General features: G+C 44.2%; 1 protein-coding gene across 3 annotated transcripts; it reads right to left on the bottom strand.

Moving 5' to 3' along the window:
- Positions 1-34188: 34188 nt before the first annotated feature.
- Positions 34189-118360, bottom strand: USP15 (ubiquitin specific peptidase 15). 3 transcript variants are annotated; one of them, XM_066591705.1, is made up of 22 exons: positions 118259-118360; positions 96682-96809; positions 93177-93307; positions 86389-86515; positions 82663-82808; positions 81118-81176; positions 76052-76138; positions 67452-67596; positions 65821-65994; positions 60546-60704; positions 53940-54164; positions 52933-53016; positions 52746-52840; positions 50225-50416; positions 49933-50048; positions 46383-46655; positions 44515-44585; positions 43157-43272; positions 39649-39798; positions 38151-38254; positions 36349-36437; positions 34189-36166 (listed from the first exon to the last, which is right to left on the bottom strand). In XM_066591705.1, exons 1-22 carry the CDS (start codon positions 118345-118347, stop codon positions 35981-35983), a joined length of 2946 nt encoding a protein of 981 aa, XP_066447802.1. In that variant the 5' UTR covers positions 118348-118360; the 3' UTR covers positions 34189-35980. The 3 variants fall into 3 exon arrangements, with proteins under 3 accessions (XP_066447802.1, XP_066447801.1, XP_066447800.1); XM_066591704.1 differs by lacking the exon at positions 76052-76138; XM_066591703.1 differs by lacking the exon at positions 76052-76138 and having other exon boundaries at positions 93177-93319.
- Positions 118361-121896: the final 3536 nt, after the last annotated feature.

Consider the following 121896-nt stretch of genomic DNA (forward strand, 5'->3'; position numbering starts at 1 on the left):
CACCCAGTAATCCGTAGTGGCCAGAATGCGTGTAACGCGAGGGTCACGAGAAAGGCATCCTAACATGAAGTCAGCCATGTGTGCCAGGGTACCTGTACGCAACACATGGCTGTCTTCACTAGGAAGATCACTTTCAGGATCCTCCTCCTCCTCCTCAGGCCATACACGCTGAAAGGATGACAGGCAAGCAGCATGGGTACCGTCAGCAGTGGGCCAAAAGCTGTCTCTTCCCCCTCCTCCTCATCCTCCTCATGCTCCTCCTCCTCCTCCTGAACGCGCTGAGATATAGACAGGAGGGTGCTCTGACTATCCAGCGACATACTGTCTTCCCACGGCTCTGTTTCCGAGCGCAAAGCGTCTGCCTTTATGCTTTGCAGGGAACTTCTCAAGATGCATAGCAGAGGAATGGTGACGCTAATGATTGCAGCATCGCCGCTCACCACCTGGGTAGACTCCTCAAATTTTCCAAGGACCTGGCAGATGGCTGCCAACAAGGCCCACTCTTCTGTAAATAATTGAGGAGGCTGACTCCCACTGCGCCGCGCAAGTTGGAGTTGGTATTTCACTATAGCTCTACGCTGCTCATAGAGTCTGGCCAACATGTGGAGCGTAGAGTTCCACTGTGTGGGCACGTCGCACAGCAGTCGGTGCACTGGCAGATTAAACCGATGTTGCAGTGTCCGCAGGGTGGCAGCGTGCGTGTGTGATTTGCGGAAATGTGCGCAGATCCGGCGCACCTTTCTGAGCAGGTATGACAAGTGGGGGTAGCTTTTCAGAAAGCGCTGAACCACCAAATTAAACACATGGGCCAGGCATGGCACGTGCGTGAGGCTGCCGAGCTGCAGAGCCGCCACCAGCTTACGGCCGTTGTCACACACGACCATGCCCGGTTGGAGGCTCAGCGGCGCAAGCCAGCGGTCGGTCTGCTCTGTCAGACCCTGCAGCAGTTCGTGGGCCGTGTGCCTCTTCTCTCCTAAGCTGAGTAGTTTCAGCACGGCCTGCTGACGCTTGCCCACCGCTGTGCTGCCACGCCGCGTGACACCGACTGCTGGCGACGTGCTGCTGCTGACACATCTTGATTGCGAGACAGAGGTTGCGTAGGAGGAGGAGGAGGGTGGTTTAGTGGAGGAAGCATACACCCCCGCAGATACCACCACCGAGCTGGGGCACGCAATTCGGGGGGTGGGTAGGACGTGAGCGGTCCCAGGCTCTGACTCTGTCCCAGCCTCCACTAAATTCACCCAATGTGCCGTCAGGGAGATATAGTGGCCCTGCCCGCCTGTGCTTGTCCACATGTCTGTTGTTAAGTGGACCTTGGCAGTAACCGCGTTGGTGAGGGCGCGTACAATGTTGCGGGAGACGTGGTCGTGCAGGCCTGGGACGGCACATCGGGAAAAGTAGTGGCGACTGGGAACCGAGTAGTGCGGGGCCGCCGCCGCCATCATGCTTTTGAAAGCCTCCGTTTCCACAAGCCTATACGGCAGCATCTCTAGGCTGATCAATTTTGCAATGTGCACGTTTAACGCTTGAGCGTGCGGGTGCGTGGCGTCGTACTTGCGCTTGCGCTCAAACTGTGGCGCTAGTGACGTCTGGACGCTACGCTAAGAGACATTGCTGGATGGGGCCGAGGACAGCGGAGGTGAGGGTGTGGGTGCAGGCCAGGAGACGGTAGTGCCTGTGTCCTCAGAGGGGGGTTGGATCTCAGTGGCAGGTTGGGGCACAGGGGGAGGCAGTGGTGCAAACCGGAGGCGGTGAACGGGCATCGTCCCACCTTGTGGGGTGCTTGGCCATCATATGCCTGCGCATGCTGTTGGTGGTGCCTCCCCAGCTGATCTTGGCGCGACAAAGGTTGCACACCACTGTTTGTCGGTCGTCAGGCGTCTCTGTGAAAAACTGCCACAACGTAGAGCACCTTGACCTCTGCAGGGTGGCATGGCGCGAGGGGGCGCTTTGGGAAACAGTTGGTGGATTATTCGGTCTGGCCCTGCCTCTACCCCTGGCCACCGCACTGGCTCGGCCTGTGCCCACACCCTGACTTGGGCCTCCGCGTCCTCGCCCGCGTCCTATAGGCCTACCCCTACCCCTCAGCATGGTGTATTACCAGTGATTTGATTTCCCAGGCAGGAAAAAAATTGGCGCAAGCCTGCAGCCAAAATAGAATTTTTTCCCTTGTTTTTCAAAGAACAAGCCACACTGCGTGTATTCAATGAATACTACTAAGTTTAATAACTGTGTTGTGGCCCTGCAAATGTGTCACAGAACTGCAGTGATGCAAAGCTATTCGCTACAGCAGATCAGAGATTTCCCATGCAGGAAAAAAATTGGCGCAAGCCTGCAGCCAAAATGGAATTTTTTCCCTTGTTTTTCAAAGGACAAGCCACACTGCGTGTATTCAATGAATACTACTAAGTTTAATAACTGTGTTGTGGCCCTGCAAATGTGTCACAGAACTGCAGTGATGCAAAGTTATTCGCTACAGCAGATCAGGGATTTCCCAGGCAGGAAAAAAATTGGCGCAAGCCTGCAGCCAAAATAGAATTTTTTCCCTTGTTTTTCAAAGGACAAGCCACACTGCGTATATTCAATGAATACTACTAAGTTTAATAACTGTGTTGTGGCCCTGCAAATGTGTCACAGAACTGCAGTGATGCAAAGTTATTCGCTACAGCAGATCAGGGATTTCCCATGCAGGAAAAAAATTGGCGCAAGCCTGCAGCCAAGATAGAATTTTTTCCCTTGTTTTTCAAAGGACAAGCCACACTGCGTGTATTCAATGAATACTACTAAGTTTAATAACTGTGTTGTGGCCCTGCAAATGTGTCACAGAACTGCAGTGATGCAAAGTTATTCGCTACAGCAGATCAGGGATTTCCCATGCAGGAAAAAAATTGGCGCAAGCCTGCAGTAAAACGTAGCTGGCTGCGTCTGATTTTTTTTAACGTTCTGCACGCAGCACACACGTACCCAGAGCCCTGAGGACTGTCAGAGGCAGGCGAAATAGAATTTTTTCCCTTGTTTTTCAAAGGAAAAGCCACACTGCGTCTATTCAATGAATAATGTATGTCTTCTGGCCCTGCCTACACAATTCTATCCCTGTAGTATTAATGCCGGGTGCAATGGTCTGCGCAGCCGGTTTTTGGGGAAAAAAAAAAAAGCAACACTGCTAACAGCAGCCTGGACAGTACTGCACACGGATAGATGTGGCCCTAGAAAGGACCGTTGGGGTTCTTGAAGCCTACACTCACTGCTAACACTCTCCCTGCCTAACCACCACTTCTGTCCCTATTGCAGGGCGCAATGCTCTGCAGATCCAATTTTGAAAAAAAAAATAAAATACAGTGCTAACACAGTACTGCACACTATTAGATGTGGCCCTGAGAAGGACCGTTGGGGTTCTTGAAGCCTACACTAACTCCTAACGCTCTCCCTACAGCAGCACCAGCAGCAGCACTTTCCCTCAGCTAAGTCACAAGGCATGTGTGGCGAGCCGCGGGAGGGGCCGATTTTTATACTCGGGTGACATCAGATCTCCCCAGCCACTCACAGCAGGGGGGTGGTATAGGGCTTGAACGTCACAGGGGGAAGTTGTAATGCCTTCCCTGTCTTTCAATTGGCCAGAAAAGCGCGCTAACGTCTCAGAGAGGAAACTGAAAGTAACCAGAACATCGCGTGGTACTCGTTACGAGTAACGAGCATCCCGAACACCCTAATATTCGCACGAGTATCAAGCTCAGACGAGTACGTTCGCTCATCTCTATTTAGGATCTTTCCCATCGCCCACCCCATCGTTAGCAAATGTAGGGAGACGTCAAGAGCTTTCGGATGATGCCTCCCTTGAGCATTACTAAAACCTGTTGGTCCCAAGCAGTCATAGCAATGAACAGGAATATAGGATGTATATACTGTAGGTATGAGTATATGTACAGTATGTGTATACAAGCAGTACACGTGTATATGTAATTACATATTGTGTATACTGTATGTAACACTAAAACCACTGACAGGTGAAATGAAGGAGTATCGCATTACAATGGCACCTATCAAGGGTCGGATATGTTAGGCAGTAAGGGAACAGTCAGTTCCTTCAATTTAATGTGTTGTAAGCAGGTAAAATGGGCTAGTGAAAGAATCTGAGCAACTTTGACAAGTGTTAAATTGTGATGCTAGAATACTGGACAGAGCATTTCTAAAATGACAGGTCTTGTGGCATATTCCTTATAGACAGAGATTAATACCTACCAAAAGTGTTACAAAGAAGGACAACCAGTGAATCAGCAACCAGGTCATGGACGCCCAGGGCTCATTGATCCATATGAAGAGTGAAGGCAAGTCAGTCCGTCCCAAACCCACAGAAGAGATACTGTAACACAAATTGCTGAAACGTTAATGTTGGCTATGATAGAAAGACATCAGAACAGACTGCTCTGTAGCGGCAGACTAGGCAGAGTATCCATGAGAACACCCGTCCACAAATAAAAGTACCTACAAGGCCCCCTGTCCACGGGAGATGCGAAGTCCCGCGGCGGAGCCACTGCCCGGGAGCAGGAGCCGCCGCCGATTCTCCGCCGGTCAGCCCTATCTGATAGATAGGCTGGCCGTAGAGAATCGGGACAATTGCTGCGAATTGCCTGCAGCGAGCAAAAAAAAAATCGCAATTATTCTCCGCTTGTAGACAGGTGCCGGTGCTTTCCATAGCGAAATCACGCCCGTGGACAGGCACCCTTAGGGTGCTTCTACAGAGGACAACCTGTTGGGCACAGATACCTGAAAGGTCTGCCCAGCAATAATTGTTCCTGTACTTTTACATCACTAGTGAATGAAGGTGGAGCAGGGTGGGGATAGTTCTGTGCCGCCCGCCTCCATTCACAGTAAACAGAAAGGCCTGGCCTCATTTTCCTCAGATGATCATGTGATCTCAGTTCTGACCGGCTCTGATCTACTTGGATTTATGCTGTCAGCTTCGGTGGAGGACCACTGCTAACCCGAAGTCATGCGAGGAGGTTTTTACATAAAAACTCCTTGCATCTGCGGGGATATTGCATGTTGGCAAGCGTGATATCGGTCTCTGATTCACAGCCTGATATCACACTCGCCCATGTGAAGTTAACCTTAAGGGCTCCTGCACACTTGCGTTTTTCTTGCTCGTTTTTTTCACGCAATATTGCTGCCTTTTTTTTCACGCGATTGTCAATGGGACTTTCTAATGTTAATAAGGGAGATGGAATAAATCCTCCACAATGTCACCTATTGAAAGGCAGCATTCCTTCAAGTCAAAGTCAGACTTTTTATACAAGCCTTCTTACAATGGCCGGGAATTAAGAGCAAAGCCAGACTCCATGTACTTACAGCTGTTTCAGGGTATTTGCCCTTCATCAGTGTACAGTAGGAGTCTGGCTTTGCTAGTGAGAGGCCTGGGACGGGGGTCAGAAATGCTATCTTTTCTCTATTGCCTTTCAATAGGTGGCACTGTGGAGGATTTATTCCATCTCCCTTATTTGCTTATTACCCAGAGGAGCGTGCATGGCCATTTGAGTCTCCTTACTTAGTTTATGGTATAAAGTTGCTCTCCCTAAGGAGAAAAGATAGCGTTTCTGATCCCCTTTCTAATGTTAAAAACGCATCGCAAGTTGGTGTTTTGCAATTTTTGATGCATTGCGTTTTTAACATTAGAAAGTCCCATTGTCAATTGCGTGGAAAAAACGTAGCGGTATCGTGTGAAAAAAACATGCAAGAAAAATGCAAGTGTGCAGGAGCCCTTGAGCCTCATGTCCACGGGGAAAATCAGGCCCGCCGCGGATTCTCCATGCAGAATCCCGCGGCGGGTCCCTCCTTTCCCGGGGACATGAGGCTAAAAATAAGATTAATCTCACCTGTCCGGACGCTGCGGTTCTTCCCTCCGTCTCGGACGGATGTTCTTTCTTCGGCCCGGTGGATGTGCTCGGCGTGCCGGCAGCGTGCCGCGCGCTTGCGCCAGGCACTCCTTTATTTATTTTTAACTCCAGCTCTCCCGCGCTACCGCGATGGAGAGCAGAAATTCAGGTACGGGTGTTCCGCGGATCCGGACGGCTTCCATAGGCTTCAATAGAAGCCTGCGGGAGGCGTCCCTGCGGGAGACCCGCACTAAAATTGAGCATGCCGCGGGTGTTTTCCCGCACACGCAATCCGCGCCTGAAGGGAAAAGGACATCCGCAGGTATTTAACTACCTGCGGGTGTCCAATTCATCCCTATGCGGGCGCGTATCATGCTGCAGATTTTAAATCTTATTTTACCCGTGGACATGAGGCCTTAGAGTGAGGGACACTTTTTGTAACTGCTCTCTGCTGTGACTAATTGTAGGAGGCTCTAAATGAGGGACTCCCCCTTTGTTGACTCCAGAATGCCTTAATTGGATATTTGAGAATTTTTAACCCCTTCCCTCCCCATGACGTAAGAGTACATCATGAAAGCAGGGTACTTCCCGCAAAATGACGTACCCTTATGTCACCGGGATACTGCGAGATAATGACAGATCTCGCGCTATCCAGCAGCAGGATTTATGCTGCATAATTAATTGCTTTAAAAAAAACAAAAAAACAAGCCCTTATACGGCCGTGTTGACGGAAAAATAAAAAAGTTATGGCTTTTGGAAAATGGAGATGAAAATCTACAAAAAATCGTTTGGTCCTCAACGCCAAAATAGGCCATGTGCTTAAGGGGTTAAAAGCAGACCACACATTTTAAGATTTACAAATAAAATATTGGCTAGGATATTGACAAACATATTTTTCAATAAAACGGGGGTTAATCCGGGATGAAATGTTGCCACATCCACAGCCTGATGAGGTACGCTTTCAGTCAGTTTCAATCTGAGTAATTAAACTGTTTATTTAAGACTAGTAAGGGGCCTTTCACGTATTTCCACAGGGCCGCATCAAAATCCGCAAGGCTAACTATGAATTTTGATGTGGAATTACAGGCTGATTCAAGCCATTTTCATTCCGCATCAAAATCCGTACAGAACCGTGTGGATTTTACTGCAGAATTTAGTGCAACTCGTGGCATGGAATGCAGAAAATCCCACCTATAAAAAAGACCCCTAAAAGGGTCTGCTGTTTTTCCGTAAACAGCGCCACATCTGTGTTTCCTATTCCATCTCCTCCGCATTCAAGTGACTAGAGCAGGACTGCAATACAAGGCACTGGACAGATATGGCGCTGTTTCTACAAACACTTTTTTGTAACCCTAGGCACACGTCTGGAATGGATAGTGTCACATTGCTGATACTTCATCTGGTCAGGTTGCGTATCCATTCGGCATTATTAAAAGCACCATTAGTGAAACCAAATAAAAATGCGTCCGTAGAGATCCATGTGGTCTGCAGCGTACTGTATGTTGTGGTTTCACACTTGTCTAGCATTTTGTCTGACTGAGCACCTGTAATCTCTCCAACACTCATCATCCAGTAGACAGATGTGGGTTTAGCTAGTTGTGTTTGAGAGATGATTGACTTCTGTGGACTTTAAATAGAAAAGGGACTTACCGAAATAGCTTTTATCCCACTCACTTTTTAAAATAATGTGCCATCTGGCAGGAGATAAAACTTGTCCATCGACTGTCAGCTCCTTCAGGTTATCGCCGGCTTCTACACATCTATTCTGGGAGCATTAGTGTAACCCCTAACTGTCCACGAGGCCATTAATGTTTATGACAACAAATTAAAACTGCAGGTCAGGGTCGCTTACGATGTGCGCATTTGTGCACAAAAAAATTGCGCATGCAATACACAAACAATATAATCTATTGATTTCAATGGGTTCGTTCACATGCATGTATTTTCCCTATTTTCCATTTCGGTAGCGCCAGAAAAAAAAAACTAAGCAGGCTCTATTTTCCTGTGCGCACAGAGTCCCCATAGAAGTCAATGGGGATCTGAAAATGCACATGCAATACGCTAGGAGATATGTGAAAACACTGTGTAATTGCGCAGGAACAAGAACACATCTGGAACTCATTAGACCATTTAAATTGGTGCGTCTTTGTTTGCCACGTGTGAATGAACATGCCTTGCAGGCGCAAAAAGTACAGTAAATAAGCGATGTGCACACAAAAAAGCATTGTTCGTTTTGCAATTATGCAGCGCTCAGGCGTGTGCAAATACACATATGCTCCTGTGAAGTAGGCCTTAGGTGACAAATAAAACAGCACAATGTATAGCTAACATCAATAACGTGCAGCACTGGAAGTTATTTTATATTCTTGGAATCGGCCATATCATATAATTTTCTTAGCACTCATATTGAAAGTTGTATGTTGGTTCAAACCAAAGTTGTGGAACCTGCGGCACTCCAGCTGCTGTGAAACTACATCTCCTAGCAAGACCAGATAGTTTATGGCTGTCAGGACATGCTGGGAGTTGTCAATTTAAGGCATCTGAGGAGCGTCCAGATGTAGACCGCTGATTCAGACTAGAAAAGAGAGAAAAGGAAAAGGAAAAGTTTAATCATGTTGTTCTATGATATCCCAGAAGTATAGTGTACAGACTGTTTAAGCCTTCCAGGGCCAGAGGCTTTTGATTTTTTCATTTTCGATTATTCACCTGTGCTTTCAAAAATCACAACTCTTTAATTTTTCCATTAATTTAGCCAAACAAGTTATATTTTTTAACAGTACTACTTAAAGGGGTATTCCGGTTCCAACAAGTTATCCCCTATCCATGGTGCAGGTAGGCAGTGCAAAAAGCACAGGTCAGGCAGTCACACTGTGCTCCATTCATTTGAATGAGAGCGCCGAAGATTCCCAAATGCTTGACCCGGAATCTTCTGTGCTATCATTGAAATGAATAGAGCGCAATTCGCTTACATCACCTGCGCTTCCTTCATTTGGGGACTAACTTAGTTCCTGTTCTCGTGATCAGTAGAAAGCACAGCGGTTGGACCCCCGCTGATCAGCTAGTTATCCATTATCCTGCAGATAGGGGATAACATTTTGGAACAGGAAAACCAATTTTGATGTATTTTATAATATATTGAGAAACTTGGAAACACTTTTTTTTTGGGGGGGGGGGGGTGTTGTTTTACAGCTTACATGGTGCCAAAATGATATAGTTTTTTTCATTGTACTACTTAACCCTGCAATACAACACCTTCCCGGACAAACGTTTATTTTTCAAAAGTAGCTATACAACATTTGCAGAGTATAACATAATAACATAGTATGGTAGGCCGAAAAATGACATGTCAATCCAGACCAGCCTATTACCCCCCAATGGCGATCCAGAGGAAGGCAAAAAAAACCCAATGAGGTAAAAGCCAATTTTCCCCATTTAAGGGGAAAAAATCCTTTCCGACTCAATTGTGGCAATCGTAATAATCCCTGGGTCATCAACCCTTCTGAAGTTATTAATGATAATATATAATATTGTATTGCTCAAGAAAGGCACCCAAGCCCCTCTTTTACTCGGGTAGCGATTTTGCCATCACCACGGAGGTATATCATCATAACAGCTCAGTACAGTTTTGTTGTAATAAAAAATGAATTTAATTTGATTACTTTTTATTTATTCGTCCTGGAGAAGGGGTGACAAAAAAGCACAATTCAGATGTGTATTTTTTTTCCAGACAGCATTTATCATCCAGGATAAATAATACAGTACTTTAATAGATCGGCCTTTTACGAACATGTTGATGCCAAATATGGTATGCTTTATTTGTTTACATTTTTTTTTAAGCTTTAATTATTTTTTGTAACAGTTAAAAAAATTTTACTTACTTTTATTTTTAGTCACTACGTATTGGGAACTTGAACTAGTGATCGTTTAATAGCTTATACAATATACTGCAATACTTAGGTATTTTTTAAGGCAGACCAAATAAGCACATGTACATGGCACCCCTGATGGCCTTCATAAGGGCTCCAGGCTGCCATGACGCATGAACGTCACCCCACAACTTTATTGCAAGGTGGCCATTTGGGTGACAGAGAAAGCCCCCTCACTCTATTGGTCCACTAAATGCCACTGTGTGAATTAATAGTGGTATCTAAATGGTTACTGGCTGTTGTCTGAGTTATCTCTGATTGCAGCTACTTTGGCCAGGTGTTGGTTGTCAAAGAAAGTCAACACCCGTGTAGGCTCTGCTCCGGAGCATACTAGCTCAGCACACATCTGATGCTTATTTACGGCCAAGAATATCACACAATAAAAAATATATATGGAGGCCCGTTTACACAAAATTTGTTCAAACGATGTCCTTTGAGCAATAATCTTTGCGTGTAAATGCTACCACCATTAGCTTTTCAGCCGAGCAATGATTTTTAGTTCAGCATAAAAACCATCATTTGGCCGGGCAGCTGATAGCAGGGACCATAGGCTGTGATTCTCAGTGGGAGCGCTGATAACATTGTTTTCAGCTGCTGTCCCACAAGAGAACAATGGAGCTGTATGCAGATAACAGACCACCCACTGTTGTCTACATACAGGGAAGGGAGGTTCATTTAAATACAAATGAAGCGAATAAGCTACTAATGGGAATTAGTGCCCATTAGCAGCTATGCAAAATGAACGCTCAAAACTATAACTTAGGCTGCATTCAGACGAACGTATATCGGCTCGGTTTTCACGCCGAGCCGATATACGTTGTCCTCGTGTGCAGGGGGGGAGGATGGAAGAGCCAGGAGCAGGAACTGAGCTCCCGCCCCCTCTCTGCCTCCTCTCCGCCCCTCTGCACTATTTGCAATGAAAGGAGGCGGGGCGGGGTGGGGCTAAGTGCCGCGAATTAGCCCCACCCCTGTTCCGCCTCTCCCCATTGCAAATAGTGCAGAGGGGCGGAGAGGGGTGAAAACCGAGCCGATATACGTTCGTGGGAATGCAGCCTTAAACTGTTTTTTGAGCGAAGTTTGAGCGATTATCTTTGCGTGTAAATGGGTCTTAAGACTATTCTCCAAGATAATATTCCAAAGACTATAAATAAAATAAACATGAAAAGTGGGTTTTTATTGAAAACAATAACATGGCGAGATTTGACACTCTAAAGCGAAGTTTGTATGTTAGAGATGGTAGAACGGGCTTGGCAGGTTTGAGATTTTCAATGAATTGCATTATGGAGAATTAAATGCGTTGTCTCACAAAGACAATACCCGTCCATATGCTCTTTTATGTACACTTCCCACAAACGTGTTGTGAAGATCAGACTTTGATAGATCCCTGTTCTTTAAACAAAACGGTCGCCCACTCACACCCGATTGTCATCCCATTGATCGAAAACAGCTGAATCTAATTTCACCTTCAAACTATCTGCTAATTGCATACTTTTGTCACTCACAGGCAGTTGATATTGGATCATTTTACTCAATAAGTAAATGACCAAGAATAATATTTTTGACTTATTTGCTTGAGTTGGCTCTCTTTATTTACTTTTAGGCCTTGTGTGGAAATCCATTGCAGTTTTAGGTCAAATATAGACTACAGACCCCAAATTTAATTAAGGGCTCCTGCAGACTGGCGAGGGCAATATCAGGCCATGATTCACAGCCCGATATCACCCTTGCAGTCCTGCAAACCTCTGGTTGCGAGGCGTTTTCACAAGGAAATTGCCTCGCATCACTGCGGGGACTCCCTTCAACTCTACCGCGGCTCTCACAGCCACGGCAGGAGATCACAAACCTCTCCCATTGTTTTATGGGGCCGGCATGCTCCCGGTGACCCTATTGAAAACAATATTGCAAAAATAATGCACACAACTTGGTGCCATGCAGGGAAACATCACAAGTGTGAGTGAACCCATTCACAGGAATGGGTTTCATATTTGTGTGTGTCAGGCAAAATTTTCTCTCTAGTGTGAAGGAGCCCTAAGACTCCAGACCAGATTCTTAAATAAATTTCAAAGTCCAGACTTCATGTCCCTTGTACTGTAGGCAATAAGGATAAGAGAACTAAATATAGAGGATTAGGGCACATGGTACTGCCCACAAAATCAAATTAGTGCAGACCTCAGACAAGACTCAAATATTTGCCCTCCTCACTCCCATGCTTCTCTTCAGAAGCTGCTACATTGGGTCCCTACATCTTCGAAAAGTATGTTGTGCCACATCATTGCATACTATGATCCTGTGATGATGGCTGGACCTGAAGAAGAGCCCAGGAGTGAGGAGGGTATTAACCAGACGTTATCTGTTAGACTAATCCAGCAAAAAAAGTGCCTCTAAGTGAATTTTGTTCACCTTCCTGCAGGAATGTTCCTGAGGTCTACTCTACTCTGTCAGATAGTCTACTCTATCCGATAGAACCTGGTGTGTCTTTCTAATCTTGTTAGTCATCAACTAAGGCCCCCCACTATTCTTGCTCCATGACCTCATATAAATGGATCACTTGCTCACAGAGATTTTGCATCTCACCCCTTGTAGAGGATCTGAAATATTTGCTGTGCTTTTGGCATGTTTGCCTGGATTGTCGGCCACCATAGACTGCATTGTTCTGCTATCCTGCCAAATATAAGGTGGTTCTCCTATGGAATTAAGCAGACCTCTTGCAGTTGAACAATTAACTTTATTTTCTTTTAACAGTGTCACCATAATTTCCAAGCTCTTCGTTATTGGGGTCAGAGGCTTCGCTGTACTTCTTGAGGTTCCACTAGAGTTGGGTTGTGCCAAGCTCAATTATAGCCTGTGCCTGAAGTACCCTACCACTGTGGGTCTCTGCGAACATACTTTTTGTCACAGTGTGGCGACGCAGCTCATGAGGTTGCATCAGTCACTAATTATAAATGTTGCACTGTGCCTCCACCACTACCTTTCACGGGCTGAATGACTACCCATAGGTATGAATTCAACATGCATCTCACACAATACTCTGTGCATTCAAGAATATGATCTCAAGCCACTAAGTTGTCAACAGAGTTCAAGTCCTTGAGGCTACTGTCTCTTTAAAGACCACTCTACTTTACTTGTAACAGTATAGCAATAACAGCAGTACAACTGTAACCTCACACAGGTGAGCTTTAACTACAATTTACAGTGCAACACTTTAACATTTTATTTTATGCAGGAGGATCAAACACCCTCTATAACTGGCCATTCATACAAGAGCTCTTTGGGCTTGATATTGCCCCTCTGCAGTCCATCAATCTACTCACTCTACTGATCTTCGATAAACAGGCTATTCACCAGCCAGTCTATTACTATCTCTAACTCTGCGCTGGCACTTTCACAGCGCACACTGACCCAGCAATGTCTCCCAATCAGTAATAGTCTCTCTCACTTCTCAGCTACTTCTTTTCCCAATGACAACACTGAAACCTAATTGAATAGCACCACTCAGGATTCTCTGGCCTGTCTCTCTGGATCACCAACAGTCCCATGGCGATTCGACTGGACCCTGATGCACCACTTCCCTCAAGCTTCCCATTGCTTAACTGTTAGTTAATTCTTATTGCTCACAGTTAAAGCCTGGGATGTCATGATGTCATTTAAAGGAGATGTCCCGCGCCGAAACGGGTTTTTTTTTTTTTAAACCCCCCCCCCCGTTCGGCGCGAGACAACCCCGATGCAGGGGTTAAAAAAACCACCCGCACAGCGCTTACCTGAATCCCGGCGGTCCGGCGTCTTCATACTCACCTGCTGAAGATGGCCGCCGGGATCCTCTGTCTTCGTGGACCGCAGCTCTTCTGTGCGGTCCACTGCCGATTCCAGCCTCCTGATTGGCTGGAATCGGCACGTGACGGGGCGGAGCTACACGGAGCCGCTCTCTGGCACGAGCGGCTCCATAGAAGACTGCTGAAGACCCGGACTGCGCAAGCGCGGCTAATTTGGGCATCGGAGGCCAAAAATTAGTCGGCTCCATGGGAACGAGGACGCCAGCAACGGAGCAGGTAAGTAAAAAACTTTTTATAACTTCTGTATGGCTCATAATTAATGCACAATGTACATTACAAAGTGCATTATTATGGCCATACAGAAGTGTATAGACCCACTTGCTGCCTCGGGACATCTCCTTTAATGAATAGCTGTGATTGGTTAATCGAGTGCCGCCTCTAATTGGCTGAGGTGGCGTTCAATGAACCAATCAGAGCAATCGCTTGCTGGAGGCAGGGTATTCAAGCCCGCTACCAGAAAGGAATGCTCTGTCAGCGTTCAGGACTACATGGAAGCCTTCCGGATCACCGGAGACCAGCACGAGGGACCCGAACGCTGCCTGCTAGGTGTACAGCCAGTGGTAGCTGTGCTTGGACCTAACTCTCCTTACACACTCAGAGCAGAATCGTTTGGCATCATCCGGTGGCACACACTGCCAGACTTTACTATTTTATATTTTCCCTGGCTCTCCTTGATCGTGTTCTGACACAATACTCAGCGGCACAACGCTCACCACCATGTCAGCATCAGGCTCTGTGTGAGCCTATTTAGATGGCTGGCACTTTCTTCTACAGCATTGGCATGGAGTCTGGTGACATCAAAGCATACAGCGGCCTGTCAGCCCTTTACAAGGATAACGGGTGCAAGAAGAATTTAACTTTCCAATCTTTGCTCACATGGTATATTGTGCTGTGACAAAAAATTTGCATTTCATGATTGAAAACAATTCATAATAACAAAGCTGTAAAAGAGAACGTGAGTAATGTACAGCTACTGGTGTGCTTACACTTGCCTGTTTTATGGCAGTTTCTTGCCTCATTTTGTGTAAAGAGTAGTAACACATGCCACTTAGGCCTCATTCACACGGGCGACACGGCATCTATCGCAGCGATATCGCATTGCTGGTCCGTGTGATATCACCACGACATATTGCGGTGATACCGCAACTTTGTAGCGCTACGAAGTCACATGTAGTGCTACAAAGTCACGCGACTTTATAACACCACAGGCAAGATTTTTCGGGGGAGGCTTGAAATATAAGCCCTTCCCCGAAAATAAGCCGTAGCTGAATAAGAAAAAAAAAATACACATACATCACCTGTCCCGCGCTGTCAGCCCGACTGCATCTTCTCCCCGGGTCCCCGGCAGTGATCTTCTCCTCTGCTGGTCGGGGATTCAAAAATCCCCGCCTCCTGGAAGCGCTGGCTGTGATTGGCTGAAGCTTAGCCAATAACAGCCAGCACTCGATGAATGGCAGAGATTGAACCAATCACAGCCATTCATCGAGTGCTGACTGTGATTGGCTGACGCCAGTACTTCACAGTCAGCTCTTCCAGGAGGCGGGGATTTTTGAATCCCCAGCCAGAAGAGGATAAGATCACTGCCGGGGACCTGGGGAGAAGATGCGGCCGGGCTGACAGCGCGGGACAGGTGATGTATGTGTATTTTTTTCTTTCTTGCAGCCAGGGCTTAGATTAGGGCTTTGGCAGTAGCATTTCCTAATGTCAAAGTTGCATCGCGCCGCACGAAAATCACGTTTTCGTGCGATGCAACAGAAAGGAAAGCTCCATAGGAAAACATGGACTACAAAACCTCACGAGTCGTGTGCATATAGCGGGACCCATGAGGTTTTTGTGTCCTTTGTAGCATGCTACAAAACATCGCATGTGTGAAGTAGCCCATAGGAAAGCATGGGCTTCTCAAAAATGCGATTTGTAGCATTGTAGCAACGCTACAAAATCACGCGACTTTGTCGCCTCGTGTGAATGAGGCCTTAACCATGTGAATATACAATAAAATGATTATCTTCTCCCATTCATAGTTCAAATAATCAGTGTTGTGCTTTAAAGGGGTGGTCCCGCGCCAAAACGGGTTTTTTTTTTTCAATAGCCCCCCCGTTCGGCGCGAGACAAACCCGATGCAGGGGTTTAAAGAAAAAAACGGATAGTACTTACCCGAATCCCCGCGCTCCGGTGACTTCTTACTTACCTTGCGAAGATGGCCGCCGGGATCTTCACCCTCGGTGGACCGCAGGTCTTCTGTGCGGTCCATTGCCGATTCCAGCCTCCTGATTGGCTGGAATCGGCACGTGACGGGGCGGAGCTACGAGGAGCCGCTCTCTGGCACGAGCGGCCCCATTCATAAGGGAGAAGACCGGACTGCGCAAGCGCGTCTAATCGGGCGATTAGACGCTGAAAATTAGACGGCACCATGGAGACGAGGACGCTAGCAACGGAACACGTAAGTGAATAACTTCTGTATGGCTCATAATTAATGCACAATGTACATTACAAAGTGCATTAATATGGCCATACAGAAGTGTATAACCCCACTTTGTTTCGCGGGACAACCCCTTTAATTCTTGCACCATTTTTGATCAATCTGATAGTATAAAATTATTGATATTTCGTCTCATCTTATGAAAAATTCTACAAACTTCCCGTGTAGCACTTTTTATTTGCAGTTGGCACTTTGGTTATTTAATATTTTTGGCCTGAGCACTGATGAGTTGGTATAATAAATGATAACTCCCAGGATATATGGTCAGAGCAGATGGGGATTTGTTCTTGTCTGAGTGCTGACAACAAATTAAAGAGAGACAGCACATGTTAGTGTACTGGTATGAACATGAAATATTTGATATGCTACGATCGTTGGCCAGCTGCTATGAGGAGAAACTGGTAATACAAGTGTAAGGGGCTACCCCAAAGGGTTAAAATGTTGCCATGGAGATGGACAGAAAATGTGCCAAATTTTGGCACAACAGAACTACACATGCTCATTGGGAACTTTCTGGTGGTTGGAGCCCTGGCCATATAAAGGACAATTTTTGCGGCGTCACAGAAGACAGTGCAGGGGCAATGTCAGTGAGCTGCAGGTGCTTCCGAAGTGCTGGAGACTAGTAGTGCAATAGTCTGCAGGGAGTGCAGAGGGTGACTCTAAGGGAAAGAAGAGCTGCTGCCTGACTGGCTGGGAGGACAGTGGGACCCAGAGAAAGGAGGCTGCTGAACTGATGGAGCGGAAACTGCCTGGAGCTGCAAAGAGGGAGAGAGTCTGTGCTACTGCCCTTGCCTGGTGAAAGCCACTGTAATCCGACAAGGATCAAAGGACACCATGGTAGAGTTATTCCAACCCTGGACTAGTATGGTGCAGTGGTGGCAGCTATTCTCACGTGACAAACTGTAAGTGAGGCCAGCCTCAGTAAAACTGTTAAGTATGCACATTGTAGGGACTTAGCAAGCAACAGGCCTGTTGTATAGAAGGGTGCTATGCCCTGAATGACTTGAACTGTTAGTTAATTCTTATTGCTCGCAGTTACAGCCTGGGATGTTATGATGTCATTCAATGAATGGCTGTGATTGGTTAATCGAGTGTCGGCTGTAATTGGCTGAGGCGGCACTCAATGAACCAACCAGAGCACTCGCTTGCCGGAGGAAGGGTATTTAAGCTCCGCTACCAGGAAGAAATGCTCTGTCGGCATTCAGGACTACACGGAAGCCTGCCCGATTACCGGAGACCAGCGCTAGGGACCCGAACATCGTATACTAGATGAGTATTAAACCACACCCTGACAGTGTCTTATTTTTGGGGAAACATGGTACTAATTGGGACTTTTCTATAAAAGCCTGACTCTGCCTCAGGTCCATCGCGTGATTATTTTGCTGCACAGCATTGACTGATCAAGCTAGACTTCTGCCTGCTCCTCTGCTATTGTGAAAGACCTCCTGATACCAACTTTTGGCTTTCCACCTGACCATGTTACCCGTCTCATCCATTGTACTGCAATCCGATACTTCCCATTGCTGAGCCCTAGCTTTCCATCTGACTGCATTACCTGCTTCATCCATTTGTACTGCAAACCTGTTAGGGTTGTGCTGTGCTGGAATCTGTCTCCATCAGTGTTTCTAGCTGCACAGCTCCATAGGTGGGGTTGATTTAACTGGCTGGATGTGGTTTTCTCAGGTCAGCCAATCCCCAGGGGCTGTGCTCATGTATATATACAACTGCTCCTTTCAGTGTCTGCTGGGTTTCCAGGGTGAGCAGTCATGTTTCCTTGTCTGTGCAGCTTGCTGTGTGATTTGTGTCTTGTTGCCTTTGCAGTGCAGCTTGCTTTGTGAATTGTGTCTTGTTGCCTTTTTGGTGCAGCTTTCGGTGTGATTGGTGTCTTGTTGTATCATGTGTGTACAAGTCTGGATTTAGCTGTCTTCGTAGTGTAGGGACCCACAAGACAACGAGGAGCCTTGAAGTGATTTGCGGGCTTCAGTATTTTGGTGAATATACGAACCAATACCTCATACTTATTATAGCAATTCCATCTGCTTATGCATGAAGGGATTCTTGGTGAGTGTCTGAGCTATTGTTAGTCTCTGTTAGGTCCGTGGTCCCTTACCTTCCAAAAAGCTAGAGAGAGGGGTTAATTGGTGGTAGTTCGACCTGGTGTTTGTTACCATGCGGCGGTTGCTGGTCCTCCCGGGGCGGCGGTATGCGGGGTCCCGCGGCTGGGGCGCGGCTTGTTGTCTGGCTGCCAGGGGCGCAGGTGCCTGGCTGGCGTGGGCGGCGTGGTGCTGGTGGTGTGCGGCGCCCTGTGCGCACCTGTGAGTGCAGCTGCCTTGCACGAGCTGCCTTTTGTTGTGTTCTGTTGGGAGTTGGCTGTCTCCCTTTCTCTGCCCCTAGGCGGAGGCTTTTGTTTAAAGGTCGGGCAGAGACTTGCAATCACTGCCAGTTATTGGTTTCCCTCAGTGTGCTAGCTAGTGTGCCTCTGTTGGTCTCCTGCTTCTGTCATCTTGTCTGCTATACTTTGCTATTATCCGCCAGGTTTTTCAATCTACCTCAGTTGTGCTTAGTATTGTTCGTGTTGGTTATTTGCATCTGCCTTTTCTATCGATATTCTACCCTTTTCATCCAGGTACGCCAGCGTCCCTTTTTCGGGCCCTAGTGAAAGTAGGGACCGCCGCCCAGTTGCCCGCCTGGGGTTAGCCAGGAGTGGAGGCAAATAGGCAGGGACACGGGTTGTGGGTGAGATCTAGGGCACCCGGGCTGGCGTATCATGGGTAGTATACTGTAACATAATAACTGGCCCTTAAAATTGCTCTCTTATGGAGGCCATGAGTACCCTCACAAGTCAGTTGCAGGATTTAGTGGTCGTGATCAAAGACCTGTCTGGTCATATGGTGGCCCAGGAGTAGCGGGAGTTAGTGCATGTTTCTACCGCCCCTTCTATTCCTGAGCCCAAGTGTCCGCTTCCTGAGGTATTTTCAGGGGAGAGGTGCAAGTTTTTTGTTTTTCAGCAGGCATGTAGATTGTATTTTCGGATGCGGCCCCGCTCCTCCAGCTTAGAATCACAGTAAGTTGGATTGATTATGTCCTTACTTCGGGGTCCCCCCCCCAGACATGGGCCTACTCCTTACCCGAGAATTCGGCCCTGTCTGCAGTCAGTTGATTTGTTTTTTCGGGAACTTAGAGATATTTTTGATGAGCTGGACCGTGCGGGGTTGGCGGTATCTCATCTTATGTCTCTACATCAGGGGCAGCAGTGAGTAGAGGACTATTGCTCTAAATTTAGACTGTATGCAGGTGAAACCTCTTGGAACGATAGCGCCCTTAAAGATGTGTTTTTGTTGCGTCTTTCTGACGCTGTCAAGGATCTACTCATTTCTCATCCCGCTCCCGTGACACTCAGTGATGCGATGGAATTGGCGGTTAAGGCTGACAGGAGGCTGAGATCTAGAAATGAGGAACGTCAGGCCCGTAAGGCTAGGGAATCCAGCTGACCCGCTCCCACTTCTCCCATGCCAACTTCTGGTGCAGAGCCTATGGAAGTGGACCAGTTAAGTCCCGAGGAACGGCGACAGTTCCGGGTTGATTCATCGTCTCTGCCTCTATTGTGGGAAAGCCGGACATCGTGTAGCAACCTGTCCTCAGAAGTGTCTATAACATCAGTCCGAACCGGCGGAAAACTTCAGATGCTAGGCGATTTTTGGGAGGATCACCTAGGATCACAGGTAGTCCCTAAGTTGTTGGTGCTTTGTCAGATTGGCTTCTGGAATTTCACTCGGTCCGGTCAAGCTTTTATTGATTCGGGTGCTGCCACCAATTTGATTAATTTAAGTTTTGTCAGACCTCTGATGACTGAATTCTCGGCGTTAAAAGTTCTTATATGCTTCACTTGTATTGATTCTACCCCTCTGTCTGAAGGTGTTGTACAATGGAGGACTCCCATTTTACAGTTCACTGTGGGTGTTCTCCATTCTGAGAATCTGTTGTTCTTGGTAATGGAAAGGATCACCGTTGATGTAGTGCTTGGTATGCCCTGGTTGGCACCGCACAATCCCCAATTTGATTGGTCCACTCGGGAATTGACATATTGGGGGTTGTCCTGTCATAGTCACTTAGCTACTATATCCATGTGTTCAGCAGACACCATACTTATTCCTGAGTATTTGTCTGATTTTCATGACGTATTTTCCAAGAAACTGTCTGAGACTTTGCCTCCCCATAGGGAGTAGGACTGTGGTATTGATTTGATTCCCGACAGTCCCATCTCTAAGGGAGCTATTTTCAATTTGTCTGGGCGTGAGCACGAAGCCCTTAAGTCCTATATCTCAGAGTCTCTGGCCAAACGACATATCAGGCAGTCCCGGTCCCTTTCCGGGGCAGGTCTCGTCTTTGTAGAGAAGAAGGATGGGACATTGAGGCCTTGTGTGTATTATCGGGCTTTCAAAAAAAATTATAGTGAAGAACCAGTGCTCCTTGCCCCTGATTCCTGATTTATTGAATCAGGTGGTAGGGGCCCACTGGTTTTTCAAATTGGACTTAAGGGGTGCTTACAATTTAATTCACATCCGAAAGGGAGATGAGTGGAAGACCACGTTCAACACCTCGTTCGGACATTTTAAATGTCTAGTCATGCCCTTCGGACTTTGTAATGCCCCCGCTGTGTTCCAGGGGTTTATGAATACAGTCTTCCATGACTTCCTGGGGGTATTTTTGGTCATATATCTTGATGACATTCTGGTGTATTGCCCAGACTGGGATTCACATGTGCGGCACCTGAGGATGGTTCTGACCCGTTTGCGTGAGTACCAGCTTTTTGTCAAGTTGGAGAAATGCATTTTTGGTACTAAACAAGTGTCTTTCCTTGGTTACGTGATTTTACCCACGTAGATTCAAATAGAGTCTGATAAAGTGGCAGCAATCTCCCAATGGGTCAGACCAGATAACCTGAAAGCTCTCCAGCGGTTTGTAGGTTTCGCAAATTTTTACCGTAAATTCATTAAGAATTATTCTGTTATTGCTCAACCCCTAACCGATCTCACCAAGAAGGGTGCCGACTTGGTAGGATGGTCGCCAGAGGCCCTCGAGGCTTTTAGTCATCTCAAAAGGGCGTTTACTGCTGCCCCGGTGCTAGTACAGCCTGACGCGAGGCGACCGTTCTTTATTGAGGTCGATGCGTTTGAGGTGGGGGCGGGGCTGTATTGTCTCAGGAATTCATCGGGAGATCAGGGTATAGTACATGTGCGTTCTTCTCGCAGAGGTTCAGTTCGGTGGAATGTAACTACGATGTGGGTAATTGTGAGTTATTGGCGATTAAGTGGTCTCTAGAACAGTGGTGTCACCATCTTGAGGGGGCAAGGCATCCCTTTACCGTGTATACTGATCATAAAAACTTGGTATATCTCGCCAACGCTAAGAGACTCACAGCTCGTCAGGCCAGGTAGGCGTAGTTTTTTTTCCAGGTTTAACCTCGTCTTTACATATATTCCAGGGGAGAAGAACGTGAAGGCAGACGCACTCTCACGGTGTTTCAGTTCGCTGGAAAGTGAGACAGTGGCTCCCGAGAATATCTTGGCACCTGGGGTGGTGGTGGCAGCTGTAGAATCTCATCTTGTTCCTCATCTACAAAATCGTCAGCAGGATGCCCCCTCAGGGGTGCCGGGGGGCAGATGGTTTGTGCCAGAGACCTTGCGTCTTAGAGTCATTGAAGAGTCTAACTCATCTGTTCTCGCAGGCCATCCGAGGGTTCAGGGGATTCTGGATCTTTGTACTAGACACTACAGGTGGCCAGGCATGTCTCGGGAGATCCGCGACTTTGTTAAGGGATGCTCTGTCTGTGCACGGTGTTTAACAGTCGGCGTCCGGAGGGGCCTCTGAGACCGATACCGGTGCCTTCTCGTCCGTGGTCGCATTTATCGGTAGATTTTATCACTGATCTACCTGAGTCTCAGAAGTTCACTACTATCCTAGTTGTTGTAGACCGTTTCTCAAAAATGGCACATTTTGTGGCGTTAAAGAAGCTACCTTCTGCGATAGAAATTTCCAAGATTTTTGTAAAAGAAATCCTTTGTCTACATGGGATTGCCGAGAACATTGTATCTGATCGCAGTGTTCAGTTTGTTGCGCAATTTTGGCGAGCCTTCTGTAGAAACCTGGGAACGTCGCTTTCCTTCTCGTGAGCATTCCACCCACAAACTAATGGTCAGACTGAGCGGAAGAACCAGGATTTAGTGCAATATTTATGGTTGTTTGCTAGCGAAAAGGCTCATCAGTGGGCAGAATTGCTGCCGTTGGCAGAGTTTGCGCTAAACAACTGTACTTCTTCTTCCAGTGGGGTATCTCCATTCCTTTGCATATATGGTCAGCATCCTCGCTTCCTTTCAGCTATTTCTGTGCCGTCTGCCTGTCCTGCAGCTGATGTCACCACAGATGCGCTGCAGGGGGTTTGGAAAGAAGTGCAGTAAAATCTGGAAGCAACGGGGGCTCGTATGCAGTTGCGTAGTGGGAGGAGTCTGTCAGTATCTGAACCTTACAGGATGGGACAGAAGGTATATTTGTCTTCTAGAAATCTCAGATTGAAGGTTCCGTCTTTAAAACTGGCGCCGCGTTACGTGGGTCCCTTTGTCATCACACATGTAGTAAACCCGCTTGCTTATGAACTTGATTTGCCAGCTACATGGAGGGTTCATAGGGTTTTTCATAAGTCATTATTGAAACCTTTTGTCCTTTCGGTGAGGCTTGAGCCTCAGCTCTCTAAAGGGTCAAGTCTCTGTGCTAACAGTCCTTTTCCAATGCCGACTGGCTTCCAAATCAGGGGACATACATTCCTTCAGGGAGTGGCATACGCTGCCCCTCCTTACCATTTCCTATCAGCACTTTGGGACCTCAGTTTGGTCCTAGAGGCATTACAATTGTCTTCCTTTGAGCCAATGCATGACATGTCCCTCTGTCTGCTATCTTTAAACTTCCTGGTAACCACTACTTCGATTCTCCGTGTCTCTGAACTCATCGCATTATCACACAGATCCCTTTCTGGTGTTACATCAGGACTATCTTTCCTTCCCAAGATGGTTTCGTCCAAACACCTCAATGAGGACATCATTTAGCCCTCCTACTGTCCGAAACCTTCACATACTACGGAATGTGATCTGCACAAGCTTGACGTCATTTGTACACTGCGGATCTCTCTTGCACTGTACCCTTCTGCCGTTTGGATTCTTTATTCCTCATTCCTAATGGCCCTAGTTGAGGTGTGGTGGTCTCCAATTCGATTATCACCCGCTGAATCAGGTCGGCTATCTCGAAGGCCTACCATGCTAAGGTCACAGCTCACTTCACGTGCATGGTGCGTGCATTCCATCCGGTGTCCCTTACCACTTCTGCTCTCCAGGTTTGTAAGGCTGCGACCTGGTCTTCGCTTCATACTTTCACAAAACTTTACAGGGTGCATATTTTAGCATCTTCTGGTGCTGACCGCTTCACCAGCATTTCGGGCCCACCCCTATGGACTGCTTTTGAATGTCCCAAGGTCTTTACTATGTCTCCCAATGACACGGCTGAGAAAACAGGGATTTTTTGCTACTCACTATAAAATCCTTCTCTCAGATGTCCATTGGAGATACAGCACCCATCCATTGTTCGGGGGAACCAACTGTTTCTGTGTTCTAAGATTTCCCCTTTACTTTGTTTAGTTGTTTGTTCTATTCAAGTTATATATTGAGTTAGCCTTTAGGCTTTTCCTCTCCTACTACTTGTGTACAAACTGATTTAGCTGCCTGACTGAAGAAGGGTTATACCTGGTAGGAAGAGTCAAATCTTCCATTGCTTAGTGTCCGACTACTACTGGACACAGCTGCAGCCAAGGTCTTCGCTGTTTCCTCCAATGCACATCCGAGAAAAGGATTTTACGATAAGTAACAAAAAAACTGTTTTTAAAGTGCACATCTAAGCAGCAATGATGATTATACAAGGACATAAGATGCACCATGTGAATCCACATGCCATAGGATATGATGAAGCAGGACAGAGAACAAGACAGCATCAAACACTGAGGGATTTCTGACAGACGACTCCTAAGGATCTTGAGAAGTGATCATTAAACACTGTCCAGCACTGAATGACAGGGCGTGTGTGCTAAAGGTGCCATTACATGGACTGGGAATATTATGATGATGCCACCTCGGCTCCACTTACTGATTGCACCAGCATGCCAAAACACTTGAGTTACGACTTCACCTTGATGGAAATTTGATCTAGTCATCACTACCAGGGATTTATTCTCATTGCCAGATTTGAAGTCAGGAAGGATTTCTTTTCTTAAAATGAAGAAAATTGGCTTCTACTAGAGATGAGCGAACGTGCTCGGCCACGCCCCTTTTTCGCCCGAATACCGCGATTTCCGAGTACTTCCGTACTCGGGCGAAAAAATTTGGGGGGCGCCATGGCGGCACGGGGGGTAGCAGTGGGGAGTGGGGGGGGAGAGGGAGAGAGAGAGGGCTCCCCCCTGTTCCCCGCTGCTACCCCCCGCACCGCCACGCCTCTCCCCGCCCCCCGGCGCCCCCCGAATCTTTTCACCCGAGTACTGAAGTACTCGAAAATGGCGGTACTCGGGTGCGTAAGTACTCGAAACGAGTACGTTCGCTCAGGGGCGTACCTAAAGCCTAAGGGGCCCGGGTGCAAAAGTTCAGCTGGGCCCCCCTCCATCTGTACCCGTACCTATACCTAAACCGTGCTAATTTACAAACATGATCTAGCCCCTTGGTGTAAACCTTCTCATTATGACTCCTTTTCTTGACTACAAAAAACCTGTTGGTAATGTCTAAGGCTGCTTTCACACGGCCGCACAAATTGCGTGAGATTTGTGCGTTGCAAGATGTACAAATCGCACATGAATATGACCCCCATTGTTTTGAATACAATCATACACAGGAGCGATGTTTTTTTTGTTTTTCTCTGCATCGCACGAGAATATGATGATGTGATGCGAGCTGGTTTTAACACAACAACCGCTCACATCCGCGGGGACGACACACGTTGGTGAGTGTGATAGGGGGCAGAGTTTCACGGCCTGATATCAGACTCACTCGTGTGAAATTAGCCTAAGGCCGGCTGCACACGGCTGGATTTGCATTGCGGAATATGGAGCGGGTGTCCGCCTACGGATTCCGCAGCATGTACTGCCCATAGCATGTTATGGAAAAGCCTTTTTTTCTCTACACGAGCGGAAAGAAATTGCGGTTTTCCACTCACGGAAGAAAAAGCATGGCGTGCTGTATTTTAATGCATGTATATACCCAGGTTATACCAGCTATACATATATAATTATATACAGGAGGTATAACCTATACCAGCTGTACATATATAATTATATACAGTATATACCCAGGTTATACCAGCTATACATATATAATTATATACAGGAGAGGTATAACCTATACCAGCCGTACATATATTTATATACAGGAGAGGTATAACCTATACCAGCCGTACACATATAATTATATACAGGAGATACACAGGTTACACCAGCATGGTACATATAGCTATATACAGGATGTGTATCCCCCTGTATATAGTGGCATGTCCCATGCTGGTGTAACCTGTGTATCTCCTGTATATAATTATATGTGTACGGCTGGTATAGGTTATACCTCTCCTGTATATAATTATATATATACAGCTGGTATAACTTATACCAGCTATACATATATAATTATAATTCCTTCTCTACTCACCTCTGCAGCAGTCTCTGGGCAGCCTGTAATGGAAAGTCCCCCGTCTTTTGATCACATGACCAGCTCAAAGGCCGGGTATATGCACTGAATGTGCATGTGGGTATGGCGGAGGGCGGCCACTCCCTGACGCTACGCCTATGCGTTCGCTCATCTCTAGCTTCTACCTCATGTTTCTTCTGCTTCCTCTGGATCATCACTGCAGGAAGCAGAAGTATAAGTCCTTCCAATATTTTTCCCATCAATTTTGAATCCACTTCTGGCTTTGGCTCAACAAGCAGCATCAAAAACTGTAACCAAAAAATGCATCTTTTCTACCTTTAAAAAACAAAAACGGTGTGTAACACCACCCTGAGGCTTCATTCACACAGGTGTGAAGATTTTCGACGGCCATGTCATCGCCACAGCGTTGCCAAAAATCATGTGAACGAGAGGCAGTCATGATCAAGTCACGGCTGCAACTCCCGTTTGCACGCCCGTTCAGATGGTTGGGGCGGATATATGCTGCAGTCTCAGGATAGCGTCAGCCGGAGAATGGGAGTTTAGCTCCGCCCCCATATCGTGCTCGCCCTCCATGTGAAATCCCCATAGATGTGAGATGTTTTCAGGGCAAAACCAGTCTAGCATCACTTCGGGGATGAAGGGAGCAGTGCCCGGAATTCTCTTCTTCCCTGCAGGGATGCGAGGCAGATTTTATGTGACAATGCCTTGCATCCATAGATTTCACATGGGTGGCGAGGGCGATATCGGGCTGCGATTCACCATCCAATCTCGCCAGTGTGAAGGAGCCCTTAGAAGAATTGAAATCCGCCACATAAACTGACATTCCGCAGACTTAAAAAAGCATCGCAGGTCAGTTTTCACTGAGGATTTTCTCTGCAGTGTAAATTTCTCCTGCTTTTGGCTTCCAAATACCAATGCAAAATACTGACCAACATACTGCTGCCTGAATATGGCCTTATGGTGACCAGGTGAACAAAACGGAGTGAAAGGTTTAACATATAGACATCTTGATATGCTGCGCTCCTTTAAATATGACTCAAGACACCCATCATAAATCAACAAAATACTGTATTGATATTTCCATCATCATCCCCCAAAAATCACTTACAAGGCGTTAAATGAAGAGATCTGCTAGAACATTCTAGCTATAAACCTAGTAAATGCTGCCACACCCTGGGGAACATGGAAACTGCAGTTACAAGTAGAATAGGTCTAGAGCAGGGCGGTGAAACTCATTTGCTGCGTGCCCGGCAGGCCACTTAATATAACACAGCGGGCTTGATTTCGGCTGCGGTCCTTGTGTGGTATAGAAAGTAATACAAGACGAAATCCTTCAAACTGCACTCACTAAAATGAGAAGTGCATTCCAAAGCTTACTGAGGCAGAGAATTAGCTTCTTAGTGACGGAGCTTTAATTCTTTTCTCCATTTTCGTTTTTTCCTCCCATTTAGAAAATCGTAACTTCTTTATTTATCCATCGACGTCGCTGTATGAGGGCTTGTTTTTTTGCGGGACGAGTTGAATTTTTCAATGGTACCATTTAATGTACCATATAATGTATTGAAAAACTTTTAAAAAATTCTAAGTGGAGAGAAATTGAAATAAATGGAAAAAAAACCCGAACTTCCGCCATCTTTCGGTGCGTCTTGTTTCTACGGTGCACAAAGCATGACATGATAACTTTATTCTATGGGTCAGTACAATTACTACGACACCAAACTTGCATACTGTTTTTTTTTTTGCTGTACTGCTTGTATTTTATTTCAAAGATCTTTAATTTTTGAAACTTATTTTCTGCCACTATCTTCTGCGTGCAATAACTTTTTCATTTCTCCATAGACATAGTTGTGCGAGGGCTCATTTTTTGCGGGATGTCCCGTAGGTACCGTTGGTATCATTTTGGAATACATGCGACTTCTTGATTGCTTTTGATTGCATTTTTTCTTGAGGCAGGGTTACCAAAAAAGCGCATTTCTGGAATACTTAATTTTTTTTTTCTGACAGCGTTCATTATGTGGGGTAAATAATGCCTTACTTTGATAGATTGGATTTCTATGGATGCAGAGATACCAATTTTTTTTGTTTTATTATTTCGATTCTTTTATTATGAATGTGACTAAAGTTTTTTTTTTTTTTTTTACTTTTATCTTTTTTTAATAATTAGTCAAATTTATTCTTATTTTTACTTTTTGTTTAGTCCCCAGAGGGGACAACAACTAGCGATGCTTTGATCGCTCCTGCAGTATGATGTAATGTCAGCATTACATCATACTGTGATCGAGAAGGCAGTCTATGAAGCCACCTCATGGGGATGGCTTGATAGGCATTGTGCCATGACAGCCCTGTGGCCTTTCAGAAGGCCCCCGGCTGCCATGACACCCACATGGCTCCCTGCAATCTCATCGCGGGGGGCTGTATTGGAACCCCGAACACCGTTCAGCGGATTTAAATGCCGCTATCAGAATTGACAGCAGCATTTAAAGGGTTAACAGCTCCGACGAGCTGTGCGGCTCATTGGAGCTGTTGCTGCCGACGCCTGCGATGTATGATTGCCGCGCAATCTCTCTTCATACATAGACTGCTGAAACAGGCCATTAAAAGCCATATCGGCGGTCATTAAGGGGTTAAGGATATATTCACACTATGGCTGCCCTCTTCATTTGAACGAGACTTGCAGAAATCCATACACATGCTGCAAAAGTGACCGCATTCACTCATATAGAACTAACTTTCTGTAATAGACATTCCTGGAACAAATCAGTTGTTGCGTGTGAATGTAGCATAAGTGTCAAACAAGATTTTGTTGGACTAGTGCACTCAGAGTCTTCACAGTTGATGCGGTTTGGACAGAATTTTAGAACACGGTAAGGCCGGCTTCACACGAGTGTGACGGGCTCCGCCGCGGAATATTCCGCGGCGAAGCCCGTCACGGCGCCCCCCAGAGACCCCATACTTACCAGCGGAAGATAGCGTGAAGACGCTTCCCCGCCCACCGCCGCCGCGTCATGTGACACGCCCACCGCGTCACATGACGCGGCCGGCCGCGTCACGTGACGCGGCGGTAGGCGGGAAAGCGTTTTCACGCTATCTTCCGCTGTGTTACAGCGGGAGATAGCGTGAACGGACGGCTTCCATTGACTGCAATGGAAGCCGTCAGCGCGTACACCCGCGGCATGCCGCGGGTGAGGACGGGAGATTTCACGGTGCGGAATTCCGCGTCGTGAGCATTGTGCTATTAGGTTCAATAGAACCTAATAGCAGCGGGCAACGCAGCGGATTTTCGCCGTGAATTACACGGCGTAAATCCGTTCGTGGGAAGGAGGCCTAAGCCTCAAGTATAAAGACTAGCACAAAAACTAAGGACACCCTCTATGAATTCTATGGTTTTATGTATCAGGGCCTAATAAACAAACCTCATGAATCAATATCTTGTAAAACCACCTTAAGCAGCAATAACTTGAAGAAATTATTTAATGTATGACATTCTCAAATTCTGGACAACTTGGACCTGATCCACAGTGCATTATAGGGGGAACATGAAGTCCATGAGTGGCTGCAAATGGTCACTGAGCAGTGACATGTAGCAGACATTGGTCAATGACGTGTTTAGGTGGACGCACCCCGTGTCATAAGAACACACCAGTATGGAACCTCCACCAGCCTGCACGGTGCTTTGTTGACAGCTGTGGTCCATGGCTTCATGGGTTCTGTGCTACAAATGAACCCTACCATCAGTCTAAAACAATTGGTACTGTGACTCAATCACGTCACATGTTGCCAGTCCTATAGAGTCCAGTTATTACCTTAGAAGCCTAGGTGAAGCGCTGTGCCCGATGTTATGGTCTTCTTCTCCCGTATCCCATGGAAGCTAGAGAACATTGCACTAACCTGCGGAATATGAGTGTGGACCTCCTGCATTGAATATATATGTTATTTCTGTCAGAGCCGCTTGTCTGGTCGCATGGACAATTCTACTTAGGCCTCATGTCCACGGGGAAAATCAGGCCTGCTACGGATTCTCCATGTAGAATCCGTAGCGGGTCCCTCCTGCCCCGCGGACATGAGGCATAAAAATAAGAATTGCGTCGATTGCGTGCCCCGCGCATGCGCCGGCCCGAAGAAAAAAGATCCGGCCGCGACGGAGAGAAGATGAAGCCGTGGCGAAGGGAAGATCCGGAGCGGGTGAGTAAATTCCGATTTTTGTCTCCCGTGGATCCGGACGGCTTCCATAGGCTTCAATAGAAGCCCGCGGGAGCCGTCCCCGCAGGAGACCCGCACGAAAATGAAGCATGGTCCAGATTTTTTCATGCTCCATTTTTTTTAAAATCACTTTTATTGACCATCCGCGGGTATTTATCTACCCGCGGGTGGTCAATGCATCCCTATGGGATGCGGATCCGAGGGCAGGAGAAGAGTTAAAATCCGCTGCGGATTTTAATTCTTCTTTTGCCCCTGGGCATGAGGCCTTAGACGTCACTAGTCAGGATCATTAAGGAACTATGGGTGGACAATGCACTGTTCACTGCGGGGGGTAATGCTTCTAGGTTTTCCCGCTACACACGTGGATTGAGGAATGTTAAATGCCTGGACAACTTTGGAAATGGAATGTCTGATCTGTCTGGTATGCACTATCATGCTTCGGTCGAACTCTGCTAAGTCACATTGCCTTGTCATGAGCACATTGGCAAGTGTCCAACCTGACTACTAATACAGATGTGGGCGATCCCAAGCCATCACCACTTCATAATCAATTTCTATAATGCTATACTATGACTTTTGGCATGTCAGTGAGTGTATAACAAAAATAAATAAACTTACCTTCAACAACCGGGTCATATGACAAGTCCAAGAGCTCCCATACATCCACAATACTGCAAGCAAGTCCTCAATATGTGGACTTGGAGCTGCTTGTATTTGGTCTTTGCTGCTTGCTTCCATTAAGATTTTCTATGGTATAAATAAAAGTGGAAGCTTTCAAATTGGTGCTTCCGTAGTGATCAGCGCATCGTTGTGGGTCTAGCTCCGAGCTCAGCAAAGACAGACATTGCCCCACTGTAGCGGAAATGCAGCTTTACATGACACTCCTTCAATGACTGCCCTCCAGGTAATATAGGGATAATATAAGGAGCTGCTCACACAGAGATTATTTGCATTCTGGCTCAAGGAGAGTCCAAGTGGGCAGCACATCGCATCTCGCTTTCATCCATATACTCCAACTATGCTTATAGACAGGTACTGTTTTAATGAGACCACCTCTTTAAATGTTGATAATGTTTGCACTGTTAGATTACCTAGGATGAAAAATAGCAGGTGGTGAGCAAATGCTGCATGAGTTTTATTCCAAAACCAGGAAAATGCATTTTGAGACTGCCTAGTCCAGCATCAAACGGCATTGTGTATTTTTGGAATAAAACCTATATAACCTGCCCTTTGTTTTTTTTTTATCTTTCTGGGAAATTTTGAAACACCAGCAGTAAGAGTTGTCTTACCTTTTTGTATTGGACTTATGTATATATTGCTTCATATTAAGTGGCTGATGGATAATTGATGTCAGTAACATTGGCTTGGAGTTCTCGTATCTTGGTCTGAGTGACCTACAAGCAGTCTAGAGTTGTGCTATGTTTGCATAACCCAAGCATGTGAAATCACATACCCTTATTTATCTAATCCTTGCTTTTTGCTTTCTGATATGCATTGGGTTTGGCAATCACTACACTTAGGCCGTATTCACACCACTGAGAGAGAGTTGGGACCGAGATTCTTGGAGCAACACACCTCGGTCAGCATACGGACACTCTGTTCATGTGCTATCCAATGTACGAGACTCGCACAATAAGACATGCAGCGATTCTTCAAACTCAGACTATCGGTTCAAGTGAAAAATCGTTTGGTTCTTTTCATGTACAGCTTCCTTTTATATTGCAAATTGCATAGAACTTGAGTAAGAGGATCGCCTATGTCAATAATCCCTTAGACAGTGCTCCCCCTCTCTTTATTCTTTTGGCAGATCTAGCTATCTCCTTATATATTCTTTGTGAGCCACAAAAAAAGCTAGAAACCAACAGTTCAGTTTTATTTTTTCAGTGAAGGAATAAACTAAGTAAAGAGATTATGGAACACTTGTCAGTAGCAACCAGACTACTTTCAACATAGCAGGCTCTGGGAAGATGCATTAAATAACTGCAGAGTAAAACGATAAAGACCCTTTTACACGCAAAGATAACACCAACAAGTTTTTAAAAATTTTTCATAAACGAAAGTAATTGATATGGTTCTGTAAAATTAAACCCTGCTGATTACACTGGTAAAACTGAATATTAGCAGCCCGCCTCATTTCCAAGTTATTTAACCCCTTAGTGACCAAGCTTTTTTTTTTTCGTTAAAAAAAAATCATAACTTCTTTATTTATCCATCAACGTAGCTGTATGAGGGCTTGTTTTTTACGAGACAGAGTTGTATTTTTTAATGGTACTATTAGTTGTACTGAAAAACTTTAAAAAGTTCTAAGTGGAGTAAAATGAAAAAAAACAAACAAACAATGAAATTCCACCATCTTTCGGTGCGTCTTGTTTCTACAGCCCACAAACCGCAACAAAAATGACAGGATAACCGTGGGTCAGTACAATTACTACGATACCGAACTTATGTAGTTTTTTTTTTTTTTTTTGCTGTACTACTTTTAAAAAAATTAAATGTCTTTAAAAAAAAAAAAAAAAAAGTATTTTTTGCTGCCTTCTTCTGTGCGCAATAACTTTTTAATTTTTCCATGCACATGATTGTGCAATGGCTCATTTCTTGCGGGATGTACTGTGCGTTAGTACCATTTTGGAATACATACGACTTTTTAATCGATTTTTATTGCATTATTTCTTGAAGATAGAATGAGCAAAAAAAGCGCATTTCTGGCGTTCTTGATTAATTTTAGAACAACGTTCACTGTACAGGGTTAATCATTTTTATTCATTTACTTTGATAGATCGGACTTTTACGGACGCAGTGATATCAAACATTTATTTTTGTTTTAGGATTTGAAATTCTTTTATTTAGTCTAACCAGGATTACATTATTCCCGATAAATGGAAAACCTTACATGGCAGAAAAAAACGGATATCCTATTTGAATTCAGCACTAAAGTTACTATGCGCCACCTATCTGCTTATTGGTTACAAAAATTGTGTTGCACAGTGTTATCTTTCAAACAATTAAAAAAATTTATCTATCTATTTGCATAAAGTGTAAATGTCTATTAACAGGATCATCTTCATTTACATGTAAAATGACCTCCAGGAGTTGTTTGCAGAGCCCAGTGTGTGTTTAAGTACACTCCCAGATGTGCAAACAGCTGTGGACATTACATTGTTCTCTTCGTGGCCAGTATAAACATTCTGTGGCAAGAACATTCTGCAGTCTATTCAAAGATAAGCAAAATACATTCGAATGGAATGTATTTGCTCAGACTTCAGCAGCTCTGGAGCGTTGTTTTTTTTTATACATATATTGTGTTTCTATCTGTTTTTCTCCAACCAACATTAGATTTGGAGTCCCCACTGACGCTCTCCTATATGCTGGATGTCCATACGACCAGGGAGGTTCTAAATTTCGCCGCTCACTGGGAATACAGGCGTTGGTACAGGCGTTGCCTGCACCCAGGGCGGTCCGCGCACACCAGGTAAGTCTGTCTATTCTTTGGGAGTAACTCTCCCTTAATGCCAGGAGCACTGCCTTTTTTTTTTTTTAAAGTTCTTTATCTTATCCACACTGTCACTGGGTTTAACTTAAAGGGACCCTGCCACCAGTTACGAAGAGGGTAAACCACTTGTAGCCACAGAACAGTAAAGAAGCGTTTATTCCAGCCTTTATTATGTAATATATATATAGCTTGTCAAATATACTATTAAAGTTATATAGGTATATAGGAATTAAATGTTCACATAGCAACACACACCTGGGACGTAAACATATGTTAATTATTAGCCTCATTACATACTAGGCCAATCATGAGTTGTTATAATGTGTGTGTGTGTGTGTGTGTGGGGGGGGGGGGGCGTGCATGTAATTAGTGCGTCATGTTCAACTATATCTGTATTGTATTTCCTTTGAATAAATCAGAAGAGTATTGTGGGCTGATGGATAACACCAGTCAGTTCAGATACATATATTCATGCATGAAGCTTCTCATAACCAATTTGGAGCAGATCAGTGAAATCTTCTGGAATACGATTTATTCCCATAACAGTAGTATGTAGTAGGTTTACTTTTGTCTATGTATTTGTAATGAGGACATTAAAAATGTTCCTATATTATGAAATTCCGTAAACTGCATTCCGAGTAAATACGAAAAAACTCCAGACTACATAAGGCCTTCAACAACTTTATTTAAGTTTATATAAATAAATTAATCATGCACATTTTGAATGTAAACCCAAGTGAACGTAAAGTGCAGACAAACCTGTAACCTCCGTCATGCAGAAGGTTAACATTTGACATTAAAAAAAGAAAAACAAAGCAGCTTTAAAATACCAGGATATAATCACATCAGCTTTAATATCGAGCTAGGAAGCAAAGCCATACCCTCAAGTCTCCTGGTCTTATACATTTTTTTTTGTATTCTTAGTGCTAATGTATAAATAAAATAATTTACCAAAATGTGCACTCACAGAGTGAACTTTTATTTACAATACACAATTTAAAACCTATTGTAGTTTTATTACATTGGTTCAAGTGAAGAACTTTTTTTTTTTTCTTTTTTTTTTACTCTTCTTATTAATTAGTCTTCCTCTGCCGGGACAGTAAAGAAATTTGTCAGGTAGTAGATATGTAAAGCATGTCCCACCATTTACAGAGTTCCGTCATAGGCAGTGTACAAAACAACAATACATTCTTCAAACAAGATCACAGGTAAAGCAGCAAATAAACAACTTGTCTTACAAAATGTTTAATGTTTTCTAGTTTTTTTTCTTTTTTGGCATCCTGGACCCTTAAATGCAGTTAGCCAACATTAAATCCAAGGCTTGTTTGCAATATACACAGTACAGGTTCGGATAATTGAACATGCAAATGTCATTTTTCCTATTTTCAGAACAATTTACCCTTTGAGATGAGTTGTAAGGCCATGGTGACTTTTAAAGGGAGCACATGAAATTCCACAGACCTACCTTGGATCAAGTCAAACATTGTAAAAAGTTATAGGAACTAAAAAGAACATCCTCCTATTAAAGATTATTCCACAGTCATTGTCAGCGGCACAGAGTGCCATTAGAGATGGTCTTTTCTTTACATTTACAGTGTCACATGAGAGCTTTAAGCCCCCTGAATGAAATATGTGGATGGGAAGAACTTACAACAGAAAATCGAATGCTTGACTGACAATAGATCAGAAAAAGTACCAGTTTTAAGCAAATAGAACAGGAATTCAACAAGTGGCAAGGGGAAGAAAAAAAAACAAAGAAAACTTACATTCAATCCAAACTATTTTTTGACACAGCATTGTGAACTCCAAAATTCATTACACAGCTTTAAATAAATGGAAAACTATATCTTAAAAGGCTAAAACACCTTTGCTATCCTTCTATGTCATTATTCAGATGGTAGGTGGTGTACACCGATTCCAGGTAGGTGGTGTACACCGATTCCAGAGTGATTCAAAGACATGAATAAAAAATATATTTGTAAATAGAATATCAAGCATAACATAAAAACACTAAAAAAGGGCTCTAGTTCTGCCTCGAATGAAACTAAAGAAAAAACTATCTAGAAAGAAACACCAGAGTAACTGATAACACAGTATCTATCGCTCTTCCTACCCTCCAGGGCTCAGCAGATCACATGCCCTACACTTAACTTCAAGCACTGTGAGCCTTCGAGGATTTAAGAGATGCCATGGAACAGCATAAACTAGCAAGAGCAGCAAAAATGACAAATCTATATGGAGCATAGATGTTCAGACATACTTTTCATTGCACTGTCCTGTCGTGGCACACTGCAATAAAAGTTTTTTGTAAAAAAAAAAAAAAGAAAAAAAACACACAAAAAGTTTACATTCTGCCAGTTGAAATTCACCTTCTTTCTTCTGGTAAAGAAACCAAAATGGCATTTACTTCATCGTATTAGAGGTGAATGCCATTCCTATGAATGCTATCACTTTTATTTAATTGGTATGCATACAGTTTTCATTCTCTAGGTCGTTTTCATTCTCATTCGTTTCCTCGTCGCTTTCCAGTGGGGCACCAGTGGCGGCTGAAGCACCTTGTTTGACTTCTCTGTCCAAGGGGAAGAAGCCAGTTCCACTAATAGTATCTTGCCGCTGATAAAAGAGGACATATGCTGCTTTGGACTGTGCAAAAAAAAAACAAAAAAGAACAAATTTTTAGAATAATCCACCATTTTTAAAGGACTGTCCTGGAATGACAATTGAAGATTTCTCCGTCTAGCCTTTTATTATCCAGGGATCTTCTAAAATTTAATTCGCAATCTCTATAGGCTGCACAGATCAGTTTGTACATATAGTAAACTCACCACTATTTGATCTTCCGATGCAGTGGAAACACTGCTGTCATCGAAATAATACCATTTCCCATCATCTTTATTTTTTGCAAAGGCAGTGTCTAAGAGAAAAGACAAGATAAAGAGACATCAAACAACGCTTTCCTGTGATTGTTCTTCACAAGTGTTTCCACATCAATTATACGGCAAGTTCAGATGTGGCAGGATATTCCATGCTACATATAGATTTTGCAGCAGATTGAGCTGCACATTTGCCGGCTCCGACTCCCATGTGAAAAGTTCCCACTACATGTGGATTGGGTTTTCAAAACCCTATCACCTGTATGGGTTGCGCTTGGAATTCACACAGTAAATGCACAGCAGATCCGCCACATCTGAAGCTGGCCGTAAGGTGAAAGTCCTTAAGAGCTCAACCTATTCTCATCAAATAAAAAAAATAAATCTTCCCCTCTCGAATCTTGGTTTCAATGGTACCCAACAGCTAAGCAGGAGAGAAAACCCTGCACAATAAAAACATAATAATTAGCATAGATTTTTAAAAAGCATAAAAAGTAATTGTTTAAAAAAAAGTGTACATAAAAAGGCACGTACCCTCTAGGAACTCGCTGTGCATCATGGGTGTTGGGTGTACCAGCTATAGCTGTGTAGTTGAAGCTCCACTCTTAGGACTCACGAGGTTATTGAATACATGCGGCAGACAAAATAAATCGTGGTATGCTCCATCAGACGCTGTATGATGCCATATGAAGCACCACATGGAGTACTTAGGGCTCCAGAATTGGCTGCTGCAGGGGCTCCATGTGCCTCCACATAGCTTCTGGGCACATGGAACTGCCAGCCACACAGGCCAGTCAACAAGTGATATATGGCAAGATGCCTTGATTTTCTGATAAGATTAGTGAAATAACCAGTACAGTACTCTAGACTAAAGAGAATTACCCAGAAGCCTAAACTCAAAAATTTAGGAGCCAAATTAAATTTTCTGTTTACAAATTTAAATATACGCATATATTTTATATATATGTATATATATATAAATACACACATATATATATATATATATATATATATATACACACACACACACACACACACACACACACACACACACACACACTGTACTGTACGGTAGTATGAAAATACATATACATATCCAGTGCTCGCCCTCCTAGTATAATAAGCACATCCAGAGCACCCCCCAAGATATAGTAAGTCCAGAGTATCTCCCCCTCCCTCCCCCAGTGCTATAACAATCATATCCAGACCACCGCTCCCATTAAAAGGAGCGGTGACCATTCACTCGTTCACCAACACAAGAACTAAAGCCAGGTACAGCCCTCCCTCATGATAGACTGCAGCTAGGTGCTCCCCCCCTTTCCTTTAGCACATGAACTGCAGCCAGGTGTCCGTCCCCCCTCCAGTATATGGCCTGAGGCGAGGTGCCCCCACCCACTCCAGTACATGAACAACAGCCTGACGCCCCCTCCCTTCACTCTGCTGGTAACATTACTCATATCACACACCTGTCAGCCAGTACTGGAGGGTCTCTGAAGCAGGTACCGCTGAGCAGTGTGTGCAGCTCATATGGCAGACATACGTGGCTTGTGGCATGTCTGCTTAGATACAGAGGTCTGGAGTATTCCTTGCTTACAGCTGACCGGTTTAGTTGCAAATGGTGACAAGGCAGAAAAATGTAATTTGCAAAATTCTGGGTGCACGGGTAACTATTTTGGTCAGCATCTACAGCCCTGCAGCAGTGTATATTCCCTGATCGGTGGATAATAAGTAGTAGCTATAAAAGGTTTGGGACTTACAATGGCCACCTCCCATTCCTCCGTAGTGGTTTGAAACAGCAATTAAGTTGTAGCAACAAGGGCCCGCATTTGGATTGATTAGGAATTTCGACATGTCCAAATCACTGTTCAGTAAACAAGAAAATAGGAGAACACAATATTACACATCCGAGATATTGTACACATTATAAGACACAGAGGTATCTGCAACATTTGAGTAACACCAAAATAACTAATACACTAAAAAACACACGTATGGGGGTGAGTTAACACCCAACAGACACTTTACATTTTAAAAAACTCTCCCAAAAATGTCACTTTTTATTGTAGATTTTGCATTTATGTCTCATATAAATATATTTGGAGCAGAACTTAGTTGCCTTAAGTGCATTTTAACCCCTTAATGACATAACCAATTTTACACCCAGTAAGTCATTACCCCTTTCGTGTTCCAGCAGTCATAATAGAAGAAAAGCCATTTCACCATTTTTGGGGGAAGGGGATCTATTTTTACGACGTTCACAGTATGGTATAAAATATTGTTGTTTGTAGCCGTTTAGTCGTTCCCGACCCTCTGCGACCCTAAAGGCTCCCTCCCTCCCTGTTTTTCGGTAATGCACTGCCCCTTTCAGTTGTGTGATATCCATGCCAGTATCCTCCCTGACAGTATCGGCCATCGTGACTTTGGCAGCCAGGTCGTTTTTTGCCACTTATCTGTCCAAGCACTATAGATTTTTGTAGTGACTCTGTTCGCGTTGTTCTTCACTTAATTCTTTGTGTCATTATGATTGACTACACCAAATTTATAGACGTTTTATTATGTTTTGCTAGTTTTGCACAATATAAATTTTTTTTTTACAAAAAGACTTTAATGTTTGTCACCCTATTCTAAGACCAGAGCAGTTTTAATTTTCCATCAATAGAGCTTGTTTTTTTGCGGGACAACTTTCGTTTTTATTGTTACCATATTGCGTTAAATACGGCTTTCTGATTATTGTTTTTTTGCTGAAAGCAGATGAACAGAAAACTACTACTTTGCCATAAAAGAAAAAAAAAAAAAAAAGGAAAAAAAATGGAATTCACAGTGCAGGATAAACTATTAGCAGTATTACTTTATAGTGCAGGTTGTTGTGGATGTGGCAACACCAATTATGTGTAGGGTTTTTTGTTCTTTTTATTTTTTCAATATTTAATCCCTTCCCAATCGCTATACACACACACATATATATATACATATATATACACACACACACACATGCTGTACAGTCACGAGGGTTGTATGAAGTGGGATGGGGAACAGAGCTCCCTTCATACCCAAGGGCTATCCAGAGCCTAGTGAAAGCTACTTGGGGCTGCCATGCCTGATGCCCATTAAGGCCTACTTGTAGCAGGGCTTAATAGGAAACATTGAAAATCACTATATACTGGTATATGAAATCTAAAAATATATAAATGAAAAAGCTTAGTTCCTGAAGCGGTTAATGATCATCCCCAAGAAAACCTTTCCATTTAAACTCACCTTACAGGAAAATCAACTAATGTATCCAGTTTGTCCCGCATGTATCTACTATATGAAAAGCGTTTCAAGTGCACCACAAGAACTGGAGGCAAAGACCAGAGATCTAATTTTTTGGTTGCTTGCTGATGTTCCTTGCAATTCGGGCAATACCTGTGAAATAATACATAGAATTCAAGTTCTTCATAGTATAGCAATACGTTATAAGGGTTATAAATGATGAATGATAATCCTGTTGAAATAAACAATTGGCCCATGCATTACAGTGATATGCGCCCTCTTTCAAATTCCTTTATAGTGATTATAGAGAATGGATACAGAAATATACAGTATCTACCTTTTCTAGCAAAGCTAGGTTAGTGATTAACTGATGTACTATATTACATAAGAGAATGCTAAGAGAACAATACATTTTATGCTAAAAAATATCTGTTCTGCATCACATTATCAATTCTATGGAGTTTTCTCATTTCTGAAACAAAACTATAGAAATGTAGTTTATCATCTAATTTACACAAAATAATGGAGTCTTCTCTAATTGCAAGCTATTAGTGATGAGTGAGCAAACTCGTTAAGGCAAATTACTTGAGCGAGTATCGCCATTTTCGAGCACATGCCTGCTCATCCGAAAAGATTCAGGGGCCGGCGGGGAAGGGGGAGCGGTGAGTTGTGAGAGTGAGCAGGGGAGAGAGAGAGAGATTTCCCCCCTGTCCCCCTCCACTCTTCAGGCAAGCAGGCATGTACTCGAAAAAGGCGATACTCGCTTGAGTAATTTGCCTTTACGTGTATGCTCGCTCTTCTCTACAAGCTATATAAAGAGTGAAAACAAACAACATTCGGTTTACATATAGATTGTGAGATTTTAGATTTGGATGACCACAGCTGGGGTAAAAGGACACATGCTTGTTCCATCCAAGCGAGGGCAACAGCAAGGAATAGATTTTCACTCGATGCGTGGTCAGGTTGCAGAACCAGCAAAATGGAATTCTTGCATGTCTGGCACCTGCTATACAATATTCAACCCTAACGAACAGTAGGAGAGCTCCTCCCCGCCAGCTTAAGGTGCATTTAGATGGAACGATTATAGTTAATAAAATAAAATAGTTCCGTGTAAACACGGCCAATGATCAAATGATGAATAATTATTTGTTCGCTTCTCGTTCATTTCATGCAAGCATGAAAACCATTGTTGGCTCGTTCGCTACTCATTCGGTTTAAATTCCCGATCGTTCAGTTGTTCTCATACAGTAAATGTGCAACTGAATGACTTCCCATGACTCGGAGCTTGCACCAGACTTTACCTAATGGTGCCAGGGTCACAGCACTGTCATCAAGGGCAGTGCATGTTCTCACACTTGTTTCATGCATGTCTGAGATAAAATAGATTGTGAGACCCAATAAGGACAGTAATTGTAGACCTTCCTTGTACAGTATTGCAGAATATGCTAGTGCTAAGTGAGGAACGGTAACAATTATAACAGGACTGCACATTGTGCAAACTTATTTTCCACTGTATTTACTTGCATACATCCTGTTTAGTCTGTCAACCCTCATATTATATTAGAATCCCCATTTGACAGGGGTGAAAGGGGATTTCAGACCCAACTCTATCATAGTGATCTCTCTCACACCGAGATAACAAAAGGACATCATGGAAATAATTAGGTAGGTTCCTTTTACGCTGAATGATTGGCAACGAGTTGCTGACGTCATCACCAGCTCATTTGTGCTTGTACAGTCTATATACACAGACAGATTCATCATTGAGAATTGTTCTGCTCCCATGTGAAACACTGCACGAGAAGGGTTTAAATGCAATGATAAGCTAACGATAATTATTCTGGCTGAAACTGAACGAGAGGTGAGCGATTCGCGCTCATCGTTGGGTCACCTTTAGATCAAATGATAATTGTTCACTTTTGCTCATTTGAACGATAATCGTTCTATCTAAATGCGGCATTTTTCTATCAAAACTTGTGGAGACAGGGCAGAAGCACGAGTTTTATGGCCTTTCTCCACAGTGGGATACATCATTGTTATGCTAATTAGGAACTTCAAAGACATATGGTTTGCAAAAATGTACTGAAAAGCAAATTACAGTTGAGAAAAGGAATGAAAAAACAAAAAAAAGGTAAAATATTGTGTGAAATCTGACAAAATATAGAAAAGAGTTTTTAAAAGTGCATTATAAAAAAGACCTTGTTTTAATATATCATTAATATGCAAGGCAGTTTTCACACACTGCAGTTTTTAATGTAATTTTCTCTTCTTTTAGCCCAAATCAACAATGGGTCCTAATGGGAGAAGGAATAGAATTAAAAAGATGTATACATTTTCCATATGAAACATTCAGAATCTGCACTTTGGGAACAAGGCCCAGAGCCACGGAGTGAAGATGCTGGAGTCCATTCGGCACAATGCCACAGCGGGTGGTGGTAATCACATGGAGAGACAATCATGGCATGCAACAGCATTTTATCAGCATCATAAGTTCAGTCAGATGTGAGACAGATATATTATACGCATGGCGGCTTTAGTAATGCTAATATTTATTTGGTCCTACCAATAAAGCTTCTTTGAATTTGAAAAGGGAAGAGCTTATATCCATTGGAAGACAAGCAAATGTGTTGTGCACTACAATGACTTCAAATACTGCATGTACACAATGCAAAGCAGAAATCAAAAATTATTATCTATGTATCTCCAGAGAGTATGAAAGAATATAAGTGGATGTCACAATTGACATCTGAGTAAAGGCCCGTTTAGACACACAGATGATCGCTCAAAAGATGGCTTTTGAGTGATCATTTTGCATAATCTGCTAACTGGTACTAATGCCTATTAGTACCAATTAGTAGCGTGTGAGCAGCTGGGAGCTGTATTCAGGGAACAGACCGTCCGCTGTTTTCCGAATAAATTCCTTTTGTTCTGCCGGGGGGGGGGGGGGGGGAGGGGTGACATAGGATGCAATCAGCTATTCTCAGCAGTCCCTGGGCCAAGCACAGCGTGCGGTCCGTCTTATCAGCTGTTCTGCTGAACGATGGATTTCAAGCCAAACTGAAGACAGTTGTTTGGCAGAAAACTGAAAGATGGGCACATTTACACTAAACGATTATCGCTCAAAAGATGGCTTTTGAGCGCATTTTGAGCAATAACTGTGGTGTCCAAATGGGCCTTAATCCACAAAAATGTGATGCTGCAGCATCTTAGTGTTCGTATTACAAATGCAAGAATCCGATCTCTATTAAACACTACAGGGGATCTAAGTTTGATTTATTTTAACCAGAGGGGTAAGCATGCAACTTACACATTAACAGCAAATTTGAGTCACAACTGGTATACTGCTGACCACAGTGATGTTTCCGCTAGGTGGAGTTTTGAAAACTACATTGACTAGCATTGTACTGCACTTTAATGTGAATTTTTTTTTAAATTTTCACTCATGGTCATGCGGGTGATATGGTCCGATTCGCATGCCATGACTGATCCCTTTTAAAACTAGCACACTTACCATGGGTCCTCAGCACCTAGCTTTTCCTTTGTAGTAAAAAGTTCAATGCAATCTTTTAATTTCATGAAGGACTTTTTCTGGGGAGTGAAATCCACACTTTCGTGCTTTTCAAAGTCCTAAAAAATACAAAGCAAATTTTATTCTATATAAGTACGTTTTGTGAAGTTTCCTTACTATATTTTTTTTGTTATTGTTTATTATTTTGCATGTTTATTGTATTTTCAACGTGCCTATTCAGGGACATAACTATAGTACAACAGTGTATCTCAATATACTAACAAATCATGCTTCATCATAACAGACCCAGTGCTTGGTATAAAATAGTAAGACATCATAAGCAAGCGACTTCTGTTCATTAACGCTCCATAGGTTCAATGTTCAGCAAGGGCTTAAACATTTATTAACCGGAAGTTTCTCTGAATGCGGCTGTTAGTATAGGTGCGTGGCTATAGGGCCATAAATATACATATATTGAAACTGCTCCCTGCCTCAGGCCCTATGAATGGAGTATAAACAAAGTCCCTGTGACCTGGCAGGGCCTGTGAAAATACCTGGTAGGGCATGTTTTAGGTAAATTGTAATGTTTTTCAATTTATTTGAACTGATACATTAAGAAGTTGTATATTAGCATCCATTTAAACTGCACAATTCTCTTTGGGAATAGTGCAGTTCTCGCTCACTAATCGTTTAGTGCTTCACATTCCTATGTGAAACACTGAATGATTAGTGTTTAAACTTCACGAAAAGTGGACTAGCCGACAATGATTTTTATGCCGACTGAAACGGAACTATGAATGATAAATTCTCGTTCAGTCGTTAGCTGCGTTTCAACTGAACGATCATTTAGTTTCGCTTATTTGAACGATTTTCTGAATGAATCATTACGGAATTAGAAGGGAATTGGTAAACGGTGCAGCTTTGACCACCTACTTCCATGGTTTCTCTTGAGTGTATATCAGATCACAAGGAGACCAGCTAACAGCATGAAGAGGGTTGGGCACAGGCAGAACCCCTTATAAGTGTTAATCAGCAGTCAGAACATAGTGTGAAATATATTACTTCATTATAAAGTTACTGGTGCGAAGACCTAGAAAAAAATGTGATCCTAGATGCAGAAGGGCAGGGGACTGCCTACTGCCACAACCAGGGTACATGTGAGCATTGCAGGTTATAGGCACAAACAATACAGACTGTCTTAGTGGGAAGACACAAAAAATGCATGTGTAATTGAAAAATGAATGCAGAAGTTGTCTTTCTGGTTTCTCCATTCTGTTTTCTTTAGTAAGTGACCCTTGTAGACATAATTGAGGAATCTGCATCTCCAATGGTCTGTACAGTACTTTACTGCAAATACATACCTCTGCTGCATTTTCGTCAAAGTACTTTTTCTTCATTTTAGGATCCCAGTCCAAGGCAAGGTAGGAGCTTTCTACGACATAACATAATAGACTGTGAGTATTTTATACTGACATGTCTCTCCAACTTAGGTTGCCTGTCCACGGCCATTTTAGCCTTGCTATGGAAAGCGCAGCCCCCCCTGTCCACAAGTGTAGAATCATAGCGATTCTCCGCTCGTGGTTGGCAATTCGCAGCATGCTGCGAATTGCTGCGATTCTCCGCAATCAGCCAATCTGTCACATATAATTCACAGAGGCAGACGGATCTCCGCAGTCAGCCTATGTGACTGATTATTCACTGGGTATATCCCTTAAAATATAACTTTTAATAATCAATAAATATAAAATGATTGGGCCTCACAAAAAACAGACAAACTGGAACTAACAAACACAGAGCAAGAATTTTAAACCCTGGAAAAGGACCAGAGAAAATATATGCAATTGACACCTCTATTACAATGCAGAAGTATCCTGCAACGTGAGACACTCTAATGCACTCTTTTTCAGTCACCATTGGGGATGGATGTCACCCAATAAAGATTAGAGGACCATATTAGGATGCGTCCTTCACAAAAAGATGAAAGGAGGATGATCGTTCCATCAAGGTAAGTGGTTTACGGAACACCTCCAATGGTGACGTACATTCGGGCTCCTATTGTGTCTCATCAACAAGGATCAGAATTATTAGAGGTGAAATGACAAGAGGCCACCAGGCCTATGTCTTCTCAGTACACAAACCCTCTTAAATAAGAGATAAAATCTGGTTCTTGACCAGGTAACTGCCCTATCTGGATAATAGCACCGGGCTAAAGATGCTGAAACAGTAGGACACCAGCAGCAGCCTATGATAGGTCCTTGTCCGTGATGAAAAAAGAACTGTATATAGTTTTGTTTAGAATGGACAAACCACAAGCAAAGCTTCTGCTGATGCCCCCCGAGAAAAAATACACAAGTGGCTGATAGATTATCAACCACAGGTTATCAATCAGCCACTTGTGTATTTTTTCTCGGGGGGCATCAGCAGAAGCTTTGCTTGTGGTTTGTCCATTCTAAACAAAACTATATACAGTTCTTTTTTCATCACGGACAAGGACCTATCATAGGCTGCTGCTGGTGTCCTACTGTTTCAGCATCTTTAGCCCGGTGCTATTATCCAGATAGGGCAGTTACCTGGTCAAGAACCAGATTTTATCTCTTATTTAAGAGGGTTTGTGTACTAAGAAGACATAGGCCTGGTGGCCTCTTGTCATTTCACCTCTAATAATTCTGATCCTTGTTGATGAGACACAATAGGAGCCCGAATGTACGTCACCATTGGAGGTGTTCCGTAAACCACTTACCTTGATGGAACGATCATCCTCCTTTCATCTTTTTGTGAAGGACGCATCCTAATATGGTCCTCTAATCTTTATTGGGTGACATCCATCCCCAATGGTGACTGAAAAAGAGTGCATTAGAGTGTCTCACGTTGCAGGATACTTCTGCATTGTAATAGAGGTGTCAATTGCATATATTTTCTCTGGTCCTTTTCCAGGGTTTAAAATTCTTGCTCTGTGTTTGTTAGTTCCAGTTTGTCTGTTTTTTGTGAGGCCCAATCATTTTATATTTATTGATTAATAAAAGTTATATTTTAAGGGATATACCCAGTGAATAATCTGTCAGATAGGCTGACTGCGGAGATCCGTCTGCGGGCTTCTGCTCCCAGGCGCGGCTCTCGCGGCGGATACCACAACGGCCGTGGACAGGCAGCCTTAGTTTTACAAACTTTAAACAACTATACAAAATATACAACACTGGAACAAAAACATATCATCTAGCAACAAACTTACCATCTAGCCTGAGTTGTCGGTCATCAAACCTGATGTATCGAGTATCATCTTTGATGTAACTGATGTCAGCGTTGCCCAAATTAGTAAACTGGAATGTAAACAAGCGTTTTTTCTGCCCTGTGACCGATTGTCCTTTGCAGGTTTCTTCGCACAATCCATTTTCCGAGTCATTATCCCCTCCAACAGAGTCTTCTGACTGACTGTTTTCATTCTCCGATGGAAGCTCCTGATCCTGGCTAGACTCATCATCAGGTTCATCAGTTTCCATTTCACCTTAGAAATCAGTCACACTTTTATCACAATGTCTACTAAAATAGCACTTTGTACTGAATACATTATAAATGAAGAACAATTCCCCTAAAAAGCAAAGCTGGCACAGTGTACAAGCTCATCCTGAAGGTACATTTCCCATATTCAATATTGTACTATTGAGACTGACACAAAAGTATTAGGAAAGAAGATACTAAGATGATGTAAAGGCAAACCACTTATTGTGTATCATTTGGTACCATGCAACTATAGGATGAATCAAATATTTAGCAAATGTCCTAATAACATTAGGCTACAAGGACGGTAAAGGGTAAATGGTCCAGCATGCTGATTGGATAACTAAGATCACATGACTATTGATTCAAGCATTACTCTCTTTACAAATGGATCCAAACACAAAGCATAATGGATCCTGCGTTTTCTATATAACTGGTCACTGTGCACCACTGTTGATACTTTTTGTAATCTTTCATTCAGGCTGTGCCACAAGGTCAGTTTTAATTTTTCACATCGTCTCCCCCTTTAATTGGTTAAATTAAAGATGGAAAAAAACCCCATCCACAATGGATTCTACAGCACATCACTGTCTGTAAAGCCATTTTGTCACCAGGATAAGTCATTTTAATTTTAGAATTGACAAACAAATGAAATAGTGCTCCTAAGCTCGCTGAACAACCCCATTTGAGGCACCACTAGAAAGCACTCCCTGCATGCCAAGCGGGCATTTGACCCAGCCGACTGCCCACATCCACGTCACCTTACATAGTAAAGTGCTATGGATGCTCAATTAGAATACCTAATAGACTCTCAATAGTGCCACAAGTGGGATTGGAGGGCCTCAGTGAGTAATGGAGCATCTGCTTGCTCCTTCATCTTAGGGCATTTGTTGGAGTCCTTTTACATGGGTAGATAAACAATTGACAATACAGGAAGTCAATCAGCACTCATTTCATTGCAATTACAGGTTTCAGTTATTACCCTTTATTTTTGTTTGTGTGCGATCGTTTGTTCCTGCCCTCATACAGTTCCCATTATTGTCAGCGGCACATCTCCTGTTCGCCAACAAACAATGATTTTTAGGTGAGCAAAAAAGATGCAATCAACAACAAAAGAACAACTTATAATCAGTTATTGGATCACTTATTATATTTTCACTAGAGAATTATCAAGAATATAATTGTAAGAATGACCATTGGGTGATAACTGCCCAGTGTAATAAGGCCCTTTAGATACCCCAACATGAAGGAGGTCTATGCTGATGACAGACTTTCTTTAGCAACAAAAAACCCTGAACATTCCTTTACTGTTTTCCTGCAATGGTAGCAGGCGACCCGATAGGGTACATAAGTTAACTGATCACAACTAGGGATGAGCGAGCGTACTCGGAAAAGCACTACTCGCTCGAGTAATTTGCTTTATCCGAGTATCGCTGTGCTCGTCCCTGAAGATTCGGGTGCCGGCACGGAGCGGGGAGCTGCAGGGGAGAGCGGGGAGGAACGGAGGCAAGATCTTTGGCCTCCTTCCCACGAGCGTGACGGGCTCCGCCGCGTAATATTACGCAGTGAAGCCCGTCACGGCGCCCCCCAGAGCCCCTATACTTACCTGCGGGAGATAGCGTGAAAACGCTTCCCCGCCCACCGCCGTCGCGTCGTGTGACACGCCCACCGCGTCACGTGACGCGGCCGGCAGTGTCACGTGACGCGCCGGCCGCGTCAAATGACGCTGCAGCGGTAGGTGGGGAAGCGTTTTTTCACGCTATCTCCCGCTGGTTACAGCGGGAGATAGCGTGAACGGACGGCTTCCATTGACTGCAATGGAAGCCGTCAGCGCGTACAGCCCGTCCTCACCCGCAGCAAATAGAGCATGCTGCGGGTGAGGACGGGAGAAATCGCGGTGCGTAATTCCGCGGTGGAATTACGCATCGTGAGCATGGTGCTATTAGGTTCAATAGAACCTAATAGCAGGGTGCAACGCAGCGGATTTTTGCCGCGAATTTACGCAGCGTAAATCCGTTCGTGGGAAGGAGGCCTTTCTCTCCCGCTCTCCCGCCCACTCTCCCCTGCTCCCCGCTGCGACTCACCTGTCAGCCGCAGCGGCACCCAAATCTTCAGACCCGAGCACAGCGATACTCAGATAAAGCAAATTACTCGAGCGAGTAGTGCTTTTCCGAGTACGCTCGCTCATCTCTAATCACAACTGATGACACTTGCAATCAGGAAAAAAAAATCCATAGAAATCCAAGGTCATATTAATGGAGACGTTTCTGTAAAACCAATGGACACATGGGTTTTACACTCGTAATATGCTGTACCAGTTTACCATAGGCCGTCATGTTGCCGCTCAGAAGAATTGCGCACAATAAGTGCAAAAGTTAAATTAAAGCATGCTCTATCCTGGCGTGTATTTCGCACTCATGCACAGCAAGATAGTGTATGGCGATTGGTGGCACGGAGCAAGAATGCAATGTCATGGCGTACTTGCTGCGTGCCACGCGTGTCTCTCACATGCTGCAAATTACGCTCATGTGAGCCTGGTCTTAGGCTAGGGCTCCATGATGTCTATTGGCTGTATAGTTGTGGTGGTAAAATTGGAACAGTGACAGTAAAATCGCCTTACCATGATTGGCACAGGAGATCAGTGTTTCCTTAAGAATCTGAAAAGTTATATACCAACTGCAACAATTCTTGTGATTAGCAGGAGTCCAGCACAACGTTTTTTCCTTATAAAGACATGCGCCGTTTTGTTACGATCATCACACAAACAAAAGTCACCATGGAGTCCCAGCCTTAATCCCCAAAACAACTTCTACAAACTTATCTCATAACTCTGACTTAGATCTAAGTATATTAACTCTTTCCAATCCACTGTGACGTCTAAAGACATTATGACTTAAGGCTGTACAGCTCCGATGTTGGAAGACGTCCGTCGAGGTTCTCTTACTGTATATTGCCAGCCTCTCTGCTGTTGGAGCCTATCCAACGTGTCACCTCATGCAGTACTGGCTTTAGCTAGCAGATAGCGCTGTTGTATAACGGCAGAAAAAGAGTAAGCCCCCTAGGAAAACCAGGATACAAATTGGATTGGAAAGGGTTAAAGGATTGTAAGCTAATGGTGATATACGTTAAATACCTCTGGCTGCAGACATACGAAATATAATTCACTTCAAAATCATTCAAGGTATGTGCAGTAGCAACAGCAAGTGGTGAAAATAAGAACCACCGTATCAATTACAGCAAATTGTGTCATTGTGAGTTTTCTGAACTCTTTCCCTGTAACTTACTTGGGGAACCTTCTTCATGGACACCATTTGGGCCATTCCCATTTACAGTATGTTCTTTATTACAGTGTAAAGGGCCATCATTTTCCTCACTGTCGTTTGTGATCTTTACGTATCGGCTTCAGGCAGCATAAAATAAAAGGAGAGCGGACAATTACATGCTAGAAGCAGCAGATTGCTACATAGTCCAGTACAGCACGACAATGGATATTCAGCAACAAGACTTCAAGCTTGAAAGCAGTTCACTGAAAAAAACTAGGGTATTTAATGGATTTCCCAGCCTCTGAATACATACCACATCCTCGTTAAGAGCAAGTTATATAGCTTATCTTCAGTGATGTTTCTAGGCACGGTTAAAAGAAAAGGTTGGCCAAACAATGTTGATCCATGGTGATGGCTGTAACTAGTATGGCGGAACTTCTCTCGCAAATAAATAGGAATTATGACTTGTTCTGTATCTTCTGCTCTATTGATAGATGTCTCAAATCTAAAAATATAAGTATATATAGTGTGATAAATCACATCAGATTTTATATTGCATGCTGTATTGGGAGATTGGTTTCCGTATTATAATGCATTCGGATATGGAGCATGTGACAGTGATCAGCTTCATCCAAAGAGGTGACAAAGCCCACAAAAGTAAGTAGCCCAAAAGGTAAACTTGCTCGTCTAGAGCAAGAATTTCTGAATAGGAGCAGATTTTTTTCCTCAAAGTCTATAAATCTAGTTATTTGAGAAAATGAGTGGATCAATGAACTAAAACTGAATTTTGAATGCAGGTATTTAGAATGTAATGGGAAAATGCTTTACAGATGAGAAGATTTAGCGCTCTAGTTGCACTAAAATAAACAACCCCCTCCCCCACACGAGGACAAATTTATCAGTATTTAGTAGTGTAGAGAAGAATATTGCAGTCGATTAGGTGTTTCAAGCACGCAGGCTCTTAGTCATATGTACACGGTCCTGGAATCAATGGCGCATTAAAATAAATGATAAGTGTGCAAGCTTGTAACGCACCAGTGGCTGATGGGGGTTTTAGATTTAATACTGGATCTTACATTCTCTCTGATATTAGTCCTACCAGCACATTCGCTTGCACCTACAGAGGATCTTCACTCTCCATGCTAAAAAACTACAGCTGAAGGGGAAGCTGATTGCTGACTGTTCTGACAAGCCATGTATTAAAGGTCTATTTACACACACAGATAATCACTCAAAATTTGTCAGAAACTGACAGTTGTGAGGGATCATTTTGCATTCACTACTAATGTGCTAATCAGCCCTTTCAGTGGCTAACTAGCTTCATTTGCATGTATTTAGAGAACAGTGGGTGGTCTGTTCTCTAAATACCTCATTACTGTTCTCCAGCAGGACTGCTGCTGAAAGAATGTTATCAGCCCTGCTGCGGAGAACTGAGCGTGTGGTCCGTCTCATCAGTCTCGATGGATTTTAAGCTGAGCTGAACTCCGCGATGGACGAAAAGAGCACGGTAAATGCACGATGGGCACACATTTACACAGTGATTATCGCTCAAAAGATGTCTTTAGAGCGAATTTTGAGCAATAATCGTTATGTGTAAAATGGGCCTTTAGTGTCGTTATATTGTTAAAGAGTTTTTCTCTGCTGAAACACATATCTGAACCAGCAGTCTTGTATTTTAGTCTAATAAATACTGTAAAGGCTGTTTACCATGGCACAGCGCAAATACATTTGTTTGTAATAGTGTCCGGTACTGCAGCACCTCGCACTGCCACATCCAAAGGTACAAATGGTGATGGCCATAGTATATCATCCATCTCCACACACACATTGTATGTATGGGTATACATAAAATCACACAGTTGTCACACAGATTTCACCCTGCATTAAGGCCGAGGCAGACGCAACCTATCGTTTTCTGTATTAAAGTGCTGCATTTACCTGCCTAATATTGAGTAACGCACAGCAAGCAGCGATGCACTGCGTGTTCTGACTAACTTCTGAAAAACTTTTTCAGTAATCTGTGCGGCAGAAGCTCTTCTTTGGGGTGGGCTTCCAGTAACTCAAAATGTGCAACAATGAGTCTTAGGAGCTCACGACTCTACCACCTATTATCCTTTCTTGGACCACTATTGGTAGGTACTAATGACTAAATACCAGGAACATCCTACAAGACCTGCCGCTTTATCGTTGCTGAGCCAGTCATCTAGTCATCACAATTCGTCCCTTTTCAAAATCACTCAGATTTTTATACATGCCCACCTTACTCCTTCCGACAAATCAATAGAACAGACTATTCACTTGCTGCCCAATATATCTGGTCCCTTTTGACAAGTGCCATTATCAAACCTACTATACATTCTTCACTTTAACGGTCAGTGGTTTAAATGTTATGGCTGATTGGTGTTTGTGTGATAGGTCATAAATATTAAAATGACAGAAAACCCTTTAATTAGAGCTAAGCGAGCACGCTCAGTTAAGGCAGTTACTCAAGTGAGCATCGCTCTTTTCGAGTAACTGCTTACTGGTCCGAGCAGATTCGGGGGAGCGGCAGGTAGCAGGGGGGGAGAGTAAGAGAGATCTCTCTCCCCCCCACTACACCCCGCCGCCCCTCCCGAATCTGCTCAGGCCAGTAAGCAGTTACTCGAGAAGAGCGATGCTCACTCGAGTAACTGCCTTAACTGAGCGTGCTCGCTTATCTCTATTTTTAATGTGTTTTTTCCTTGGCTCACTACACACATCTTATATGAAGCTTTAAATAATTCTATTCATGTTATATTTTGCAATTAGTCTTTTGTTCAATTAATTCTGCATTCCTAGAACATACTCAAACTTACACATAAATATCATCCCGCTCCATAATGCTGCTCAGGTTTTCATCCATAGCAAATATCCTGTGAAATCTGTGATTGTAAATATCGGTGACTACCATCTGAAAATCAAAATAAAAAAAAAGATACATATTTTTTTGTTGTTCTTGGAGCATAAAGAGTAAAACAATAAATACATCTTCAGACCGTATACCTTCTCTGGTGAAATATCAGACAGTGAAGAAAGGGCTGTGCAAAGGTCCATAATGTTTCCAATCTTTGGAACGACTACTTTGTACTAAAAGAAGACACAAACTAATGCATCAGAACAAAAACTCTGAATTAGTAAACATTTAATTGTAAAGAATTATTTCTAATTACTGAGCTAATAGTGCATGACAAACAAAAAATACCCTTTTCATGCTGCCAGAATTTTTTATTCTTATTACCTGTATGTAAACCAATATCACATGAGCTAAATGCACCTAAGTCAGACCAGACACCACATTATGTAAATATACTGTGAAGGGTCATTACTAGAGATGAGCGAGCACGCTCGGTAAAGGCAGTTACTCGAGCGAGCATCGCTCTGCTCGAGTAACTGCATACTCGTCAGAGGAAATGCAGGAGGGAGCGGGGGGAGAGTGAGAGAGATCTCTCTCTCTCCCCCGCCTTTACCGAGCCTGCTCGCTCATCTCTAGTCATTACTTAATGTAGGGGATTTAATCATATCTTACTGATGTCAAAAGCTGCCCATAGATAGTAAATAGAAGACAGACGGACACTATGACAACTGTTTCTGCATCACGATAGAATTTAGATGTCTACCATAAACATTTCTGTGGTTTTTTTGGCTAGGTTTTCTATTCCCAATCATTGCTTTACAGACTTGTTAAAAAGTCATACATTGATTTGAAGGAATGCTGCCTTCCAATAAGTGGCGATGCCGAGGTATTATTTCATCTCCCGTATTTGCAAAAATTACCCAGAGGAGCGTGCATGGCCTTATAAGTCTCCTCACTCACCTTCTAGGTGTCCCCACATCGCTTTTGGGTGCTCTCCTTCCGTAGAGACGATGCCACCCCCGACCCACTCACCCCCTAGGTGTCTCCACACACTTTTTGGGTGCTCTCCTTAAGGAGAGACAACACCCCTCTCGACCCTGTGTGGATAAGTGTCATTACAATTACTGCAAACATCTCATACTACACTATATCTTACCTGCATAGGTTTGGCAAGTGGATCCATTCTAACAAGGTATACTTCCAGTGTACGTTCTTTTTTCATCGGTAGTGGAAGTGTTAAGTAACAAAAAGGGTCAAATGTCACAGAAATTTTAGCACATTCAGGGCAAACTAAGGTGGATTTAAATAAACCATGAAATATATCAACAATAATGGAGTCGTTCCTTTTTATATGGTTCTCCCAGGCCTCTTCAGCAACTACCTGTAATGCAAGATGTGAAAGAGTTAAAAGCAGAGTAATGGCTCATTGTGTAGTACTTTAAGGCCTCATGTCCACGGGCAAAAGAAGAATTAAAATCCGCAGCGGATTTTAACTCTTCTCCTGCCCGCGGATCCGCCACCCATAGGGATGCATTGACCACCCGCGGGGTAGATAAATACCCGCGGATGGTCAATAAAAGTGATTTTAAAAAAAATGGAGCATGAAAAAATCTGGACCATGCTCCATTTTCGTGCGGGTCTCCTGCGGGGACGGCTCCCGCGGGCTTCTATTGAAGCCTATGGAAGCCGTCCGGATCCGCGGGAGACAAAAATCGGAATTTACTCACCCGCTACAGTTCTTTTCTTCGCCGCGGGGCCATCTTCTCTCCATCGCGGCCGGATCTTTTTTCTTCGGGCCGGCGCATGCGCGGGTCACGTCACCGACGTCATCCTGCGCATCCGCCTGGCCGAAGAAAGAAGATCCGGCCGCGACGCAGAGAAGATGACGCCGCAGCGAAGGAAGGATCCGGAGCGGGCGGGAGGTAAGTTTATTCTGATTTATTCTTATTTTCAGCGCTCATGTCCGCGGGGCAGGAGGGACCCGTGGAGAATCCGTAGCGGGCCTGATTTTCCCCGTGGACATGAGGCCTTAGACAAGTCAGCTTGCAGGTCAAGTATACTCATTTCTAAAGATGATCACTGAAGGGACGTCACCATTAAAATAGAACCTTTATCATAAAATACATTAAAAACAGTACTGAACGCAAATGGGAAAATTGAACAATGCCTCTGCAGCGTCACCTATTGGGAGGCAGCATTCCTGCAAGTCAATGCCAAGGACATGGCCTATTTTGGCATTGAGGACGCAATGATTTTTGGGGGATTTTCATTTCCACTTTAAAAAGCCTTGACTTTTTTATTTTTCAGTTGACGCAGCCGTATAAGAGCTTGTTTTTTGCGTGGCGAACTGTAGTTTTTAATCGGTGCCATTTTTGGGTACATAGACTATATTGTAAAACTTTTATTAATTTTTTTAAAATAACAGGGAGAGAAAACGCATCAATTCTGCCATTGTTTTTGTGTTTTTTTTTTTACAGTGTTAATCATGCAGCATAAATGACCATACATTTTTTCTACGGGTCGGTATGATTAAAACGATACCAAAATTATTTTTTCTTTTTTAGGCTTTTTTCACTTTTCCGCAATAAAAACGCTTTTTTGGAAATTATTTGTTTTTCTAAATCGCTGCATTCAAAGTCCTATAACTTTTTTATTTTTCCATTGACAGAGCTCTGTGAGGCCTTGTTTTTTTTGCGTAACGAGCTGTAGCTTTTATAGGTACCATTTTGGGGTACTTATGGCTTTTTTTTATCACTTTCATTGCTTTTTTTGGGAGACAAAATGAAAAAAATAAGCATTTTGCCTCAGTTTTTTAGTTTTGTTTTTTTTTATGCTCTTTGCCGTGCAGGTTATGAAGTGTGTTGAATTTGTTGTGCAAGTCGCTACAGATACAACTTTACCAAATATGTGGGGTTTTAATTTTTCAAAACTTTTTTTTATACTAAATGGGAAAAACGTTTTTTTCTCGCTCGTGTCATTGGGGTACACAGCAAAGACCGTGGGATATAGCTTCTGCCACTAGGAGGCGACACTAAGCACAAAAAAGTTAGCTCCGCCCTCTGGCTATATCCCTCCTGCCGACAGCAGGCTAATTAGTTTTTAGCTTAGTGTCTCACAGGAGGACGGTCGTGCCCGTCAGGGCTGCTTCAAGGGCCAGGGTTAGACGGAGAGGCAGGACGCTCCCCATCAAACCCGAACGGAGAGGAGGGCGAACAACCTCGGGTTTGTCCAGGTTGCTTCTTGCCCGGCCCGCCTCAGAAGAAAAGGTGGCACATCCGGATCATATATATCTGCATGTGGCCCGCCAGCGAGAGCCCCCCATGTTTGGTGCAGAGGTCCGCATCCCCTTCCCATGGGCAGGCGATGTTATAGGGGTAGGCTGCTGGAACTGGGGAGCTGCTTTTTCTTCCAGCAAGCACGCAGAAGGTAAGTATGCGCTTGCGACATCCCCCCCCCCCCTCTCCCTCCACCCCTTCCTGGCTCTCCTAGTATGTCGCTTTTTGCACGCGTACCTTGTGGGCTGCAGGGATTGGCGCAGGCGGACAGGTTCCTTTTCGTCGGGAGTAGTATACGCCATGCATGGCTGCGGCAGCGGAGAGCATTATTTGCTGGGGCATTCCTGCATTCGGCTCCCCTTGAGCTTACAGGCGGTGTGGGGGAGGGCAGGCGAGTTCACTGTGGAGGTATGGGCTCACCTGATATTCAGGGCGCTGGTTCCAGGCACAAGCCGGCGGGGGGGGGGGGGCGCCTCGCGGGCATGGGACTTCAGGGCAACAACTTTCAGTATACCCTGGCCTTCTGGCTCCCTGCAGGGGCTCTCAGCAGGAGTTCCAGCGATGTGGGGGCTCAATGGAGAGGGCTGCACTGCAGCCCCGGGCGCGGCAACGCCGGACTCTGAGGGGCGTGGCCTCGCCGTGTGGCCACGCCCCCTGTGATGCAGGGGCGTGGCTTCGCGGCAATACCTCCGTGGATGGGTGTGGCCACGCCCCACGCCCTCAATGACTCCGTGCAGGGGGCATGGCCTCACCGGCAATGCACGCCGCCCTGCCCCTCCCTCTTCCTCCCTCAGCACAGGTGAAGGGGGATGACATCAGAGAAGCAGGCTATTGCTGACAGCGCGCCAGGACTTAAAAACAGCCCTGCTGCTCCACTCCTTGCTGCCCTTTTCTGCTCAGCTTATACGCTGTACAGCTCAAGCTCCAGGAAAGAAAGCCCTTCAGCACCTGCAGTCTCCCGAGCCAGCGGCTCCCCGGACCTCTTCGGACCTCGGCAAGGACCTGGGTAAGCTCTGCCTGGCGGCTAGCTCCCCTCTTTCGCTGTGTATCCCTCCTGCCGGCGGTTGGCATAGCAGAGGATAGCTCGCAGTTTTCTTTGCCCGGTGAAATCCCAGCACCATGTCTGACCCCAGAGCCCTGGAGGCTGGACTAGGGACAGCAAGAGTAACGCACTTTGCTTGCTCACGCTGTAACCTAAAGTTTGCATGCGGACAGGCTGAGCCCTTTTGTAGAGATTGTCCCCCTGCGAAACAGGCGGCTCGGCAGGGCACCCATCCCCCCATTCAGCCCCCAGCTGTGGCCGAGCCGGAGTGGGCCCGCTCCTTGTCACTGGCGGTGTCTGACCTCTCTCGGGCATCTGGCGCAATTTTGGAAAAATTAGCGCAGGACGCCTCCAGTTCGCGTGAGGAGCGCGGCCGTAGACGAAAACGGGTCAGGCCTTCGGACTCCCGGCGGCCCTCCCGGTCACCATCCTCCTCGTCACTTTTGCGCTCTCCTGGTACTAGGTCGCGGCGCTTGTTGGCAGAGGATGTTTCGGACATGGAATCGTCTGAATCCTCCTCAGACTCTGTCGTGGAGGAGGATCAGGTCCCAAAATTTTCGGCTATGGTGGAGAGCTTAGTGGTTGCGGTGCGTGACACTTTTCAGCTCACTGAACCGGAACCACAGGCATCTGGGATATCGTTTTCTTTCAGGCAGCCTAGACGCTCTCCAAAAACCTTTCCTCCTCATGAGGACTTTGAGAAGGTCCTATCTCAGGAGTGGAAGGCACCGAATAAGCGTCTTTCCAAGATGGGTTACTTGGACGGGAAATACCCCTTCCCACAGGACTTAGTGGAGAAGTGGTCGGTCCCACCGCTAGTAGATCCACCCATTTCGCGCCTGGCTAAGCATACCGTGCTACCCACAGCAGAGTCCTCCTCCCTCAGGAATCCCAAGGATCGAGGAGTCGAGGACTTGGCGAAGACCGTTTTTGAGGCGGCAGGGTCAGCTTTTAGGCCTGTGTTTGCCTCGTCCTGGGTCAGTAAGGCTGTTACTGACTGGGCAAAGCGGTTACGGGAAGGAATTCTCGAAGGGGCGTCAACCGAGGATCTGGTGGGCATTACACGCCAGATTGAACAAGCGGGCATGTTTTTCTGTGAGGCCTCTATGGATACAGCCAGGCTGGCGGCCCGAGCCTCCGCGGCATCGGTGGCGACTCGCCGGACCCTATGGTTAAAATCGTGGGATGCGGATGCTTCCTCCAACGGGTCGTTAATCAGTATGCCCTTTGTAGGATCTCGTCTTTTCGGTGCCAAGCTAGACGAGCTAATCTCAGAGGCTACGGGTGGAAAGAGCTCACTTTTGCCACGGAACCGTCCAAAGCGGTCATCTCCGCAGCACAGACGTTTTCGTTCCTATCGCCGGATGAGTCCTCATAGGGTGGAGAGAGAGGGTCCACAGGAGCGGGAACAAAGGAAGATTCCTTCCTTTAAACCAAGCTCCTCTTGGCGGGGGCCCCCGCCCACAAGGGATACCGAAGGCAAGCCCCCCGCATGAGGGACTGCCCCCACCCTTCGTAGGGTTTCGGAGATTGCGGCGCTGGCGGCAAAACCACCCTTTATGTTTTGTTTTTTTTTCACCAGGATAAGGTGGTGTTGCGACCGGTGCTGTCTTTTCTAAAGTTTATCAAATACATACGTTCGCGTCAGCCGACGCTTCGCTGGGTCGAAAGGTTTTACAGACGGCTGTAAACTGGCCGCATGCGCTTATGATTTATTTGTACCCACCCTTGGGGACAGCTGTGGGACGTCCCACGGTCTTTGGTGTGTACCAATGACACGAGCGAGAAAAGAGGATTTTTTACTCACCGTAAAATCTCTTTCTCGTCTCGTCATTGGGGGACACAGCACCCACCCCTCTTTCTTTCTTTCTATGACACAGTGGTGGTCCTGGTCGGACTCCGGATTCTGTAAGTCGCACATGGTGCTACGTGTTTTTCATTACAGTGAAATTTTTTGTTAACGTGTCATATGACTAACTATTGTGGTCTCTCTGTTCCTGCATGGCTATTCCAACTGCTGGCATGATAAACTAATTAGCCTGCTGTCGGCAGGAGGGATATAGCCAGAGGGCGGAGCTAACTTTTTTGTGCTTAGTGTCGCCTCCTAGTGGCAGAAGCTATATCCCACGGTCTTTGCTGTGTCCCCCAATGACAAGACGAGAAAGAGATTTTACGGTGAGTAAAAAATCCTCTTTTTAACTTTTTTTTTTTACATTTTTATTTTATTTTGACACTGTCTTTTCTAACAATATTTGTGTCCCTGTGGGGGACTTGCATCATAGCACCTATGATCGCTATGATAAAGCATTGTAGGAGTTCTGTCCTGCAACGCCTTATCGCTTGTTATAGCGATCATAGGCACTGGCAATGCAGGATGCCCATTGGACTCTCCACAATTACACCGCGAGAGTCCGATCATGTCACAGAGGGAGTGCGCTCTCTCTGTAAACCCTTTACATGCTGTGATCTACAAAGATCGCAGCGTGTAAGGGATTAACAGCGGAGGTCGCTGTCCTGATGCACCCCGGCTGTTGCAACAGGAGGCCAGTTATTGGTAACAGCCTGCTCCTGCTGCCGGATAGCCCGGGATGTCTTCTGATCTCACGCTATCCTCAGGGCGTACCTGTACGTCCTGTTGTGCTAAGTACCACCCTGCCAGGACGTACAGTTATGCCCTGTGGCATTAAGGGGTTAATCCATACACGGATCCAGACATTTTTTCCTGTGACAGATGAGCTATACTGGACTAGGAGACCCAGTCTGGAGTTCTTTTGCAGTGCAGCAGATTAGGGTCATATTTATGTACATAATGAATACTCTGTCGTACCCGTTAACAGCATACCATTAAGGCATGAGCACGCTCTTATTTCTGGCTGAATTGGTTGTGGGAGTGCAGTGAACAGAATGGCCTATAGAGGGCTACAGACAGGCATGCTGGTTGTAGAGAGGGTTAACACCTGGTGGACATGGCAGGAACTGGATAAAAGGAGCAGATCCTGCCACATTCAAGAGGGGAGAAGTGATAGCTCAGTGGAGCTGAAAGGGCTGCTAGCCCGAGATCCTGTGTGGATCTGTTTGGGACCAGTCACCCGATCTGCCTGAGAAGGACGCCCTCCAGGCAGAGTAGTGACAGTGGGCCTGTGGGTTGTAAACCCTATAAAATGGACTGTGTGATATGCTGTATTTGCTGTGCGGTGGAAAAAAATGGCAGGCACCAGATATAAATAATCCATGTTTCTGGAGCCAATTATACACGTAATGACTATTTTCCAGTTCGAGAGGTTGGCGATCCACAGGTAAAGGAACCCGCTTGCCACATGGTGAAAAAGGTGATCTAGCATTTTGGAGCACCCCTGCTTTTGTTTGCCGACATTAGTAAAATGCAAACAACAACATAAACTTTAATTCGTAGCACTTACTGACAGAACTTGGAGAAAACAAATACCTTGTCTGGCCTCCCATCTGCATCCTTCAATTGGATGTAAGGCTTCTTTCGAATTCTATTTAAATCTTCATGTAAGCCATCTAATAAGAAAGCAAGTAGTTCTTGGCAATCTTGTTGCTGATAACCGGAAAATTGAGGTGCAAATCGGCCTACCTGAGTCTGTAAAGGTAGAAAAGAATTATTTCTGCTCATATAAGAGACCATCTTAACTGTGAGAAAGGAAAATACAGAGCACAATCCTTCAGCTAAAAGGTTACACTATAACAATGTACCTACATATAAGTATGTATGCACTGGAAATGTTATTAACCCCTTAGTGACAGGCCTATTTCATCCCTTTAAGGGGTTGTTCGGTTGTAAACTATTGATGGCCTATCGTTAGGATAAGTTATCATTAGTAGCTTGGTGGGAGTTTGCTGCCCGCGTCCCAACAGATCAGCTGTTCACTGGGCTGGTGTATACGTATATTGAATTAAATTCTGCAGGGAGTAGACAGCTCTGTTCTTACTGTAGTGGCCGGGCTTAGTATTGCTAGCCAGATTCCCATTGAAATGAATGGGAACTTTGCTTGCAATACCAAGCTTAGCCACAGCAAAGGGAACAGAGCTACAAGGCAGAGGTGGAACCAAAAATTCTGTCATTGCTTTTTTGAATTTTGTTTTTACAGTCTGTACCATTCAGTAAAAAGGAGTTCTTTCCACTTATCTCCTACATTCAGATTTGCATGTGATCTTGGATTGAACAAGATAGATGTATATTACAAAAATTAGGGGTCTTTTGTACCTAAGGACCTATCAGGGGATATGCGGGAATGGATGGTTGAGGCTCTGCAAAATGGGCATTAAGTGCATGTCTCAATTGTAAAAAACTGTAAAAACCTGATCTGGGTACCTGATATAGTTGTTGTAATTGTTCAAAAGAGACAAAGATTCCATTCCCGTATAGATGTTCCGGGGAGGTCACATCCAATCCAGAATCTTACATTGGGTAGACCTAGAAGCTGTGGGAGGCCTCTATTTCCCCTATGGGGAGTTTCAACAGGGGTGTCTTTATAATCGATTACTTGTTTACCCGTTTTCCACACCCGAGCGGCCAGTCTATGAATCGGTAGCAATTGTTTAGCAGAGATCAGGATTCTCGAACACTGGCCAGAGAGGTCTCTGATCAAAAAAACATTGAGTGATGTTCAGCATTAGACAGAGGGTTTTCTGGAAGCCAATACCACAGATATTAAAGTTGGCCAGCAATATAATAGTAATTAATGCTCAGAAGATCTCTGCTCGCCATATCTTTAAGAAATTGTAGGGTCTCTAGTCATAATTTGGAATGTGCCTTCCCCCATACAAAAGAGGATAACAAGGAGTGTTCGAAGTTATATAGAAATTTGGGAAATACAATTATTTTGATAAGTTTAATTCTCCCTGCTACCGACAGAGGTAAATAGTTCCAAGTTTTAAATTTATCCTTAATAAAGGTAAGCAAAGGGGCGATATTTAAATTACAGCTAGAAGTATAATCTCTAGTAATGTACATATCCAAGTATTTCAAACTAGAAACTACATAAAGATGACATATCACTTCACCCATAGACTATCCCTTCACTTGTAAGGGCATAAAAGTAGACTTTTGCCAGTTTATACATAAGCCAGAAAATAGCCCAAACCTGTCAATAAGAGTGATAGCATATGGGAGGGACCTCCTTGGACAAGAATAAAATCATATCATCTTCGAAAAGACTAACACGATCCTCTCTAGGTTGGATATTAATACCCCTTAGAATTAGAATCTTGTTGTGTAACCAGGGCCAGTGGTTCGATGACCATCGCAAGAGGGGTGAAAGTGGGCAGCCTTGTCTTGTCCCTCTACTTTAGCAGAGAAAAAAACTAATCTGTTCACCAGGATATTGGCCAGGGGTGTGTAATATTTAATGGATATCCAGTTAATAAAGAATCCCCAAACTCAAAATGTCTCAACACTTCAAATAAGTAGCACCATTCAATAGAGTCAAAGTCTTCAGCAGAGTTTATGAATGCAAATGCCAATTCACTCTGTTTCCACCCAATTTGAGTGACCTTCTGGACCCCTCTAATATGGTCAGAGATGGATCTTCCAGATATAAAACCCGAATGGTCTGGATGTAGAATATTGTGTATAGCTAGATTTAGTCTAGTTGCTTGGATTTTGGTAATCACTTGATTACCTGAATGTAACACTGAGATGGATCAATAGGAGCTACACTCTTCATGGTCTGTCAGATTTTAATATTAACACTAGTTGCTTCGTTGAATGAGACCAGAGAAAACGGCCCTCTGCAAATATTTTTAAAAGGAAAGCAACTGTGGGATTACTATGTCACTATATTGTATATAAACTTCAATTGGTAGGCCATCTGGAGCCAATGCCTTTTACTTGGCTATGGATAACAAGGCTTCTTCTATTTCATCTGGGGTGATAATGGAGTCTGATACCCAAGAGGGTTGTGGAAAGGTAATGGTGTCCAGATAATCTCTTAACTCCTCCACACTATAGGTAATCTGTAAGTGATCTAAAGTGCTATACTATTGTATACATTTGTTAAGTATATAGGAGTTCAGGAAAAAAGATATTATCAGAGAATGTTATCACCCCTCGTTTGTGATGGCCATCGAACCACTGGCCCTGGTTCAGTATAGGTGGGAAGGAGGCATGCTAACTAACCATATGTGCCAATAATTTTCTGGATTGGTTACCCAGCTTAAAGCAGGATTGTTTGCAAAAGAAACGGCAAGGTTGTGCCTTCCCTTTAAAAATCTGTAAGTAATCTCTACCAGCCATCAACCAACGATTTTTAATATAGTCTGTGGAGTCAGCAATAAAGGCTTGTTCTAAAATCAACACATTGTATCTCTGCCTCTTAACTGTATTGAAGAAAGCCTTTCTTAATTTTTTTTTCCTGCACTGAGCAGGGGGTTGGACCAGATGACCCTGGAGGTCCCTTCTATGATTCTATGAAGGAAATGGAGAACTTCAAACATTCTCATAGATGAGATTTAAGGTAGTCCCAAATTAGCAGAGCATCAGGATATGGGGTATGGGCCTTGAGGAACAACTAGAGTTGGTCTGGAATGCATTCAGAATTTCCGAGAATGGAAAGCCAGAAGGGGTGTACCCTCCACCTCTCAGAGGATCGTGGAGTAGGACCCATAACTTTTTTACTTTTCTGGCAACTGAGCTATGCGAGGTCTCGATTTCTGGTGGAAGAGTTGTCGTTTTTATTTGCACCACTTTTTGTCATGTGTGACTTTTGGATTGCTTTTTATTGCACTTTGGAAAGCGAACACAAATAACAATTCTTACATTACTTTTTAAAATTACTTTTTTTGTATTTATCATGCGAGATAAAATATTTTCATAGTTTGGGTCGTTAAGAATGCAGTAATACCCAACATATGGGTTGCTTTTTTAATTTTAGCCATTTACAAATGGGGTTTGTGTGTAAAATGTATATTTTATTTATTTGTATGATTTTATTTATTTTGTTGCACCATTTTTAGTCCCTCAAGAGGATTTGAAGATGCGATCATTCGATCACTAGGATAGTACACTGATTCACTTATACGCTGAGTTACATGGCAGACACAGAGGCCTTTTTCAGACCTGCGGCTGCCATGGGTACCTATTGGTGCCTTGGAATCACATTGTGGGGTGCCGAAGAGTGACAGAAGGAGCCCCCTTTACCATTGCATCTGCTTATATTCAATTACTATAGTTTGTGGTATGTAAGGGCTTAAACTGCCAGTATCTGAGGTTTCTCTGGTCCAGGCAGTTAGAGCAGAAGCCCAGCTATCAGTAGTCAGCCAAGCCACGTCCTTAAAAAGATCTATGTGCAGGTTTAAAGCCCAATAGTGAGGTCGGTAAAAAAAAACCTATTGGCCGTCACTAAGGGGTTGACATTTAATCAGAAAGACATGCCATATATAATGTACTATTAGGACAATAAATGTGGTCTATAAAAAAAAAAAAAAGAAGAATAGAGAGACTTTGGCCACATTCACACGGCAGAAATACTTGTTGGAAAAATCCAAGGGACATTTCAATGAAAGTTGTAACAGAAATCCACATGTTTTAACTCCTAAGATTTGCATAACAAAAGAGGTGGATCCAAATATGGATTATCCTCATTCAATGCGGCCTGTCTGTGTGCATAAAAACCATTGTAGATTTCGCATCAAGCAGCAACAAGTCACTTTCTTTTACCTTGAAGGACCAGGAAAACTGAACACCTGAGCACAAGTGTAAAGATATCCTAATATACTTTTGTTTTAAAAAGTTTACAAAGAGGACTACTGACGGTCTCTAACACAAGTTTAAAGCAAGTACTTCTGGTTTGGGAGTACCTGAACTTAAAGCGTACTGGTAGTTTCAAACTATTTTAAAGTACGAGTTGTCATGTGTGTACATGATAAATAGCACTCTTTATTATCATTATGGATTTTTTAAAACTAGTTTTCACCTTTGTAAGCACAGTTTCTAAATTCCCAGTTTTCTCTGAGCCCAGCACCAGAGTGGGTGGAGATTAGTTGCTATGAAGTCTCACATGCACAGTAAACATAGAGAGTAGATCCTGCTCCCTCATCTCTGTGTAGCACACCGCTGGTAGTAGGAGAATGAAAGACATTATACAGCAGAACTGAGCAGTGTAGCTGTGAGTTCAGAACCAGGATAGATATAACACTTACTAGGGCTTCCACCTGCAGAGCATAGGTGTCTCTCATTCTGCAGCTCCTTACCCCTCCCCTCTCCTTAGACTTCTATGAGCAGCTTATAACCCTATCATCCCTCTATTCCCTTAAGTCGAAGTTTGCCAGTGAATCGAGTGTGAATGATCAGTGCAAAAAGAAGGGTGAAGGAGAAGTTGCTCATAAATTGAGAAACATGCAAGATCTAATGCAAAGTTTCTTCTATATGCCTGTATTATTGATTTATGCAGTTGGTTGAAACAGAAGCGCCTATTTAAATTTTAGAGAACTGCATTGCAAAGATGAAAACATATATAGTATCTGTAGAATGTAGCACTAGTGACTGGACTAAGAAAAGAAAATATATTTAGCCCTAGTACATCAAAGCAGTAAATGCATATGTCCAGCTAAGGAAACTAGTAAACCGCTTGGAGCACAGAGTATAATTATAGAACTCTGATATTAGATACTGGATTCTAATCTAGATTTGGAAAAATCCAGAAGATGATAAATATTATCTTAACGGCAATTTACATGTGGTATTTATGGAAACAAACCTTAAATGCTCTGGGAGTTACGTAGCTGTATTTCCCTGACCACATTTGCTTGATGAGTTCTGCGTAAGACTTAGCAATTTCTCCTCTCATACCTAAGGGGTTGTCCAGGTTCAACTCATCTTGATACTTATCATTAAGGAAGTACTCTGTTAGTGGTGGAGTATTGCTCAAACACTGGAAAGATAAGAGGTATGATGAAGTCAATTCACAATGCTCAGGTATACATTGTTGAAATAATCATTACATAAAACTACAGTTTATTAAAAGGGGCTTGTTCTCCTGAAGACAACTGGTACTGGAGTATCTTGGCGCCACCAGGAAGTGCTGGTGGAGACAAGATTGACAGAGGGGGTGATGCCCCCTGTTGCTGATTGGCCGGCGGCAGCGTCCTCTCCCAGATCGTGACAGTCAGTGCTGCAGCAGGTAGAGGAGGCAGGGGGCTCGCTCCCGGCGGCTGTCCCCTGGCACCTCCACTCCCCGGTGTCACTCTCCCCTTTACTGGCCTGGCTCCCGGCGGCAGGCCTCTCCCACCTGTGCTTCACCCCGCTGTCACTGTGGCCGTCTCCCCTGTAGTGGCACCGCTCCCAGTGGCTGTCCTCCCCCACCTCCGGTCCCTGCTGTCACTCACCCAGTCTCCCCTGTATTGGCCCCGCTGCCGCCGGCTCTCCTCTCGCACCACTGATATCCTTAGCAGCCCCGCTGTCAGTCTCCCCGGGTGCTGCTGCTGCCATACACAGGCGGTGGCTGAGCAGGGAGCGCACTGCAGGGAGGCTTCTATGAAGAGGATTAGCTGAGCTCTGCTGTATCAGTGCTCCCCTGTCACAGCAGCATCTGTATTCATATTTCCCTGCCCTCCACGGTTAGGGTTACTTTTCCGGTTAGGCCTACATTATTAGCTGTACTGCCTTTCATGGAAGGCGGTACAGCTAATCATTTAAACCTAACTGGACAAAATTACCCGAACTCTAACTGTGGAGGGCAGGGAAAAATCAATACAGACGCTGCTAGGACCTTCTGCTATACAGTCTATCAGGAGCTAGGGGTGTGACAGGGGCGTTCCTGCATCCAAGCCCTGTCACACCCCTAGCTTCCAGTGGTGTCAAGATACACCAGTACCACAACTCACTTTTAAATACCGGGTGAAGGATGCATCAAGCTATACATTTTCAATTCAAGTGATCAGCGGTCCAACAATTCATGGACAGGCTGGGTCTGCAAGAGTGAAAGCTGCTCTCACAAAGCAACTCCCCATTCTAACTCATGAAGGGGAGCCCAGACCCCCCAAATATGAGGTTCATATGCTCTACACAGAACTTTTGCCTTCTGGACTCAAGCATGTGTGGGTCTTACAAACACGTCTTTCTGGTAATTTTGGAAACCAATAATCAATATACGTAACTAGTCAAACTGTACAGATCTATTGGTTGTGCCAACAGATCAAGAATAATGACTTTTTTTTAGCCCCCTCACTTCCAACCCTCTACTGATGCCCTCTTTTTCCTCTCCTTGCCAGTACCCCTTCTCTGATCCTAACAGTGGAGAGATTTTAATATCTAAAGTTAAGGCTATAAGCTGTATTTCTCACCTTGCCACTAGTGCTAAACAGTAGGATCAAATGAACAATATTTTACCTGAATTGCAGAATTCATAAAACACGTGTTCCCCAGGTTACTTAAGCCACAAAGTCCTGGTTGCTCATTGTGTCTTCCTGGCTCAGAGTATTCATAGTTCTTGTAGGCAGCATATGAAGGTAGGCAATAGTTTGAATTTTTCACACTGGAAGAAGAAAAAATGTATTGCTAAATGCAGATGTAATTAAGCCGACAGGAATCACGTTTACAAGAGAACATTTCTCAGAAACATATTTATACCCGGAAGCCGACTGTGTAGGTTCACAGGTCACTCGGTTTTCTATAGGTCCGTCCAATTTTAAACACTTAATATTAAAACATAACCAGCAGCATCTGATCATTTCCCATCCAAGGCAATGCTCTGTTTTGGTGTTCTTATTTGTACAGTTTAAGTATTGGATATTGGCTATTTAATTACAGGCGATACAGCGAAATTCCCAAGACTGCTGATGCATCTCAAAGCCAATGCAATAAGAGAAAGAAAAAGGACTATTAATAGCTTCCCAACAAGGACAGTATGATCTAATGTTCACCCGCTGAAAACAGAGAAGACCAATGAAGGATGCACAAATGTCTTCCATCTAGGTAATCTATACCGCCACGTCCCACCGGGGAAACTTTCCAGAGTGTTCAACTCCTATTAATCTGAATGTCAGGGAGAGAAAAGTCTAAAATACATTACATTGTGGTCTATTGTACACGCATGGAGTGGTCTAGAAATGTCCACACAATAAGAGGATAGCCGAGAACACATTAGCATTACTATACACAGAATGGGTACACAAGAGCAAAAGAAACTCCAGCTAGATCATACAGCTTAAAATATAGCAAGAAGTGGCAGAAACTAATTCTCAGTAGAACTAGAAGGAAACAAGAAGAATGGAACTCATTCCCTTTTGAAAATTAAACCGTTTTCTAGCGCTAATTGCACATTTACTGTGCCCGAATTTTACTAAATCCGGCATTTTCAACACCAGCTTTCCTCCGATGCACTTAATACTTGAGGAGGTGCAGACCTCTTCATGTATTAAGCGCATCCCGGCAGCTCCGTGCGAGAAATGTAAACCAAATCCAAGTTGGCATACATTTATGGTATACATTTACGCCAGTCTCTGCATAAAATATACATAAATCAGTCGGTTCGAAGCGACCATGACAAGGACTGCCTACTATTCCAAAAAGTGGAGGTGCCAGAGCAGGATGAAGAAAAGTCACAATTTTTTGTGCAAAAAGATGTTCACGTAAGAAAAGTAACTTTTTTGAAAAAGAAACTGGCATAAAAAACGAATATTTATTAATTAATTATCCCCCCCCCCCCCCCCCCCGGTGTGTTTTTTGTAGACAATTTCGGACACTTTTTTTTTGCTGTGTGCATTAAAAAAAATGCGGCATGGACTAAATTGTAGCACAAGTTGTGGCAAATTGTGACAAAACTTTTGGGGTAAACTAAGCCAACTAAAAAGGTTGCCTAAACCTAAATTAGATAGAATTATCATTCAGTAGAGCCACTATTATAAATCGGGCACGTTCACAGAGCAACTTTAATACAGCATTAGCAATGTATAATTCGTCTAGTGTAATGCAGAATTCCATCTCCAACTGACAGGCGGGCTTGTTAATAAATACTTATCTCCCAATAAGGGCTCATTTACATGGCTGTGATTGTAGCGCGTACTACACGTGCGATGCGAGGTGAATGGAGCCAATGAAAGTACATGGACTTTCATTAATCTGGTTATATTAGCGTGTAGATACGTGCATGAAAGAGATTGCAGCATGCTCTATTGCACTGCGTATCACACAGCGTGAGCCCTATTCTTTCTTATGGCCAGCGTATGCAACATTGTCCATACGCAATACAATTCTTACACAGAAAGTCATGCGCAGTGCATTCGCTGCCATTAGCGGCGATAGCCAACTCTCTGCCAGCTCACACAGACTAGTAAAACGCTGCATGACCCATGCAGCGTTTTACGCATACGGTCACGAGAATGAGCCCTAATGATAGAGGAGCTACTGCAAGGCCTCTAAAAGCCCAAAGAAGAGTTATGCTGGATATTACCCATATGAAATGGCTTTTGAGGTAAAGCGGAGCTGTTTGTTCTTGGGGGATTAGAGCCCCCACTGCAATCCACTGCCGCACTTTCCTTGCAGGTGACTGTGATCTCAAGAGCAGGAGTGTTAGTTACCTGGCTAGCCACTTACTTTGCAAGTTCTACTGCGATCTATAGAACATTGAGGCCAGTGGCGGGATATCAGCACAGTACCCCTGGCCTGAAATGTCAATCATCAGAATAGGCCCCGTATATGCCAAACACAAGTAGCAGTCATCCACAGATTAGAACCAAGAAGATAGGAATACCCCTTTAAGAGACCCTCAAAATTTTACAATCTCCTGACTTGTTTTAACCCTTTCCAATCCACTGTCTGACCTCTGAAGACATTATGATTTAAGGCTGTACAGCTCTGATGTTGGAAAACGTCCAATCGGGGTTCTCTTACTGTATATTGCCAGCCTCTCTGCTGTCTGAGCCTATCCATCGTGTCACCTCATGCAGTACTGGCTTTAGCCAGCAGATAGCGCCGTTGTATAACGGCAGAAAAAAAGATTAAGCCCTTTAGGAAAACCAGGATATAAATTGGATTGGAAAGGGTTAAAGTTTATGATCTGTTCTTTCGGAAAGCAGAAGAAAAAACTGAATAGCAGAATATCAAGTGGAAACATACTGCAATGCCTATCATTACAGGGCTTGTCTTCTTTTGTATGCATCAACAATACATTTAACACAAACGAATTTGCTGCTATGGAACATACAAATATCAACAGAGAACAGAAGACAGAAAATAAAAAAGAATCATCATGCAAAATGGAAAAGCGGTGGGAGAAAATGCTGAGGAAAAAGAAAACTCAACGTGGCCATATTCAGCTTGCTTTGAATAAAAATGCAAATTCATAGTCTTCATCAAGGCAGTAAAATGAGATTTTTCTTATGTCCATTAAAATACAAATTACCCATTACGCACAGCCTCATGGAGGCTCTGGCACAGACCCAAGTGCAATAATGAGACGTTATAATAACCTATTTAGGATGCCATGCTTGTGGGCAGCAAGTGTATTATTAGCACCAAGTTCTTTTAAAAAGGATCTGTCTCAGCAATAGATCCCTTTAAATGGAGGGCACTAGTTACATCCCATGACTGGACCAATCCGTTGGGTTCTACGGCATCTTCTGAGCTTACAATCAGGGGGGCAAAGGAGAATGGCTATGCTAAGCAACATATAGCAAGCAATTTCCTGTGGCTCACTGAATGAGCATTCGAGGGGGCCTGACAAAAAGTGAGCTCGATATGGGTGAAAACGCCACATATGGAGATACCCACTTTCTAAACACCGACAATCCTGTGCCTCGTCTCCGACGTGCCGTACCAGTAGAAGGCCAATAAAGTGGTAATGCTAGCAAGCACATGAACACTGTGAGCCAATGGCTGCAGTGATCTTTGCCTTCACACAATGTGTCCGGTGTGAAAATGGTTTACACGTCTGTTCTACAGAGTTCACACCGGAAACTACTTGAGAATTAAAAACACAAGAGGGGGTAAAACCCCTTTAAATTGCAAAGATTTTAATGCAAAATCAAATGCTCCAAGCACTACAATGTGGTCACTCATTTCTATTACTGACGTGTGAAGTACACATTAAGAGTCTAGACACTCCCTATTACATGTGCGTAGCTCAATAATTTGTTATTTTGGGGCTCGAAAGGATGGATAGCTACCTGGTACTGATACAATGTCAATCTGTTTTGTAGCTAAACAATGATTGCCTTGTAATTCCTGTTATTCCCAATACTCAGGACTATAGTTGTAGTCAGTATGGAACTGGAAAAAGTACTGAAAAGCATAATCTAGAAGTTACAGAGTGTTTACCATGATTGTCAGGTGCAAGATGTAACATGCATTCAAATGAAGAGCGGAGACGGAGGAAGCTCGCCTGCTAATTCATCAGCCCCACACAAGCACAGCATTGTTTTAACTTGTTAAGTTACACTTTTATCTGTAAAGGGAAATTAGACCGGAATTTCCTCTTTTTCATTCAAGGGAGAACTGAACTTTTTCGGAGGTGAACTCCTCAGACGGCCTGCCTCCCTTTTAGGTGGAACAATTACACTACGCAACTGATTTTTTAAAAACTTTTCGTAACAGAAAGTAATTGATATGCTTCTGTAAAATGAAATCCTGCTGATTACACTGGTAAAACTGAATATTAGCAGCACGTCTCATTTTCAAGTTATTTAACCCCTTAGTGACCAAGCATTTAAAAGACAAGAAACACAAAATTACGCCATCTTTGGGTGCATCCTGTTTCTACAGCCCACAAACTGCTAGAAAAATGACACAATAACTTTATTCTATGGGTCAGTACTAGAGATGAGCGAGCGTACTCGGATAAGCACTACTCGCTCGAGTAATTGGCTTTATCCGAGTATCGCTGTGCTCGGGGCTAAAGATTCGGGTGCTGACAGGTGAGTCGCAGCGGGGAGCAGGGGAGAGCGGGCGGGAGAGAAGGAGAGAAAGATCTTACCTCCGTTCCTCCCCGCTCTCCCCTGCAGCTCCCCGCTCCGTGCCGGCACCCGAATCTTTAGACCTGAGCACAGCGATACTCGGATAAAGCAAATTACTCGAGCGAGTAGTGCTTATCCAAGTACGCTCGCTCATCTCTAGTCAGTACGATTACTACGATACCCAACTTATGTAGTTTTTTTTTTTTTTTTGCTGTACTACCTTTATTTTTTTTCCAATACAAGTTACCGTAATTTTTAAAAAATTATTTTCTGCTGCCATCTTCTGCGCACAATAACTTTATTTTTCCATCCGCATAGTTGTGCAAGGGCTCATTTCTTGCATTAGTACTATTTCAAAATACATACGACTTTTTGATCCCTTTTTATTGCATTTTTTTCTGGAGACAGAATGACCAAAAAAAAAAGCGCATTTCTGGCGTTCTTATTTTTTTTTTTTCGGATGACGTTCACAGTGAGAGGTAAATAATACATTACTTTGATAGATCAAACTTTTACAGACGCAGCGATACTAAACATGTATTTTTGTTTTAAGATTTTGAATCTTTTATATAGTCTAACCAATGGCCTGTAAAAACACAGTTCATTAATTACAACTTACTGGTGGATGATCAGTTGTGTTTCTGCCACATGGAAACATACCCTATATGTCACATAAACCTACCCTTATAGTGTTCAGTCAGCACACAGTGTGTAACAGATTGTGAAATAGTTGCACAATCACTTTGGTTATTTTTTTTATTAAGCAAGGTTAATGGCGAGCCGACTGGATTAATTGTACAGGCATATTTCTAAAAAATACACTACAATGGCAATCGGATTACATTATTCTCCATAATAGGAAAACCTTATGCATATATTTAACAGATGTGCAGCCATACCCAAGTCTATGGCCGGGGGCCCGTGTGTACAACATTTCTGGATAATGTGTAGTTTTTTTAGTACTAGTTACCATAATCTTTTTCAAAAAGGAAAATCGCCTGATCAGACCTGTCTAGACAAGAAGAGAACTTGGCAAACTAACTTGTTACGTCTTCCTAGAAGATATTCTAATCCCCCAATACTGAAAAGCTTTAACAGGCAGCATTGAGATGAAGAAAAGGAACAAATCTACTCTTCTCATTTTCTGATGAAACACCGAACCGAAAAAGAAAAAAAAAAAAGACGTGACACTGCAGAAAAAAATGACAGCAGACAATTTTTCTCCTTTATTTTAGCCGTGATTTTACAGAATACATGATCATTATACGTACAAGACCCTTCTCTATCAATCTTATCCCGTCTTACGGAGCAGCATATCTTACATAAACGATGCACGGTGTCTAATTCAATACAGCACCAAGAACAAATATGGACTTACATTTGCTCGCTATATGAAACGTTAAAGGAAGTCTGTGATGACGATTTTGGCACATAAGCCAAACCCAACCCTAGGTTGGAGCCGAGAACAGCAGTGTAACCATACCTTCCTATCACTTCACACTGCTGCCATGCATTAGATTCCCACTGAATGTGCTATATATCAGTCAATCAGCGTTCTGCTGCTCCACTCCAGACTTTCTAGTCTCATTCCACCCGACTCCTTTCCTACTGCATTTCCTACAGCTGCCATATGAAGTGACAAAAAAGGCATGTTTACATTTGTCTTAGGCCGGCTTCACACAGGCAATTGGATTCCACATGCAGGATATGGGGCAAGCACAGTAATTGAAAGGCATTAGAGATGAGCGAGCGTACTCGCTAAGGCAAACTACTCGAGCGAGTGGTGCCTTATGCGAGTACCTGACCGCTCGTCTCAAAAGATTCGGGTGCCGGCTGGGGAGAGCGGGAGGGGGTGGAGATCTCTCTCTCTCTCACTCTCTTCCCCCCACTCCTCCCTGCTCACTCCCGCAACTCACCGCTCTCCCCCGCCGGCAGCCGAATCTTTAGAGACGAGCGGGCAGGTACTCGCATAAGGCACTACTCGCTTGAGTAGTTTGCCTTAGCGAGTACGCTCGCTCATCTCTAAAAAGGCATGCATTTCCGATTTTTCCTTCACCCTCACGGATACAAAGTGCGTAAACCGCGAGTGGAGGGAAAAAAATAAAAATAAATAAATAAATCACAGCACGGTCTATTTTCAGGAAGATAAATGAGATTCCCAACAGCACTGGATCTAAACTAAATTTAGCGAGGGTAGTCCATATGCAAAGCCACTAGTAGGAGATCTGAACCATGATCCCAGAGTAAATCCAGAATAGATGAACACGGTGCTGGCAGCATTAACCCTTTCCAATCCACTGTCTGACATCTTAAGACATTATGATTTAAGGCTGTACAGCTCCGATGTTGGAATACGCCAGTCGGGATTCTCTTACTGCTGCGTATGAGCCACGGGTACCCGTGTCATTGCCTAGCGATGGCACAGGAAATACAAATATTGAAGGAAAAAAAATCTGTACTGTGCATGACCGCCTGTGTGCCTCTGCAGTCATCCACATTACAGATAACGCAGGTACGCGGGGTCACAGCTGGATTCTGCTGCGGGATCCCGAATGCGGAATCTGGCTCACTCCCGTGTGCAGCCAGCCAAAGGGCCAAGCTTGGGTTAGATTCAGTTTATGTACCTAAATTGGCAAGACAGGCTTCCTTAAAAAGAGTACCACTGATGTGGATCTCGTTTCACCTCCCAAAAGAAGTTTAATGGTGCGTTCACACATAACAGATTTGCCGTGGATTTTCCCCAGCTGAATACTAAGGAGTAGATCCAAACTAAACTGCGCCCCATTTATTGCAGATTTTGTTGTGGATTTTACCCCTTCAATTTAAGTTTAACTGAAGGGGTGAAGCCTGCTGTGGATCTGCAACGAAACCAACACTAATTGGTGCGTATTTTGGCGTACATTTGCTGTTGTTGCTTCCAGCTGTGAAAAATGCACAGCAAATCAGCTATATTTGAACGCACACTAAGGGTAGTTTTGCACAGGCGATCGCGATATCGCTGCGGCAAAATCACGTCTTTTTTCCCATGATTTTGGAGCGTCAGCGCTGCTTTTTCCTCGCAAAAACATCGCTGTCACTGCGAAGGTCAACAGGACTTTCTAATGACATCACATGAAAATCGCACGTTCGTGCTTTTCGATGTGATAAAAAGGAGGCTCCATAGGGAAACCTGGGAGATTAAAAAAAAAAAAAACGCACATGGCAGAAAAATAAGGCATGCCGCAATTTCACATGAGTGTAAACATTGCAAATGTGATGGAAACCATTGGTTTCACAATTCTGCGTTTTTGCTCACTCTCGCATCGTGCAATTTTATCGCCTGTGTGAAACTACCCTGAAAGTGATGATTGGAACTGCGGGTGGCAGAGTGGACACTCCAGCTTCCTAGGTCACTGTACGGAGGCAGATGCCTCTCCCACAAGGCATCTTTGTATGATTAAAATCTGTCCATTGTCACCTTTAAATTTCTGGCGGGAAGGAGGGGGGAGTGGCTGACCGTCATAAAGACAACCCCCTTTCCATATGCTGTATTAGGCCATAGAGGACTATTCTCCCTGTAATGTTAACCCCCTCTATTATGAAGCCCAACAAAAAAGCAGCATTTGCTTTAGCGTAAACGGTCAGTAAATTTATTTATTCATTCATTCGAATAGCCAACATTTAATACTACAATTCCCCCAGTCAACAGTGTAAGTATGGCTGGCCTCCGCTTCCCTTGGCGATAATCCAATTAGTTTCTACATGAAGAAAAGGGTTCTCTGCATGTGACCATCTCTTTAATAGAAGGTGGAGCTTTACTTCAATATATGGTGAAGGTAAATCCTTCATTATCTGTCTTACATTAATCTTAAAATGAGCATGCAGATAGAACACGGCACCAATCATCCAAGACATAAGAAAGCCTTGGATGGAGTAGCAGAAAAGACAAAAAGTTGAAGTAAAGGGAGTATTGGAAAAAGCAGGATTTAATAAGAAGTCAAAGATCAAACCCAAGCAACGGGACGGTGGTTAGAACACACTCCGGGGCACAGTGCTTACTTTCTGTTGTTGAAGTTGCTATAATTATTTGAGAGATATGGAGGAGAAATCTTTGGTAATGCTGATAAATGTTGTGCACCCGGTGACCTTCAAGATATGAAGACAATTAGGAAAATAATAAATAATAATAATATAAGAAAAGTGTGTGGCACACAAACCCTGTGATGTTTGCATCTGTGTTATGGTGTTCATTCTTACAGTCGTAATAACAGAACACCCCAAGAGCACAGAACTGATACATATAGGTAAATGTCATGTCTACACATATAAAAGTATACACACAGTTTTCTAATACATCAGGCTGACATTTCTCATGCACAGTCGAATGATCTAGTCCATGGACTAAATTAATAGGGCTAAATGTGTGTTGGTTAAGAGTGTTAAGGCAGCAGAAATGCAGTCCTAAGCTCTCACTCACAACCTGAAGGTTGTGGGTTCAATCATGGTTCAGATAGCTGGCTCAAGGTTGACTCAGCCTGCCATCCTTCCGAGGTTGGTAAAATGAGTACCCAGCTTGCTGAAGGGTTAAAGATGACTGGGGAAGGCAATGGCAAACCACCTCTCAAAAACAGTCTGCTAGGAAAACGTCACTATGAGACGTCACCCTAGGAGTCGGTCATGACTCGGTGCTTTACCTTTACCTAAGCGCCTTTTAGCATTCAGTTACAATAACAAGTCCTGGGCCAGTATACCCAATACACAGGAAGTCCTTATGGGCAAAATGAATTGTGCTAAACATGGCGCTAGTCATGCGACATGCATACACTGGCACGTATTTTGTGCGCCTAATGTGCTGTAGCAATCGACCATAGACTAACATTGTACAGCTCACACATGTTGCACAAAACACGTGTGCAAGATAAATTGCAGCATGTTCTATCTAGGCACACATTGCACAGGTATACATGCCAAGATAGGATTGGCTGCCCGCAAAAAGCAAGCAGTGTTCTTGTGGGTATCACAAAGCAAATTACTGAACAGAGACAAGGGTACATTGCAGTGATATAACAAAGATCTGATCAATACTTTAAACTCATGTATATGAGAAAATTGGACTACCCTTTTAAAAAAGACTTTTTCACAATAAATAGCCAATTATAGTATTACTCAAATTACTAGCTTTGTAGGCGGAGAGTGATTAGCGGAGAGAAGCTGTGATGTAGCAAAAAGTTTTCTTTCCGCCTAAGTTATATTAAAAGGAATGGGTCTCTATGAAACCTTCCCTGAACTACTGTAACACGTGGATAGTGGAAGGAATACAGATTCCAATGATTTAATCATTATAAATGAATTTCCTTTTACGCCCCAGCAATGTCTGGTGCTCTGAATGCTAACGAGGTATCTAGAAGTCTGCTGTACCGCTTCTCGGAGCTTAGGAGTCCGCATGATAGACATGGTCTAGCCGCTGATGCTAAAGGATGCGTGGGATGAGAGCTCCGACTTAAATCCTGCAATTACCATCTCCATGCACAGAAAATGACCATTTCAGCTCCCCTCTCAACTCGCCAGCACCCTACTGCAAGTTGGAGGTTATCCTTGATGGTGTAAACCAGCACCCTACTGCAAGTTGGAGGTTATCCTTGATGGTGTAAACCAGCGGCCTACTGCAAGTTGGAGGTTATCCTTGATGGTGTAAACTAGCACCCTACTGCAAGTTGGAGGTTATCCCTGATGGTATAGACATTAAGTATGACTTACCAAAATAAAGCCAGGCTGGAAAATGTTGAGAGGGGGCACAATATGGTGCCCAGATACCGGAAGAGGAAAATAGAGCCAGTGAGTTGCAGAGGGAGGTTGTTGCCAGGCTAAGACAGTTACTCTCCACCATCCTCTGAGTGAAGTGTAGGATTATATGGTAGTTGCAAGCGGCTATACCAGTGGAGCAGATGCGGAGTGCGCTAGATTCTACAAACCCTTCTGCGCAAGAAGAGAGCATTCCTAAGCCCACTTTATGGGATGTCTTTATGGCCGTTAAATAGTCTAATACAACTGTTTTTGCCCTCAAATTCCAAATGGCAAGTCCTAGGGAATAATGTCCATCATCAGATATAATATGCAAGGGGTGATTGAGCGTGTATCAGCAGTGAAGGGCACGGTGGCTGATTAGAGGAATGTATATAGGTGTACACACAGAAAGGCTCCGCTCCAGATGTGTTCTTTGCGTGGTCCAGATGATGCATTACAATGCAGAGCACGGACTGCTTGTGGGCTACTTACCTCTGAAAGTGGGTTCAGAGATACTAATTACATTGTTAGGGTCTCTACCGCTATCCATGCATTATAGTAGTTCAGGAGGGTTTTTTCGTATGACAGATTCTGTTTAAATGCTCAGACATCTTAAAAAGAGTTTAACCAACCATAAAGTACCCAGGCCTGCCTAGTTTACCTAGAATGCACTTAGAAGTGTTATATACAAAGAAACAAAAACTACCACACATGAATAATGGTGAATGGTCATGGTAGGGTGGCCATGTGTTTCATGACTGCGTAATGGTATTTTTACACCCAGCCAAGGCCATTGCTTACTTATTTCTTTGCTTTAAATAATGTTGGCATTGGTTGAATGACGCTCAATGGTGTAGAATTAAAGCGACCCTCTGAACCTGGAGAAGCAAAGATGGCGGCACCAGCTTCCTTGATGCACGCTATGTATTAGTTTACATCAGTAGTCTAGGACACTACACCTGCTTTGATTAAACAGTACTACCCACGTGAGCAGTGCTGGCCGGTCGGATCAGCATGTCGTGTCTTAGACTACTGATGTATACTATGAAGTGTGTTTCAGGTGGTCAGAGAAGTGGTGCGGCCATCTTTTATAGGATTCTATGTGGATATTACTACTTACTTTATTATCCCAAAGCTCTTGATAACGTAATTAACCCTCTCCACCCATATATTCTCTAACAAGCATTCCCTGAGAACTGGGATGATCACAAGTGGAGGGAGGCTTTTTTTTTGTCTTTTGGCCAGTCCTTAACTAACGATAGAATTATTAACTGATCCCTCGCTAAAGTCATAAATTTCCTGTGATGATCGAAAATTTTGCTAATATTTCTCATTTACTAAGTTGACGAGATCAATTTCTGCGACTAAGACCCAATGTCCACGGGCGGATTTGAATTGCAGAGGATCCGCAGTTCAAGCGGAAACATGGGCGTCCGCACCTGAATTAAAGCATGCCGATTTGATTTGCGGATCTTGGGGTGCAGAAATCAAATCACAGCATGCTCCATTTTAGTGTGGTTCCCACATGGACGGCTTCCATTGAAGTCAATGGAAGCCATCCGATTCGCAGCCCATCCGCAACTGACACTGCGGACAGGCCGCAGATTCTGCGGGAAAGCAGGAGTTTTATTAAAAGAAAAAATAAAAAGTACTGTGCATGTGCGCAGGCCGGCACTGCTGCACACATCTGCGGTACAGAAAAGAGATCCGGACAGGTAAGCAGGGTCCTCGGCCGTGGGCAGGGTCAGATTCCGCCGCGGGCTCCCGCATAAAGAATCTGACCTGCCGTGGACATGAGGCCTAATTCGAACAATAAGAAATATCATCAGACTCATACATAATTATTAGAGATGAGCGAGCGTACTCGGAAAAGCACTACTCGCTCGAGTAATTTGCTTTATCCGAGTATCGCTGTGCTCGGGGCTAAAGATTCGGGTGCCGCTGCGGCTGACAGGTGAGTCGCAGCGGGGAGCAGGGGAGAGCGGGCGGGAGAGAGGGAGAGAAAGATCTCCCCTCCGTTCCTCCCCGCTCTCCCCTGCAGCTCCCCGCTCCGTGCCGGCACCCGAATCTTCAGGGACGAGCACAGTGATACTCGGATAAAGCAAATTACTCGAGCGAGTAGTGCTTTTCCGAGTACGCTCGCTCATCTCTAATAATTATTAAAGCAATGCATAGCAGTTCAAGTGTGAAATAAAAGGCATGTGAGTAGCTTAAATCGCTAAAGAACAGTAGCAGTAAACCATCTCTGTACAAACACGCACACATACACTAAAAACGTTCTCGTGTAGTTTAGAACATACATAAATATTTTAATATGTGCATAATTATATGGCATTTAACATTCATTAGTCTGCGATGTTAATTCACCCTTACTAATCATCTTAAGAAGCAGGTGCCTTTTAAATGGCTGTGGAAAATAAGCAGCATATTACAGTAGCGACAAAGCGGATGAGATTGACAGAAAACTCGCCCACGCAATGCCGAAAAAAATCTGCAGGGTAAATTGACCTTTGGTTCGGATTTTAAGTTTGCACTATGTCAATTTATTCTGAGGAATGGTTGTGGATTTCCCCACAGAGTTCAATAGAAAATTCAAAACTTGCAACAAAATTGAAGTTGTTGTGGAATTCACAGGATTACCCATAAATCCACTGAAATGTACGTTTTGAAATAAAAAAAACAAAAATCTGTAAAACAGAAAAAAGTAAATAAATAGAAATTACTCACCTTCTCCCCACTCTGCAGCAGAGTCTCGCCTGTTTCCCCAGTGGCCCCTGCATCCCTGGTCCTTAGTTAGGCCGCCTGCACATGGGTGGAAATCCCGCGGGATTTCCGCCGCTCAAAGCCTACATAGGATTGCGTTAAAAAATATCGCGCGGCAAACAAACCGCGGCATGTCCTATTTCTGTGCGGGGCTCGCACATGAAAGAGCCGGGGGCCACCGGGCGCGGGTGAGTACGCGCTCATCCCTGCAGGCGCTCGGGTCGGGTCCCGCGGCGAGAATCCTCGCCGCCGGAACCGACCCGCTCGTCTGCAGGCGGCCTTATGGTGTGTCCTCCGACAGGTGACTGCTACAGCCAATCACAGGCTGCACTGATCACATGGGTCGAGACATCCTTGTTCTAAGCCTGGAGACTCATGGGGGAGCTAGTGAGGCTAGGAGAAGGCGAGTAATAATTAAAAAAAACTTTTAAACCAAATTGGTGTGGATTTGCTGCTGTGTAATTCCTGAGGATTTACTACGAAAATATCCATCCCATGTGAACATACTGGCAAGACTGCATATGTACAGAAAAACATGCTAAAAGACAAAAAACAAACCAAAAAAAACCCCAACCTACTTCGGCATTGAACCTCTTGGCCACTGACCATCTTGGCTTCTTTGTTCTATTACTAGCATCTGTGTAAAACATAAAAGCAGGGACAATATTAAAGGCTTGACATTTGAAAACCTAAATTTAAGAGTTTTATAAAAATGCTCAATAAGTAAATTACATTTTCCAAATCAATGGACAAAACTCTATTTTAAGTGGTTGCTTTTCCTTGGATAATCCCTTTTGTTGGAAGCGTCCCTAGAAAACAAGTGTTCATTTCCCTCATAGCATCAATGTAAAAAAACAATCAAGTTTTTAGTTGAAGCCAACAGGCTGCCTTTGCAAGACTCAAGGGAACCCGTCTCACTTTATAGGGTCTCCTAGCCTCCCCAAAAAGGGTCTGATAGTGCTGGAGAAAGCCCCTGCAAGACAAATATAATCTTACATGGAAGCATTTAGTTGAATGACCTTCCTGTCCATGAAATATATGGATAGCTCAAGTTCACCAGAATGAGGCTAGCCCTAAGCATTAACCCTTTCCAATCCAATTTCCCGCACGCTCCTCAGCTCTGATTTATTTTGCGTGGAAAAGCACTTTGTGGATTCCGTAGAATTACTCAACTAAAAACACATGAAAATAACGGTCAACATGATTTTATTAGCAATTTTTTGAAAATGAAATGTAAGTTAATATGTATATTATATATATAATTAGATATACTGTATAATATATGTATATTACACTATGCAGAAGAGTTTTTGGTGTCGCAATCAAGCGTGTGGAAATGTGCACGTATGATTTAAATGTATAACGATTGGTCCGTGATTGATTTTAAGAGGATGTAGCATGTCTGTTCAAGGATCTTTCGAACCGCTTCTAAGCATAGACATGGTGTTACGCGGTACCTACCATTTGTAAATTTTATGGATTAACTGGAATAAAAGAAGAATAAAGAAGTATTTTTAAGGATCCGGCTTTTATCCTTTGTTGCTGCTATGCAGAAGAGAGGTTCGTCAGCGGAGTTCTCTCCTCTGCATATGTATATTACAGTATGCAGGGGAGACCTCCAATGACGAATCTCTCTTCTGCATACTGAAATATACATACACAGAAAAGAACCCCGACATCGGACCTCTCTCCTGCATACTGTAATATACATATACAGAAGAGAACTCTGACAGACCTCTCTTCTGCATAGTGTTAAAAACATATGTCCGACCTCGCCCGACACAGGAGCCATGCACGGAAATATCAATGTCGGACAAGGTCCGACATTGGATTGGAAAGAGTTAACTTCCAAAACTAGGGCAACAGCCCGACACAATGAGGATAGTCAAGGTTATCATGTGTTCTCATACTGTTGCAGCATTATCACAGAGAGTTTTAAGACCAACTCCTTCCGAAATTTGAAACAGCCACTTATATTTCCAAGTGTCATTAGGTTTTCAGTCATATTAATTAAGGTTACTTGTATATCTTAAGATGCTAGCATGTGCTTTCCCTTTAATGACCAACAGGGTACTATGCCCCAGCTGAGAGTATATGGCATGGCTTTCACATGCGTACTTTACCTGTCCCTGGTACAAGCCCGCATCCTGTATAGTGCTTTCAGGTTTATTAAGAGGTTCAAAGGTATTGCTCATATATTTGTTCCACAGTCTGGTCTCTTTTTCATCTGGAATATTGAAGATCTTTCTCATCTCCTTCTCAATCATATCTGAATGCAGAAACAAAAAAATATTTAAATTAGCATTAGCTGCAAGTGCTATTCAAGACGATAACAATAGCTTGGTGATCTGTAAGAAAACAAAGAAGCTTTAGGAACAAACATTTTACACACGTCTGTTTAAGGTTGTTTGGACCCTGGAAAGTATATCTTTTTCACCCATGGTTGAATAACTTGTCCTCCATTTACATGTCAACCAAAGGGTTAATAGGACAAAAAACACCAAAAGCCAGAATAGCTGTTTTTTCGTCTACCATCCTCTCAACAACAGAAATAATCAAAAAGTCGTACCCATCAGAAAACCGTACCATTGAAATCATAAAAAAAAAAAACCTCATACAGCTCCATCAATGGAAAAATAACGTCATGGGTCTGGGAATGCAGCATCACTAAAACAAATTACTTCTTACAAAGTGTTCCTAGTGTAGTAAAAGTAGTAACTAGAGATGAGCGAGCATACTCGCTAAGGACAATTACTTGATCGAGCATTGTCCTTAGCGAGTACCTGCCCGCTCGGAAGAAAAGGTTCGGCTGCCGGCGCGGGTGAGAGGTGAGTTGCGGCGGTGAGCAGGAGGGAGCGGGGGGGAGAGAGGGAGAGAGAGATCTCCCCTCCGTTCCTCCCCGCTCTCCCCTGCCGCCAAATCTTTGCTCCCGTGCAGGCTCGATTGAGCAATTGCCCTTAGCGAGTATGCTCGCTCATCTCTAGTAGTAAGACATTTTAAAAACTATATCAAATTTGGTTCACTCGATATTCCTGGAATCGTAATGACCAGCGGAATAAAGAGAATATATTATTCAATTCATGGTGAAAGCCATGAAAAACTAAAAAACTGTGTCAAAAACACTGCTGTTAGCCTCGGTTCACCATTTCTATTTCCTCTGAAACGGAAATAACAGAGTTTAAACATTTCTGTTTTATTCCTAATGCATTTTAATGTTTTGGGTTTTTTTTATTTCTGTTTAATCCCGTCTTTATTTCCATCTCTCTGCTCTAGAAACACAACAGAAAAACTGGAATAGTTCTTAGACCACTCTCACACAAGCATCAGAACGCTGCATTTTTCAACGCAGTGGCTTACAACATTTTTGTAAGCGTTTGCCTGTGATTTTACTGCATATTTTGCGCAATAACAACGCAGACAAAGCAAGCTGATGACATCACCATTCCCCCCCTCCCGCTGGCATAGTAAGCAGCGTTAAAAACGCTGTACTCAGCCTTTTTAACGCACCCCATTCATTTCAATGGGCAATACAGAGTTTGTTTTAGCACACGTTATAAACGCTGCATTAAAACGCACGTCTGAGAAGCTCTATTGAAATGGAGGTTTAGTGTAGCGCTTTTAGCAGATGTTAAAAGCGCTGTAAAGAAAGTGCCCATGTGAGAGAGGCCCCAATAAAACTCATTCAACAAATAAACCTTCATTTAACTAGTCAGAAGGATACAAAAAGTTATAGTTTTCGGAATGCATCCTAAAGTCCATTCGCAGAAAAAGTACCCTTAAAACTATAAACTCTTTATTAGTATGTTTTAAAATCTCAGTCCATGAGCTAACAAAGTTAGTGACTTTTTTTTCCATTTTTTAGTTTTATTGGGGTAAAAAGCTAAAAAAAGGATTTAACATTCCTAGTTATTTATTTTTTTTAATTAGTATATCTACACTAAAATCAAGTACGGAAACTGGTTCCTCATTTTGTTTCAGACGTTTTGATATATAATATGCATGGTTTTGGATTATAGGGCACATATAGCAACGTTTTTGGTTGGTGTCAGTTTCGGGTTAATTTTTTTTTTAATGTATATATTGTTGTTTTATTCTGTAATTTTGTCTTACTTTTTTTTTCTTTTATTTGACATTTTTCCACTGTAGCTGGGGCATCCATAGGAGCCCTAGTTATAGGAAAAACATCTCCTGTAGTGACATTTACTGGCAGAGCTGGTCAGGCTCTAGTATGACCCACCAGCTCTGCTGTAGCAGGGAACCCCGGTGGTCACATGACCCTCTGGCTCCCGTAGGCATATATCTATATTCTACAACACTTCTGCTCCAATCACAACCTGATTGGTTGTTTGGGTTGGCTGATTTACAGTGATTGGTTGTCTGGGTTGAATCGAGTTGAAGTGTTGTGGAATATAAATATATGCCTCCCGTTGTGGAAGAAATCCTTCCACTTTCTAGTACACAGCGCTCACTGAGTACTCGGGGAAGCAGAAGGCAGAAAGGGTTAAAAACTCCTCCTGCCTTCTCCTCCGGGTTATCAGCTGTCAGTAGCAGCTGATAACCCGTCTGGCCTCTAATTGATTGCAGAGCAAGAGGCTTAAAGCACCACCGTAATTTTACATACAGCTAAGCTTTAAGCCCAGGACCAGGCGCCGTAAATTTACAGTGCCTGGTCCTAAATGGGTTAAGCCAGTCATGTACTCCACTACTACTATATATTGGCATCTAGTGAGTGTTGGTAGCTCAGTGAATTCATCCTTAAGTCCAAAATCAGCCTGTAGTCTTAAAGGGTTAACAAAAAGAATACAGAGAGAACAATGTACTGGGTTCTCTCACACGTTGCAAAGAAAATTAAGCACCAACCATTGCACATGAAACATGCAGATTTTGCAGTGGCATTGTTGCGATTTCCAAATCCATACAACGCCACGACAAATGTCACGTTACACATGTGGGGTTTGGTGCAGAATTTTCCATAGTGGATTTTTCCACCACGTATGAAAGCACTTTCATTGACATAGACGTCTGGTGCGGAGTCTGATGTGGAGTCCCTGCTGGATGCACGGAGGCTCCCTCCATAGGTATAGTGGGAAAGGCTAAAAAATAAGACATTGTTACCCTCTCGCAAGTGCTGCTCAGATATCTTACTGCCTTTTGCAATCGAAAAGTAATTTATAATAGATTAATCCAGTGGTAAAACGATAAACTGTCAACATTGTCCTGGCAGCGAGGCCATGTAAGGGTGGTTTTACATCTGTGTTGGGGATTCTGTTCAGGAAGCAGGAAAGGAGAACACCTTTGGCCAAACAGCTCCATCTCTGGATGGAACCGAACAGCGCCGGATGAACCCCTCTGACTATAATGGGGTTTGTCTGCTTTTTGCCCAGCTGGCCAGCTTTTGGACAAAAAAAAAGCGCTGCATGCCACATCTTGTTAGAAAAAATAATAAATCTTGTGATTTGTATAGCGTCAACTTATTCCGCAGCGCTTTAAGCTAATTTTTTTTTTATTACCCCCCACCAAGTTGGGCACTCATTTTACCGACCTCGGAAGGATGGAAGGCTGAGTCACCCTTGAGCTGGCTATCTGAAACATGCAGGGATTGAACTCACAACCTTCAGGTCGTGAGCGAGAGCTTAGGACTGCATTTCCGCTGCCTTAACACTCTGTGTCCTACGAGGCTGATGGAACCTCTAGCCCAAGATTCCGATGTGAAACCGGGCGAGAGGTTGTAATTTTGCAACAGTTAGAGAGACATGAGTTGGAGACCAGTACATAAAAAACAGTATATAAGCACCTGAAACCAAAATGTCAATTACAGTCAGGTAAAGCAAACAAAGTAAAAGCCATACCTATTGTGTCAGCTTTACTAAATCTTCTGGTTACCACATTGTTCATATTGGCATTCTCGCATAGCTTTAATTCAGTAAGGTAAACTTCAACTTTGCAGTGCTTTACAAACATACCCTGTTCAACAACCTGGAGACGTAAAACCACAGCAAAAGTCAGTATAGGGATTCAGAAAGGGGGATGTAGTAACTGCAAGTCCAGAGGCACTAAATACAAAGGTCATGTTTTATATATTGCTACTAGAGATGAGCGAGCATACTCACTAAGGCAAACTACTCGAGCGAGTAGTGCCTTATGCGAGTACCTTCCCGCTCGTCTCTAAAGATTCAGGTGCCGGTGGGGGGCGAGGAGCGGCGGGGGAGAGAGCGGGGAGGTACGGGGGGAGGAAATCTCTCTCTCACTCTCTCCCCCCCTGCTCCTCCCTGCTCACGCCCGCAACTCACCGCTCTCCCCCACCGGCACCCGAATCTTTAGAGATGAGCGGGCAGGTACTCGCATAAGGCACTACTCGCTCGAGTAGTTTGCCTTAGCGAGTATGCTCGCTCATCTCTAATTGCTACCAAGTAAAAAACACAACACTATAAACAGTTATGTGTCTCCACAGAGGAGTCATACAACCACATACAAAATCTGCAGGCGGATAACATCTTGGATTAGATCATTATGTAATCACGTTTTCAGCATTACCTGTGCCTAAAATGTTTCCGAATAAGAAAGTTGGAAAAATACTTCCACAGCGCCATCTATTGGGCGGCGCTGTAGAGGTATTTTTCTATCTTTCTTATTTGCATAAATTTCCCAGAGGAGCAGTGCCTTATAAGTCTTCTTATTTAGCTTTTAGGTGTCCCCACACCCCTTCTGGTGCTCTCCTTGGGGAAAGACTATACCATTCCCTGATCTACTCACCCTGTAGGTGTCTCCACACACATTTTGGGTGCTCTCCTTTAGGAGACATGATGACGCCTTCTGACTAAAATGCTTCCTTCATACATTATATAAAATGCCATTTTGAATTTTATATATAAAAAAACTTGCTTTATCTGTTAGTAATCTGCTTGTTTGTGTTTACTCTCCATTGTTTCTTATTTTGGGAAGACATTTAGGGGCATGGTAAGATCAGTCTTTGTTTGTGAACTCAGGTGGGGTGTGCCCTCTTACTTTTATATGGAGCCAAACTTCTGGCACACTTTTAGCTACCCCCTTTTTAGTGAAGCAATGTCCCTTTTTTGGACAAGTTGGAAAAAATGTTCAAAAAGTGTCTAACACACATAATAAATGTGGCGCATGCAAGACAGTTTTCTGATGCCACCCATGCCAGAAAATTGCCGTATTTTAAATAGTAAACCTGCCCTTCTGTCTCATTTAAAGGGGTTCTGACATTAAAAAAAAAAATTTTTACTCACCTTGCCTGGCCAGGTCCGATCGCCAGGCATGTCCCCTCCAGTCGGCATCTTTTTCTGTGGCTTGTAGAAGCAGAGCAGGAGCGGTCAAAATGACCGCTTCCTGTTCTGCTCCGTCCGTCAGCCATTTCCGAGGTGAACGGACGGGCCGCCCACAGCAAGCACGTCACAAGCAGTGCTTGCTGTGGGCGGCCCGTCCGTCCTGGCTGAACTCCGAGATTCTGCGCGTGCGCAGTGGAGACGTGGCCCGTCCTGACTCCTGTCAGAGGGCACCCCTCCACTGCGCATGCACGCGATCCCGGAGCAGCGCGGCTCGTGGAGGAAGAAGAGGAAGAACAGCGCCTGCTGGGAGATGACCCCCCCGATGTCAACAACAACAGAAGAACAGGTAAGTATTATGTTTTTATGTTTTAGCAGCCATTAAACCATGGGTTCCCTGGGTCCATTAGGCAGACCAGGGAACAATGGCTGCTAAAGCATAAAAACATTATTCATGTCAGAACCCCTTTAACTTTTAAACAATTTTAGAATATATGTGCCCCAATATGCTTTTGTACCGTTTGGTCTGATAGTGGGGCCATCTATCTCCATATTATGCAGTCCTTAAAACGGATCAATCAGCGTGCCATGCTGCCATGTTTAACTGTTTCATTGGTCTGCAGCTTGTAGCTCTCCAACTGTAATGCAGCTACAAGTGCCAGCATGCCATGACCGTTTGTGCTTTCATATTATATTTGAACAGGTCATTTCACATCAGCCATAGTTTACAGACCACGGATTTAAGACTGTATTCACATGGCCATGTGCAAGTTGCGCTCATACAAAACAGACAAAAAAAAAACAAAAACCATTGCGCAGTAAACAGGACACTGTCCTCGTGCTGTGTACTGTTCCCACAACCCATAAACTGCATTGTGATACAGAGATAGCAACTTGCCTCTCAGGATACTGGGAAAGATGAATTCAATGTTTTAATCTCCCCTTCACCCCCTCAAATCTGAGAGGCCTCTGATATGCATCGGAATATGCATTCCTCAGGAAGTCTTTTGATCATGATGGCAATAAAATTAGTCAGTGACAGGTAGATGTTAATTGACCCCCCTGCCAATTAGGCTTAACACCTCGGGTAGTTCCCGCAGACTCCCTGTCACCGAAAGTCAGATTAATGGGAGAATCTTTTAATAAGGGTTAATAGCCATGCAAAGGTCCTATTCCAATAGGAGTTATATTTTTGGAATTGGGGGGGGGGGGGGGAGGGGGCAGCTGAATAGATAAAATCATGAACAGAAATATGACGGGCCTATATTCCAGTTCGGAGGGCCTCCCGCCGAGATATGGCCGAAACGGGGAATTATGATTTTTCCACAAGGGACGCATGCCCCCATCCCAACTTCCTGACTGACATCAGAGGGGGAGGGGAAAGGTGTGTTCCGAGAAATCCTTCATAATTCGGAGCTCTACAAACCCTTGTTGTCAGACCTTCCGAGATACACCCAGCATAAGGACTTTCCCGTTGTTTCAGTGGCTCTGCATGAATCAGAATCCCAAATCTGGTATCTTTCATTTATACTCCTTCTTGCTTCATTTTAAAGTACTGTCTTGTTGTGTATACCCTTATATTCCCGTTTAACGACCTTTTTGTATATCCTGTGTGTGTGTGTGTGTGTATGTGTATATATATATCTCCTGCACTGCTAGTTTTTTTTTTAGAATAAATCTGCAGTTTATTAGTCAAGCCTTGTCCATTTTAAGACAAACCATAATCTCCAAAGTTTGTGTACATAATTCATAGTCTGGGCCTCAGCTTCCCTTAACAGCTGGTGGTGGCAGCATGTAGGTGCGTGACATTGTAGAGCGCTGGAGTGCATTAGGCCAGATCAGGGGGCGATTTGTGCTTTCGGTCTGCATGTGGCAGGACCCCGTGAAAGCTGGTTACAAATCCACCTGTCTACCAGTCTGTTATTACCGGCAACGTCATTTTCGAACAAAGTTTCGTGAAGAACCACCCAGCGGGCGCACAATCCATATGCGGTACTCCCGTTTTAAGGAAAAAGGATGCATCTCAAAGCAAAAAAATCAACCAGCCGTCCACCACTAATCGTGAAAAACAGCGGTGCGCGTTCGTGCAAGAGTCACACAAAGTCCTCAGAAATCCACCGTCAGAGCAAGAAGAGAATCGTAAATCCTGCAGCCGACTGTGTGGGGATTCTGGCATGTTATTCCTACCAACTGCAATCATTACCAGCCCTGAAACCGGACATCTAGGCACAGTTAACGAACATATTATTAGAATCTGGGGAAGGGAAACCCACATGTCTGCGTGGAGCATATGCGCGACTCCCCCAAGGAGAAGGTGTTTTGTGACTGTAGGTAAGTATAGGGCTTCTTCTTTTTCCATGGGGAAACAATTACTAGGGCTTTGTACCTGGATGTTACAGATATGGCTTCTGCTGCAGCTGGAATAGGCAACCCCAGGTTTCATCAGGAAGAGGACAGTTTGCCCTCCATTTTCACAATGAAGTCAGAAGTGAGCAACTGACTACCAGATGGATTGCCCGTGCAGGTCATGATGATAGTGAACTTTTTCCTTGTCCTCCATGTTCCCCGAACCTTACAACTTGTGGTTTTTCTTTGTTAACCCCTTCCGCTATAGAACATACAGTTACATCCTGCAGAGTCAGGGTATGTATGAAGAGAGATCTCGGGGGGGTGGCTTGATAGACTGCCTGCCCAATCGCAGTATGATGTAATGCTATGGCATTACATCATTCTGCAAGAGCGATCAAAGCATCACATGTTGTGGTCCCCTAGGAGGACTAAAAAAGAAAGTAAAGATAAGATCAATAAAGTTTTACTAATTGTAAAAAAAAGTAATACAAGTTTAAATCACCCCTTTTTGCTATATCTATAATAGAATCTAAATAATAAAATAAAAATACATATTTTATATCGCCACGTCCGTAAAAGTCAGATCTATCAAAGTAACGCATTATTTACCCCGCATGGTGAACGTCGTTCGAAAAAAATAAATAAAAGAACGCCAGAAATGCACTTTTTTGGTCACCCTGTCTCCCAGAAAAAAATGCAATAAAAAGCAATCAAAAAGTCATATGTATTCCAAAAAATGGTACTATCGTAAACTACAGAACATCTCGCAAAAAATTAGCCCCATCACAACTATGTTAATGGAAAAATAAAAAAGTTAATGCGCGCAAAAGATGGTGGCAGAAAATAATTGTAAATAATTAAATTAAAAGTAGTATAGCAACCACTTAAGGGGTAAAGATAGAGTGCACATGCCCTCCTCACCACCCACCATGCATGATCTGCAGCATTACAGAAGCCATTGCATCAGTCAGTCATGATACGCTACAACCTGTATGGCAGGAACTTGACTACAGGCTTCATGTGTGATGAGTGACAAAGGGGCTCACATAGAACACTTCTAGTGTGGAAAACATTTTTGATGTTGTGCAACAGAACCTTTTGAGTTTCCGTTTCCATTAATATTAGATTTATGCACCCAAAGGTCATTAAATGTGAGTTATGAGGGTGTCAAATCATGAAGATCATATGTAATAACCCTGTACATACACAATAACAGGCATTGTAAGCAAGCGATGACCAAAAGAGACAAAAAGGAAAGACTTTCTGCTCATGAGAGGTTATAGTCCATGAACTATGGTTTTAGTTCAGCCAAACCCCATTATCCCTTCTCTGTCTAAGGCCTTATTCTAATTAACGTTTTAGTGCAGCTATTTTGTGGTGATAAAAAAAAAAAAATTCGACTGAAAACCGCGACCACCTGAAGCATTGGATTCCAATGGATTTGTTCAGATGGGAGATTTTCTGGCGCGTAAAATCGGCCAGCTGTTAAAAAAAAAACGTTGCTGACTCCGGCCAGCTGGACGCTTTCACACGCAGATGGAAAAGATAGGTCTTGCCCTATCTTTTGGCTGCAATTAGCCGGCAGCTCCCATAGCCGGTAAGGGGAGGAGAAGAGACCTTAGCAGCGGCTCGTGTTGCTAAACTCCCTCCCCCTCCCTTTGCCAGCAGCTCCCATAGGCTTCTACAGGAGCTTTGCTAAGAAATGTGTAGATCAATATATCAGTTAATTCCTTTCGCTATTAGATTGTAGAATAGAAAGATATAGCATCCTGCTAGTATAAGTAGTGACGGGGTTAAATGTAACCATTTCAATATACTAGTGAGTGTATGTCACTAGGTAGGACAGAGATAAGATGGTCCCTCAGACCCCCTTCCTAAATGAGAAAATAACAGTTTCTTTGTATGTGAGAAGTCTGTTATATAGTCACACCTTCACTTATAGCCCATCATGTATTCTTATTAGTTTTGGAGGCATATACTTTTCCTGTGATGTCACTTATGATATATAAAACATGCAACTTTGAATACATTGGAAATCATTTGATACCACAACAGGTTGGTGTGATTTGTATTTCTCCTAAGGGCCCATGCTTCTACACGAGATCCGAGATGGTCTTCTCCTTTGAAAACAAGAGAGTTTAGCATGGCTAAGCAACGCCCATGTGAAAGAGGCCTTAAATTTATTGGAAATTCTGCCACAAGGTGAAGATATGAAAGATCAGAGCTGCTAAGAATCTGCCTGAAAACCCTTATTGGAAATCATAATGACTTAGTCATTCAGGTAGACACTGGACAGGTGTGGGCTAACAGAAGGGGACACACGGCTTGGTTGTAGAGACTCCTTGCCATTCATTCCCCATTTGAGAACCCCAGCTGAATGGTCTCAATCAGCTACGGTTCATGGAAATCAAACTGTATAATGTTCTTGTTGTGCAATTCAAATTGTGCAACTTTTCCCTGCTTGACTCAACAATTGCACAACCCCGTTGGTACCCAGCTGTGAATTGTATGAAGTTGCAGTTGTATTGAGTTGTGCATAAACGCCCCACTTACATTCCTATGGTTGCACTACTAAGTCTTCATCAAGCCCAAGCCTAGGAAGCCAGTCATCCAGCTGAGCAAGTGAAGAGCGACATAAACTGAGATATTTTGGAACAAGGAGGGCAATTCCAAAAGAGAAGTTGTGAGTTCAGCAACAAAGGATAGAGACAGAACTAAAACAAAGTAGAACAAGAACTTTTTTAAATGTGTAAAATACAGATAAAGTGAAATTGGTAGCTGTCAGAAAGAGGACTTTAAAGAATAATTAAAGAAATACTGAAGGCAAGACTAATAGACTGCGTTATATTTGATGTTCTTTGAATCCCGCGCCCCCCAAGGCTCTTCGCTAGGCACAGCACACTAGATCAGTTTTGCCTGGAGTCTTCCTTTGATTATTTGGCATCTAGCTAAATAGATTTCAGAAACGTCACTGTGATACAAGCATGGATGAAGTACTGTACCTTGCGAGCTATGGGTTCCTGACTCTCCATAACTGTGTACCAGCTAACGAGCTTGTTCCAGCCTTCAGTAGGCAACAGAATGTAATCAAGTTCATCAATAAGATGTTCCTTGAGAGACTGCGTATCAGTATCTGTGAAAGAGACTGTCAGCATTTATACATGAGAAACCAGAGCAGTAAGACATCTCTACACAGTATGACAAATCACTCACAGCCTGCTGTACTAATCACATACCAAAACTGCATGTTTCCCAATCACAATTAGTAAATTTATTTCCAAGGCAAACTATTCTTTTTCTTGTTTGAATACATTTAAGTTTCGCTTTATATTTCCAACAAATTGAATCACTCTATGTAAAGATAATACCATGATTCCCCGAAAATAAGCCCTAGCCTGATTTTTCAGGAGGCTTGAAATGTACCGTATATACTCAAGTATAAGCCGACCCGAGTATAAGCCGAGTCAATAAGTTTTACCACAAAAAAATGGTAAAACTTATTGACTCGAGTATAAGCCTAGCTATACTCGAGTATATACTAGGTAAATAAAAAACCCGCAATACTCACCTCTCAGCCGGCGTCTGTGTCCCTGGCGCGATAAGCTGCTTCGGTCTTCTCAACGTTGTCACCTCCCTGGCTGTGTGCGTCAGCACTGTGATTGGATCGAGCGCCGGCCAATCACAGCCGGTGCTCGATAAACCAATCACAGCCATTCAGTATGACATCACTGAATAGCTGTGATTGGTTTATCGAGCGCCAGCTATGATTGGCTAGCACTCGATCCAATAAGAGCACTTCCTCACACAGTCAGGGAGATGACAACGGGGAGAAGACTGAAGCAGCTTGCCGCACTGCCGACAGCATCGCACTGGGGACACAGATGCCGGCTGAGAGGCAAGTATTGAGGTTTTCTTTTTTGTTTTTTACCTCAGTCGATTATAAGCTGAGGGGGACTTTTCCAGCACTTTTTTTTGTGCTGAAAAACTCGGCTTATACGGCAAGTACTGCCACAAAAATAAGTCCTAGTTACAGTTCATAAAAAAAAAAGTCAATAGCAATGCATTGGGTACATGAAAAGGGTCGTAAAAACGCAATTGCTCCAGTTTTACAGCACTTTACCCACAGGTGAACCGAGTCACTTACCCAGCAGGGTCGGTCTAGGGCTTTCCTGCTGCTCTCCAGAGCCTCGGCACGGTTTCCGCACTCCTCAGCTGCGCACACAGGATCACTTTCTGGTTACAGGATACATAAACCCCGCCTCCCCAAACAATGGCTGTGATTGGCTCAGCTGTGCTCGATGAACCAATCAATGCAGCACTTGAAGAACCAATCACGGCCATTGCTTCTTGGAGGCGGGATTTATGTATCCTGTAACCAGGAAGTGATCCTGTGTTGGCAGCCGAGGACTGCAGGAACCTTGCTCGGGCTTTGGAGAGCAGCGGGAAGGACCTAGACCAAGCATGCTGGGTAAGTGACTCGGCTGACCTGTGTCACAATAAGGCATCCCTGGAAAATAAGCCCTAACGCATCTTTTGGGACAAAAAATAATGTAAGACCCTGTCTTATTTTTAGAGAAACATGGTAAATAATATATATTACACACACAGTCTTAGACATAATGTGAAGTGAGGCACATTTGGGGGTCAATCATAAAAAGAAAGAGAAGCCATACACTCATCTAATCATTATATTCATACAAATGAGGACTATTCAAAAATAAATCAACCACCCTACACTTCAGGATGCTTTTTACGGAGTAAATTCTGCTCAGAATGATCATTTATGACCAAAAATGTAACATTTAATGAAGATACTGCTGTGTTTTATCATGGTCATTATACAAGGATCAGCCATTACATTAAAACCATTCCACTTCCCCAATATTGTGTAGGTGGCCCGCATACATGAGGACAAAAAAAGTTACGTGAACATGAAGCATACCAATGTTTTTCTAGTGAAATTCTCTACCAGTCTGAAAAACTGAAATTCAATTCAAGATGTCTAAAATCAGATCAGCCAAACAAATTTTCATTTGATATGAGCGGTCATGGGGGATGCCTTACTTTTAAGCCCCCTGTGTGTGTATATTTTATATTGGCACACGGTGAGTTGAGGGGGGGAAAATCCTTCAAGGTGTTCTGTGGTATCTACACTAAGATGTTAACAGCAGGTGCTTTAAGTCCTGTAAGGTGTGGGGTAGGGCTTGGGATCAGACTTGGTTTTCCAGCTGGTGCCACAAATTCTCAAGAAGATTGAGATCTTATTGGACCAAAGTGTGGCAGAGGGCATTATCCTGCTGAAGGAGGCCACTGCTCCTAGGCAATATTGTTGCCATGAAAGAGTGCACGTGGTCAGCAACAATGATACATGTCAAAGTACCATCCACATAAATATCAGAACTCCTAGTTTCCCGGCAGAACGTGGTCTAAAGCCCCACACTGCCTGTTTTGCCTTCTTCCCATAGTGCATCCTGATGCCATTTCTTCTCAGGTAGGTGGCACACAATGCAGGCAGCCGTCCATACCATGTAAAAGAAAAAGTGACTAATCAGACAAGGTCACGGACTCGTGAGGTTTTTGTGTCGGGCTGTCGCATGCTACAAAACATTGCATGTGTAAATTAACCCATAGGCAACCATGGGCTTCACATACATGCGATTTGTAGCATTGTAGCAACGCAACAAAATCGTGCAACTTTGTCGCCCCTCGTGAATGAGGCCTTAGTTGTCCGTGATCTTTCCACAGGTTGTCTTTCCTCGAACCACTTTTGGTACGTGCTAAACCCTTCATACCACAAGACCTGTTTTAGAGATGCTCTGACGCACTTTGTCTGGCCATCACAATTAGATCCTACTAAAAGTTGCTCAGATCCTCACATTTGTCCATTTTTCCTGCTTCTGAGGCCTCCTGCTTACTTTCGTTTTCCTCTGTACTGCGGATGGTCCGCATGGCTCGTTGTCGCTTGCGGAAGCCGCAATTGGTTTCCGCAGGTGTGCAGAAAGAATCGATTTCCTATAGCATGCTATGGGCGGTATTTGCTGCTGATCCGTGGTGCGGATGCCTGCCGCGGATTTGGCAGCAAATTTACGCCTATAAGCAGGAGGCGAAGGGTAGGTTCATACGGGGTAGAAATTCTGCAAATTTTGCACAAAGGAATTAGTAACGGAAAATCCTCAAAATTTATTGTACAAGCATTTTGGATGCGATTTTAGACATTTTAAAATCTGCATGTTAATTTATGCTACGGATTTTCCCTCTTCAAATGCTGCGGATTTGGTGCAAGTACAAAAAACGTGCAGCCACTCTGCAACGTGTGAACATACCCTTACACATTAACTTGAAGATCACGCTGTTCACTTGCCACCATATATTATATATTTACACACAGATGGGTGCCGTTGTAAGGAGATTATCAATGTTATCCACTTCACTTTGAGTGATTTTAATATTACAGCTGATTGGCTAGTGTGTGTAAATGAAACACAGTTAATATTATAAGGGAATGACCTTTAAGGAGTCCAGAATTATCAATGGGACCTGGATACACATTCTGATCTCCCATCTGGTACTTGTCCCAGCTGTCAAAGCCCACATATTTCTTCCACTGCTTGAACCAGCGACTATCAATCAAGTACCTACACGAAAAACAAAATGTTACAATAATGAGCGTTGTAGTACATGTCAAATTCAGCTGGGTCAGTAGAGGCATGAACAGAACATACTATCATAAATCTGCTCTAACAGGTTCTCTTGCAACAGAAAACAAAAAAAGCTACTTTACAAGGCAAAGCATAAAATAATTCCAATACTATCTATCACGGATGGAAGGGGCGAGGCCCGACAGATCCCGCCTCTATCCTCAATTTGGCACAGATCGACTGATCTGAGCACTCTGACCACTGTGAACACTGGTCACGGCAGAGCCTCGATCGATTGCTCTAGCGGGATTTCAAGCTTGGAGTCGTTAGAATGCACAAGGATTTGTACCCAGCTTTCCCAGGCTTCTGCATGCATGCAAAACGAGAGCTCAAATTACCACCTCATGCGGTCTAACTGTTCCTGCACTCTACAATACCCACACACACCCACTGCCACCACCAACTTTTATATCACAGGTAAGCTGGAACCCAGACTATGAATTATTAACACAATCTTCGGAGTTTATGATTTGTTTTAAAACTGACAAGGTCCGACTAATAAATTGCAATTTATTCTAGAAAAAGACTAGCAGTGCAAATATATAAGGAATATACAACAAAAAGTGTTACACAGAAGAATAAGGGTATACAGGTACATACACATAAAAACACACACACACAGTACTAATAATAAACATGGATAAAATACCATAAAAATACCAGGCTGGAGATAAGGAATATAGGTGATTTCTGTGAAAGCTGGGAATAGCAGAGTGACAGCTGTCTGGCAACCTAGCTTTCCCTGGAACCTAAACAGTGGTAGACCGACATGCAAAGATGGGTGACAATTTTCGAGTTGCAGTACATCACACTATCAAACTCACATTTGGGCTTGGTAGTGGAAAAAAGAGAATCACAGCGGAGAACGGATGTGTCATGTGAGGAAACTGAACAGAAGCTGGAAGGACCCCATGGACAATAATGGAGTTCATCCAGCTTCTATCATGTCCTCTGGCCTTTTTACGGATAAAATAGAGCTTTCAGTAATTTTGGGACAGATCTGAACCAGAGGACCCACAAGAGGTCTCCGACGCAGAAGTGAACAGAACCAGTGGTTGAGTGAGTGGACTTTGGCTGGAAACTGATTGAGGCAGTTATCTCTTTAGATGCCATGGTCAAAGCGGACCGCGCTTCAAACAGTGAGTGGAAGGGGTAGGGTCCCCCCTTAGGCTCCCATGTCCTGATGCTTACCAAGCCCTGCCCGTGGGCAGGGCTTCATAGGCAACATTAAATATAACTATGTACGGCAATAATGAATTATTTCTTCCCGCTTAAAATTTTAAATGGTACCATTGAAAAATGCAATTCTTTGCACAAAAAATAAGCCCTCATAAGGCTAGGTCACTGGAAAAAGGCTAGGTCACTGGGAAAATAAAAAAGTTATGGCTCTTGGAAAGCGGGGGCAAAAAAACCCACAAATTAAAAAAAGTGAAAAACCTCTAGTCCTGAAGAGGTTAAAGGATGAGGATGTCGAATCTGTAATTTGTATCGCTATACTCACTCCAGTTCCCCTGCTGTCCTCCCACAATCAGGCAGTGCAATGCATGCCGATGCGTGGAGGGGACTAGTATTTTCCATTATGTGCGCAGACTCGTTGATCTTTCATTTCTTCTTGCATTGCACGGAAAGTTTGCAAATTCAGTGTAGAAAAGGGAGTAGGATACAAATTACAGATTTGAAGTCAGCCTCCTAACTATTCACAAGTTACTGTAATTCATGAGGATGCTGCAAGTTGACGAATTACCTTTATAGGGACCCTGTCCGCATCATTGTCCTGTTCTTATTGAGGCCAGCATAAATTAGTGACAGACACGCTGATCACCTATTGGCTAATTTTATGTAGATTTTTAGAACTAGGCTGATTCAGACACAACGATTTTCGCTCAAAATTCGCTCAAAGCCATCTTTTGAGTGATAATCGCTGTGTACTGAACTGACATCGTGCAGTTTTCGTTAAGCCGTCGCTCATCGTTGTCTTTCAGCATACTGAAAGATCAGCGATCAGTTCTCAGGAATTCACAGCGGGATACAGCTGATACTATTGTATCAGCTGTATCCTGCTCCCTGAAGACAGGCAGGGTATGAAGAACAGAGCTGTCCAGCTGTGTTCTGCATCCCCCACTCGGAGCACTCGGCTGTAAAACAGCCGGGTGCTCAGAGCAGAGAACAGCTAAATGCAGAAAACAAGTGGGGCCACCCCACTTGTCTTCTGCATCCTCCGCTTGGAGAGCTCAGCTGTATAAGAGCCGGGTGCTCCGAGCGGGGAACAGATGGATGCAGAAGACAAGCGGCCCCGGTTGGAGCGCTCTGCTGTATAACAGCCAGGCGCTCAGTGCAGAGAACAGCTGGATGAGAAGACAAGCGGCGCCACTTGTCTTCTGCATCACCCACTCGGAGCGCAAGGTGATCGCTCAACGTTTGAGCGATCACCTTGCGCTGTAAAAAGCACACAACGATAATCGCACAAAAGATTTTTTGAGCAATAATCGTTGTGTCTAAACCAGGTTTTAAATGTCTCTCCTACAAGCACAACCAGATAAGGGTCACATTTATTCTCAAGCTGCCGCTAATACCACCCACCATGTATTTTAGATCTGGCACCATCTGTAGGACATAAAGTCAAACGAGCCGGCACCAGTTTCTGGAGTTAATTACAGGAAATCTATCAGAGTGCCTGCCCCTTTATTTAAGTGGTGAGGGTGACAGAAAAAGGATGCAAATACCTTTATAAATTCCCTCTAGTATGTCCATCTATTACACATCCTCCTCATAGATATCAATAGACAGCATGTAATACTTCACTTCCAGCGCATTGGTGCTGCAGGAAAACTGCAAGCAAGTGCCCATGACTAGATTGGGATATTTCTGCGTCCTAGAAACATAGTAATGTGTGTGGCAGGAATGATTTACAAGCCACCCGGCTTTGAGATACAATTCCATTACTATATAATAAGTGGATGGACTCTAAAGTCTTTGAAAGCAGAAAACCTGTAACATTTCCCAAGAACGGCCCGCTGCGCTCTGATGAGATCCCACTGAGCTGCATCACCTTACAGCAATAAAGCAACTAATGAATAATATAACTGACAAAATATCTGATTTCCATAACTATAAATGTTTTATAACGTCTACTTTTATCAGCCTTTTCAAACTTTTAGCAGATGTCGTTCTTACGGCTGAAGTTGGAAATGATTGGGAAGAATTACAGACAGAGTGACTGTTATAGTGATAGTACTAGAGGCTAAGAAAAAGGTAGTGCTATCGGACCACACTGGTACCGATCTGATGAACTCGTTGCCAGGTGCCAAATTGGTAGATATGGAAGCCCGTGATGGAAACATTTGCTAGCAATTATCTATCAATAGCATGAAATCACTCCATGTTATGTCAAGACACTTCTCCATGAGAACTCAATGAATTCTACTTTATTATCAACATTACCAACTCTTATACAGAAAGAAGAAGGCGGATTCAAAAGTTACTTGGTACAAAGATTAGTGTTACATAGGTGACAAAGCTTATTGAACATAAGGCTTATTGACGCTTAAGGCTGGTCTCAGACATAGAAATTATTTAAGTCAGGATATTGCTGTTGCATTAGACAATATTTCTGCTATCGCTGTGTGTCTTCTCTGTTAACATAGCTTAGCCTTATTTGATTTGTTTGTTGACTTCTTATCTTAATATCCTAGTTACCAGCACTACAAAGCATAGATTTTAGTCTTCAATTTAAGGGTCAATAGTCCATTACAAGGTAAGAAACATACACTTATTGCATTCTGAAACTTAACACTTTATATTCCATGACACTAGATTTTTGAGCTTTTAACAATGGAAAGATGAACAATCATCAGATATATAATTGGTATTGTTATCATTAGCAACCAGAGTCAATAGGCCTCATTGTCTATGGAGTCTATCAGGCTGATGTCCACCTTCTATCCAGAAAACTACATAGGGATGGAAAGCAGGAGGGCCCATAGGGGTGGATACGTGAGACGGAGACTTCTTTAGTCTGCATCCCATGGCTTTTTGGTCCGTTAGGCTTTTAAATTGGAAAGAAAAACCTTACCCTCAGCAGTTGCTGCCAGCATTATGTAAGGGCAGGGGCGCAGGGCTAAACCATCACTTTTTGAAGGCTCCAAGGCCACTCTCACACATGGTGTTGGCAAAATGCCGCTATGTTGATCATGGCGTTTTGCTGCAATTTTACTGCCTCTTTCGAACAAAGGTTACTGCCTCAGACAGTGGTTTTTAACGCTCGCCATCATTATGATGGGTGTTGAGGTGTGTTAAACGTTGCAAAATAGAGTAGACAGCGCTCAAAAGGTCTGCAAGGAAATCAATGGGAACGCTATACCGCGGCGTTCAAAATGCCGTGGTAATCGCAGTAAAAAGTGCATGTCTGAGAGTGGCCTTAGGTGTTTGGGGAGCAGGAAAAGAGAATCTCGGAAGCCAAACGGTTCAATTTCTGGACAGAACCAAACAGCGCCAGGCGGACCCCATTGACTAATAGTGCCAACCCACTTTCGGCCCAGCTGCCTGGCTTTTGGACGGAATGTGGCGCTTTTTCTTCCGGTATTTTTACCCGGATATGAGATGGTACCTCCGGGCGGGGGTTCCAACGAAGATGTGAAACCACCCTTTCTAATAGCAGTGATAAAATTAACTTTTATGCTGTGGTGTGCGCCACGCCAACTCGCTGAAGATTTACACCAGCAAAACCCCCGACAGACCCCCTTAAAAGGGAATCGGTCATCAGTGTTTAGCAATGTAAACCAGGACCAGCGCTATTATAATAACTCCGCTCTTTCACACAATCATCTCTGCTGGTAAAAGCATACCTGGGTTATAAACCTCGATAACCCAGCTATGCTTTATCAGCAGACATAGAAAGATAATTGTAGAGAGGGCTCATTATTATAGCGCTGGTCTTAGTTAAGGACCATGATAAATCAGGAACACCTGTAATCCAGGGGGTGAGCAAATTACAGCAGGCTTTAGGGGGCAGTAAGTCCACTCCAGGAGCCGATTTGTTTTTAGTAGCCAGATATGACCTTTTATGAACATTAAGGCCTCTTGTACACGGGAAATCTGTACAATATTACTGTGTTTTTTCGTGCCGAAATCGAGACTTTGTAGAGCTCTTTTGCCAGGATTTTCGAGGGAGGCTTAAAAAATAAGCCCTGGCTGCAGTAAATAACCCCCCCCCCCCCAACCCCCAACAATACATCACCTAATAGCCACTGTCAGGTACGCCAGACATTTCATCCGCAGCTCCGGCAGACTAGCTTGTAATGTTCACCAGGCGCTTCCTAGTCAGATGTTCAAAATCCCCGCCTCCAGGAAGCACTGACTGATTGGTTGAGGCACGGCACTCGTGAACTAATCACTGCAACGCTCAATGAACCAATCACAGCCATTAAATGTGATGGCTCCGATTGGTTCTTGAGCGCTGTGGCTCAGCCGATCAGAGCCAGCGCCTCCTGGAGGCCAGGGATTTTGAACATCTGACCAGGTACCGCCTGGTGAAAACTACAAGTAAGTCTGCCGGAGGTGCGAGGAGAAGTGCAGCAGAGCAAGGCAGCGCCTCTTAGGTGATGTATTGTGTTTTTTGTTAATGCAAATAGGGTTTATTTTAGGGCTCAAACAGTAGGATTCCCTACTGTAAAAGTAGCATTGCACCACACAAAAACTGCATTTTCATGCGATGCAACACATAGGAAGGATCCATAGGGAAACATGGGCTACAAAACAGCGCAAATCGCAGCAATATTGACCATGCCGCAATTTCTTTCCACAATGTAGCAGCCTACAAAACATTGTTAATGTGAAGGAACCCATTGGAAAGCATGGACTTCATATACAAGCGATTTGTAGGGCTGTTGCATTGCGAGAAAAATCGCACAATTTTGTTGACCGTCTGAAAGTGGCCTAATATGAGTAAAACCCGCCCAGCCTAGCTGTAATCTATCGGAATGTATCCATCATCTTACATATTAATAGAGGGGAACACTGAATTACCTCCAGAACCTCATAACTCTACCAAACAGATCTTAAAAGTGGGTGCTGTGGACATCACAGGGATGTTAGAAATAAGGCTGAGATTAGCGTGGGACTGATCTTGCAGGCTATTCAGGACCACCACACAGTGTATGGAGCTGCGTTAATTCCAGTGCACAGCGGTTCAGAAAAACAGCCAATTAGCAGGGGTGTCTGACCCCCACCAATCTGACTTTAATGACTTATCTCAAGGATATGCCAGGAGTAGTTTAGTCCTGGAAAACCCCTTAAAGCAACCTTCCAGCCCTGGGGAAAAAAAAGATGGCAGCACCAGTTTTCTTACCATCTGTTGCACACTGTCAGAGTATGCATTGGTAGTCTAGATCTACATGCTGATCTGATTGGCCAGTGCTGCTCTCATGTGTGCAGCACTGGCCAATCAAAGCAGGTGTAGTGTCTAGACTAATGCTGCATACTAATGCATAGTCAGAGAAGTGGTGAGGCCATCATTGTCCAGAATCAGAGGGCTGCCTTCATTCTATTAGGTCTCCTTTTTAGTACTGGACTACTATCTGATGTCTTTACTACTATGCGGTCCGTAATCTGGCCAAAATCACCTTCATTAGTCTGAAATATTTCCATTGCCATGCCATCAAGTACCTTGGCAAAGATCTCAAGCACAAATCAGAATGTCTTCCTGCACTGAAGTTCTTTTGTGTACATGATATCATTAGAAGTGTCTTGGTTGCAGTTCTGCACACAGTTCACATTGAAGTGCATTGGAACTGTGCCTGCAATACCATGCCAGGATACTGCAGTGTTCATGAAGTTTTGTGCTTCTGGCTTCATAAAGTGACATAGCAGCTGATTGTCAGGGATAGTGGACGGCAGACCCCAGCCGATCCTGAGGATAGCTCATCAATGCTCTACATATGTTCACATTCCACAGCAAAATCCACAGCATTTCCGCAAAAGAAATGGTCGACATCTGTACGGTCGGTGATGATTTTGCCTCCAAATCAGCTGCATAGCCGCAGCTGATTTCAGGAGCTACAGTAGTCCCCTCACCTCAATTCCATAACACGTGACAGTCTCTAGTGAGTGCCGCTGGTCAGGTGATGCCACTTACGCATAACCTGACCAGCAGCGTGGCGATCACTATAGGCCGCTGGAAACGCTGCATATATTGTTGCCGAAAATCAGAAGGCGTTTCCCCGCATATTAATTGCCTAAAGTTAGAGGCGTTAGTTTAATACATGCAAAACTAATGGCAGTTTTGATGACCCACGATATAGTCACACTCAGTATCTTCGGGGGCGTTTCTCCCTTATTCTGCTGCCTTTTAGTATTCCAAAAAAAAAAAAGGAAAAAACATTTTTTTTTTAAACCTACCATGAAAATGCCTCGTGCAAATATACACTAATTAGGGTTTTCAAAGCCTAACAATCAAAGTAGTTCATCCATTTAACATAGAAAGCCAAATATTATGTTCAATTCTCATGTTTTTGAACATTAGTCATTAAAAAAGCAAAAGAAAAAGCAAAGAAAAAACAGTAAGCTGTAACTTTCTACATCTCGCTGTATTTAGTGCTTTGTATTACAGGCCTGCCACCAGAGAATAAAACCGGTTTCTAAAATAAGAGGTTGGTTATATATGGCATCTAGTATTGTGCAGCACTAGACTGATAAGCCCTTATCTCCCCTGTAATGGACACTGCTACATGCTAGTATGCAGATAGTACATAGGCGTTGAAAGAAGTCCTGTATAGGTTCACATTTTGGATGACAGACCCTTCTTTAGTTTGGTGTCCAACTTTTTCTTCTATACAGTCTATAAAATTAAATACTATATTAGGAAATTCCAAGTTGTGGTCTGTAGCAGTTATCTGTGCACTGAACAGCTCCGATAAGTAGTAGATGGGCAGGGGGTATGACTGCTACGATCCAGACTGACCCCCAATGCCCCCAGCTACAACACTGTGGCTGGGAAGAGATCCAATGTAGTGGTGATGGAGAATGTGTCCTGCCAGTCCATTTAAAGTCTGTAGCACTGACACACAGAGCCGAGCACTATGCTACACTATGGTCATCCGTGCTATAAAAGAAATAACCATATAAGACATCTATATTCTTATCTTCCTACAATTACCGGGCTGGGGTTGTACATTCTCATCCATAATGTATAATCCATACCGGGGCCTCACTGGCCAGCAGCGTTAGATGTCCTCATGTAACACTACACCACACCGTGTTCTCCAACATCCACTAGTATTAGCAAAGCATAGAAATCATCTGCAGACAAAAATATCATCAATATAATAGAAGAATCCTTAAAGGGGTATTGGCATCTCGGGGGCCCCATGCCAAGATGCTGCAAATCCCAAACTAAAGCAATCAATGACACATCCATTTATTTTTAAAAAAAGCCCCGTTTTCTTGAAAAGCTTAGTTTTCACTACAGTTGTTTATAGCAACTGTTGCTAGGGAAACCAATCACATCCACTATGGAGAGGAGATGGCCGGTGCTTGCGCATTTCTATCTCCGCGGGCACTGATCTGCTTTGTGGCCGGGATCTCAGTAGAGCATGTACAATAGATCCTGGCCCGGCCACCGGCTATCGCTGCGCCTTGCTGTTTCGTTGCATAGGAGGGCTACTGCGCAGCGCAAACAAGTAAATTTGCCTGTACGAGAAATATGGCAATCTGTGGCTCTCACAAACTTATAGCGCCCCAGAAGTTAATAGTGTCCCCGCAAGCTAAAAGTGCTCCCCTTGTGCCTCACACAACCTCATAGTGCCTTCTTTGTGAGGTAAAAAGTAATAGTGCCCCCAAGTAACTTATAGTGCCGAATTAGTGCCCCAGAACTAGCACCCCCTTTAGGGCCATCTCAAGCTTGTAGTGCCCTTTTTGCACCCCCACAAGATAAAAATGCTAATACAGTTTGTGACCCCAGAAACTTCTTTCTTATGTCCCACAGACGGCAAACTTTTCTTTGCCTAATACAATCCCTACTTTCCCTGCACGGCAGCTTCTTGTGTAAGTGCAGACTGATGAATCCTTCTCCCTGGCCCCTCTTCTCCACCACTAGAGCGGGTGAGAGGAGACAAGCCAGGGTTAGCATTGATCATCATGCACACACAAAAGACTGCTATATGGGGGAAGTACGAATCGCACTAAGGAGCAGCTACACCACTTGCCATCCATGACAGTGTTGTTTTCGAGCCGTCCAGAAGAAGGCGCTGTTGTCCACTCTGGCAGCCTGTGCTTACTGACCAGTCAGCTGCCTTCTGGTGAAAGAGAAGGCTCCATACTCATTAGTTGCATGGTGCTTTCTCAATGGCTGCAGCGGGGCTCCGTATTGCGCTCTCATGTGTATAAGACGCTGTTTTGGAAACGTACATTCGCCTGACACACATTATTGTGACCTCCAATCAGCATAGGATGCGCATAGCTCGGTCCGGTTACATCCACCCAGGCTTCAGTACTGCCAGCCGCTACAATCCAGAAGCTAGAAACTGAAAAGTTCTCCTTTCCCCCGCTGCACTTGTCCAAGGACCGCCTGATCCTGCAGCTCAGCTCTCATCACTAAGTGTACCTGACATCTCATTTTTTTAATGTACAGAATAATGAATAGTTTTTGTAGAAAAGGCCTCTTGAAATGTTGCTCCGATCCCTAGTTGGCTTACAGCTGAGAAGCACTGCTACATAACAGTCGTCTTCAGCTAGCGGCATAGAATAGTTACTACAGGACTGTGCTTCTTAGATCTGTTCCATTATGCCTGAAGGTGTGAAAGCTCGCTATAACATCATGTATTTTTGTTAGCCAATAAAGGGTATCATACCTACTAGATTACTTGGTTTCTCCTCCTGAGAACAATCACATTTCTCTGTGCTCGCACTGCAGTTGTAGTGCAGGCACAGCAGTGTACATACAATAGTAGGAATTACAGATAAACCATTATGTGATTAAATTAGCTACATATTTCCAGTATCAGACACTTTTTCTAAGCTGGCCCACGGGCACTGTGTGAGGAGGAGGAGGAGACATCCTGTGTAGCATATGGCTTCTCCCACTCACATCTCTACAAAGATCTCTAAGCAAATCATGAATATGAAAGGATGGGGAAAAGTTCACATTTTGAAAAAGTAGTTTCTCGTGGCACTTTATGGGGACGTTCAGCATCATTTTTTTCTTTTGTAATAAGAATCATCTCATATGATATATATTATATGATACGATTACATGATATATGAGCGATATATGTAGTAGGGAGGTACCAGGTGCAGTACGGTCACAGTTCAGTAGAAGTATGATAAATGGCGGGTGTAGTGTATACGGAGATTAGGTGTAGGTGAGTTGTAGTACTGGGGTGACAGGTGTAGTATATATGACAACAGTGGGGTAGGTAAGGGTCAGCTCTAGTACTGGGATATGTGTAGTATACATGAGGGGGTGTGGGTGAGCAGTAGCACTGGGGTGCCAGGTGCAGTAAGTACATGGTGGGTAGGTACAGGTGAGCTGTAGTACTGGGGTGACAAGTGTAGTATATATGATGAGGGGGTGTGGGTGAGCAGTAGCACTGGGGTGACAGGTGCAGTAAGTACATGGTGGGTAGGTACAGGTGAGCTGTAGTACTGGGGTGACAGGTGTAGTATATATGATGAGGGGGTGTGGGTGAGCAGTAGCACTGGGGTGACAGGTGCAGTAAGTACATGGTGAGTAGGTACAGGTGAGCTGTAGTACTGCGGCAACAGGTGTAGTATATATGACAACAGTGGGGTGAGTAAAGGTGAGCTCTAGTACTGGAGTGCGTGGTGTAGTCTCTATGGTAAGCAGGTTTGGATTTTGGATGAGCTACAGTACTCCAGTGACAGGTGAAGTATATATAGCAGGTAGATGTTGGTGAGCTGTAGCAGTAAAAATGACAGATGCGATACACAATGAAAAGGTGTAGGTGAGCCGTAATACTGAGGGGATAGATGAAGTATATATGATGACAGTGGGGTAGGTGTGAGTGAGCTGAAATATCATATATTGGTATTATATAGGATAATAATTAAGTAGGTGCAGGTGAGCAGTAGTAGTGAGATGACAGGTGGTACATGGCGAGTATGTGTGGGTGAGCTGTAGTAATGAGATAAGAGGTGGATAGGTGCGGGTGAGCTGAAGTACTGGGGTGACAGGTGTAGTATATATGGTGAGTAGATGCGGGTGAGCTGTATTGCCGGGTGACAGGTGTAGTATACAGTGTATATCAAGTAGGTGTGGTGGAGCTATACTACCGGCTGACAGTTATAGTATATATGGAGAGTAGGTGCGGTTGAGCTGTAGTACTAGTGACAGTTATAGTATATATGGAGAGTAGGTGCGGGTGAGCTGTAGTACTAGTGACAGTTATAGTATATATGGAGAGTAGGCGCGGGTGAGCTGTAGTACTGCTGACAGTTATAGTATATATGTAGAGTAGGCGCGGGTGAGCTGTAGTACTCGTGACAGTTATAGTATATATGGAGAGTAGGCGCGGGTGAGCTGTAGTACTACTGACAGTTATAGTATATATGGAGAGTAGGTGCGGCTGAGCTGTAGTACTAGTAACAGTTATAGTATATATGGAGAGTAGGTGCGGGTGAGCTGTAGTACTCGTGACAGTTATAGTATATATGGAGAGTAGGCGCGGGTGAGCTGTAGTACTGCTGACAGTTATAGTATATATGGCCAGTAGGTGCGGGTGAGCTGTAGTACTAGTGACAGTTATAGTATATATGGCGAGTAGGTGCGGGTGAGCTGTAGTACTAGTGACAGTTATAGTATATATGGAGAGTAGGTGCGGGTGAGCTGTAGTACTCGTGACAGTTATAGTATATATGGAGAGTAGGTGTGGGTGAGCTGTAGTACTGCTGACAGTTATAGTATATATGGAGAGTAGGCACGGGTGAGCTGTAGTACTCGTGACAGTTATAGTATATATGGAGAGTAGGCGCGGGTGAGCTGTAGTACTCGTGACAGTTAGGCCTCGTGTCTACTGGGTAAATGGAATTGCGGATTCTGCAGCGGATTTTGCCCATAGGGAATCATTGCCATCCGCGGGTCCATTTAATTGATTTTTGCACCCGTGGATGGCATTTTAAAAGAATTGCGTTTTTCATGCGCGGGGAAAAAAACGCGGCATGCTCCATTTGCCGCAGATTCTGTGGCGGAATCCGCGCGGATCGGCAACATTGCTATCACATTGATAGCAATGTGTGCGGATATCTGCATGCAAAAAAATGCCCTTTAAAGCTAATCCGCGGCAGATTCTGCGCGGATTGTATTTTTTGAGTGGACATGAGGCCTTATAGTATATATGGCGAGCAGTGCAGGTGTCTGTAGTACTAGTGACAGTGATAGTATATATGGTGAGTAGGTGCGGGTGAGCTGTAGTACTGGTGACAGTTATAGTATATATGGTGAGTAGGTGCGGGTGAGCTGTTGTACTGGTGACAGTTATAGTATATATGGCAAGTAGATGCGGGTGAGCTGTAGTACTAGTGACAGTTATAGTATATATGGCAAGTAGATGCGGGTGAGCTGTAGTACTGGTGACAGTTATAGTATATATGGCAAGTAGGTGCGGGTGAGCTGTAGTACTGGTGACAGTTATAGTATATATGGCGAGTAGGTGCGGGTGAGCTGTAGTACTGGTGACAGTTATAGTATATATGGCGAGTAGGTGCGGGTGAGCTGTAGTACTGGTGACAGTTATAGTATATATGGCGAGTAGGTGCGGGTGAGCTGTAGTACTGGTGACAGTTATAGTATATATGGCGAGTAGGTGCGGGTGAGCTGTAGTACTGGTGACAGTTATAGTATATATGGCGAGTAGGTGCGGGTGAGCTGTAGTACTGGTGACAGTTATAGTATATATGGCGAGTAGGTGCGGGTGAGCTGTAGTACTGGTGACAGTTATAGTATATATGGCGAGTAGGTGCGGGTGAGCTGTAGTACTACTGACAGTTATAGTATATATGGAGAGTAAGTGCTGGTGAGCTGTAGTACTACTGACAGTTATAGTATATATGGAGAGTAAGTGCAGGTGAGCTGTAGTACTACTGAAGGTTAGAGTATATATGGCGAGCAGTGCAGGTGTCTGTAGTACTTCTGACAGTTATAGTATATATGGCGAGTAGGTGCGGGTGAGCTGTAGTACTACTGACAGTTATAGAATATATGGCGAGTAGGTGCGGGTGAGCTGTAGTACTACTGACAGTTATAGTATATATGGAGAGTAGGTGCGGGTTTCTGTAGTACTACTGACAGTTATATTATATATGGCGAGCAGTGCGGGTGAGCTGTAGTACTACTGACAGTTATGGTATATATGGCGAGTAGGTGCGGGTGAGCTGTAGTACTACTGACAGTTATAGTATATATGGAGAGTAAGTGCTGGTGAGCTGTAGTACTACTGACAGTTATAGTATATATGGCGAGTAGGTGCGGGTGAGCTGTAGTACTAGTGACAGTTATAGTATATATGGCGAGTAGGTGCGGGTGAGCTGTAGTACTACTGACAGTTATAGTATATATGGAGAGTAGGTGCGGATGAGCTGTAGTACTAGTGACAGTTATAGTATATATGGCGAGTAGGTGCGGTGAGCTGTAGTACTGCTGACAGTTATAGTATATATGGAGAGTAGGTGTGGGTGAGCTGTAGTACTACTGACAGTGATAGTATATATGGCGAGTAGGTGTGGGTGAGCTGTAGTACTGCTGACAGTTATAGTATATATGGCGAGTAGGTGCGGGTGAGCTGTAATACTAGTGACAGTTATAGTATATATGGAGAGTAGGTGTGGGTGAGCTGTAGTACTACTGACAGTGATAGTATATATGGCGAGTAGGTGCGGGTGAGCTGTAGTACTGCTGACAGTTATAGTATGTAAGGCGAGTAGGTGCAGGTGAGCTGTAGTACTGCTGACAGTTATAGTATATAAGGCGAGTAGGTGCGGGTTAGCTGTAGTACTGGTGACAGTTATAGTATATATGGAGAGTAGGCGCGGGTGAGCTGTAGTACTACTGACAGTTATAGTATATATGGTGAGTAGGTGCGGGTGAGCTGTAGTACTAGTGACAGTTATAGTATATATGGAGAGTAGGTGTGGGTGAGCTGTAGTACCACTGACAGTGATAGTATATATGGCGAGTAGGTGTGGGTGAGCTGTAGTACTGCTGACAGTTATAGTATATATGGCGAGTAGGTGCGGGTGAGCTGTAATACTAGTGACAGTTATAGTATATATGGAGAGTAGGTGTGGGTGAGCTGTAGTACTACTGACAGTGATAGTATATATGGCGAGTAGGTGCGGGTGAGCTGTAGTACTGCTGACAGTTATAGTATGTAAGGCGAGTAGGTGCGGGTGAGCTGTAGTACTGCTGACAGTTATAGTATATAAGGCGAGTAGGTGCGGGTTAGCTGTAGTACTGGTGACAGTTATAGTATATATGGAGAGTAGGCGCGGGTGAGCTGTAGTACTACTGACAGTTATAGTATATATGGTGAGTAGGTGCGGGTGAGCTGTAGTACTAGTGACAGTTATAGTATATATGGAGAGTAGGTGTGGGTGAGCTGTAGTACCACTGACAGTGATAGTATATATGGCGAGTAGGTGCGGGTGAGCTGTAGTACTAGTGACAGTTATAGTATATATGGCGAGTAGGTGCGGGTGAGCTGTAGTACTGCTGACAGTTATAGTATATATGGTGAGTAGGTGCGGGTGAGCTGTAGTACTGGTGACAGTTATAGTATATATGGTGAGTAGGTGCGGGTGAGCTGTAGTACTAGTGACAGTTATAGTATATATGGAGAGTAGGTGTGGGTGAGCTGTAGTACCACTGACAGTGATAGTATATATGGCGAGTAGGTGCGGGTGAGCTGTAGTACTAGTGACAGTTATAGTATATATGGAGAGTGGGTGCGGGTGAGCTGTAGTACTAGTGACAGTTATAGTATATATTGAGAGTAGGTGTGGGTGAGCTGTAGTACCACTGACAGTGATAGTATATATGGCGAGTAGGTGCGGGTGAGCTGTAGTACCAGTGACAGTTATAGTATATATGGAGAGTGGGTGCGGGTGAGCTGTAGTACTAGTGACAGTTATAGTATATATGGAGAGTAGGTGCGGGTGAGCTGTAGTACTGGTGACAGTTATAGTATATATGGTGAGTAGGTGCGGGTGAGCTGTAGTACTAGTGACAGTTATAGTATATATGGAGAGTAGGTGTGGGTGAGCTGTAGTACCACTGACAGTGATAGTATATATGGCGAGTAGGTGCGGGTGAGCTGTAGTACTAGTGACAGTTATAGTATATATGGAGAGTGGGTGCGGGTGAGCTGTAGTACTAGTGACAGTTATAGTATATATGGAGAGTAGGTGCGGGTGAGCTGTAGTACTAGTGACAGTTATAGTATATATGGCGAGTAGGTGCGGGTGAGCTGTAGTACTACTGACAGTTATCTATATATATAAAGCTGAAAGCCCTCACTGACTCACTGACTGACTGACTCGCCAAAAGTTCTCCAACTTCCCGATGTCGTAGAAACATGAATTTTGGCACGAGCATAGATTATCTCCAAAATAGGAAAAGTAATTGGGTCCCAACTCGATTATTCAATTCTATGCGCAAAAGAATTAGCGTCAAAATTTTATGTACGGAATCCAATTTTCTCACATAGAAACTTAAAATTTGGCACGAGCATTGATTATGTCATAAATAGGAAAAGTTAATGGGTACCAAGTCGATTATTCAATTCTATGCGCAAAAGAATTAGCATCAAAATTTTACGTACGGAATGTATTTTTCTCACTTTCCAGTGTCATAGAAACGTGAAATTTGGCACGAGCATTGATTATGTCATAAATAGGAAAAGCTAATTTGTCCTAACTCGAATATTCAATTCTAGCGCAAAAGAATTAGCGTCCAAATTTTACGTACGGAATGTAATTTTCTCACTTTCCAATGTCATAGAAATGTGAAATTTGGCACGAGCATTGATTGTCATAAATAGGAAAAGCTAATGGGTCCCACCTCGATTGTTCAATTCTAAGCGCAAAAGAATTAGCGTCCACATTTTACGTATGGAATCTAATTCTCTCACTTCCTGATGTCATTTTATATAAAGTAAACGTTGCATGGTTACCTCCTGTGGTGTTTCCTGGGTAACACAGAGAACTACGCAAAATGGTGAACATATGTTTTTCCGGTATCTCTAAAGTAACCACGACTTCATAAGATTTCCGTGTGAACACCAGATAAACACCAGTACCAAATTAACTTGGGCGAAGCCGGGTATATCAGCTAGTAGTTTATATGGTGAGTAGGTGCAGGTGAGCTGAAGTACTACTGACAGTTATAGTATATCTAGCGAGTAGGGGCGGGTGAGCTGTAGTACTACTGACAGTTATAGTATATATGGCAAGTAGGTGTGAGTGAGCTGTAGTACTAGTGACAGTTATAGTATATATAGCGAGTAGGTGTGGGTGAGCTGTAGTACTGGTGACAGTTATAGTATATATGGAGAGTAGGCGCGGGTGAGCTGTAGTACTGGTGACAGTCATAGTATATATGGAGAGTAGGTGCGGGTGAGCTGTAGTACTGGTGACAGTCATAGTATATATGGAGAGTAGGTGCAGGTGAGCTGTAGTACTGGTGAAAGTTATAGTATATATGGAGAGTAGGTGCGGTTGAGCTGTAGTACTACTGACAGTTATAGTATATATGGAGAGTAAGTGCTGGTGAGCTGTAGTAGTACTGACAGTTATAGCATATATATGGCGAGTAGGTGCGGGTGAGCTGTAGTACTAGTGACAGCTGTAGTATATATGGAGAGTAGGTGCGGGTGAGCTGTAGTACTACTGACAGTTATAGTATATATATGGCGAGTAGGTGCGGGTGAGCTGTAGTACTAGTGACAGCTGTAGTATATATGGAGAGTAGGTGCGGGTGAGCTGTAGTACTAGTGACAGTTATAGTATATATAGCGAGTAGGTGCGGGTGAGCTGTAGTACTAGTGACAGTTATAGTATATATAGCGAGTAGGAGCTTGTGAGCTGTAGTACTACTGACAGTTATAGTATATATGGAGAGTGGGTGCGGGTGAGCTGTAGTACTGCTGACAGTTATAGTATATATGGAGAGTAGGTGTGGGTGAGCTGTAGTACTGGTGACAGTTATAGTATATATGGAGAGTAGGCGCGGGTGAGCTGTAGTACTTCTGACAGTTATAGTATATATGGCGAGTAGGTGCGGGTGAGCTGTAGTACTGCTGACAGTTATAGTATATATAGCGAGTAGGTGCGGGTGAGCTGTAGTACTAGTGACAGTTATAGTATATATAGCGAGTAGGAGCTTGTGAGCTGTAGTACTACTGACAGTTATAGTATATATGGAGAGTGGGTGTGGGTGAGCTGTAGTACTGCTGACAGTTATAGTATATATGGAGAGTAGGTGCGGGTGAGCTGTAGTACTGGTGACAGTTATAGTATATATGGCAAGTAGATGCGGGTGAGCTGTAGTACTAGTGACAGTTATAGTATATATGGCAAGTAGATGCGGGTGAGCTGTAGTACTGGTGACAGTTATAGTATATATGGCGAGTAGGTGCGGGTGAGCTGTAGTACTGGTGACAGTTATAGTATATATGGCGAGTAGGTGCGGGTGAGCTGTAGTACTGCTGACAGTTATAGTATATATGGCGAGTAGGTGCGGTTGAGCTGTAGTACTGCTGACAGTTATAGTATATATGGCGAGTAGGTGCGGTTGAGCTGTAGTACTGCTGACAGTTATAGTATATATGGCGAGTAGGTGCGGGTGAGCTGTAGTACTACTGACAGTTATAGTATATATGGCGAGTAGGTGCGGGTGAGCTGTAGTACTACTGACAGTTATAGTATATATGGCGAGTAGGTGCGGGTGAGCTGTAGTACTACTGACAGTTATGGTATATATGGCGAGTAGGTGCGGGTGAGCTGTAGTACTAGTGACAGTTATAGTATATATGGCGAGTGGGTGCGGGTGAGCTGTAGTACTACTGACAGTTATGGTATATATGGCGAGTAGGTGTGGGTGAGCTGTAGTACTAGTGACAGTTATGGTATGTATGGCGAGTAGGTGCGGGTGAGCTGTAGTACTAGTGACAGTTATAGTATATATGGCGAGTAGGTGTGGGTGAGCTGTAGTACTAGTGACAGTTATGGTATATATGGCGAGCAGTGCGGGTGTCTGTAGTACTAGTGACAGTTATAGTATATATGGCAAGTAGGTGCGGGTGAGCTGTAGTACTGGTGACAGTTGTATTATATATGGCAAGTAGATGCGGGTGAGCTGTAGTACTGGTGACAGTTATAGTATATATGGCCAGTAGGTGCGGGTGAGCTGTAGTACTAGTGACAGTTATAGTATATATGGCCAGTAGGTGCGGGTGAGCTGTAGTACTGGTGACAGTGATAGTATATATGGCCAGTAGGTGCGGGTGAGCTGTAGTACTGGTGACAGTTGTATTATATATGGTGAGTAGGTGTGGGTGAGTTGTAATACCGGGTGACCGGTATAGTAAACCGTATTTGGTAACTATGTGCAGGTGAGCTGTAGTTCCAATTGACAGATGCAGTACATGGTGGCTAGGTGCAGATGGCAGGTGCAGTACATGGTAGATGTGGGTGAGCTGTAATACCAGGTGACAGGTGTAGTACATGGTGGACAGATGCGGGTGTAGGTGCAGGTCAGCTGTAGTTGCGGGTGACAGGTGTAGTACGGAGTGGGTAGTCACGGGTGACAGGTGTAGTGCATGGTGACAGGTGTAGTACTTGGTGGGTAGTTGCGGGTGACAGTTGTAGTACCAGGCGGATAGCCGATTGGTGTAGTACATGGTGACAGGTGTAGTACGGGGTGACAGGTGTAGTACCAGGCAGATAGCTGACTGGTGTAGTACATGGTGACAGGTGTAGTTACAGGTGACAGTTGTAGTACGGGGTAGGTAGTTACGGGTGACAGGTGTAGTACATGGTGACAGGTGTAGTACGGGGTGGGTAGTTGCGGGTGACAGGTGTAGTACGGGGTGGGTAGTTGCGGGTGACAGGTGTAGTACGGGGTGGGTAGTTGCGGGTGACAGGTGTAGTACCAGGCGGATAGCTGACTGGTGTAGTACATGGTGACAGGTGCAGCACGGGGTAGGTAGCTGCAGGTGACAGGTGTAGTACATGGCAACAGGTGTAGTACCGGGTGGGTAGCTGCAGGTGACAGGTGTAGTACCGGGTGGGTAGCTGCAGGTGACAGGTGTAGTACATGGCGACAGGTGTAGTACCGGGTGGGTAGCTGACAGGTGTAGTACCAGGTGGGTAGCTGACAGGTGTAGTACATGGTGACAGGTGTAGTACCGGGTGGGTAGCTGACAGGTGTAGTACATGGTGACAGGTGTAGTACCGGGTGGGTAGCTGACAGGTGTAGTACCGGGTGGGTAGCTGACAGGTGTAGTACCGGGTGGGTAGCTGACAGGTGTAGTACATGGTGACAGGTGTAGTAGCGGGTGGGTAGCTGACAGGTGTAGTACATGGTGACAGGTGTAGTAGCGGGTGGGTAGCTGACAGGTGTAGTACATGGTGACAGGTGTAGTACCGGGTGGGTAGCTGACGGGTGTAGTACATGGTGACAGGTGTAGTACCGGGTGGGTAGCTGACGGGTGTAGTACATGGTGACAGGTGTAGTACCGGATGGGTAGCTGACGGGTGTAGTACATGGTGACAGGTGTAGTACCGGATGGGTAGCTGACGGGTGTAGTACATGGTGACAGGTGTAGTACCGGATGGGTAGCTGACGGGTGTAGTACATGGTGACAGGTGTAGTACCGGATGGGTAGCTGACGGGTGTTGTACATGGTGACAGGTATAGTACAGGGTGGGTAGCTGACAGGTGTAGTACATGGTGACAGGTGTAGTACGGGGTGGGTAGCTGACAGGTGGAGTACATGGTGACAGGTGTAGTACGGGGTGGGTAGCTGACAGGTGTAGTACATGGTGACAGGTGTAGTACCGGGTGAGTAGCTGACAGGTGGAGTACATGGTGACAGGTGGAGTACCAGGTGGGTAGCTGACAGGTGTAGTACATGGCGACAGGTGTAGTACCGGGTGGGTAGCTGACAGGTGTAGTACATGGTGACAGGTGTAGTACCGGGTGGGTAGCTGACAGGTGTAGTACATAGTGACAGGTGTAGTACATGGTGACAGGTGTAGTACATGGTGGGTAGCTGACAGGTGTAGTACATGGTGACAGGTGTAGTACCGGGTGGGTAGCTGACAGGTGTAGTACATGGTGACAGGTGTAGTACCGGGTGGGTAGCTGACGGGTGTAGTACATGGTGACAGGTGTAGTACCGGATGGGTAGCTGACGGGTGTAGTACATGGTGACAGGTGTAGTACCGGGTGGGTAGCTGACGGGTGTAGTACATGGTGACAGGTGTAGTACCGGGTGGGTAGCTGACGGGTGTAGTACATGGTGACAGGTGTAGTACCGGGTGGGTAGCTAACGGGTGTAGTACATGGTGACAGGTGTAGTACCGGGTGGGTAGCTGACGGGTGTAGTACATGGTGACAGGTGTAGTACCGGATGGGTAGCTGACGGGTGTAGTACATGGTGACAGGTGTAGTACCGGATGGGTAGCTGACAGGTGGAGTACATGGTGACAGGTGTAGTACCGGGTGGGTAGCTGACAGGTGGAGTACATGGTGACAGGTGTAGTACCGGGTGGGTAGCTGACAGGTGTTGTACATGGTGACAGGTGTAGTACGGGGTGGGTAGCTGACAGGTGTAGTACATGGTGACAGGTGTAGTACCGGGTGTGTAGCTGACAGGTGGAGTACATGGTGACAGGTGGAGTACCAGGTGGGTAGCTTACAGGTGTTGTACATGGTGACAGGTGGAGTACGGGGTGGGTAGCTGACAGGTGGAGTACATGGTGACAGGTGTAGTACCGGGTGGGTAGCTTACAGGTGTTGTACATGGTGACAGGTGGAGTACCAGGTGGGTAGCTGACAGGTGTAGTAGAGGGTGACAGCAGTGCGGACACCGGAGGACACGCAGGACAGGTGTCCTCTGCAGTGTGGCGGCCGGTGACAGCAGTGGAGCCCCGCAGGGCCCCAGCCCCCCACACGCCGGCCGCAGTGGCCGGTACAGATGAGTGACACCGGGCAGGTGACCGGTGCGGCTGCCGCGCTCACTGCCAGGCATGATACAGATGTTTTCAGTCACTCAGGACCCGTCCGCCTCATCTCCGCCCCCGACAGCGCGTCTCCCTCCGCCCCAGCCCTTTCCAACCGCTCCGACCGCGTCCCTCCGCGCCCCCGCACTACTTACCAGGTGTCCCCTCTCCGCAGCGGGGTCTTCAGCAGCGCTGACACTTCGGATCTCTGAGTCTCCAGATCAACCACTCCGCCCTCCGCCATCTTCCTGCACTGACAGCTGCGCGCTGCATCCTGGGAGTGACGTCACTGCTGGGAAGTAGGGGAAGTGTTGGGAGCCGCTGTGAGCGCCCGGGAGAAGCCGGAGCCAATCACGGGGAGCGGCCTGTCGCCAGGACAGCGGACGGAGCAGCGGGAGGCCGCCCGGAGGGCTGCAGTCAGCCCGTGGTTATAGGAACGGGTTGGGGAGACTACTATGGTGCGAGGCAGCGCGCCCTCCTCCGAGACCTCCATGGCCTACACTCCGCGTGTGGGACCCCCGGCCTGGCTGGATGTTTGTGCCTGGTTATACACTCCCTCCCTGGCCACGGGATCCAGGAAACCTTTGTAGAGCACTTGCTGTGCATCTTCATCGTGGCCGGGAGCATCTCTGCAGCACATGCTCCGGGTGATCATCGTTACTGGAGCACTCTCGGAGTGTGCTAGCTGTGCTCTACCCAAAGGTACATTCATCATTACACTCTTGAGTCACTCCCAGAGTAATCTATGATATCACAGAGTTGATCATGTGACTGCTGGAGTGCAGAGTGCTCATGCTCCAGCAGATGCAATGATGAACAAGTGGGGCACCAACAGCCGGATCACACATCATGTGACCAGATGTAACCTAGTTATTCTGAATTCTTTGTCCATTAAAGGGGTTGTCCAGCGAAAGCAAGTGGGGTTCAGCACTTCTGTATGGCCATATTAATGCACTTTGTAATGTACATCGTGCATTAAATATGAGCCATACAGAAGTTATTCACTTACCTGCTCCGTTGCTGGCGTCCCCGTCTCCATGGTGCCGTCTAACTTCAGCGTCTAATCGCCCGATTAGACGCGCTTGCGCAGTCCGGTCTTCTTTCTTCTGAATGGGGCCACTCGTGCCAGAGAGCGGCTCCTCGTAGCTCCGCCCCGCCCCGTCACGTGTGCCAATTCCAGCCAATCAGGAGGCTGGAATCGGCAATGGACCGCACAGAAGACCTGCGGTCCACCGAGGGTGAAGATCCCGGCGGCCATCTTTACAAGGTAAGTAAGAAGTCACCGGAGCGCGGGGATTCGGGTAAGTACTATCCGTTTCTTTTTTTAAACGTCTGCATCGGGTTTGTCTCGCGCCGAACGGGGGGGGGGCTATTGGAAAGAAAAAAAAAAACCGTTTCAGCGCGGGACAACCCCTTTACCCTTTAGTGACGGAGCTTTTTTGTTTTTTCCTACTCCCTTTTAAAAAATCGTAGCTCCTTTATTTATCCATCGACGTCGCTGTATGAGGGCTTGTTTTTTGCGGGACGAGTTGTATTTTTCAATGGCACTATTTATTGTACCATATAATGTACTGAAAAACTTTTTAAAAATTCTTAGCGGAGAGAAATGGAAAAAAAACGACATTCCACCATCTTTCGGTGCTTCCTGTTTCTACGGCGCACAAACTGCAACAAAAACGACCTGATATTTTTATTCTATGCGTCAGTATGATTACTACGATACCAAACTTATATAGTATTGTTTTTGCTGTAGTACTTGTATGTTTTTTTTAAGATATTACATTTTTTTCAATTATTTTCTGCGGTCATTTTGTGCGCACAATAACTTTTATTTTTCTGTCGACGTAGTTGAGCAAGGACTCATTTTTTGCAGGATGTCCTGTAGTTTCCGATAGTATCAATTTGGAATACATGCGACTTTTTGATTGCTTTTTATTGCATTTTTTCTGGAAGACAGGGTAACTAAAAAAGTGTTATTCTGGCATTCTTTATTTTTTTTTTCGGACGACGTTCACCGTGCAGGAAAAATAATGCACTACTTTGATAGATCGGACTTTTACGGACGTGGCGATATCAAATACATATTTTTATTTTATGATTTAGATTTTTTAGTAATTGATATGGCAAAAGGGGGGTGATTTAAACTTTTATAACTTTTTTTTTACAATTTAAAAAGCTTTATCGATCTTTTTTTTTACTTTACTTTGAAGTCCCCCTGGGGGACTTTAACATGCGATGCTTTGAACGCTCCTGCAGTATGACGTAATGCTATAGCATTACGTCATACTGCTTTTTTATCAAGCCACCCTGTGTGGATAGCTTGATAGGCAGTCTGCTAAGGCAGCCCTGGGGCCATTCATTAGGCCCCCGGCTGCCATGATGCTTGCACAGCTCCCCAGATCTCACCGCGGGGGGGGGGGGGATTTAAATGCGGCTATTGCCCATGGGTGTCAGCTGTAATAAACAGCTGACGCCCGCGCTCTATGGAGGGAGATAGCGGCGCTACCTCCCTCCATACACGTCCTGCAGCTGCAGGACGTAAAAAAACACTATAGGGTGATCACTAAGGGGTTAATATGAACAAACTGAACTTTAATGTCGCTTGTTACATTAATCTGCAGGGGACTAACAAGGTACTTTACCTTCCACCTGCTTCTAATAATCATCTGTTCCTATGCTGCAAACTGTCCGCTCCGAGTGTGCTCCATGGAGTATGCTCCAGGCACGATGATCAGCTCCAGAGATGCTCCCGGCAATGATGAACAGGCAGAGTATGTTGTCTCAGAGTGCGGTGATGAATATGCCAGGAATGCAGGGCTAATGGCTCCGATCCCATATATCCTACACAGACAATTGTGCAGCATGGACATGGATGATTATGTGGATGTATGATTGTTGGTTCACTGCAGATTTTTTTTAGACTTAATAAGTTAGATTAATGTTCATTTTGTTGCTATTAATGGCTAATTCAGCATAACTTGGTTACATCTGCCTGACACTCCTGGTCACATGATGTGTGATCTGGCTGCTGGTGCTCCACTTGTTCATCATTGCATCTGCTGGAGCATGAGCACTCTGCACTCCAGCAGTCACATGATCAACTCTATGATGTCATGGATTACTCTAGGAGTAATCCAAGAGTGTAATGATGAATATACTGTTTGTGTTGGTGGGAACCCCACAGATCCTAAGAACAGGGAACAGAGTATCGAACGCTTATTTGTGCCGCTGCTCCTCCAATGGAAGCTCTGGAGATTGCAGAGCGCTTGTACTCAGAAATTTGCAACATTCCCATTTAAATGAATGGAGCAGCTAAATGCGCACACATACCGCTCTTCATTTATGTGGGGACCTTCAGGATCCCAGCAGTCAGCCCCACACTGATCATAAAGTTATTCCCTATCCTAGGGGTAGGAGAAATTTTTTTACATTGGCTCAGTCCCTTTAAAGGAGTTGTCCCACTTTTAGCTATTGATGACCTGTTCTCCAGATGAGTCATTATTAGCAGATTGGCGGAGGTCTGCCACGTGGGATACCCTGACAATCAGCTGTTCCCTGAGCTGTTTGGCTGCAGGAAGCAGACAGCTCCGTACATCGCACAGTGACCTGGAATGGTACTGCAGGCTGAGGCCCGTCCACTTCAATGGGGCCACGGTGCAATGTATGGAGCTGTAGCAAAACGGCTCAGTACACGAACAACTGATCGCTGGGGGTACCAAATTACGGACCCTCACTAATCTGCTATTAATGACCCATCTTGAGGAGGTGGTAAGTTCTCCTTCAATGAAAGTGT

This window comes from Eleutherodactylus coqui, chromosome 2, assembly GCF_035609145.1.
Source record: "Eleutherodactylus coqui strain aEleCoq1 chromosome 2, aEleCoq1.hap1, whole genome shotgun sequence".
NCBI classification, from domain to species: Eukaryota; Metazoa; Chordata; class Amphibia; order Anura; family Eleutherodactylidae; genus Eleutherodactylus; species Eleutherodactylus coqui.

What these genes read in the sequence shown, in the direction of transcription:
- USP15 (XM_066591705.1), bottom strand. Translation starts at nt 118,347, where the DNA reads ATGGCGGAGGGCGGAGTGGTTGATCTGGAGACTCAGAGATCCGAAGTG. An exon ending in TAGTAAAGCTGACACAATAG is followed by an intron (nt 82,809 to 86,388) that starts GTATGGCTTTTA and finishes TTCTGCATTCAG; the next exon opens with ATATGATTGAGAAGGAGATG. An exon ending in AGGAATGGGAGGTGGCCATT is followed by an intron (nt 36,438 to 38,150) that starts GTAAGTCCCAAA and finishes CTTTTCTCTTAG; the next exon opens with ACACTGCCTTTGCAAAAAAT.